This window comes from Pithys albifrons, chromosome 4 (genome assembly GCF_047495875.1).
Source record: "Pithys albifrons albifrons isolate INPA30051 chromosome 4, PitAlb_v1, whole genome shotgun sequence".
Lineage (NCBI taxonomy): Eukaryota > Metazoa > Chordata > Aves > Passeriformes > Thamnophilidae > Pithys > Pithys albifrons.
In genome coordinates this window covers 63,698,870-63,830,597 of record NC_092461.1, presented here as the reverse complement: position 1 = coordinate 63,830,597, position 131,728 = coordinate 63,698,870, and the positions used below count along the sequence as shown (strand labels likewise).

Here is a 131,728-nt window from a genome sequence, read left to right as displayed (position 1 = left end):
CGGCTCGCGGAGGCTCCCGGGGCGGAGAGGGTTCCGCGGGAGAGACCCGAGCAGGGAGCGCATCTGGATCACCGCGTACCGCTCGGGGGGACCGACCCACTCGCGTGGGTCCAGCGCGGGATGGAAACATGAACGGGATGAGTCGAGCCCCGACGGCAGAGGGGTTATTTAACAAGGAACGGGAAGCCATTAAAAATCAGTAACGCTAATGAGAAAAGACAGTCAAAATAAATACCGGGGTATAGAATTAGCCCAGAATAACATTTCGAACGAAGCCCGATTGTGCGATAACAGAGACACAATAAATCAAGCCTCAGGAGCAGTGGAAAAACAAAGTCTGAGCCATTCGTTATTGGGTTTGCAGCCAAGAAAATTAAGGACTTAAACTTTAGCGATAATTGGAAGTCCCGGGAAGGGACGGGCCCGATGAGGCCCCGGCGGGGGCGGCCGCGCAGGGGCAGCCGGACCCTGCCCCTCAGCCCCGGCCCGGCAGCGCCGCAGAGCGCCCGCCGCAGCCGCCGGGCCGTGGCAAACGCTGCAGCCCGAGGTGCCACCACCCCGCGCCGAGGGGGACGAGCAGGGGCTGCCCGCGAGGGGGACCCCTGCCCTACCCGGCCCCACCGCCTCGCCCAGGCCCCGCCGGCCTTTCTGCCCGCGGGCTGCCACCCTTAGCCCCGCGGAGCCGCCTCCGCCGGGCGGACAGCGCTGGATGGCGAGGGATGCCATCGAGCTGTTCTAAAGGTTCTGAATTTAAGTACTAAACTCTAAATTAGGCTGAACTAAAACTGAAAGTGCGTCAACGTTTACCTTTGCCTGGCGCTGGCAGCCCTTCATCCATCAGGAGCTACTCTTAAAAAACTACTCCGTGGGTGTGTACAAGACCACGATGATAGACTTCCCCTGCACCACAGACCATCCTTTGCCCACCCCACCCCCGCCCCCCCCCCCCCGGACCCCAGAAGAATGAAGGCTGTGGTTCCCCGGAGGACAGTGGAGGCATCTCCAAGCAGCCGTGCTGAGCCACATTTCAGCCCCGAGGTATCAAGGGCTGTCTCCTGCCCAAGTGAGCATTGCTGAGCCCTTTCTGAGCCAGCCTCTGGGGCTCAAGCAAGCAGTTCTTGAACACATCCTCAAAATTATACTGAAAACATCCTCATTGACACTGGTGTGATGTGGGAGAACCAATCCCAGACTCCCCTCTGGAATTTCTCCCAAGGGAGACTTGCCTTCCAGCCGCAGTTCCACTGGGCTCCTCTGTTCATTCTGTATGTGCCAAACATGCACTGACTGGGTCCAGCACACAAGTTTGGGGTACCCCAGACTTCTCCTCCTGGGAGGTGTCCTCAGTTTGCCTGTCCAAGAAGTGCCTACCCAAAGAGATGTTCTCACTGAGTATGGGACACTCAGCCATGTGATTGACAGAGAACTTAACCACCTATGTCCCAACTGCCCAAGACTTCCCAGCCACCCTAAATTAGCAATCGTGAGTGCTGTGCTCTTCTTTTCTACTCTGATGTAATTAATGACACAATATTATATATTTTTTTGGCTTTTCCTCTGGACACACACTGTGTTCTGCTTCAGTGCAGGAAATCCAATGGAAGGAGTTGAAAGAGAAGTGTTGATGGGATTCCCATTACCATCTTTTTGACAATGCCAAAACCAGCTTGCTGCAGAGTGTGTTGGTGAGGTTTGTGGTCAGGATTTGGAAACAGCACCGTGGCTGCTAACCCTGCTCTTTAGATATATTTTTAATAATCTCAGAGAGATAGAAGGTAGAAATAGTTGTTCTTTGCTCCATCAAGACTTTATCCTATCAAACAACTCCTTCTCCATTATAACCACAAAGATGTCTCATGATTATTTTCTTTTACCAACCCACGATTTAAGTCTAAAACTGTAGGAAGCTGCTGCAGCTGTTTCTTCTTCTTCTTTTTTTCAGACAGATGACTGAGACTTTCCTGCCTTACCTTCCACAGTACATTTCAAATCTGAGAAATGCCAGAGTCACAGAAGAGCCAGATCTCCAGCATGATTTAGGTAAGAAAAAGTTCTACCAGAGACAGAGTGATGTTTTTTTCAGGTACACTCTGCTCTCTTCATGTCAAATTATTCTCTGGTTTTATGGCTACAATTCAGCATGAACATTTAGGGTATTTCTTTCCAATTTGTTAATTTTCTCTCATTCCCATTTCTGTATAAGGATTTCTCAAGTGTGTTTGCCTGTTGGTTACTGGTGCCTGATGGACTAGGAGAAATGTCACATGTCTGAGTAAAACCATTCCCACATGAAGCCACACATGGATTGTATCTGATCAGGTCCCACAGATTTCAGCTCTAGTCTGGGAGCAAATAAAAGGTAGGACACAGCCACAAGATAAGAAAAATAAGTTGAAATTCAGAACTTCTGCTTCCTAGGGAAAGCTCAATGCTTCATCATGGGAGTGCATTCCAAAGTCAAACAAATATTTTGAAAATTTCCAGTTATATACTTTTTTACCCTTGTTTCCAATGCCATGTTGATCATGTATTGTAGAATCACAGCATGTTCTGTATATATGTTAAATACATAATATTACAGTGTAGCAATATATTTTTATTGCATTTTCTCAGTAATAACTGCTTTCAAAATATAATCTAAAATAAATATCAGAAAGGCTCCATTCTAGAGTATGTGTGTGTACATAAGTGTTAGAGCACAGTATCAAGAGGTTTTTTTAAAAGACTTAGAGTTACTGAGATTCCACCATAATTCCATTTCACACCCACATATATTTTAAGAAAATGCTTCTAAACTATTCCCTTTTAGATGTTCAGTTTGGAAGGGTCTCTGTTAGCTCAGCTGTTCTCACTCCAAGAAAAGAGAAAGGAAAACCAGGGTGAAGGATAAGAACCCCAGCAGGTCTGCCTTCGAGTTTTCCCTTTGCTAGCAGCCATGTGAGAAGCACAGTATTGTAGCCAGTGCAAGTGAGCAGTGAGAGCTGAGCAGGCTTTGCTGAAGCTGGAGAAGTGTGAATATTTATGCATCAAATAGCAGTGTAGATGATTATACTCAAGGGGAATTGCAGACTTCAGACACAGGGAAAGCTAAAGAGTGGACCTGAAGATACATGTATGCAGCTGGGATACAGCCAAACTCTTATGGAATATAAAAAGTGAGAGGGAGAGTAGATCGAGGGAGAGTGAGATCCACTTTGCTGTTTCACCAGAGGAAGACTTTGGTAGGTGTTTGCTTTAACTGGATGTGAGTTGCTTGGCTGTGGGATTCTCTGTGTGAAACCCCATGGGCCATGTCATACCAGGAGTAATTAATTCAGGTCTTCAATGCTTTATTTAACATAAAAGAAAGTAAACTCTTTAATCAGAAATACTCAGAACCTATGCAAAATAAGCCATGCTTTAGATGGCTTAAATGCTTTAGATGGCATAACCCACACAGAAATACTAACAATCTATTAAATAGTTTAAAATGTGTGTGTGTAAGGCAGAGGGAAATGTAAGATGGAAAAATAAGTCCATGCCATAGAGATCAGGAGGAAATTTCCTAACGTGCTGCATTGAGCCAGCAATCGAGCAGCTGCCACTTTGAACGTGCTCACTAAAAGTATTGACATTCTTCTCTGGGAATTGCTTAAACAAGATCCATTTTATTAATGTATGCACTTCTGTCTTCTGTGACCTGCTCAGTTAGTACTAATTTCAGTGGTGGACTAACAAGAACAGCTACACATCAGAGCTTTATTTAGAGTTTGAGTTTTCTGATTCTGAAGGCAAATGACTCACTAGCTTTATGTGCTAGTTTTGGCTGGGGCAGAGTTCATTTTCTTCACAGTGGCTGGTATGGGGCTATGTTTTGGATTTGTGCTGAGCACAGGGTTGTGATGTTTTTGTTATTGCTGTGCTGGGCTTACACAGAGCCAAGGCCTTTTCTGCTTTTTGTGCTGCCATGCTGGTGAGGAGACTGGGAGTGCTGGGACAGCTGACCCCGAATGACCACAGGGATATTCCATGCCATATGACATCATGCTCAGTATATGAAGTAGGGGGAAGGAGCAGGAACTGGGGAGATGTTTGGATGTTTGGTGTTTGTCTTCCCAAGCACCCACAGCACATGATGGGATGCTGTTTTCCTGGGGATGGCTGAACACCTACCTGTCCATGGGAAGCAGTGAATGAATTCCTTGGTTTGCTTTGCTTGCATGTGGAGCTTTTTCTTTCCCTACTGAACTGTCTTTATCTCAGCCCAGGAGTTTCCTAGCTGTTACTTCTCCAATTCTCTCCCTGATCCTACTGGTGTAGGAGAGAGCGAGCAGCTGTGTGGGGCTTAGTTGTTGGCTGGGGTTAAACCACAACACTTTAATGGAAGCCCATAGCACCTCAGGGTTACAGCAACACTCACTTACTACCTCAGCTTTGGAAATCTGGTCCTTTATAAGTAAGACAAAGATCTTGCTATTCAAGGGGAAAATCCATGCAGAAGTTACATTTATTTGAATCAACTCTACCAAATTATCTTTACAACCAATAACAAAATATACAAAACACTGTATGCAAAAAGACAGATCCTGATTTCCTTATTCAGGAAAAATTCCTTTCTTATTTCACAGAGGGTCTTACATGTAAAATGCTGAGCTGACATTCATAAACTGGATTAGGAAAGGTTTCTTTCCTGGGGCAATTTGTAAACTAGGCTTTCCTTTCCTTAACTGTAGGTTTGGAATTTTCCTATATCAGAAGTCCTGAGCATTCATTTAATTACTCAAACTAGTGCAAAGCAGCCAAACTTAACTCTCAGTTACTTAAAACAGAATTTTAATTTAAATTAATGTGTAGTACTCCCAATCCAAAAGTTAATCAGCACAGACATCATTAATCTTCTTGAGTCTTCTCTCCTAACTGTTTCACATTATTCACCAGAACTTGGAAAAATCCAGATGATGGAAATTATTTTTTAGGCCTACAGATCTTCTCAAAAATCATGTGCTAATAACTCATTTCTGCTTGAAGTGAGGAACACATGTATGAGGAACAAGGCCAAGTGCTGGGTCCTACACCTGGGTCACAACAACAGGCTACAGGCTGGGGGCAGAGTGGCTGGGAAGTTGTCCAGCAGGAAAACACCTGGGGGTGCTGGTCAACAGCTGGCTGATCATAAGCCAGCAGTGTGCTCAGGTGGCCAAGAAGGCCAATGGCATCCTGGCTTGGATCAGAAATAGTGTGGCCAGCAGGCCCAGGGCAACGATGGTCCCCCTGTCCTTGGCACTGGTGAGGCCACACTGTGTCCAGTTTTGGGCCCCTCACTACAAGAAGGGCACTGAGGTGCTGGAGCATATCCAGAGAAAGGCAGTGGAGCTGGTGAAGTGTCCAGAGCACAAATCTTAAGAGATGTGGCTGAGGGAACTGGGGTTGTTTGGTCTTGAGAAAAGGAGGCTCAGGGTGCACCGAATCACCCTCCACAACTGTTTGAAAGGGGGTTGTAGACAGGTGGAGGTTGGTCTTTTCTCTCAAGTAACAAGTGATAGGACAAGAGGAAATGGCCTCAAGTTCCACCAGGGGAGGTTTGGATGTGGTGTTAGGAAAAATTTCTTCATTGAAAGGGTGGTCTAGTGGAATAGGCTGCCCAGGGAAGTGGTGGAATCACCATCCATGGAATTGTCAAAAAATCTGTAGACATGGTGCTTGGGGACATGGTTTAGTGGTGAACATAGCAGTGTTAGGTTAATGGTTGCACTAATATCAGAGGTCTTTTCCAACCTTAATGATTCTTTGCCTCTACCATGTACATGCCTCTGCACAATTGCTGAGTGTCATATATGGAAAGAAGTAGCTACTGGGCAAGATATTGGCTAAAACCAGCTCATTTCTTGAGGAAGTTTAAGAACTAGGCAATCAGTTCAGCCTCACACGTGCTGATGTTTCTATGTGCTTTTGATACAAAGTATGGCTTCTATTGCTTCTAAAGAAATAAGAGGTCCCCTTATTTTTCTGAATGTTCTTAGAAGGCAGTGTGAAGTTACACATACTTAGTTTTGTCTGGGTTTGAGATGAAAAAGACACAGATATCATGTCCTTAGAGACACCAGTACCTTTCTTTGTACGCTTTGAGGGGAAAAACAATAATGGCCAAATCTTCATATCTTGTAACTTCTGTCGTTTAGAATTCAACTTTCTTCTTCACTTTCTTCAACTTTTCTTCACTTTAGATGCCTCCTCAACCTACATTAGAGAGATCAGAGAAGACACGTCACAAACACACAAAAGTCCCTATTGCTTCTGTCATCATTAACTCTTTGTGGGACGCCTCAACATTTCTACAAAATATGTAAGTAGTATTAACAAAAGCTGCTGATGAAAACAAAGGCCTTTACCTATTGCGAGGTTATTGGCTAGTGCAGTGAAAACTCTTTTGTTATTTTTTTTCCAGTGCCAAACCTGGGGCCAGGATATTCTGAATGGACATAAATTGACCATTTGGGACATTCCTTTTGTACAAAATTGACTGACTTTTTCCATAGATAAAAATGGTGATAGTTAGCTTTTTTCCACATAAATTTGTATCAAATACTGATAATTTTCAAGTTCCATAAGAAACAAAATCCTAGTATTAATCAAAGCAATTTCTCATATAAATGAAATGAGACAGGACTCAAACTTTTATCCCAAAACATTTTTTACAAACTAAGTGTAACTGATTATACTCAACTTTACTGGACATGTAGTTAGTTATTACTATGGCAGTCTAATATATTAACTCTTCAAGAAAGGAAGAGCTTATTGCTTCTTTGTGATTTAAAGTATTAGTCTATTACATGGCTCATTTCAAAACTAGCTTGGATTTATCTTGGTTTTGATGCAGCAATTAAATCTGCTCAGAATTAAAAGAACAGAAAGATGTAGTCAGTAATTTCTGTACTCTCTGGTTACAATGTTATTTATTTGAAGAAGTTCAAATACATTTTTTTAGCAGTGAACGCCTAAAATTCTTCAAATTCCTGTGACTTCAAATAAAATCTTACTGTAAAAAGTATTGTTTCCAGTTATAATATGTAACATTTATCATTCTGTGGCTGTAAATAAGCAGGTTTGCATAGTAATCGATTCTTCCCAGAGCTCTGTTAGTCAGGATAGCTACTTGCTCACTACATCAGGATAAAAAATCGTTAAGAAAAACAGGGAAGAGTCTTTCAGATCCAGCTTTTTTTTACCGGTTACACTCTGAGTACAATCACATACTATCCCATATTAACAGATCATGTATCTGAATCCTCATCCTGAGAAATCAGTGGGCACATCTTGAACACTGACAATTTTCTGGCTATTTTTTCCCCTTTCTGCCCCTATCTTAGAACTTTTCAATTGTGTGGCTTTTATAGCTGTACACAGGCAGTCCTATGCTTTATACCTGCATATATAAAGAAATAATATGGTGCTAAATTAACTTACGCCTTGCACAGTTTTTAATGTGGTATTTAAGAAAAGGGATTTTTTCATTGGTTAGGGATCTAAAGTTCAAACATGAACTTCAGATCAGTAACTCAAACACTATGTGTGTACACAGTGATTACAAAGCTTATGTATTTATCCATATATTCTGACTGCAGTCAGAGTAGTACCAAGGGGAGGTGTTCAGGCACTGATACCTTTTTTTTCCTTTCAGTACTTAAAACACACCAACAGTACTGTGGAAACTCTAAAAACACCAGAATCTCTACTGGCAAGGCCTGGTCTCACATCTGGGTCCTACGAACAGTTTTTGTTGAGAGAAATACTACCAAGAGTAGACAATATCGATTTAGGAACCACTAAGGCAAATATGACATATCCAAGTCTTTGCAACTGGATGGAATGCATCCCAAGGTGCTGGAAGTGAATTTGAGGAGGAATAGCTGCTACTAAGGCATTAGTAACTGGAATGCTTCCTCCAAAATGTAGCAACTCACCTTGCTGGATGAGGGCACAATGACTGAGTTTTCACCTCAGGTTTGTTAAAGCAGCTACTTTCAACTTTTAAGATAGGGGAGCATTCCTATCCAATGTGTGACAGAATACAGGAAGGCAAATATGGAAAGTGTTTCTATCATTGCAGTCAACTACATCAGTGGAACTGCCTTAAACTGAGTTATACTGAGAGTATTACAGAAGTTATTTATATATCCCTATTCAAACCACAGTCTTTATTTTAACTTCAAATTACTTTTTAAATCTCCCATGCAGGTATGTATTTTAAAAACCTGAAAACACAGCATGACTTCTTGACTTTGTTCATTTGCTTCATACGTGTGTTTTATAGAAGTGATTTTTGTAATTGTGTAAATTAGTCACACAATAAAAAATGTGCAATGCTAATGGAGCAAACCAAAATATTATGAAGTTTTTAGTATTTATCTCAACAGTAGTCTAAAAATACTGACAGTAAAGATCTAAGGACAGGAAAAAATAAACACTGCATACTGAATGTTTTGTTTATCTAATTAACTATTAGGGTAAACATGTAACACCTGAAAAATAGGTATGCAAAGATTTGAGTTTGCTTTTTGTTTAACATCCTAAAATAGTATTTCATTCCTGATACAATTTTGATGGAGCAGGTTACAAGATTCATCTCACTCTGAAATCACTGAGAAGTCCTCCCTCTCTTTCTGCATTCCATTTAAAATGTTACTGACCTACACTTGGACTTGATGATCTTAAGGACCTTTTCCAACCTAAATGATTCTAACTGTTCATGTTCATTATGTAGAAGGTTTCAAACAGTCTTGGTTATGATGTTCTCGATAGCAAACAACAGGCTGCAGACCCAGATGTGCCTCGGTAATTTTCTGACCCATTGGCTGACAAGCTGCACGTGCCATTTGGCCTTCTCAATGTCCAGGAAATACCCTGTATCTCCTGGAAAAGGGAGCAGACTATTCCATGCAAATGTGTTCCTGCCAGACTGCCGGTCAAGAATGTGTCTATCCGATATCTGGTCAGCCAGACATGTAGGAGTACGCTCGCTCTAGCTGGCAATCTGCTCACCAGGAGATGTGAGCTCACTCTCTGCAATTTGAAAAGCATTTATTCTTTTCAAGGGCACAGGGGGTCTATCAATGCATGTGTTGTTAGCGTGGTTTACGTTTTTTTCCCTCTCAATTTTGGCCAGCAGCACAGAGAACTGGAGTGGGGAGGCATGACCATGGCCAAAAAGGGATGACTTGTTTCACTGCCTTTAGGTCACTGAATGATGTGCCATCTACTACAGATTTGGCATATATTAGAACTACTTCTTCTATGTTGTTTTTTTCAATTACCAAGTTTATCATCTTGCATGTTTGTGATGACAGTTATACTTTTCCTGCTAAACAGAGTATGAATGATCATGGGCAGAATCATCCAACACCACATTCATTGGGGCTGTAAACATGAATACAACAAATTCCATGTAGGTACACACTTACTCTAACGTTAATTATGATCCTGCAAAACACTGTAGTGTATATTCTCCAGAAAAATAAAAATAGAACTAACCACTACCTTGGCTGAATTGCCTGCTGAGACCTTACATGAGTCACAGTAACCAGAAACTGCTAATACTTGACCTTATTCAAATGGCTCTGCTTCAGCAACACTATTTAGTTTCAGAAATTCACTTTATCTCTTCATCCTTACACTTTATCAAGCATTGCAGTGACTCCTTTCATATCCTATGTCATGGCTGAATAATTCAATGGCAAGCAAATTCCTTACATTTCTCTTCCCCAGCCTTCATCACTAAATGCTGATTGATATTTTCAGGCCTCACTAAGGAGATGTTTACACTTTTCCTTCAACACCAGGGAAAGGCAGTGAGATGGGCTGTAGCTGCTGGAAAAGGCACTCCATGTCCATTCAAAACATGCTCTGGGCTCTGCCAAAGCACTCCAGCTCTATCTCCAAATATTTAATGCACCTAATTCTGAATACATTTGGAGTGCTTGTAGGCTTTTCAGCAGCTAAAACGAGCTCCAGAGTCTGCAACTAAAACTGCATGGGTTTGTATCTTAACTCTGTACTTCTCCTTTTCCTGAAGCCAAGGCTGAGGACAGTTTTATTTTTGAATTTTCATATTATTTGAAATTGATATTCAGTAAGAGAACAAGATTAAGATTACCTGGAGGTAATATATTTCCCCACTGACCTCTAGAATGAGAGAACTATGTTCTGTAATGTGAAATAAGTATATAATTGTAAAGCTTGTGTTTTGAGTATATACATCATTAAAATCTCGGTATCAGCCCTCCCCAGAAATCTGTCATATAATAGGTCTTAATTCTACTTATTATAATTCTAGTTAGATTCACATAAACAAAAGCTCAGCAGACATGCAGAATAAGTACATTCCTACCTGTTATCAAATATACATTATCCTGTGCAGAGTTCAGACCACGCAAATCACCGAAACTCAAGGCATGTATAAATATTTGACTAATTAAATACAATGTTGATACAAGAAGAGCTAAAAAGAGGTGGAACTAAAATTGCTCACTGCAAGTTCCTTTCATTTGGACTAGAACTTGAACTATGCAGGATGTCTATGGTAGCAGCAGAATGCTTAATGATTAGTTGACACAGTCCAGGGTCCTCATTACACGCTGGCTCTGTAATTTAAAGATATTACCATACTGCCAATCCCACAACACATCCTGGAGAGACAAAAGGGGACTTTCCCACCAGATTCCAAGTTGCTACAAATACCTACAATATTTAATTCCATGAGTAAGGAAATGTGGGCAGAAACTGCTGGTTACAAATTAAGTTTACAACATCAAAATTTCAACGACTTCGCCACTCAGGGAAAAGTAATAATGATGTATCCCATTGGAAGGTATTAAGTATCTTTAAAATAGTTAAGTGATTTGTTTTCTTTTAATTACTTCCTGCCAATACCTATAATTTTCTCTAAATGTTCAAAACTAACTTAGAATTCAATATAAAATTGCTATTTTTGTTATATCATCACAAAAGAAAGATTAATGACATATTTCAGTAATCTAGTAATAACTGGCTTTTTTCATTGTTCAAGCTGCATGCAATCCTCAGTGGATCTAAGATGTAGGTTAAAAGGTATTTAATGCCTGTTTTTCAGTTGCCAAGGTCAAACATCACCTAGCATGTATAGGAAAGAGGAAACATCTGTTGGACTAATTTATTTGACTAACACAGGATAGGATTAAAATTCACTAATTTCTTTGGTCTGATACTGAATTTCAATTAAACAATACAGGTATTTGTTCAGTTTGACAAAATTTCCTTTCTATACATGTGGGCACATTTTTGTATATCCCTAATTACTGAATCTGGCAAGGGCATACTGGGATTTGTCATTTTTCATATCTGCATATACTCTGAGATTGAATATTTCTGTATTTTGAGGGTTGTTTTTTTCCTTCCAAAAAACATTCTAAAGAATTCACAAACCTTTAACTAACTCCCAAGACTCTTTGATTTCCATGGAATTCCTCTATTAACAAGCTTAGAATATATCTCAGGATCAGTGACTACACATGAAATTGTGAGGTATGGCAACCTTCAGCATCTAAGACAAAAGTATCACAAGTTTTTTGAAAATACTAAATGCATCTCATCTGACTGTAGTTTATTCTAACCTTTCTGTGAATAAGATTAAAACAGTTTAAAAAATCATTTGAATTGTTTAATTTGCAAATGTGAATTAATACAAATATAGACATTTTATTCCAAGCAAGTATGGAAGATGCAATCTTTGCCTTTCTACAGTCAAAATGGATTTCAACAGGGCCAGGATAGTACTCCAACTTTTTAATACTGGAACAACTTTTGTCAAGCAAAGAAGCTCAACAGCTGGACAGCTTTTTAACATTGTAAAGCAGAATCAGAATGTTTTTTTTCAAAGGGGATCGCAGAAGGTCTTACACTGAAGAAAATATGCCATACACACGTTCCACCCCTTTTTAGGACTAAGGGGAATGGTAAATGAAAAGCACAGTTTCACTCAGCCTGGGCAAAAAGACAGGGTGCTACTAAAGATGACATGCAACCTCACAAAACACTGAGCATGTGGACAAACTCATCTTACAATGGAATTTAAAAAAACACAAACATGTTTGTGTCCCATGAGTATTAGTGTGTGCCCCTCTAAATTTCACAGGCTGTGATGGATTGAATGTTACTCATGTCTTAAACATTGCCAAAATCATAGAAAGTCTTTTGTCACACTGCAAGGAAGCAACTGCCTGTCCGTGATCATCAAAGCACCCTCCAAATGCCTCCTGACTGGAATTTGGACTGGGACTGGAAACGTGAGATAGGACTATTGTCTAATCATGTCAGATCTGAGCAGAGGCAAACAAGCCTCAGAGAAGAAGGTCTCTCTGTTAAGAATCAGCCCTAGCTGAACTCAGTGGGTGGGGCGGGGAGAAGGATTTTGGGAGTGTGATGGCAAAATCTCCCCACACCAAACCAAAAGAGTAAGCCCCCACCCTGTACACATGGGACATTCACATGAGAGGCAGCTGAGAAGGGGCCATAAACCACCAAAGACCCCCAAAGCACCCCCTGACTCATTCCTGAGGCCTTCTACCACGAGAGGACTGCACATCATCCAAATGAGGTAACAAATCCAGAGTCTGCCACAAGAGATTGCAGAGCTTCCACACATCCCCATCCCAGGGAAGGTGCCTGGCATTTTCTGAATGTATATTAATGCCTTGGATTCTGTTTGTGGGACACTCACCACCCAGAAGACCAGAAGAACTGGACCAATGAGATGCTGCCGGGTTACATGGAGTGGTGATACATTTTCTATTTTAATCTCTCTTTGTCTCTCTTTTTCTTTCCCACCCCCTCTTTTTCCTACTTCTTTCTCTCCCTCTTTCTCTGCCTCACATATACCATTAAATAAAAACCATACTACTGACTTTGGCATATGGTCTCGCTTGTACCTTAATTTGGGCAGAGGCATTTCTAGCAATTTTAATAACCACGTAATAACACAACCCTGGACAATTCACCGAAAAATAATAATGTTGTACTATAGTAGTACTAATATTAATACTATTTTGTGATAATCAGTGCACTGTTCCTGCCGTTCTTGTTTTTAAACTGCTCCACTGCTCTGTGCTTTCTGTGGCAAGAAAAAAACCTCAAGAATGGGCACCTATATGAAAGGTTCAGTTTCCTTTCAGATCAGAAAATATCCACTGTCATGTGAATCATGTGAAGAACAAAAACAATTCTTTGAAAGAGAGCAGCTTTGTGATTTGTAATTCTTCCCTTGTTGTTAAGGGAAAGGCAGCTGGTTTTAATCAGAAAAAATAATCAGAAGGAACAAAACTGATGGACTGGAAAGTGGTAAATTGTCAAGAATAAAATAGCATTAAATGTTGCTCAGTTAAATTGTCAAACATACTAATAAATTCTAAGTTGAATTCAAAATAGAACACTACATTTAGTAATTTAGTTACAAAAGAATACCTGTGTCAGTTGCATTTATTTGTTTATTTACAGGATTGCATAAATGATGATGTTTTTGTTCTGTTGGCTAGTTCAGCTGATAAATAATAAACCAGGTTAAAAATAGCATCAAAAATCTGCAAGGAGTGATATTAGATCCCAAATACTGAACTAAACTATTACTACATGTGAAACTGCAAACCCCTATGAGCAGATTTTACTCCCACCAACAGTTGCATTAGCATTCACAAGGCTATGAGTAAAGAATACATATCATAAATTCTGAATTGTCTAAATGTCTGTCAGGCACACACATTAGTTTTTCTTTCTTGATTGTCTTAGTGTTCTTGAGCTGATGATGCAGGAAATTGCTAAGCAAATACATAATACACTGACACAAGTCTGCTAGAAATAAGCTGTAATGATGAGAAGTGATTGTTTCTCCTTCTGCATATCACTGCATGCACAGGATCGCCATTCACCAACGGTGCTGACACCTCAACTGTACTTCCAAGAATTAAATGTGGTATTATTTTACCTTTGTGGAAAATTATTATAATCAAATGCATATGACAGAAACTAGTGAGACTAAACTTACTACTATTAGCTAGTTTATGAACTATAACCAGAAACTGAAATCTATTATTCTGTCTTTCAAAGAAATAAAGACAATAAATATGGCACAGTTAAAAAATATTTCTGATTAAATTCTAACTTTCTGTACTCATTTTCCAACTGATTCAGAAAGAGCTGTACAAGCAATAACCAACAGAAGTAAAAGGAATATGTCTGAAGAACACACCTGAGCTTTTATCTGATTTTTTCTTTCCTGGATTCTTGGCAGAGGTTTTGTTTCAATTTTGTGCCTCTGAGACAAAATTAAAAAATTTGGGGTTTCTTTCACAGAGTGACTGTGGTGAAATGGAAGAGTAGGATGAGGTGTTTCAGAATCAGCTGCAGAAAACAGAAGTGAAAAAGGATTAATTCAATATCCCAAGTCAAACCATATCAATTTAATATTCAGTATGGATAGATATCATAGGTTCCAATGTACCTTGTTATAGAAAAAGTGTAATAAGCCTTAAGGAAAAATACCTTGAATTTGATAACTGAGAATGGAAAACTTTGTATGGAATTATGGAAGGTGCAAACAGTGATGAAGGTGAATATTAAAGCAGGTATTTCCATTCAGGTAGTTATTTGACAGGGAGTAAATTCATACACAGCATCACCTCATATCAGGAGTTATTCAAAGACCCTTTCAGAGCCCCTGCCATTCGTGTATGGCTTCCGAACACTGAGCAGACCACAGTTATTTTGAGGCTGGGGCTGAGAGACAGAGTGTTTTCACTTCATGTCTTCAAAAACAACATGCTAGCTTATCTTCTGAAAGCAACAGTGTAACTGCCACCAACTGTATTTTATAATTATGGTCATGCAAACCATTTTGAGTGAAGTCTAATGCCTGTTTCCAAATCCCTTAAGATGGCAAGATGTGCTGTTAAGTCCTTTGTGTTTTAACCTGCAGTCAACTCTGTAACAAACACTACCACCAAACCATTTTTTAAAAAAACTCATTTCAGATTTTGCTTCAGTTTCAAAACTAATTTGTTTTCTTATTTTAAGAATATGCTGGCTTTAAGCCCAAAAAGGGTTTAAGGCTTTTTAACCTCCCAGGCATATTTTTTGTTTTCCAGATGTAAAGCTTGGATTTCTGCTAGTCATGTATGTTGTGAAGGCCTTTAAAAGGGCTGGCCATTTATGCAGATCAAATAAGTATCAATAAATATATTTTTAAAGCCTGATATATTTCATGCAGATATGCTTTAGAATGCCCCACACTTTTCTTTAAATATGGAAAGCAGAAATGAGTATTTACACACTCAAAATGTAATAGCTCCTCCCTTCCACAATTCTGGGATATTGGGATGGAAACAAAAAAACCACCACATGAACTAGTGCTAAAATTAAATTTTAGATTGGAAAAGTTCAATTTCTACTTCTGTATTTTGGACTCAGCACCAGTAGAAGTCTCATTCTGAGTATATTTATTATTAGCTGCTATTTTTTTATTTCTATAATACTGTAAATCATCATCATGGCTGGGCTTCGCGAATGAAGATTTGAGAAGGGCACCACCCACGCTTGCTGCAAGCGTGCTGGTGGCTAAAAAGGCCGATACGGGATAGGCAGGTCCGGTCACAAAAGGCACAGCGGAACGTCTCCCTAGGTGACATTGGCAAGGAACGGTTCTTTCTGCTTTGTCTTTTCTCCTCCAGACTGACTCTCCGTGCATTCTCAAAGGAAGCAGCAGCGTCGTGAATGGTGTGTCTCCATGAATCCCGATTGGAGGCCAGAGTGGACCACTGGTGGCAGTCAATATGGCCAAGGCTGAGGTGTTGTTTCAGGGAGTCCTTGTATCTCTTCTTCGGGGCTCCTCTCTTGTGGCAGCCGGTGGCGAGTTCACCATAGAGCACAATCTTCGGAAGGCAGTGATCCTCCATCCTGGAGACGTGCCCTGCCCAGCACAGCTGCGTTCTCATCAGCATGACCTCGATACTGCTGACCCCTTCCTGTTCAAGAACGGACACATTGGTCACGTAATCAGACCAGTGGATGTTTAGGACTGAACGGAGGCAGTGCTGATGGAAGCGTTTGAGAAGCCGCAGGTGGTGGTGGTAGATGACCCAGGATTCAGACCCATATAAAAGAGTAGACAGTACAATGGCTCTGTAGACACTAATCTTTGTACTTTTCTTCAAGTGTTTATTGGAGCAGACTCTTTTATGGAGTTTTCCGAAGGCTTTGTATGCCTTTGCTAGCCTGCTGTCTATCTCTTTGTCAATCTTACCGTCTGAGGAAATGATACTTCCCAGATAGGTGAACTGCTGGGCTGACTTAAGCTCTGAATTGCCTATGGTGATGTGAGGATGATGGAAGACTTCTTGAGGTGCAGGTTGGTAGAGAACTTCCATCTTCTTCAGGCTGACTTCCAGCCCAAAAAGCTCAGCAGCCTCTGCAAAGCAGGATGTTAAGCGCTGCAGAGCTGCTTCTGTGTGAGCAACGAGAGCGGCATCATCAGCAAAAAGCAGCTCGTGGACAAAGTGATTCAGGGTCTCGGTGTGGGCCTTCAGTCACCTTAGGTTGAATAGGCTTCCATCGGTACAATATCGGATGTAGATGCCGTTTTCTTCATTGAGGTCTGCTGTGGCTCTTTGGAGCATCATGCTGAAGAAGATTGTGAATAGAGTTGGTGCAAGAACACAACCTTGTTTCACATCATTGGTTACTGGAAAGGGCTCAGAGAGTGCATCGCCATATCTGACTTGTCCACGCTGATCCTCATGTAGCAGGATGATCATTTTGAGGAACTTGGGGAGACATCCTAAACGTTCCAAGATCTGCCACAGGCCTTTTCTGCTCACAGTGTTGAAAGCTTTGGTGAGGTCAACGAAGGTTACATAGAGACCTTTGTTCTGTTCCCTACACTTCTCTTGCAGTTGTCTGAGAACAAACACCATGTCTGTGGTGCTCCTATTGGCTCTGAAACCACACTGGCTTTCAGGTAGAAGATCTTCTGCAATAGTGGGTACTAATCTGTATTCTTGCAAGTATTCTTGCAAGGATTTTACCTGCAACGGAGAGCAAAGTAATACCTCGGTAATTTGAGCAGTCTGATTTTTCTCCTTTCTTCTTGTACAGGGTGATGATGACTGCATCACGGAGATCTGGTGGTAGTTCCCCTTGTTCCCAGCAACGCACAACAAGCTCATGAAATTTGGCATGGAGTGCTTGACCTCCATGCTTCTAGATTTCAGGTGGAATTCCATCAACCCCAGCTGTCTTGCCAGTTTTCACCTGTTGTATGGCCTTGAGTATCTCTCCCATAGTAGGGGCTGCATCCAATTCATGTTTCACTGGTTGTTGTGTAATGTGCTGAATTGCTGAGCCTTGGACTACACGGTTGGCACTGAAGAGAGTCTGAAAGTGCTCAGACCATCGGTTCAGGATGGAGGTTTTATCTGTTAGAAGCAGTTGACCATCTGCACTGAGTAGGGGGCTTTGAACCTGGTATGTGGGACCGTACACTGCTTTCAGGGCTTCATAGAATACTCTTTGATCACCCAAATCTGTGCATAGTTGTGTCTTTTCTGCTAGGTCGAGCCACCATTTGTTCTGGATGTCTCGAAGTTTCTGTTGGAGCTTGCTGCATGCAAGACGAAAGGCGGCGTTTTTTTATGGCAAGATGGCTGAGCAAGGTGTGCTTGGTGAGCAGTTCTCTTCTTCAACAATTTCTGGATCTCTTGATTGTTTTCATCAAACCAGTCTTTGTTTTTCTTGGAGGAGAACCCTAGGGACTCTCCAGAGGACTGCAGGATGCAACTTTTAATATGTTGCCAAAGCGCTTCAGGAGAGGGATCTATGGGATTATCTTTAAGTCTAGTTTGAAGGTTTACCTGGAAGCTGTCTCTCACTGTGGCTGTTTGAAGATTGCTGACTTGGAGCCTCCTCCTTGGAATGCTGCCTCTCTTAGGTTTGGGCTTGAAGTGGAGGTTAAGTTTGCAGCACACAAGGTGATGGTCTGTTTGACATTTTGCACTCAGCATCACTTGGGTATGACGGACATCACTGACATTTCTCTGTTGTACTAAGATATAGTCAATGAGGTGCCAGTGTTTGGATCAAGGATGCATCCAGGTTGTCTTCAGGCTGTCTTTCTGTTGAAGATAGTGTTGGTGATGGTGAGCTGCCATTCTGCACAAAACTCTAGCAGGAGGCGTCCATTGTCATTGCAGTTTCCAACGCCATGCTTGCCCAGGACTCCTTTCCAGGCTTCAGAATTCTTACCTACTCTGGCGTTGAAGTCACCAAGGATTATGATCTTATCATCTGCAGGAACATTTTGGGTGAGGCAGCGCAGGTCTGTGTAGAATGTCTTTTTCCGCTGGGTCAGCTTGGAGAGTTGGGGCATATATGCTAAAAAGAACAACATGTTGCTTGTTGTGTAGAGGGAGGCGTAAGGACATAATGCGATCGGAATGACCTGTCAGCAGATTTTCAAGTTTGGAGGCAATGGAGTTTTTAATCATGAAGCCAACTCCTCAAAGGTGTCTTTCGGTTTTGGGTTTGCCTGACCAGTAGAGTGTGCAGCCAGCACCATGTTCTTTAAGGCTGCCTTCCTCATAAAGATGAACTTCACTGAGAGCAGCAATGTCAATGTTGAGCCGTGACAGTTCATGGGCAATTAGAGCAGAACGACGCTCAGGACGTCCACTATCCCCAGTATCAAGCATGGTTCTGATGTTCCAACATGCGAGTGTTAGTTTGAGCACACCTTTGCAGGCAGGTGTATGCCTTTGAAATCTCTTTGTTTTTGTTTGACCGCATGGAAGATGCCGGTTGGCCACAGTTATCCAACCGGGTGTGGAGATGAGCTTTGTTTAGGTCAGCTTTGCTAGGCCCCTCTCCGTGTGGAGCAAGGAGTGCTGTCCCTAGAAAAGGCTGCTTGGTCATTCAGGATGCTGCCGCAAGAGACTGTCATCTCCGGGGTCAAGTCTCTAATGACCCATATCCTGAACCACCTGCATGCAGGGTTGGGTCTGCGGCTTCCAGCTGCTTCCTATCACCTGCTGTTTTTGACCCTCGCCTGTCGCTACAGGGCTTTGCAATGTGGGTGAACCCTTCAAGCCTGTGCAATGGATTTTTTAGGTGAGGCACAGCGTGCGCGGAACTGGCCCCACCCTTTACTCCTAAGGTTCATCTGCCACGGCCTAGCGAGCTTGGACAGTAACAGCGAATACCTCAGGACGTAGGTTTGGTTAGAGTATCCTTCTCTTAGATGGATGGCCTTACAGGGCTAAATGAGGTCCATCTGCCCGGGTTTGGGGTTGGAGTTGTCCTTCTCCTAGGATGGTTGCCAGACGGCTAGCGAGCCCATCCTGCCCGTGGACACACTTTGTCTGACCCTTCAGCTGAGACCTGTCTGGCATGGGAGACCCTACTGGCGGCACAAACCACCTCCAGCATAGCTCTCAACCTCATGAGGGCATGCAAGCTTCTCCCACGCGACAAGGGGGTGTCCCCAGAGAAGAATATTGTAAATAGGCATGAAGTAACTGATTAGTTTGCTTACAAAATTGTACATTGGCTGCATGTTCATCTGTCATTCTTTCACCGCTTTTTTTCCTGGCAGTTCTGGAGGCTTTCCAATTCATTAAGAACTGTCTTTCCATTTCTTTAATTTCTTTCCCATCAAGGGATTCTGTCAAAGAGAAGAGAACATTTTCTGTGATACAAAGTTAACTCAAGGGTTCTACAAAGCTGTATGTGATAGGTACTGATTCTATATTTGCCCCCTTCAAATATTTTTTTCTCTTTTTAGTATTTGGTAAAGAAAAAAATACCCAACAATGATTGATATTCATATTCAAGCTGCAAAAGTGAGTTAACATGTCTTAATTACAAAAGAAAGCATCTATTATTTTTGTAACTTTCAAGGGAAATACATATATGTATTTCATATTTGGTTAATATGCAACCCCTTACAGAAAGTTCTGAAGAAAAGCTGTGCTCTTACATAAGATACAGACAGATGCAGAAATTCAGACTGAGAGGGGAACTACATGTCTTAGCAATCAAGGAGTCCTGCTGATCAAGAAGACACAGATTTGGCTCTCTAAGGTTAACTTTACTCACTTAGCTGTTAAAAAGCTTATGTTCTGTGTTTCATTGGTTGCATCTGCATTTTTGAGTCAGACCAAATGAAATACCTCATGTGGCCACAAATTTTAGTTGCATTAGAACTGTCCTCAGGCACAGTTATTTCCATTGTGCAGACAGGCTTTTGCTTTTTCTTAACGGATGATATTTTGTACTCTTAGAAAAATCAGGTTCTGTCATTACAACTTTAAAGATAATTGCCACCTTTATCCAAAAAAGTAAAAAATTAGCAGACTTTTTTACCTATTTCTACAGTGTGAATATTTATGAATAGCAGACTAAGTTTCTTCCTTTTATGCTAAAATTATATCAAAACAATTATAATGTAAACTGGACACAAAAGGTTGACAAATACATTTATAACATACATGTAAATTGTTTTTAAGGGCAAAAGTTATATAAGAAATTCAAACACAGTAGGATCTGTACAACTGGCACTGTACAACTAAAACACCTAAGCAACTACTACAGATTGATAGGGGAGTAGATTAAAATTATCTTTGAAAATCAGTTTTACAGCATCTGGAATATGAACACAAAAAATGACTTATTGTCTTGTAACAATCTCACCAATCTATTATAAAAAATTATGACTACTACTAATAGCAAAAGCTGAACAACATGGCTTGTGAAGCTGATTACAGAAGCGATTTTAGCTTTGTACATAAATTAAAACTTTATCACTTGACATAAATATCTATAATAGTAATGGTGTTTATATACATAGTGCAAGAACAATTAATGTATCAGTTCTTTTCTAAAAGAGTGAGGGTTATGGGTGGGCTATTGATTTAATTTTTTACCTAAAGTTTGTGACTGTACTACAATCCTGTCCCTGTACTTTGGTTTCTGACAGATGGGGTTTCCTGTAAGGTCCATTCTGCGTAGCTTTGTCCATTTGTTTAATAAAACCTTCAAATCCTGCAATTGATACAACAACAAAATGTGATTATTTTTCCCCTCCAGAGTACAACTAAATAGTAATGCGACTTGTTCATCCAGGCCCAAATCCTGCACACAGAAATAACTTCAATGAGACTATTCATATGTATTAATGTGCACAGTAGGAATATACATTTTCAAATAGAGTGGTGCATTGCATCCCCTGAGTATACCATAATTGCACAGAAGAAACAGTGATGCAATTGGAAGACACTGCATTTTTAAGGATACAGTTATGCCAGCTATGGAAAATTACCACTTCAATCCCACTTATAAGCACCTAAAGCCGAGGAATTGCCAACCAAAAAAATCTGTATTATATGTATGCCTGTTAATGGTCTCACAGAGTCCTCAGGATATCAGTTTGTGGAAGAAAAAACACTTTATACAGATAAAGAAGAGATTAAAAAAACAGCTAAAAGTTGTGCAATCCACACCAGTCTGCCTTTCTCTTTATATATATGTAGCACTGTATTTTATAGGAGAAACAGTGAGCCTCTCCTAAATAACTGTGGGTGGTCAGTTGTAGCATTGGCCTAAACAGTGAAAATTGTGAAATACACCTTTGTCCATCTAGGTTTCTACCCAAGGGCAGTATGACCTAGGTGAAACTACTCTGTCGTTTAAATACAATAAATTCAAGTTAAAAGCATGCAAAGCTTAGCAGATTGGTCTTTTCTGCTCAGATACCCTACCTTCTGAAATACTCTCTTTCCAAAAGTGCATTTAACTGCCATTCTTGGTAGGCTTTCCTTATATGTGTGAAAAGCTTGAGAAGGGATTCAAAACAATCTATATAAACACAAGAGGAGAGAGAATTTACATCCTACTGCTGGAGCAATTTGGAAAAATCTACTAATCTTGCTATGACAGATTCTAAACTGGGAAGTGTGTAGAATTTTGTAGCTTGATGCCAATAATGAAGTATCTAGCAATGTAGGTATCTCTTAGCTCCTTAAGATTTAGAAAATTGCCTGGGTAACACAAGCAGTGAGAATTCTGCTTTTGCAGGCTCTTCTCCCTTGCGAGAAAATCCCTCCCAGAATATTCTGTGGTGATATATATGGTGATGATGGTGATATCAGTCATTGTTATTCAGTGATAATTTCTTTTTAGAAAAACACTGCCAAAGTCTGGTTCTGTGAGGATCAAGACTGATAAAACAGTGCAAGAAACTCTGAGGACCAGTCCACAAGAAGAAATGTTAATAATTCTCATAATGTTGCACGGCAAAGCTTAATCAGCATATATGAGAATAGCAATGTAATAACCCCCATAGGTTAGGTGCTAATATTTTATCATAAACACAGTTTAGGGGGAAAATACTTTAGGCTAGACTTATTAAAAAGAAAAATCATTTAGCAAGTGTATTTATTTATCTTACCTCAGCCTTCAGACATTATCATTGAAATCTGTAATGTGTTCTAGATTTCATTAGAAATAGTTTTGCAACACAAAGTTGTCTATTACTGAAATAAAATGTATAAAGTTTAACTTTGATGAATGTATACAGAGTCCTGTAGATTTTTGTTAGCTGTTACTTACTTGATAAATGACCCAGAACATGCTTACTCCAGTGTATGTTTATCTAAGAGTGCACTAATCCTGTGCTGAAATATGATTACCCTTTCGATACGCTCTAGTTGTTCATTGCCTTCCTGTCTCTAATAAAGTGCTTTCACTTCCCAGCCTTTCAATAAGCTGTACTAAAGGGACCAGACACTCTTCTGGGCAGGCTCCGTTTGATAAATGATCATGTCATGCTATCACTTTGAGGTCTGCTACAAAATACTGACGAGCAAATTATATTCCAAAGGGGAAGGAGGGAGAGGGGGAAGGGCAAGTGCCTGAGGAGGCAGCTGTAGTGCTGGCAATAACTTTCTTACCAATTAACGAGAGCCATTTAAGAATTGGTATTTGACCAGTATGCTCCAGTTTTTATTGGAAACATCTAGTCCAACTGCCCCTGCTACATCTACAGACAGCAATTTGTCACTATTTTGATTACCTGTCATAATCCATTTGAGAAAATCTATAATTCTTCTCTTGTTCCTGACTCAATTCTGAAGTGAATGAATTCATCTTTTGTGATATCCTCTTGTCATAATCAATATTGGGCAGAGGTTGAATAAATTAAAGACTTGAGAAATACAGATTTTTACAGGTATTTCTAGCTGTATTTTCTCTATCTATCCAAATACTTACACAAGTCATAATCTTCCCAAAACTAATGTAATCAATAAATAAATGATATTCTGGCTTTTTGCAAACAGGAATAGTTGTGGGGTTTTTTAATATATAGTGTTTTCAAAAACACTATATATAGTGTGTTTCATAACACTTTAATATATAGTGTTTTTAAAAAATTCCAACCCAAATACACTGCAGTCTAGAAGACCTTGTGATCCTGACTAAAGTGAACCAGAAGCTCAACAGGACAAATAAATCAAGCAGCAAGCAATAGAAAACAAAGAAAAGCCAATTCCATTAAAATCAATTATAGTCCTGATAACTGACCTAAGACATGCTTTTTGCTAGTCATAGTTATTTTGCATGAATTCAGGAAAATTACTTCATTTTCTTCTGTCTACTGTTCAGACTGCATTATATAAACTTCAGTCATGTGAAACAAGGTCATATGCCCTAATGTCTGTTAATTATGATAATAAAGCCCTGAATTAGGCAGAACCTTAAGCAATTGAATTTACCAGTCCAATTTTCAACTACTCTGAAATCAAGATGGCATAGTTGAAAAGCCAGGGAATATGGGTTTTCATAACAAAGTGAAAAAACTGAGAAAAATGTTTAGATATAAAATACTTATACTAAATATACAAAAGCAAGAAAAGTCTACTTAAGAAGATTGTATTTTGTGCATTTCTTATGCCTTTCATGTTTTCCTCTTTTACAAAGAGTTCATGTTGTTCCTGCAGTCTCTGCTGCACAGGTCACTGCTGCTGACCAGCCCTGCTCAGACGTGGATGGCTCCTCTACAGCCTCTCCTCCCACTGGGTGAAGCACAGCTGGGTACAGAGTTCTCTGACACTTCCCTGTCATGCAGCTCTGCCACAATCTCTGATCAATGCCAGACATTCCCAGGGAAGCTCTTGATGGCAGTGATGGGAAAACAAGAATGGGAAAACAGGATACATAGAGCTTTGGGCACGAGAAAGAGGAATACATCAAAGTTTTGATAACAGAGGGGCAAGAGGGAGGAGAACTGAGGCAGCTTGTGTGGGAATGGAAGAGCCTTTGCTGTACATAACAAGTTCAGCCCACAGAACCAAGGAAGTGTATAGAGATGGACACCCCTAAAATCCCTTCAGCTTTCACAGCTGTAGATAATGTAAGCCATGGAATCATGAAATTCAGGGTTGCAAAACATTGACACATACTCAGAACTTCCCTCAGCTATTTTCTTTTTGAACAGTGGCTGTTTAAGATTGTTCTCTTGCTAGATGTCTACTGTGAGCTAAAGACTCTTACACAAGCTAAAACTGCCTTGTTAAAAATACTTTGCATGACTTAATGCTTTTCAAGTTTGGTCTTTATTTCTTTAAGAATTTATATTAGTGGTAAGTAGAGCCTACTAAAATGTAATCTCTTAAAACACAGTAATTGTAGCCAGAAAGCTACATATTTACCTGCCTTACACTCCATGTGAAATACATACAATATGTTCATTAATTTTACAGGGCTGCAAACATATGAATAGAAACACCCTCTCTGTTCTACATATTTCAAAACTTAGGGATTGTTCAGAAAACACACAGGACAGTCACTTTCAAAATATACCAGAGCTTCACCCAAGTGTAACTGATAGCACACAGCAGCATCACACTCAAATACTAACCACGAAATTTTTCAAAAGCTGTGACCATGGAACATAGAAATCTACATATCTAGTTGATCTGGGTAAATTTAACTCTGGTCTTCCTGACGATTAAACAATGAAATTTAATTATTAAATAATATATACACAGCTACTGAATAACGCAGTCTTTTTGTCCTTATTCTGTTTCAGAGGATACTGTTTTTCTCCAAGATACTGAAAACACGCTGTCTCCAAACTGGCATCCTCATTCTCAAAATGAATTGATTCTTTGGCTAAGACAATCTTCTTTTAAGATCAGCATGACTAAAATGTATTTATTTACACAAAATAAAGGGCCAATACAAGAATCTTTGTAATATGTTTTATTTAGAAAAGGAATCCTTTTCAAAAGGGAAGCTTTGGAGAGACTGCCTATTTGAAAAAGCTTACTGTTATTTTGATGTAACCAACATATTCAATGTGGTTTTAATTATGCAGCAAAAGCCTACACAGATTGTATTTTGATGTGAATTCAATTACAACTGCCAGCCAGAAATACAGCTTGAAATACAAAGCACTAATACTTTTCTAGTAAAAAAATATGTGCACCATTCAATATTTAATATTAAGTATAGGAAATGAAGAGTCCAATTAAAGCATATTGACATAGATAATTGACAGGTTATACACACCAAATACTGCAATCTCCTCATCAGTGAACAGAACTGCCAAATTCAGTGAAAATTCTGTTAAAAATATGTTAAGTGTTATAAGAAGTAATAAGAATAGTTATTTTAATACTTACTAATCAATGAAAGTGAACTTTTCTAAGGAAATAGAAAGTAGAAACAGTAATGAAAGAGTTTATTTTATTCAAGACTTTTTCTTGGTGATTTGGGTTACTATTTAAGCTAATTCATTTTAGTATTAATTATTAAAATTAAATTTTACATCCTATATAAATGCATCTCCATTTTTAATCTCCATAAAATTTCTGGATGAGAAAAGACAAGATGGCTCGACAAGTCAGAGGTTCAGTAACTACAGAAGTAAAATTTATTCTTACTCATATTTATAATTATAAAGAGGAATGTAACTAATTTCTTATCACTCATACTTAATATAGCAAATATTTATTTTAATACCTTCATATGTTGAAGTCGATTGTCAGCTGCTTTAAGATAAGAAAGATTTTCCAAAACTGCCAGTTCCTCTAATTCATCAATGTTGTTATTGCTGATATTCAATACAGATAAAGATTTCTGAAGAAAGAAGAGCAGAAAAAGAAATATTTTTTTTCAGCCATGTGTGAGTCAAGTTGTACATTCTTACAGAAAATTATCCTGAAGGATAAACAAGCATATGAAGCAGAAACATGCAACTACAACTACCACAAACCTCACATGGTGTTTTTTGTTGGCTTTACATCTTGCCCTAAAATGTGATTTATTTTGGTTTTAACGACAAACCAAAGTAAGATTATTTCTCAATTATTTTGTGAATTCTTAGTAAACACTGATTGCTTGTTTTATTTTAAACATGTTCAAATGCTTTACAGAGTTCTGCAAGTGCAACTAACTCTACTCTTGAAGTACAAAACAGACATTGAAATTGACTGCATTTTATAGAATTATAGAATGGTTTGGGTTGGAAGGGACCTTAAAGATCATCCAGTCCAATCCCCCTGCCATGAGCAGAGCACTTTCCACAAGACCAGGTTGCCCAGGGCACCACCCAACCAGGCTTTGAACACTTCCAGTGATGGAGCATCCACAGCTTCTCTGGGCAACCTGTTCCAGTGCCTCACCACCCTCACAGCAAAGAATTTCTTCCTAAGATCTAATCTAAACCTGCCCTCCATCAGTTTAAGGCCATTACCCCGTGTCCTATCACTACATGCCTTTGTTATAAGCCCCTCTCCAGCTTTTTCCCAAGCCCCCTTTAGGTACTGGAAGGCTGCTACAAGGTGTTCCCAGAGCCTCCTCTTCCCCAGGCTGAGGAACCCCAGCACTCTCAGTGTGTCCTCACAGGAGAAGTTATTCAGCCCTCTGATCCCCTCTGTGGCTCTCCTCTGGACTTTCTCCAACAGGTCCATGTCCTTCTCATGGTGGGTGCCCCAAGACTGCATCTGAGCTGCACAGAGCTAAAGCTGCTGATACCCATGTGGTCTCATTTAACACCTGCACTACACCATTCTTCCTTCAGGAGTGATCCTACAAATCTCTGGGGATTACATACCTCCGATCCTGAAGCTTCTATGGAACAGTACTGAGTCACATCATGCACTTTGCCTTTTGTAACAAACAATAGTTACAGAGATTTTTACATTTTAGATAAAAAACAAAATGTGCTTAATGTGTTTCAGGTGTTTATCTCAGGACATATTAAATGTAGTTTCACATAAAAGGAAAAAACGTTTGTGCCTCTAGAAAATTAAAAGGGACACCTAATCCAGTGAGTTTAGAATAACACAAGATATGAGATTTACCATTAGTTGGAAAATCTATTTCAGCAGTGTATACAGGAAAACTAACCCCCTTCCAAAACTTGGCCAAGATCTATACTGAAGGCAGAAATGACCAGTATCACCCTGATACACACAGTTCATAAAGTCAATCTCCTCAATCAGACTAATGGTATTGCCATCACCAAAACATTTGCCTGGGGTACACTGAGAGCTATATGGCCTCATGCCTTTGGCTCCTTCATCTTTGACATCATTAAGAGCCAGAAACAGATAGAAGAAGCTGAAGTAATAAGTGATGTCTTAAAAAGGGCCCATTCAGAGGATAAAATAAATGTTTTTTTTACATTTAGCCTCCCCAAAGATGTCACATGGTCAAGAATGCAAAGTGTTTCTCAGAAAACAAAACAAAACCCACACCAAAAGGCCTTAAACAAAAGCCATGAAGAATAAAATGCAAGTGACTCTAAGCCAGGATGTTGAAAAGCATGAATGAGTTTATTATAAATTACTATCCTGAGAAGATTATTGCTGTATAATCTCCCTCTTCTTTGATAATTTCTCCAACATACAAGGAACAAAGTACAAGTGCTCTCACAGCAATGGCTCATTTCTATTAAAGAAAAGCTACAATGCATGTCTTAGATTACTTAATCTCAAAAGAGAAAATATTAGAGCTAGGTCAAATGTTTATGATACACATGTGAACCAAAGAACTCTTTTAGGGCAGAATCACACCCATCACCAAATAAAGCCTATTTTTAGCCTCTTCAATTATACATTTTAAGTTTTCTGAGCAATTAACATATTGAAAGACAACTTCAAAAGCTGACCTTCCTGAAATCATGACATAACACAATATAGAAAACCTGTAGAAAAAAATAACCTGAATGGTTTTGTGTTGTTCTTATTATCCACAAAAAAAGCTGTATGTGCCTTTTTTTTCCATTACATTCTCTAGTGAAACACAAAAGGCAGTAAATAAACCAGTATAACAATCAAACCCAAAATAACTCACTACAAACTAAACAGACTATGGAGAGATAAATTCCTACCCCTTTTTTTAGTTTATTCACACTCTGTTGGTATAGGGCACCTATATTACTTTCTTGCTTTCTCTCTATATATATTTTCATTTTCATCCTTCATAATAAAACAAATGAACGAGTAGAATCTGCTCGACAAGTAGCTTTGATGAGAATTGGGGTGGGAGCTCCTTGTTACAACTTGAAAGAATGTCACCACTGGGCAGAAAACACAGCATGACCAAGTCCTGATCAGTTCTTCTAAAAATACTGATCTACTGATTAATGGCTCAATGAAGTTCTCAAAATGTACTTACTGCGAGGGATCTAAGAGATGCTGGGTCAAACAGAAGCTTTTCACCAAGAGGGAGATGTTGACTTTCAATATGTAGCTCCCTTATATCTCCTGTTTTATTCAAACCTTCTACTACAGTGATGTAGTTGCCTCCCAAATACCTGCAGAATAGAACACAAAACAGATTTAATATCCTTTAAGAGCAAACACAAGACTGCAAACACACGACTTCAATATATTAAAAAAAATATTTTTGAAGAATTATTGAATAATACTTGGAAATAATAACAGAAAAAGTAAAGAACTCACCACACAAATAGAAGTTAACTGATCCAAAGGGGGTTTTAGCATTTTTATCTACAGTTATTATTATTATTATTATTATTATTATATTGACTGAAAAATAAAATAATTTAAATGCAAACATATATAAGTTGATACGTCATTACTTATATTACAGAAAACTACATAAAAAAATAATTAAGTTACTTTTATTTGAAAACCAAAATTCAGGAGGTGACAGGACCTAAACAGCTATATACTTTTTAAATTTCTTAACTAATAATTTATAACTGATCTTATTACTAGTAAAATAAACACATTATTTTCAACTTACAGTTTTTCAAGTTTTTTCAGTGATGAGAGATTTTCTATACTTGAAATACAATTGTTCTGAAGGTAAAGGTGTGTTATATTTGAAGCAAAGTCCAAGTTCTGGATTTGGCTGATTTGGTTATCATATAAATACAGAACTCTCAGATTTTTACAAAAAGAGAGGCCACCCTGAAATAAACAATAACAAATTAATGCTAAATAACATTCTCTCACTGCTTGCTTCTGGAAGCCAATGATTGTTCTTATATTTAAATTCTGCCACAGGATTTATAAATTTTCACCTTTAACAAACACTTTTAACCACTATTTTTCCTAGAAAAACTGTGTTAGTGTCAGTAATCATGAGATGTAAGACTGAAACCTGTCACTGCTATTCTGCCATACTGGAGCTGGGGACTACAGCCATCACAAACAGGTACAGCACATCCTGTGTGACTTCATTCCCTTCCCTGCCTTCACCAGGTGTTTTTCAGAAAAGCACAATTGTTGGTGTAGTTGTCTTCATCAAATCTCACCGATGTAAAGGAAACCAGTTCTTGGCACTGGAATACTCATTTATATGAAAACTTTGCACTTCAATGTATTTTAATACACTCCTGAGCCCAAGTTTGCACTCAAATGTCGAGTTTCTTTGAATGTATTCCTATTAAACAAGTAAAAGGTCACACCTTCTTAGGAAGGTTTCTGTAAAACTTCACTGTGGCACATGATGAGCCAGCCCTCATGAAACAGATGATCCAGTTTGGAACTCTCTGTGGCTGTGCAATTCCTAAGAGGGGGCTGAATAAACACATTTGCTCGCAGGGATCTGTTCACACAGAACAACTGACTTCTTCTTGACCGAAATCACACGTTTAAAACAGAAATCCACCACACACAACAATACAGTTGTTCAGGGTTTACTGGTTTCAAAATGTACACAGGATCTTGAGGGCATTTGAATTAACTCAGGACTTACTGAAACCTGTATAAATTTCCTATTATTAAACTCAGAGGAAGGAAGACTGGGTTGAGTTTGCAAGTTTAGCCCTTGAAAATGAAAAGCTCATGGATTATTTTTTAATGAGTAAGCCCCAGGGAGCAATTAAAAAAAAAAAGAAGTAGATTTTTAACCTGACTAAATTGAAAAAGTCACTACACCAACCCAAATTTGTTAACCTCACTCGGGTTATATCCTGTTCCTGAACTCTCCTTTCATTTCTCATACTTCCTCTGAAATCTAAGGAATAAATTACAGATAGATTGAAAAGATTGTGCTGCAAGTTAACAACTCTGCAAAATTCCCAGGACTAGAAAAAAACATGGTATTAGCAAATATAAATGTTGCACTTAATAGTATGTAATATCATTACTGCCTTCTTTGAAAGAAAATCTGATCTGAAAAATTACTAGCTCCTTACATCTTTTCTATTCCACAGTGCCCATTTTTATAAAAGTAACCATGAATAAATAGGCACTGTACAAAATAATCAAAGGAGTAAATTGCTCCAATGTGTTTTTTTTGTTGTAGAACTGCGTATTTATATAACAGTTCTGTGAAATACTGCAAAGTACTTCACTTTAACACTTCAGTTCATCTCTCTTGTGTAATTGCTTTCACGGATTTTCTATTTTAATTAATGAATGGCCAAAACAGTGTGCTAATTACATATATTTCTGCAGCTTCAAGTAAGTCAAACACTTCAGCAAGACATCTGCCACAGAAGAAAGTACCATGCTGATAATACAAAACCTTGGAGACTGTTGGAGTTACAGTCACTTTGATATTTTACATTAAAAGCTACAGCTAAAACTTTATTTTCACATTTCAAATGTCCTGCATTGAAAATCCATCTAAATATTTTACATTCAAGCATTGGTCCACACAGTAAGAGCAGTGGATGCTGAAGCACTTTTCCAAACAGACATATTACTAAGGCCTGACTGCAAGTCAATATAAATGTTAAAACATACTAAAGCTGTTACAAAAGAGAAACTTGGCTTTGCTTTTTTGTCTCCCCAAGTATAACCAACTCAGAATAACAGCAACTACAAAACATTTGAGTAACCGGTTAAAAGGAATGAAAACTTAATCTTACAATTGTGTCTATATTTTTATCTGACAAATTCAGATGAGTTATTTTTTGCAGATACTGTCCAAACTCCTCTTCACTGCGACTCTTGTGACTGACATTTTTAGCAATTAGGTCCAGTGTTAGTCGAACCATAGTTCTGTAATAGCTCAGGCTGCTCTACTGCTCGTTCTAACAGTGTATTCCAGGTGCTCTTATAAGTAGTTCCATTAAACGCCCTAAAAACAAAAAAGGAAGATGTTACACTACTTGTATCCCAGATCTTCAACAAAGCTCACATGTGTATTCAAATCTGATGTTTCCTCACCAATTTCCTTCCTGCTCACAGAGACACGTTTATGTACAGACTTTGTTGCTTATAGAAACCTACCCCTCATTTTGCTGATAGTTTTTCAAACTTCTGATGTACTAAATAACATTTAAAATACATTGCTATATTTAATTGGTTGTTTCAGTTTGCTTAAGAAGATTGTACCCTAGTTGTCCTCTTTTTCATTTACAAATATGAGCAACAATGGTCCACAGCAGAAATGCTTAGAAATGAGTAGTTTATTAGTGGAAGCTCATAACCTAATTATTTGTTAGAAAATACAAGACTCTCTATGGAAGGTTTTACAGGCTGTGAGAGGTGATATTAAACTACACCTGCACAGCACTTTTGTCATGCACACAGCTGCACATGCATTTGTTCTGCATAGTGAAAAACTCACTGGAGTGGCTGGATTTTTTTAGTGACTTTTTTTTCATATTCTGACTCTGGTTCCAAGTGAGGTTATAAATCAGTGAATAGAGGAGAGGGAAGAAGGCAAGAGAAGGCAGAAGGCAAGTATGGAATCGGATGCATAGACAGTCTGGGGATAAAAATACCCTAAAACAAATACAACTGAACACCTCAGAAGAAGAAAGGCTGCCTTTTTGGCAAGTACATAATCCAACATACATTATATATGTTAGCCAATACATGACACGTTTACATGAGAGGAACTGAAGAGACGTCAAAAAGCATCCCAACCCCAAAAATCATCCCAGTGCTAAACCTGACACAGTCACATAGACTGAGGCACGGAGAACCCTCCTCGCCAAGATTACGTTTAGGAGAAACTGAGGAAAAGCCAAGATTGAAGCTGTGAAGGCAGAAGAAACTTCCTTACTAAAGTTGAAACTCAGTAGCTCCCACTTTATCCACACAGGTTTTGCTTTTTACTTTTATTTTAAAAGGTGGGGAACGATGGAAAGCTGAAAGGACATCATAGAATCATAGAATCGATTGGGTTGGAAAAGACCTCCAAGATCATCAAGTCCAACCCTTGGTCCAACTCCAGTCCATTTACTAGATCATGGCACTCAGTGCCATGGCCAATCTCACTTTAAAAACCTCCAGGGATGGTGAATCCACCACCTCTCTGGGCAGGCCATTCCAATGCCTGATTACTCTCTCTGGAAAGAATTTTTTTCTGATATCCAACTTAAATTTCCCCTGGCAGAGCTTGAGCCCGTGCCCCCTTGTCCTATTGCTGAGTGCCTGGGAGAAGAGACCAGCCCCCACCTGGCTATAACTTCCCTTCAGGTAGTTCTAGACAGTGGTGAGCTCACCTCTGAGCCTTCTCTTCTCCAGGCTAAACAGCCCCAGCTCCCTCAGCCTCTCCCCATAGGGCTTGTGCTCCAGTCCCTTCACCAGCCTTGTTGCTCTTCATCATAGGGATCCTTTGGTATTTTTTACTGAGAAGTGTGTTTCTTTTAAATAAAAATACCTTTCCGAGCCCTTTCTTAGCCCACTTTCCAAATCCAGCAGTAACAGCAGAGGAAAAGCCGAGCAGGTCTCCCTCCCTCGGTCCCCCAACTCCTTCCTTCCTACCTACCCAGCCGTGCGCTTTCACACCGCCCTCCCCGTCCCGTCCCCAGCACTGACCGCCTCCCCGCACGGTCGGTGTGCAGGCGGCTCAGAGGGCCGGTGGGTCACGGTCCCCGGTCCCCGGCCCGGGACGGCGGTGGGCGGCGCTGCGCGAGCGCTGCCCCACTCCCCCGTTGCCACGGCAACCGCACGCCAACGGCCGAGGGGGCGGGGCACGCGCCCTCTCCGCCCAATCAGCGCCGAGAACTGGGAGCAAGGTGGGTGTCTTGCGTCTGCGCAGGCGCCGCGCGGCCCCCCGGGGACCCGGCCCTGGTAGGGCCATGTCTGTGGAATCGCGGGAGGTCCCGAGGTGGGACGGACCCACGGGGGTCATGAACGAGCAACTCTTGGCTTAACGCATGACACCTTGAGAATTATACCATGTGTCTCAGCGTGTTGTCCAAACGCTTCTTGAACTCTGTCAGGCTTGGTGCTGGGACCACTTCCCTGGGGAGCCTCTGCCAGTTCCCAACCACCCTCTGGGTGAAAAACTTTTTCTGGCTTAAAACTCCCCTAACACAGCTTCATTCCATTCCCTCGGGTTGACTGGGGGGACTTATGCTTATTAATTGATAAAGTTATTAATTGATATACCTATCATAGAATTTGCTTAGTAGTTATTACAAAATTCACTGTATAGCATATGGCAACAATAACAAGGTACAGACCTGTCCTTGAAGATGCCCCAGAGCCTCTTGGACTAATTAAAACAGCCAGGATACCCTATGAAATGAAGTTAAATCCAGATATGTCAAAAGAACAAGATAAGTAGAGAAATTCGCCAATTAGACCAGTTACAGTTGCCAAAATATCTGGTTTGAAGCAGTTTTGAGCAAAAGATAAAAAGTTCAGGGGAGGAAGAGTACTGACTTCACCCCAAAGACCACCAAACACCCCTGCCCCGAATTACCAGGAGGAAAGGCACAGGCACAAGAGGGAGTGGCACAGAGCGTAGAAAATGGAAGTCAGTTCTTGAAACTCATTATAATAACCCTGCCTTCTCTAAGAAAATAATGTTTATGCATAAAGAAATAATAAATATGTATAACTTACTTGCCAATAAACCTGTTGTTAATTTGACCAGGTGTGCATGTTTTTGGAGGAGCCATCCCATAATATACTCCTGAAAAAGCTGGTAGCCCATGGCCTGGAAAGGTGTACCCTCCCCTGGATTAAGAGCTGGCTGGAGGGTCGGGCCCAGAGAGTGCTGGTGAACGGAGCTGCATCCAGCTGGCGGCCAGTCACCAGTGGTGTTCCCCAGGGGTCTGTATTGGGTCCAGTCCTGTTCAACATCTTTATTGATGATTTAGATGAGGGGATTGAGTCCATCATCAGCAAATTTGCTGATGACACCAAATTGGGAGGGAGTGTCAACCTGCTGGAAGGCAGGAGGGCTCTGCAGAGGGATCTGGATAGACTTTAGAGATGGGTGGATTCCAATGGGATGAAGTTCAACAAGGCCAAGTGCCGGGTCCTGCACTTTGGCCACAACAACCCCCTGCAGTGCTACAGGCTGGGCACAGAGTGGCTGGAGAGCAGCCAGGCAGAAAGGGACCTTGGAGTACTAATTGACAGGAAGCTCAACATGAGTCAACAGTGTGCCCAGGTGGCCAAGAAGGCCAATGGGATCCTGTCCTGTATCAAAAATAGCATGGCCAGCAGGACCAGGGAAGTGATCCTTCCCCTGTACTCTGCATTGGTGAGGCCACACCTTGAGTACTGTGTTCAGTCCTGGGCCCCTCAGTTCAGAAAGGATATTGAGGTGCTGGAGCGGGTCCAGAGAAGAGCAACAAGGCTGGTGAAGGGACTGGAGCACAAGTCCTATGGGGAGAGGCTGAGGGAGCTGGGGTTGTTTAGCCTGGAGAAGAGGAGGCTCAGAGGTGAGCTCATCACTGTCTATAACTACCTGAAGGGAAGTTATAGCCAGGTGGGGGCTGGTCTCTTCTCCCAGGCACTCAGCAATAGGACAAGGAGGCACGGGCTTAAGCTCTGCCAGGGGAAATTTAAGTTGGATATCAGAAAAAAATTCTTTACAGAGAGAGTAATCAGGCATTGGAATGGGCTGCCCAGAGAGGTGGTGGATTCACCATCCCTAGAGATTTTTAAACGCAGATTGGACATGGCGCTGGGTGCCATGATCTGGTAAATGAACTAGAGTTGGACCAAGGGTTGGACTCGATGATCTTGGAGGTCTTTTCCAACCCAATCGATTCTATGATTCTATGATTCTATGATTCATGCATCTGGGCCTGGAATAAATGTACCTCTCTATAACCTTACTGGATATAGAGTCTTCTTTCCACAAATCAAGGTCCTGTCACCGATCACCAGAGCAAAGAGATGAGTTCCTGCCCCTCCTCTTCCCCTCATAAGGAAGCTGTAGACTGCAGAGAGGTTTCCCCTCAGTCTCCTCCAGGCTAAACAAGTGACCTCAGCAGCTCCTCATCCGGCTTCCATTCCAGACCCTTCACCATCCTTGCAGCCCTCCTTCGCATGGTCTCTAATAGCTTAATGTCTTTTTTGTATTGTCCTGCCCAAACATGCACAGAGCACTGTTTCAAAATGTGGGATACGTAAGAATTTTCTGAATAAATGATGTCCTTTGGTGTTAGATACTTGTATACTTTCAAGGCTAATTAACAAGAAGGGAGATTTAATCAGTGAAACAGCAGCTAACAAGCAAATTAAGTGGTCTATGTGTAGAAAAACAAATTACTTGTTGGTAGAATTACCTTGTTAAAGTTTGGGGCTTGACGTACTTCAGTAATCTCAGATCTAGGGGGAGCTTAACAAGGCTGGACAAAAAGGATGCCCACTGATACTGGACACAAGGAATGCAGAATTTATGAGCCACAAAGGTATCTGGTAGAATTCCCAAGATAAGGAAGAAACTAATAAACCCAACTCAGCAATTGTGTTGAAATCAGTTCCAACCGGGTAAAGGATAATTCTGGCAGGGGGAGATCTACGATCAAGAGACCACTGACCTAAGAAACCCACTGACCCAAAAGAAGGGAAAGCCTGGGCATGTGGACTAATTAGCAAGAGAAGCAAGAGAATCATTAACCAAATGACGACAGAATACTAATTAATAAGAGAACTATGTAACTTGTAGCCAGTAAGCACTAATCCATTTGTTTGCTGAAATGCATAAATTGTAAAAAGTTTTGATAGTTTGTGTGCTTGATTTGTGGAATTCAGCTGGGCATCCAGGCTTGGGCAACCTGAAATAAATAATCAATGTGTCTTTCAAGTGTGTAATTATTGGCATGTTGCACAGCAGGTGGCAGATCAGATTTTTGTGGATAACAGCACTCAAGGTGAGGCCACCCCAGTGCAGAGCAGAGCGGGACAATCCCCTCCCTTGACTGGCTGGTGATGCTTTGCCTGATGCCCCCCAGGACATGGTTGGCCCTCCTGGCTGCCGGGGCACTGCTGACTCATTCAACTTGCGATCCACCAGGAACCCAAGGTCCCTTTCCATGTCACTGCTATCCAGCCTCTCCCTCCCCAGTCTGTATGAACATCCAGGGTTGCCCTAGCCCAGGTTCGTGATTGTCCAGTCCTCTAATTTGTTGAGGTCTCTCTGTGGGGCCTCACTGCCTCGAGGAAGCCAACAGCTCCTCCCAGTTTTGTATTGTCTTGCAAACTTGTTCCCCTGGTTGTGTGCCCTTGTGTGCCATGCCAGTGGCTGGGGCAGGGACTGCCTGTTGCTGCTTGCCCTGCGGTCAGGGCCTGGCTGTGCCTGAGGCAGAAGAGCGTTCCTGTGGCAGAGGATGGGGGGACAGGCTTTGCTCCACAGGGAGAACAGCCCCTCACTGTGCTGGGGTCTGTCGGGCCACCTGAGGAGTTTGTAGGCGAGGAATTCCAGTGGAAGGTGTCCCTGACCATGGCAGAGTGGGCTGGAACTAAGTGATCTTTAAGGTTGCTTAAAAGAAATCATTCTAGGATTCTATATTTCTGGGATTCTATGCATTTCCCAGAGGAAAACTTTGAAACTTGCTAATGCAAATGGACTTTGAACAATTTCGTCCTCCCCCTGCTACAAAGAGCTTATTGTCTTATTAATTTTTTAATAATGCTATGTGGGTTTTAATTTTAACAGCAGGTTTTATATCTGGTGTTGCCCCTTCTTCCTGCTTGCTGGGCCTTTTTTTCTGAGCATGAATTGCTGGCAAAACTGATGCCATGAGAGACCCCATAAAACAGACTCCAAGTCAAGTTAGTGTGGGATAAGATAAAAAGGTAGATTCTTTAATGTCTATTCTTAGGGCTTCTAGGAATACATGATGGCATGCCTCCCTGAACACTGATTTCCATAGTTTTTATGATATTGCCCACCCAATCGCCAGTTCACACATCTCTTGGTCCAGCCCCATCATGCTCCTGGTCACACCTCCGTAGGATTTGAGTCTGGGGTCAGTGGGACGCTGTGTTCTTCATTTTTGTCTTCCTCATAGGGCTCTTGGAGGTTTTCCAGTGCTCTTAGACTCAAGGTTGTTGGTTTATGTTTATGTCTTGTTCTGCAGGCCTTCTGATATTTTTTAGCTTTCTACTTGAAAAGACGTCTAAACACTAAAAGAATTTGAGCTGCTGATATGTGGTAGGGGTTAGGATACATAAACAATGAACTGAAACTGCCAGAAATATTAAAACACTACATTTGCTTTTTTACTACAGTTACAAGTACTTCTAAAATTTATAAAAATTAAAAAATCAGAAGCCCCATAGGCATCAAAACCAAAATCATGTGGTTCATTTCCCTCATGCTCAAATTGAAAGGGTTAGTAGTTTCATAAACTGAGAGTATTTAGCAGCAAAGCTCTAAAAAGAAGGCATGTTAGCAAATGTTTAATAATTTTTTCCTATGATGAAACATTATTCCAAGTTGTGGTTAGTGGTTGTTGGTTTTATTTTAGTTTTTTTAATCAATTATATCACCCTTTTTAGTGACTTTAAGAAAACAGTTAATTAATTGCTGATGACACAAAAGTGAGAGGAGCAGCTGATACACCAGTGGGTTATGCTGCCATCCCGATGGACCTCAACATCCTGGAGAAATGGGCCAAGAGGAGCCCAAAAAGGTTCTCCAAGAGGAAGTTCAAGCCCAGCCTTTGGGGAGGAACAGCCCCAGGCACCAGCAAAGGCTGAGGGTGACCAGCTGAAAAGCAGCTCTGCAGGAAAGGACATGGGGGTCCTGGTGAACACCAAACTGAACATGAGTGACCAGTGTGGCAGCAGAGAAAACATATGCTATCCTGGGCTCCATTAGAGGAGTACTGCCAGTTGTGGAAGAAGGGAATCCTGCCCTTCATATTCAGTGCTGGTGAGGCCACACTTGAAGTGCTGATGTCCAGCTCTGGGCTCTTCAGTGCAAGAGAGACATGGACATACCGGAGAGAGACCAGCTAAGGGCCATTAAGATGATGAAGGGGCTGGAACATCTCTATTCTGAGGAGTAGCTGAGAGAGCTGAGACTGTCCAGCCTGGAGAGGAGAAAACTTAGGGAGATTGTTTCCAATGAAACCAAAATTAGGACTTTATTTCTCATGTAGGAAAAATAACACAAAGAGTTGCTATAAGCAAGAGTGTTTCATTTTGACCTTTGTTAGAAAGGCAGACAGGATATAAAGAATGGCACCTTTCCAACCTTAAGTTTCCTATCTCTATCTCTTTGATGATTTGAAAGACCATAAGATGCCCGTACTTCTGTGGTGGAATCCAAACGGAGCACACCTGAGAGCTGCTTATTCTGGGAAATGTTTCTGTAAAAAGGTATGTTAATGTTCTGGAAGTTAAATTTGGTCTTAATTTGTGCTCCCTTGGCTGTAGATTTTGCAGGTGTCTAGAGCTGTCAGTCATTTGACTGAAAGGTAGAAAAAAGCTATGAGAAGTTTCAGAGGAAGCAGTTATTAAGATTTGGAATAGGATTCTGTGATCTGGTGGCACAGAATATTAAACAAACATTTGTGTACTCTCCAGGAGAGTACAAAGGCCTTTGTCTTCAAAGAAGCTTTTGGAAATATGTGTATAAAATCATTGATGGTTATATTTCTTACAGTTCCAGTTTGGAATGCTGAACTGAAATTTACTTCTGACATCGCAAGAGCTTCTCTTGCATGAGCACTACCATGCATTTTGCATAGAATGATTTCTGCATATATGGATATAGGATAGGGATGTGTCATTTAACAGATAAGACAAACTTTTAGAAGATACATCTCTAATTGTCCATCATTAAATTAAAACCTAGCAATTTCTGACAAACTGTTTCAGGGTTACATTCCAAACATTTTATTGTCTGACTTTTTCCCAAGCATTTCTTGTCTTCCTCTTTTGTGGCTAGACAGCTGTATGAAATGGAATCAGCACTGTTATAGAATCGTAGAATATACTGAGTTGGAAGGGATCCAAAGGATCATTGAGTCCCTAGCCCCTGCACAGGATACCCCCCCAAACGGAATTTGTCTGAGAGTGTTACTTCAGTATAGTTGTTGTAATATGTAAAATATGTCTGAAACAACTTTTTTCAATTGATTTCAGTTTGAGTTTTATGTTTTCCAAGATAGCAAATGTGAGATGCTCAAAAACATAGGACAGAGCAAACAGGGGAATGGGGGTTGTGATCAGTTCATCACACATTGACTATCTCACCTTCCTTTTTAGGCAAAGACTCTTCACACTCTTGCCTGCTTTAGCATGGGGTCCTTCCCACAGGAGACAGTCCTTCATTAACTTTTCCAATGCAGGTCCTTCCCATGGACTGCAGTTCTTACCAAACTGCTCCAGATGGGTCCTTTCCATGGGGTGCAGTTCTTCAGGAACAGAGTATTCCATCATGAATCTCCTGTTGCGTCACAAGTCCTGCCAGCAAACCTCCAGTGTGGCCTCCTCACTTCACGGGACCACAGGTCCTGCCAGGAGCCTGCTCCAGAACAGGCTTCCCACAGGGTCACAGCCTTCTTTGGGCACTTCCAAAGGCTGCAGGTGGGTACTCCATGGGCTGCAGGGGGACAGCCTGCTTCACCCATGGAGGTGAAGGAGAATATCTGCCCTGGTGCTTGGAGTACCTCCTCCTTCCTCACTGACCTGGAGGTTGGCAGAGTTGTTTCTCTCACACATTCTCATTTTTTTCTCCTCGTGGCTGCTGGTGTTTCACAGGTTTTCCCCCCCTGCTTCTTAAATATAGTATCCTGAGGTGCTACCACGATCACTGATGGGCTCAACCTTGCGCAGTGGTGAGTCTGTGTTGAAGCTGGCTGGCATTGACTCTATCAGACACAGGCAGAACTTCTAGCAGCTTCTCACAGAAGACATTCCTATATCCTGCCTGCATCTGTCCTCTGAGGATGTTGGGGCTTTGGCTGCCTGGGGCTGTGAGCTGCTGAGCCAGGTAGGACGGGGTTGTCTTGTGATGGGCTCTGGAACCTGTGACATCACAGGGGACAGGTCATAATGGCTGTAGTTATCAGGGCCAGGAGCAGTCAGGAGAGGCTGGGCTGTACAAGGGCTGGGACAGAAACATGGGCCCTGGTGGGTAGAGTCTCACTCTGCATTGAGGGCCCAGCTGCCTGCCAGGAGCCTCAAACTCTCTCCTATCTGCTTCCAGCTCCATGCAGCTCCCTCTTTCACAGCCCCACTTGACCACTCCTCTCCCTCCTCCTGCAGGCCATGGCCGCACGACTGTTCCTCTCTGTGGTGCGACATATCCTCATCCAGCGCCTGCAGATGGTTGGTGAGGAGCTGGATGAGGCCACACGTGAGCTCATGCAGCAGCGTGCAGAGATGCTGAGCCGAGAGATGACACATCTGCTGCAGGAGCTGGAGCAGAATGACATGTCCCAGAGACACCTGCCCTTCACTGCCATGTTGCAGTGGCAAGGCTGGGCTGTGGCCCTTGTTGTGCTCTTGGGGCTGTGGTGGTGGCTTCGATTTTTGAGAAATCATAGAATTATACAGTCCTAGAAAGATTTGGTTGAAGTGACCTTAAAGATCATCTAGTTCCAAGCCCCCTGCAATAGGCAGGGGCACCTTCCAGTAGACCAGCTTGCTTGATGCCTCATTCAAGCTGGCCTTGAACACTTCCAGGGATGGGGCTTCTACAACTTCTCTGGGCAACCTGTTACACTGTCTCACTGCCCTCACAGTAAAGAATTTCTTCCTAATGGCTAATCTAAACATACCTTTCTTCTGCTTAAAGCCATTTCCCTTTGTCCTATCACTAGATGCCCCTGTAAACAGTCCCTCTCTTTCTTGTAGCCCTGTTAGGTACTGGAAGGCTGCTATAAGGTTGCTCCAGAGCCTTCTTGTCTTGGTTTAAAGCCAGTGTATGCCAGGAGGAAGGACCTCTGATGTAATGGAAATCCCACCCTCTCAGATGTACTGTAAATTTTAAAATTATGAGACTTTCAAACAAAGTAAAGAAACGAATAACATTTTTTACTAAAAAATCAGAGAACAAAAAACCAACCAACTAAACCAACTAGCACAAAACAACAACCAAACACTAACAGCGAAAATGTCATCCAAAAATCACTCTTACATCTCTGTGCCACAGAGACAACACCACAGTGCTGGCACAGTCACGTGGTCCTGGTGGCAGGAAACTGGCATGGGGCAGCAAAAAGCACACAGCAACTCCAGACACACAGGCTGATGCTGCAGTCTCCATCAGTGGGAATGGCTGCTGCTCTGGAGCCAGCAGCAGGCAAGGGATGGCACAGACTCCATGCAGCAAGGGACAGCAGGTGGAGGAGGGGGCTCCACGGAAACATGGCACAGCTCTGGTGGGCACAGGTCTGGAGCGGTGCAGGATGTGCAAAGCAGGAGAGCTAAACAGGTCTTCCTGTGGCTGCTGGTGACTCCCAACAGCAGTTCCAGGACAAAGAGTGTGAAACCGAAACTCCTGGTTCCCCCTATTCCCCTCAGTTATTGGGGGATCCCTCATTCCTAGAATCTTATCTTCTCCTGTGTCTGCTCTCTGCCTCTCCATGGCTGGTCCAACCCGGTGGCTACACCACACGCCACTCTTGGTAAGCACCCCCTAAAACCCCATGGTGACATGGGTAAATTCAACAAGAGAATCTAAACTACAACACTTCTACAAGCTGAACAACCCCAGCTCTCTCAGCCTGGCTTTATAGAAGAGGTATTCCAGCCCTGTGATCAACTAAGTGGCCCTCCTCTGGACTCCTTCCAGCAGTTCCATGTCTTTCCCAGACCTGGACTCAGCATTCTGGGTGGGATCTTATGAGAGTGGAGTAGAAGGGCAGAATCACTTCCCTTGACCTGCTGGCCATGCTGCTTTTGATGCAGCCCAGGACACGGTTGACTTTCTGGGCTGTGAGAGCACATTGCCAAGACATGTCAAGCTTCTTGTCCATTCTCTGCCCAGCCTGTATTTGTGCTTGGGATTGCCCCAACCCACGTGTAGGACCTTGCACTTGGCTTTGTTGAACTTCATGAAGTTTACACAGGCGCACCTCTCAAACCTGGAAAGGTTCCCCTGGACAGCATCCCTTCTGTCCTGCATGTTGACTGCACTAGTCAGCTTGGTATCACTGGCAAACTTGCTGAGCGTGCACTTGATCCCACTGTCAGTTTCACCAACAAAGATGTTAAACTGACTGCTCCAAATACCGACGCCTATGACTATGTAAAGCCCATTCAGCACTAACCCTATAATAAGTGAATAAAGACATAAATGTTTGGCTGCTGCATCTTCTATTCCTTAGCTAGCACTATTGATACTTCTACTTTGGCTTCTAAATTTGTACTGAGTACTAACTCATTTTGGATCAGCAGATGACAGGAATAATCATATTCAGACCTAGAAGTGACAAAATGATTCAAGTATCTATCAAAATGGAGAAACAGCAGTATTATTGTCCTCCTATGCACATTTGTTTGTACACCAGTGTCTGCAAACTTCAAACCATGATCTCAAACTCCTATCTTGTATCAACAAGGATACATAGAATTTTGTTCCTACATCCTAAGAAAGGTGGAGGGGAAAGAACAGGATTTTGTAGTCCTTTAAATTGAAATTATTTAAATTTCATTAAAGAGGGTAGGTTGCTTTTTTGTGTTGTCATTGACCACAATGTCTTTTTCACAAATCCAAGAACACTCACCCATCACTGTGCTTTCCTTATTTTCCATGCACAGTACTGTGGTTCTATATTTATTTAGCAACAATACTGAGCAAACCTCTGCAAAGGTTTGCTTTAAGTTCAGAACAGGAGAACAACCTACATGTCATATTTTTTTTCTTTTGCAAGGTTGAGTCACATCCTTAGGTCTCCTTTTAGAAAGCTAACAAACTGTCAAAAGAAAAAAATCTTTAATGGAGAAGCATTGCATGCAAGAGAACATACAGCACTGACAGGGACCACAGTTCAGTTCTTTGGCTTGTTTTCTGCAGTGACACAGATAAGAAGACTACACAGGTTTTTTTCATCTTACAAACAAAATCTGACACTCTTCACAGCCAGACAACTTTGTCAAGGAATTTCAAAGACTAATGAAAGGCATTAGTATTTGAAAGGAGTAAAGTAATGCAAACAAATTCCTTGAAATTACTATAATTTTAAAAAACCAAACCCTCAATAACTAAAATATGGGAGAAAGCAAAAAGTTCAACTACCCTTAAACACAAAGCCTTTCTGTAGAGCAAATGCAGTCTAAAATTAAGATTGGTGTTTGTTTCTTTTGGTCCTTCAAGCACTTCAAATAAAATAAAAGTTTTTATCCTACTAAACTATGACTGTGTTATAGTTTCAAAATCTTTCATGGAATTTTTTTTCCTCTCCCTTACCAACATAGATATTTGGGAGCTGAAGCCCAGTCCCCACTACCTGCTCCCAGCTTTGCATTCCAACTTAATGGCTGGGGAGGTTTGGGGAAGGTGGGGCTGGGGGAGAGAGGTTTTGTTGGGTTTTTTTGCTGCACATGAACATCACTGAGTTCACGTGGGTAAATTACCTGGTTAAAACTACTATAACCCCACAAGTTGTTAAGTTTCTAGAGTTGATTTTGTGCATACCAACCAGTACCCAGCCTGGGGCAAGCAAACCCCTTAAATTAAAACAAGTTAATTGAAACTTTAGATACTTCTAGTTATGCAACATACTACAGTTCATTTCATCACGTTGAAATGGATGGACCTCTTCAAATCATCTACGTTACACACTTGCACAATCAGAACAATTAAGCAATTGGGATAAGAGCATCTCAGTCAACAAAGACCATGAAGTAACATTGCAGATCAGCAGAGTTAAAATCTGTTAGAGCCTGGAAGTAAAAGGGAAGTTATTAGAAAACTGTTTGTGAGAAAACATTTTGTCTTTATATTAGAAAACATTTTGTCTTTATAGTGTTTATAATTTTTAAAAAATGAACATTTTATCATACCTCCTGGAGATGACAATATTGATTGGGGAAATGCAAGATCCTGTCTGCAAAAATAAGTGGTAAGAAACAATTCAAAACAGGCAGTTTTCACCTTAGAGAAAATAAGAGCTTGCCAAATATTGTGATGAAGTTTGACAGATGAACCAAGAATAGAAAGTAAAAATTATTATATGCTGCTATTACTCAGAAACAGTCAGAAGATGTACTGGCATCTCAGCATTATTTTGTCAAGCACTGTATAGAGATCTGAGTACTCACACAGTCATTTGTTGTTCTTAAATAGTTGTAAGACGTTATTTACATGCTATTTGTCCCCAGCTGATGATTTATGTAAATATTTGTGTTAAACCATTTTTGCCACTCAGGGTTTTATGTAGTTGTCATAAAAAGAACTTTTAAAAGGGAAAAGGAAGATCTTCCACAAAAACTTGGCATAATGAGGAGCTACTTTGGAGTTTGCATCACCATATAGAATACACACATCTTGTTTAAATTGGAACTATATCTGCCATTTTGATACCTTTATGTTTCTCCAGTTACATCTCCAGCTTTGTAGGACTTAGGCTGAAAATGCCTCCCTTAGAAACAGATTTAAAATATAAGATCAATTCTAACCTCAAATTACGTCAATGCAAAATGTCTTCATCTGGGGAAGAAAGTTCAGATGGTTTTAATTACTAAGGATTGCTTGCCATTAGATACAGGCACATAAATTAATTTCCTTTTATAATAAAGTAATGCCATTGCAGTTATACATAAGCCCCGAGGTAACTGGGGCTAAAACAAACAGAAATTCACACAGGAAATGATGGACAAATTTACATAGGAGTTGCATACATGTTTCAATTGAAAACGAAGAGTTTCAAAGACAATATATTTATAATCCCCTCAAAGGGCTCAGCCATTTCCTCTCAGTGATGATCTAAACAGACAAACTATGCAAAGCAAACATTCTTTGCTAACAGCATTATTAAGAATTGTTATTTAAGGTGGTAACGTGACAAACTAGAGATATAGTGATGACCTTAGTGAATAAATCCGGTAATTCTTACATATCCTTTTTCATCTGTATTCTTAAAAGGCTAATGATCAATCTTCTTACCTCACAGAGGGAAACAGACACTAGCTCTGACAAAAATGCCTTGCTAAAGTTTATGCAATCCTGGTTTGTGAAAAGCCAAGAAGAAAAACCCACTCTCCTGAGATGCAGTCCTGTGACCTATCTGCTGGACCATGCTACTTCCCAGAGTACCGTAGTTTTCGGAAACCCCTGTATGAAGCAATTTTTTGTAATTAAAAACAAACCAAACGTCACAGCAAATATTTCATATGTTAGAAGTTTCATCTGAGGGTCAAAATTAACTTTCCTAAATTACATATTTCGTTGTGGATATTATTCCAAGGGTCTGAAAAGTAAAACTACATCTCATAAAAATACACCCCAAGGAACAAGATACTTCGTTAATTCCTTAAAGGTTTAGAATAATTGTTTTTAACTCCAGAAAAATCTTCCAACTGGATACTCTCTAATGTCATTTCTTCAAGACTTGACACAAGAAAAAAGTTCTACATGTGTGCAATTAATCTTATATTTTATCACCCCATATTTTAATAATTTTCATCACTTTGGGACTCACACCCTAAAATGATACTAGCTCAACTCTGTAGTATTTAAATTTTGTCTGTTTTTGCAGGTTTTAAGGTATTTGTTTTTGTAATTTTATCTTAACCTAGTTTATGGTATGATATATAAAGTATTTTATATTGGGATTTCAGTAAATACCTCAAGTACAATAGAATTACTAGGTTTGGAAAGACATTTAAGATCCTGAATTTCAGCTGTCACTCTTGCACTGTCAAGTCTATCACTAAACCATGTCCCTCAGTGCCATGTCTACATGTCTTTTAAATACCTCCAGGGACGGTGACTCAATTACTTCCCTGGGCAGCCTGGTTCAGTGCTTGACCTTTTCAGTGAAGAAATTGTTCCTATTATCCAATCCAAACCTCCCCTGGCACAAGCTGAGGCCAATTCCTCTTATCCTTTCTTGTTACCTGGGAGAAGAGACTGTGCCTCACCTGTCTACAGTCTCCTTTCAGAAAGTTGTAGAGAGTGATAAGGTCCCTGCAGAGTCTTCTTTTCTCCAGACTGAACAACTCCAGCTCCCTCAGTCGCTCATTATACTCCTGCTCCAGGCCCTTTACCAGCTTTGTTGCCCTTCTCTGGACATGCTCCAGCACCTCAGTATCTTGTAGTGAGGGGCCCAGAATGGAACACAGGATTTGAGGAATGGCCTCAGCAGTGCCAAATACAGAGGAACAATCACTGCCCTGGTCTTGCTGGCCACACTATTTCTGATCCAAGCCAGGATGCCATTGGCCTTCTTGGCCACCTGGGCACACTGCTGGCTTATGATCAGCCAGATATTGACCAGCACCCCAGGTGTTTTCCTGCTGGACAACTTCCCAGCCCCTCTGCCCCCAGCCTGTAGCGCTACGTGGGGTTGTTGTGACACAAGTGCAGGACCCAGCACTTAGCTTTGTTGAACCTCATACCACTGGCCTCAGCCCATGGTTCCAGCCTGTCCAGATCCCTCTGCAGAACTCTCCTGCCCTCCAGCAGATCCATGCTCCCACCTAACTTGGTATCATCTGCAAATTGACTGAGGGTGCACTTGATCCCGTCATCCAGGTTATCGGTGAGGCTAACAAGGAACAGCTCAAATACCAAGCCCTGGGAACACCACTCGTGGCCAGCCACCAGCGGGATGTAACTCCATTCCCCACCACTCTCTGGGCCTTGCCATCCAGCCGGTGTTTCACCCAGTGAAGAATGCACCTGTCTGAGCCACGAGCAGCCAGTTTCTCCAGGGGAAATGATATCAAAGGCTTTACTGAATACCAGGTAGACAACATCTACAGCCTTTCCTCATCCACTAAGCAGGTCACATCATCACAGAAAGATATCAGGTTGGTCAGGCAGGACCTGCTTTTCCTAAACTCCTACTGGCTGGGCCTGATCCCCTGGTTCTCCTGTGCATGCTGTATGGTAGCACTCAAGATGATCTGCTCCATGTTCCCTTTCCCAGCACCAAAGTCAGGCTGACAGGTTTGTAGTTTCCTGGATCCTCCTTCTGACCCCTCTTGTAAATGGGTGTCACGCTGGCCAGCCTCCAGTCAGTTGGGATCCTATCGTCACCATTACTCAGCTCTACACAATCGAAACACTCCATAACATACAGGGCTATCCCACTGCCTCTCCTTCCTTGCTTATCCATTCTGAAGAGTTTATTGCCATCCGCTGCAGCCTTTCAGTTGTGTGAGTCATCTCACCATGTCTCTGTGATGGCTACTGTATCACAGTGTTCCCCAGGCACAGGAACTTCCAGCTCCTCCTCTGTGTTACCCATGCTGTGTGCATTGGTGTTGAGGTATTTCACTTGGGCTGTTGATCCCACTGCCTGTTTTTAGGGAGAAGCTCTGATTCCTATGTGACCATTCTCAGGCACGTCTGTGGTTTCTAACACATCAATAACCCTTTTGTCTTTGCTGCCACATGGATCTCCATCCGCTGCTTCCACTGAGATGCCAGACTGAAGGACCTCATTAGCACACTGTCCCTCAAACAGAGTTGGGATCTGAGGCTTATCTCTATCAAGCCTGGGTTTTTCCCCTCGACCCTTCAAATCTAGTTCAAAGCTCTTTCAATGAGACCTGGTAATTCCTGGGCAAAGATTTTTCCCCTTTGAGACAGGTGTGCCCCATCTCTTGCTAGAACAGCAACCATTCAATCTTCAGGCAAGAAAAGTAATTTATAGAAGCTGTCATTTCATTTCTTACCAAACATTTGAAGGGAACTTCAAAGGAGAAGAACTGATAGGATAATGATGCATCTTTGTCCCAGTAATCACAGAAGAAATCTGAATGGCTCTTCTCCAAGCCTGCACACAGTAAGTCAATATGGTACTCTCTCAGAAATTACAGCTTAGTCCTTGGTATTTGACTGTCACAAATATGCATATATTTCTTGGGATTTTGTTGATATGGATATGGAGAAATTGTTAAAAAATGCAATTTGCATACATGAGAAATGCAAAGGCAAGCAGACAGGAACACGTGAAAAGAGAACAGGATAAGGAAGACATTCAAGCACAATTCAGCAGTTCAGCATTCCATAATTTTAATAGGTTGGCAAATACGGTTAGATGAAAAAATTGTGTTCATTAAATTAAGAATTTTATTAATTAAAATGTGAAAGACACTCATTTTGGAATGCATGCTTGTCTCAATCTAATTAAAAAGAATCTATTTGTATGTACTTTGGTATGTACTGCATTACTTCAGCTCTCAATCACCTGATATCTGGCACTCATTTGCATAAACTGATTTCTAAATAAAAAGGGGATGCAAATGTGGAAGAACAAGTTGAAGTATTTGTTGATACATCTATTATTCTCAAGAATACTCTTGTTCCTAATATTTTTGAAGTCTCAAAACTGTTTTTGGTAGAACTAAGGCATACTCTATCTGTTACTGATCCTCCAGTGCTCAGGATACGCTTGTTGAGTGTGTGTGTGTGCAGATATGGATGACTCCCTTGTGATAACCATCTTTGATGCACGGAGTTTTGATCTCAGAATTCAGAATAACACTAGCATTAAAACAGCTGATCAAAGACAAGGGCACTGTTATTTTGGCTCCAAGAAAATGAATAGTTTTGAATATTTCAATACCACAGCTTTCTTCTCCTGCCTCCCCACCACCACTGTCATGCTGAAAGATGAATGAAACTGTTCTCCTATTAAACTGCACATCTGATAATTATCTCAGCTTTACTAGCTCCGACTATTTTTCCTATACAGTTGGATATTGCTGTCTTAAAACTCTTGATGAATTTCTCCTTGAGGGTATCTGCATTTCCCTGCTGAATTACAAATTTTCATTGTATAACTTGCATCTTAGGTTAAATACAGTGGAATCCATTTGGATGAAAAGCCCCAAATGAGTAACAGCTATTAAAATTTCCAGACCAAAACAAAACCAAAACCCATCAAGGCAGAGTTAAGGTTGAAAAGAAGTATCAGTTAAGTTATAAAGCATAATGGCATATTGTATAAAGCATAAATTATCCCAAAAGTAAACATTCCAAACCCCCCAGGAAACTCAGGATTAAGAACAAAAACTTAAAAGAAATCCAAACATCTTGTATTATTGAAATTCAGTATGAAGGCCTCCAAAACAAACACAGATTGGCCCTGCAGCAGCACCATGTTGTAAGCCAGCAATTATGATTAATGCTTTTAGTATCAGTGGCCTGAAATTAGCCTAATACACATTTCAGAGATAATAATTTTCGTTTTATTCCTTTGAATACAATGAGTGACTATGACAAGCAATGGAAGGTGAGCACAGGAAAAACAGTGGTATATAACCAGGAGTTTCACTGCAGAACTGGTTCAATATTTGACTACTTAAAAAAGATCCATCATGAGTGTGGAGCTGTAAGCAAAATACTGTTGTACCATGCATAAATGTTTTATTACAGTGCACAGAAACCACTTCTGGCTGGACCAGTAAACCCCAATCAGGAAAAGCTCCATTAGATTTAACAGCTTGTTAAAAGATAAAGAAATGGGATTTCAACTCTTAAAATAAAACAGAGATATTAAAATCTGAGAGACAAACTTTTTATACTGCATAGCTTACCTGTCTAATCTGAGTAGACTAAACTTCTCTACAAACAATAAAGACTAAGAGAAGATAAATGCTTGCCAAAAATATCAAGGCCCAAAATACTCACTCAGTTTCAAAATTATTTTATTGCAGTTGGATAATAGAGATAAATATCTAAAACCAAAATCCAGTAAGTCACATTTATTTTTCCTTTGGAACAATTCTGCAAACTGGTTGTGTTTTACGATAAAGAACAAAAATGTTGTACTACATTTCAGAACACTTTGTTCTTTAAAACTGGTTAGACAGGTGGGAAATATTAAAGTACTACAAATTGAATGAATAATTTTCCACTCCAGCTTCATTTCCCAAATTGAACAAGTCCAAGCGAATGAAACTATGATATTTTCTGCTTTGGAGATGCATATCAGTTGGTGATTCACTTCAAGCTATATTAATTTGATTAAAAAGTTTATCCTTAATAACCTGAGACATCAATCCATGTATAGCTTCTATGGTGGTCTTGCAGCTGAAAAACAAGCATAAATTCAATGTTGGACAAAACCTGAACAGAACTGTCATTTTCTTTGAAGATATTCAGCTGTTTTGGAAGTTCAGGGTGCCCATAACCCCATGAAGCTTAAAAACTGTCCAGAAAGGAAAAGTCACACACAGCAACTTAGCCATTGTTGCCAATACCTTTTTGTTACTTAAAAAGCAAACTGACTGTACATACATGGACCAAGTCCAGAAAACTTCTCTGTCTGGCAGTTTAAAATATTTTACATTAACAACAGCAAGTGGGCTCTGTGGTTATCTGAACCAAAAAACAAAATTAAAAAAAAAATCCTTGAGGGAATGGAGCTACCAGCTGTAGTTATCAATACCTACAGGCTCTGACTGTTCTCTGCCTTATCTCCTTTGCCCAACCTCAGACAGTAGTGCACAGTAACCATGGCTCCTCTGAGAAACTTTAAACATTAAAGAGTTTAAAGAACATTGAAGGAAGAGTTTATAGAACCAATCAGTTACTGGTCAAAACATGTAATGTGCAGAACCCCAAAAGAGCTGAGAGGATTCCTACTGATCCAAGTTTTCCCGAGTGTCTGGCTCAGAGGGATGTACTGTCCAGCTAACAAATAAAAACAGAATATGATGAATCAAGCAAAAGATGAATCAGCCCTGATGCTGTGGAGAACAGGGACAAATTACTACTAGTTGGCTAAAGGAATCTTGTGGAAAGGAAGCTGACCTGGAGCACAGTTTGGTTAATGCACATGTACCCTTAGAAAATGGCTCTTAGAGATGTGTATGTACAGCAACAGAAGATACCATACAGCCCAGTGTAAGCACCTTTATCCTAATGCCTCACAGCATTGCTTTTCCTAAAACAGGTACGCCCAATAATCCTTTAGTAAACTTTGCAACATTACTTCTTCAAAGTAATTTAAGTGCCACTGAATCAACTGTACTGTGTCTGTACAAGCCTTTTACTGTCTTTACTCTTCTCTTGGGAAAGATCACTAGTTGAAGAAAAACATGCATCTGTAAAAGTGTTACAATCTGTTTTGAGAACCATGGCAGCTTTTGTTGCACATGAAAGCAGAATTCACAACAACAGCAATCCCTACCAGTCTTACAATTTATAAGCTAACTACTGATGAAGACTAAACAAAACCAGAAAACTACCTGCAAGAAATAACACAGTAGAATGGTCAGAGGAGTTATTTCCTAGAATAACTGTAAGCAAATGAGAGTTACAGAAAAATAAAATGTGGTGAGTATTATGGGACACCTGACAGGGACCAAAATCAATGCAAACTTGTCAGCAACTCCCTCTCACGTCTTAAAAGCGTTGCTACTCTGTTCCACTACAGGAACTGGGAAGTATCACTTAACCTGGCTGTTATGAGCTACCAACAGCCTTCACTCCATTGCAAATGTATTCTGCAACTGAAATAACCTAAATGAGTATTAACTTTGGTAAAGTCACCCTCCAAGTCGTTAATTTTTGTTAGAAAACTTGTAAAAGCTGTTAACTTTCCATAAGAAGAAAACAAATGCACAGAAGACACAAGCACCACAGCAACTCAGATTCTATTTAGCAATGATCATACTAATCTGTAAGTATTCCCACAGTGCCTCTGCCCACTGGGGAACAAAGGCTTTTCCAACACAGGCTGACTCCTCTCTTCAGTAAGGCAAAGCCTGTGCCCACCTCAGTCAGAGTGAGCAAGATGAAAATAAAATAATTTCTGTTCACACAAGATACCTTTTTTTTCTCTTTTTACCTACCTAATAAGTCACCACTCATCCAGTATCTCAAAAATCACTCCTTTAGTGAAGTTAATACTACAGCACACATTGCTAACATGGAGATGTGTGTGGGGAAAGAGTATCAGAAAACTGTTTTATATATCAGGATAAAATTATGAGGAAGAGGGCCAGCCAGCAAAACTCAAAATCTGAAAAGTAGAACATCCCAGATCTTGTTCAATTTTTGCAGTCTGTTGCAAGGTATTCTAAGAATTGTTCTTCATTAAATGGAATTATTATCTCTCACTCAGAACACTGCTAAGATGCCTGCAGGTGAGTCCTGCCTTCTGCACAGAGGGACTGGAGATTGCACTGGCATGTAGGGTGCAATCCTTCCTGGTTTTGAAGGTCTGAAATTTGCCAAATACAATGTTCTTGAACCACACAACTGTCTGACACATTAGATACTATTCTTCTTTATTAAAAATTTTACTTGAAAAAATGGTGAGTGTAACATTATAGTCTAAGTACATGTATCATTCTTAAGACTACTGGGAAAGAGATTTGAGTATCAGCAAGAAGCAACTTGTATATTTCAAAGCTCAAAAAAGAAAAAAGCTGACTACCAACAAACAGAACACAGAGGGTAAACTACAACTTCTCTGAAATAGTTCTGTACACCCAGCAATAATAAGTTCATTAACTGATAATAGCAAGTATTTGCTATCAGGCTACATATAAAGGCCAGAATATCTGTAATCTACTTCCTAAAAGCAAAACAACAAAACCTGCCTTCCTCATTTGTGGAAAAAGGATATATTAATTAAGAAACATGAAAAAGGCAGTTCTTAATTTTTAAGTGAGTAAAAGTATTACAAAAGTGTAAACTAAAGTTACTGGACTGTTAGCACTAGTTCTTAAAATCATGTTCTATACAATAATTTTATTTACTGTGAGTTTACACCTGATTAACCAAAAAAATTTGCTGTTTTCTAGCAATATTATAATTCTGCATTTGACCAAACACATCTTATTTTGGTTTGCCATATTCTGATGGAATTTTATTGGGATTTTTTTGTTTAATAAACTAGAGTTGAATTTATTCCAGAAAAAAATTGAAAAGTCTTAAACTTTCAAAAATAACTAATGACATTTGGAGTCTCTCATTCATATCTATAGTAATTCTTATCTCTAATCTTGTCAGGTTACAATTTAATTGGCAAAATAACACTTTTTACAGAGAACAAATGTAGGCATTGACTTACCTGTCTCTTGTTGCTTTTGCAAGTTTGTCTTCTGATTTCTTGTCATGAGTCTCTAAACCCAGCATGAAACTGCCCCTTCCAAGCTGAGCTTCTGACTGTTCTAATTTTTCAGACAAATCAAAGACTTGGCCAGTGGTATAGTCGGCATTCTAAGAAGGAAATAAATATATTAAATTCTAAGCTATAAATTCAAGACTTTGTACACGAAATAAACAAAACCTGAAAAGTGGTTTTAAGACTGTAGTACTACATATTTTAACACGTATCTGCAATTGAAGTGATACAGAACACGAGTGGCACGAGTGGTGGCTGAGAGAACAGAAGCTGAACCTCTGACAAATTCTTAATTCCTAAAGCCTGAAATGGGCACTCTTTATTACTTTCAACCCATGTCCTAACTTATGAAAAAGTAAAACTCAACTGGTTCTTACCAAGAGAAAAGGTATAAAACTGGGTTCCACAGGAGGAAGGCTGAGCTGTTACAATGAAGGTCAGCCTGCAGTAGTTCTAACAGTCACATTGAATACTTTTTTAAAAAGTGTTTACTTATTAAACACCATTTCTTAAGGCATACTACACATTCAGTGCTGTACAGAGATACAAGGTTTAAAGCTCTCTACAGAGCAGATATGAGGAATATTTCAGTATTTATGATTAGGAAAATCTCACTTTCTGTTAAATGTGATAGATTCTTAATGTGGGATCTATATCTATCAGTGTCCTACTAAGCATTTCACAGTACAGGGTCTGGCTTTTAACACTACTGAATGAATAAGCCCTATGGGGAGAGGCTGAGGGAGCTGGGGTTGTTTAGCCTGGAGAAGAAGAGGCTCAGAGGTGACCTCAGCACTGCCAAGAACTACCAGAAGGGAAGTTATAGCCAGGTGGGGATTGGTCACTTCTCCCAGGCACTCAGCAATAGGACAGGGGGGCACGGGCTCAAGCTCTGACAGGGGACATTTAAGTTGGAGATCAGAAAAAAATTCTTTCCAGAGAGAGTAATCAGGCATTGGAATGGGCTGCCCAGAGAGGTGGTGGATTCACCATCCCTGGAGGTTTTTAAACTGAGATTGGCCGTGGCACTGAGTGCCATGATCTGGTAAATGGACTGGAGTTGGACCAAGGGTTGGAATTTATGATCTCAGAGGTCTTTTCCAACCCAATCAATTCTATGATTCTATGAAAAAATGCACACAACAACATACTATGGTACTTACAGTAAGCAAACTAGAAGAGCTGAGAGTGTTCACCCAGTACTTGTTCCACAAAAGCTCAAGCAATTTACGATCCAAAGATGATTTAAAGTATGAGACTTCTAAAGCATAATACCTTTAAAAACCAAACATGCAAACAAAATAAGCTTCCATCTACATGTCGTTTGCCTGTCACACCTAAAGTAAATGCAACTCAAAAAATCCTGATCAATGACAAGTATCTTCAAAAACTCAAAGCACTGAACAATTAGAAAAGTTACCCCCAGTTCCAATTTAAGATTTTCCATAAGTAACTTATATATAACTTTAATACAGGTATATATAATTCCCATACATACTGCTGTGCTCTATTGAATGAAATTTTTAATTATTCTCTTAATAACTTCTTGTGCAATGCAGCCATGCCCTGTTCCTTGCCTGGATTCTTCAGTACTGTAGTAACTGTTACTTACAAATGGTTGCACTTTTGCATGTATCACCTCTAACTTCTTCAGGAACTTTGGCAGCAGTAAATGTTACAAATAGGCAAACAACCTTACATTCTACGACACCTGTTTTGAAAGGCATGGCTTTAGTGGTGCTACAAAATTTCCAAGAGATAGAAAGCTGAGCTAGGCAAGGTCAGTATGGGTGAATTACAGCAGCATTTTAGAGCTATATTAAACTTTATTTTGATCAGCAAATTCTTGGGCAGGTCATCAATAATCCTGGTGCCTCTTTGTTTTTCTGTAAAGTTAGTTTGCTTGGCATTTCTGTAAGAAGTCCCATCAGAGGTCACAATGCTAAAACATCTACCAACTCACCACACTTTACTATTTCTATGATAGAATAAATACCATTATTGCCATATGTGACAAAAAAATAAGATACTAAGCTCGTTCTTCAAAGCGATGTGTCGCAGATTCAAATAAGAAATCCAAGCTGTTTGAGGAACAATGTACTTTGTAAAAAGATTAAATGGAAGCAGTTCAGCATTGGGGATTGAACATTAGCTGAAGGAGAGAAGTTTGACTAAAATTATCCAGACTGCTACCATGAAGTGATTAGTTGTCATCGGCATTTCAAACATGATCATTAAGGGTCTGGAGCTCAGGGGAGACCTTATCTCCCTCTTCAGCTACCTGAAAGGATGTTATAGAGAAGAAGTGGGGGTTTGTCTCTTCTCCCAAGTAACAAGCTCAGGTTGAGAGGAAATGGCCTTAAACTGCACCAGGGGAGGTTTGGATTGGACATTAGGAAAAATTCCTTCACTGAAAGGGTTGTTAGGCATTGGCGCAGGCTGCTTCTAAACTTCTAATTCTTAGTCAGACTACTCATACTACTGAGATGACACCATCACTCTAGTCTTTTGCATTATCAGTAATTTAGTAATATGACAAGTTTCTAGTTTTAATTCCTTCTCTTTTGCCTAATTGCTCTTTTCTTCTAGAAAAGACTGGAAAATACTTTCTTGGTTTGGAAGGCAATGACTTGTATAAGAAGCCAACTTCTTGAGATGGAGATTAAAATGACACTTATTAGCACTTCCAACTTCAAAAAAACCCCATCAAAGGAACTCTTCGAAACTGACCAGCTCTAAAATAGAAAGAATAAAACATATCCTCCTCTTATGCTTGAAAACATGGGCTTATGGCCAATGCCAGACTAATAAGAACTCTGAAATTACAAGAACAGTACAGTTCTACAAAGATTCCTGTGTAGCTCCTGCTCTGGATTTTTCTGGATTGGATATCCATGTACCAAAAACATGAAAGAAACCTCTATGGAACAGCCTATAGATCACTGTCAATGGTGTCTGCAAGTCCTCTGTACACAGATGCCGAAGGCATAACTGAAACCAGGCCCTTGTTGAAAGAAGTGGTCCCATCCTTCCTTAGCTGCTTTGCAGACACTGTGTCTCCAACATCTGCCTCTACTTTCCACCCCACCTCAGCTTAACCAGCAAGGATGTGTGTGCTCCCACAAATTAGGCCAGTCAGGGGACTGACATGGCAAAACAAATGCCTTGACAAATAAATAAATGTAGGTATGAAGTAAGGCACAACTATGTGGGGATAGAACAGTTAAAGAAAGAATGGTTAAAACTAAACTATCTTTTGAATTCATGGAAAGTAAACTAGCAGGAGAGAAAAAGCAGTAATTCTTACTGTTACTGATCTTATCTTTTAAGCTGCACCACTTTCCAATCCTACCAAAGACAGAAACAACACACCCAGTGATGCAGGATCACAAGCTGCACAGCACTTACCACTGCTCACAAGAGCAGATGGATTACAAACCTTCCAGCCCTCCTGACCAATCTACATCTGAGCCTTTCGTCCCTGCCCTAACAAGGCACCACTACTAAAAGGTGTCCAGAAATCAACTGCTAAAGTTTTTGACTTGGTTCATCTTCATCTCTGCAACAGTTCTCCCTTAAAACATCTCCTGGTCAATGCCAGTAATGATTTTTCACAAAATCAACAGTGCTAAAGCAACAATGAACTTCAAGCTTTGAAACACTCCAAGGAATTTTCTTTTCTGTATTGAATCCCTAGACTAAACACAAAAAAGCTAGTTTTAAGGTTTTATATTACTTACTGTTTACAATGTACACCAAAGTCTTCTATTTTATTAAGTGGAATAGTCTGGTATTCAGAGGGACCTTCATCCGGAGGTTTATAGCCCTAAAAATTCAAAAGGGGAAAGATGACACAGTAATTAAGGGACTTATTTAAACGCCTGAACTCTTGGAAGCGCTTCACAAAAAAAAAACAACAAAAAACCAAAAAACAAGCTTATGGAATTGTAGTTTATTTTTCCTAGGGAAAATGACATTTCTCCCACTAACCTAAAATTTGGAAATTTCTTGGATCTCAGTTTTCCATTTGGCTTTACTAGCAGTCATTACATTTGCAGCTTCATCAAAAGCAACCCAGTGGTCAATAGCAGAGTTTTTTTCAAACAAGTAACATGGCAGGCTACAATTAGACCAAAGAAAAGGCACACTTCTTCTAAGGTAGTATTTTTCTACCTATTCTTTGAAGTGATTTCGATCATCTTTGAGGGGAGACTAGAGATAAGAACAGGGAAGAAAAATCCATGCCTTTGATATGCCTTGGGATACCAAAACCCTCAGTTACTTATTTACCCAAGGGGATGCCACTTACAGCTACTGACTAAGCAAACACTGCCTGCAGTCCACTGTGAGGTCTCCCTAAAAACATACTTCTAATGTGCATTTTCTAGATCTTATTTAGGAAGTGGTTTTGCCCACAGAAGTGAATAAGCTGAATCACAAACTGTTCTAAGAAGATCTCTCATGTTTTTGTAAACATAAAAATAATGCTTGGATGCAACTCAATACACTTTTCTATTAATTACAAAAATTAATTTTTATTAAACAATTGATTTTGTTAACTGTTTTACTGAATGGCTGCCTGAAGTCCCTGATGAGTCAGTAATAACTGGATATTTAAAAATATACCTGAACTTTCTTAGATTACATATTTAGATTACACAGCAGTTACCTCTCTGCCAGAATTCTACATGAGAGGTTGCATATGGAGATCTAGATCTCCAATACTGAAGTGATCTTTCTAGTTTTAAGCCTAACCCTTCCCTATTGTTTATTTAACATTTTTGTATGTTATTTTGTGAAGATTCATAATATTTATTTGAAAGCGAATTAGATAGCTTTGAATCTTCCTCTTCTCAAATGAAAGGCAAATTACAATATTTTAAACATGCTACTAACATTTGGGGTTAGGTTTATAAAATAAACAGAGAAGAATTATGTAAATCGATTTTGATGAAGGCTACCTACAACTATATCCATTAAAAACAGCCAAATGGACCTATAAAATTCTAGGACAGCTCCACAATCCAGACAGTGTATTTGATTTAACACTGCCAAAACTCTATCAAAACCAAACTAGAACCAACTTTTGTAAATGTAATCAGTATCCAAAGGTATTCAGTAACCGGTATATCAGCATGTCTTCCTTTTGGAATGAACAATGACATACAGTACAGCACAGATCAAACTGCAGTAATCTTTCAAACCAATCTATATTTATTTACAGACAGCTCAGTGAACATACACTGGATAATTTTAACTATTTACCTTAGGATATGTCCTAAATGCTCCAAGATTTACTTTTCCTGCAGATATTGTTCTTGTTGGATCAATCTGTAGAAATACAGGTAATTCACATATGCATTTTTTAAATTATTACATGCATAAGTTAAGTTTATAGGAATTGTATTTCAGAAATGTATTTCATGAAAATTCTATTAGTTTTGTCACAAACAGTACTTTTTCTGTTGGTATGAGACTCTAAAAGAATAGGAGTATCAATAGCCTTTTGTAAGCCCTTTTTTCAAACTCATTTTCTTTGTTTCCAAAATACTTAAAAGAAACTGGACTTTTAACAATCAATAAACCATAATAAAAATCTGCATTTAAATCTTACAACCGTTAGCAAAGTATTATATGATCTGCTGCATTTTGGTGGAAAATGCAGGAAACTAATTAAGAAATCTCCTTGCTAACATACATACTAATGCCCTGTTTAATTGCAAAAGTAATTAAAAAAAGAAGGGAAAAAAAGGCAGTCCCTTGAAAAGTGTTCTGAAATTATGAAGTTATGTCATAAAAGGAAAACTCACGTGGTGAAAACACTCCTTAGAGGTCGTTTATCTTTTCCTTATGGAATTATTCCATCAGTTATAGTCCTTCTTTCTTGCTAATTTCAGCATTTTTTTTCCTTTATTGCCTTCACTAGCAATGATTATACAAATAGTATCTCAAAAGTTTATTTTTTACTTCAAATGTATCTGAAGCCTAGAAGAACCTGAAAATCCCAAGAATTTTTTCAGGTTTTTTCTTGAAAGATAGATTTCCTGGTGTCTTCTACCTTCCACTGTACCACTGACTTAATTTAAAAGACACTTTAGATGCAAAATAAGAGACCTCTGTGAACATGCTTTGCTCTATTTCAACGGAAGGAAGAGAACAAAAGAAAGTTTTTTTTGTTCTATCACAGAAAGTTAAATATGGATTTTTCAATACATTTTTTTGCAGAAGCACCAAGCAGAACTTTAAGATTAATGTATGGATTAGTAGAGAGCCATCATAGCTGGAACAATGCAGTGAAGATGTTCTAGGCAAACAGTGCTACTGATTTGGCCAGTATGTGGCCAGCAAAGCAAAAGGAATGGCACCAATTTAGGATGTAGATCTAACACTTCCATCATGCAAAATACACACTGCTAGAATGTTAACAGACAGAGATATAAAAATTATCCCCCTTCCACAATTTGCTATGCAGTTTGATTCCCCATCCGCCAATACTTACAACCACTGCTACAAAGGGTTCTTGGAATTGCTGATTAAGCATCTGGGTGCTGACGTCGATGCCTGAGAGCCAGCAGCCGTAGCCAGGGTGACTGTGGTACCAGCCGATGGCATTTTCCAGCCGACCGACCTAAGAACACGGAGAGAAACAGCCCGAGTCCATCTCCATTCCCAAAGTACCGGCTGCCCTCCAGCGGCGCTCCCAGCACACTGCAACGCCGCCGGACGATACACGGGAATTGTTTGCGTTGGTCAACTATTCCCTAGAAATCACACGGTATGGGGTATTGGCATTCTCTGCTACAGCTGCTGCCGCACAACAAGGGCTTTCAAGAAGCCAGGAGCTCCTTCTTCAGTGACAACTGAAGTACAGAAGAGGTTCCACAAGGTGAGATGATGAGCTGAGGAGAGGCTGAGGGAGCTGGGGTTGTTTAGCCTGGAGAAGAAGAGGCTCAGAGGTGACCTCATCACTGTCTAGAACTACCTGAAGGGAAGTTCTAGCCAGGTGGGGGTTGGTCTCTTCTCCCAGGCACTCAGCAATAGAACAAGGGGGCACGGGCTCAAGCTCTGACAGGGGACATTTAAGTTGGAGATCAGAAAAAAATTCTTTCCAGAGAGAGTAATCAGGCATTGGAATGGCCTGCCCAGAGAGGTGGTGGATTCACCATCCCTGGAGGTTTTTAAACTGAAATTGGCTGTGGCACTGAGTGCCATGATCTGGTAAAGGGACTGGAGTTGGACCAACGGTTGGACCTGATGATCGTGGAGGTCTTTTCCAACCCAATCCATTCTATGATTCTCACAGGCATGAGAAATTTTTTAGGGCAGGTATGACAGAAAGTATATATAACCTCTTATAATGCATGGAACGTCAGTAGAGAATGAGTTATTTAGTACAGTAACACATCTCTGGGGCATATACTTTAGATTAGTGGTAGGTTTAAAAATTAACTTGAAAGCCTTGTTTTCAAACACCAGAAATGACAGAAATTATTGCCCAGAGCCAACTTCAAAAGCCAAACAATGAATTTTTGACAAATATTTATCACATAAAAACTCAAAATAGGAGTTTCCAAATAATAATCCTGGGCTATCACTAAAAATACTCAAAGAGAAAGAAACAAAGCCAAAAAACCACAGCAACAAACACCCACTGAACCTAATTTTTGTAATCCTCTCTGAGGAATTGCTTACTGGCTGCTCCATACCGAGTTGGATAATTTCAGTCCAACCCCAAATGCCAGTTCTTCACTGAGAGTTAAGATGTGTTTGGACACAACATCTGTTTGGTTTTGCCCAATACCAAATATGTCAGGAAGGTTCAACCAGAAAAATGTGAAGATGAGAGAGAACATACAAACTTGCCCACTGAATGGAACGTTTATTTTACTTTTTAATTGGTGACTAATATTTATATTTTCCTTACAACTTCCACTTGAGAGGCCAAAAAAGCACTGAAAAATGTGTTATTTTTCAAAGCCCAATAACATAATTGGGCTTTGAAACATAATACATTCTAGTTGTATGAAGAAGACCAAATCCTGCCCATGGAGAAGCAAATAACTGGAACATTGGCCTCTATAAAGCACTTATGCAGGAGAATTATCACCTACCAACCTAATATTAAAAAGTTATTCCAGGAGCAAGTGCTTGCCAAAATTAAATATGGAACATGCATGCAAACCCTGCCAGAGCACCAGGAAAGCGGAGTTACTATATTTGCATGAGTTCCATTTCAAAATTGTGAAACTATAGACAATACTGTACAACACAAACAACAGGAAAAAAAGTTCCTATATGTGAACTCTTATGGAAACCTGGCCTGTTTTAAGCACCAGCTGAACTAACTGTACATAAACCCTCTAATTTTATGCTATATACTTACCATTTTGAAACTCAGTATTTCTACTGAAGAACAGGCTAGTATGAATGTATCTTTAGATAAAGATAGTATGAATATATCTTTAGGCAAAGATATCTCTTCAAGATACCTGCTTTCTGCAACAATAGTATTAGCATCATGACATGAACAGTTTCCAGATAAAACAAACTGGACTGAATAAATTACTTCTAGATTTTCTCAGTGACAGGGATAAATTATTTTAAAAAGTCCCAGAACATTCCTACTTCTGGATTATGTTTACTTTTTGCTGATGTTACGATTCAGCCTAATGTACATCTATTTTAGTATCCCTACTGTATGTAAGGCTGTGAACATAAGTAAAACTGTCCAAAATAACACAAATACTCCTCTGTTATATGCACATAGTAAGTAAGGGGCTTCTAATTTCAGCTGGTTTAAAAATCAAAGGGTCAACTGGGTCTTAAAACTATTTGAGCTTGGAGAGTTAAAGTTATTTCAACTCTTTATTTGTAGTATGGGATTGCCCTGTATTGGAAGAAGCACATTATCAGGTGCTCTGATGTGCTGTGCTGGTTTCTGCATCAGCCCCAGAGCAGAGTTGTATTTCTGTTACCCTTCTTCACATGAGAACTTTACTGCATAGTCAGGTTTAATATGTCATGGATCTCTGAATACTAAGTGACAAAGATGGGAAACAGACATTTCAGTCTCTTCAGCTATACCTCCAAAAGAATAATTAAAGTGCACTGAAACTTACTTATTCGTGATCTACAAATGTAAGATTGCCCAATGAACACACATTTTCCATTTAATTTTGCATATTGTTTTTAGAAATATGTATCAGTTATTTTAGGAACACACTCTCCCCTTGGACCGTCCACCATCCACCAGCTGCAGCCACAAAAACACTTCCTCAGCAAAGAAAATAATTTACAAAGGAAAGAATACAGTACTTATCAGAGAATCATTAAAGCTGGAAAAGACCTCCATGATTACCGAGTCCAACTTTTGATGACCTACCGCAAGACATGGAAATATGTGTGTGAAAATGTTTACAGGGCCCTGCGTTCCCTGCTGCTGGCAAAGTTCTCACTGTCATGTTTGAGGAGAAACAGGACAATCGGGCAGGCACTTTATCACTGTGACAGGGGAAATTTAAGTTGGAGATCAGAAGAAAATTCTTTCCAGAGAGAGTAATCAGGCATTGGAATGGCCTGCCCAGAGAGGTGGTGGATTCACCATCCCTGGAGGTTTTTAAACCGAGATTGGCCGTGGCACTGAATGCCATGATCTGGTAAATGGACTGGAGTTGGACCAAGGGTTGGACTTGATGATCTCGAAGGTCTGTTCCAACCCAATCGATTCTATGATACAGTGGGGCGAGGGCAACCTGCAAGCCCCGGAGTGTGTTCCTGTAGCTCACAAGGCTCACAGGATCCCCGGGAGGGGGAGGAACCCCCGCTGTCGCCCCTCCTCACCTGCTTGGCGTTCTCGATGTACGCAGCCATGTACTCGTAGGCGGCGGCCTGCGCGTTGACGCGGGTCTCGGTGCCCTCCACGGGCAGGGCGAAGCTGTCCATGATGATCATGGTCTCCCCGTCCACCTTGCCCAGCATGAGCCCCATCACCTCCAGATTGCCGCCGGACCTGGCGTGCATCACCATCTTCAGCAGCGCCAGCGCCGAGATCTTGCAGTACTTGAAGTAATGGTGGCTGCAGCAGCGCAGAGGCCGCGGAGGGAAGGCAGAGCCGTCAGAGCAGCGCCGCCGGTCCCCACCCGCCCCGCCCCCCCCGCCGGGCCCGCTCCCACTCACTCCTTGGTCCAGGGCTTGGCCGCCAGGATCTCCTGCTGCTGCTTGCGGTCGTACTTGTAGATCTCGTCGATGCTCTGCGCCTCCTGCATGTTGTTGGCCAGCTCCCACGTCTTCTGTGCCATTCCGCTGCCGGAGGCGCCGCTCCCCGCCGCCGCCATCGCTCCCGCTCCCTGCGCCGGGCCCGCACACCGCCCCGGGCCCGCTCTCGGCCCCGCTCTCGGCCCCGGCCCCGCTCCCGGTCTCGCTCCCCCCGGGTTGCCGGCGGAACCAACCGCGGGGGTACGGAGAGTGGCGCGGTCCGCGCAGGCGCAGTGCGGGGCGGGCGGCGCAGCGCCCCCAGCGGCCCCGCGCGGCCTTGCAGGCGGGTCGGGCCCGAGCGCTCCGTGGGGCGGCCCCGGCCCTGCCAGGTGTCCTGTATTGGTATCGCTGTTATTATTGTTACTTTATTTTTTTATATTACTGTGTCCAGTTCTGGGCTCCTCAGTACAAGAGGGACACGGAGCTTCTGAAGCGGGGCCAGCGGAGGGCAACCAAGATGATTAGGGGACGGGAGCATCTCTCTTACGAGAAAAAGCTAAGCGAGCGGAGCGCGTTCAGCCTCGAGAAAAAACGATCGAGAGGGGACTTTATCAATGTGTATAAATATGTAAGGGCAGGGTGTCGGGAGGATGGAGCCAGGCTCTCCTCGGCGGTGCCGAGCATCAGGACAAGAGGCAGCGGGCAGAAACTGAGGCATAGAAGTTCCACCTGAACATGACGAAGATTCTTTTACTGTGTGAGCGACCGCGCACTGGAACAGGCTGCCCCGAGAGGCTGTGGAGTCTCCCTCACTAGCGATATCCAAGGACCACCTGGACTCGATCCTGTGCCCTGTGCTGCAGGACACCCCAGCCCGAGCAGGGCGGTAGCAGAGGATGCTCCGCTACGGTCCCTCCATCCCGGGCCGCTCCGTGCTGTGCCGCACCCGCCGCCGCCCTGTCGCTCCTTTCCCCCCGCCCGGCAGGAGGTGGAGGCGGTGCCGGGTCGCGCCGCCCTCCGGGGCAGGCGGGGGCGCTGCTCGGCACCGCCCGCCGGGTTCCGGGGCGGCGGTAACCACCCGAAGGGCAGCGGCGGAGCCGCGGCCGCCGACACCGGTGAGCGGGCGGCGGGGCCGGGGCGGCGGGCAGGGACCTTCCCCGGGCGGCCGGTTCGCGGCGGCCGCACCGCGCATAGCTCGGAGCGGGCGGGGACGGGGGCGAGGGGGTTCTCTGGGCTGCGGGACGGGGCGGGAGCGCGCCTGGGGCGCAGTGCCGAGTTGGGGGGTCCCCGCGGGGGCGGTGGGGCCTGGCTTGGCTTGGCTCGGCTCGGCTCGGCCCGGCCCGGTCCGGTCTGGTCTGGCTCGGCTCGTCCCTCCGGCGGGGCCGCTTGTTGTGCGGCCGTTGCCTGACAACGGCGCCGCGATCCGGAACGGGCCGAGCGGCGGTGCTGCATCCCCGCCCCGCCTCGGGGGTCGGTGGCTCCGGGAGCGCCGGGAGATGCTGCCGGGCAGGGAGGGAGGGAGGTGCGAGGCGGGAGCTGCAGGCCAGGGCAGGGACGCTGCTCCGAGCCTGGCGCGCTTGAAGAAATAAACCGGACCTCTGGGTCTGAAAGTTTTCCGAAATTGGTGTCTTTTTGGATCAAAGTACGTGCTCTGGGAAAGCAGACAGACTCTATGGTGGAGGGGAAGTAATTCGCGAAACTTGTTGATCGGTTGTTCAGAGAATGAATTGCCTTCTCTGTTGCGAAAAAGTCGTGTTGCTCTAGTCAGAGTTTATTATTTGTGTGCGTCCAGACCCTGGAATCTTTTGTGCTTATTCAGCCAAGGATTTGAAAGAAACGGCGGTGAAAGGTACAACAAGCAGCACGTCCTGCAGCAGGAGCTCATTCAAGTGCCATTCACAGGGGCCAGTACTGGTTGCTCTGAGACCTGAGAAGGTTTGGGTGAAACTTTGAAAAGTGTTTCTTAATGACACAATCAGTGACAGTACAACCTGTAGGTGCTATTACTAAATGTGGCATATACTTGTTTTTTCAAAGCATTTCCCTCATTGCCAGCCATGCTGCAGTTACTGTCGATGGGAATTGCCATTTTTGCCAGTGTTCCTGACGGTTTTTTAATGTTATGGTAGCACAGAAGAGATGAAGTCTACTTGCTCATACTGATTTTAAATTTTGTGCCTTCTTTACCTGAACAAATAGGAGGAAAAAGGAAAGATTAAAAAGGAGGTCAGTAAACATTGCTGTGGGGGATAAAGTAGCTACACAATACATAGCTAAATACTCTACATAAGATACATGTGCCCATAGATGGTTTGCATACTTTGAATAAAGAGACATGCATTATTAACTCTGGGCATAGATCCAATAAAAATCTCATGTTCAAACTTGACTTAATTGTTCTTAAGTATCTATATGCTTTCTATTGCTTGGTATATTTGCTTAAGTTGAAGACTACTTAGCTGACTCTATTCAGAGTTTCTTCTGTGAAAACTTTCATTTGAGAAGGAAAAAAGGTTATGAAAATCTAAAATGTTCCTGGAAGAAAAAATTACAGAAAAAGTATTTTATGGCATATTTTCAGACAGTAGTTGAATATATAGCAGCAGTATGTTTAATGAATTTGCACTTTGTATAATGCAATATTTTGGGAATGCAAATAATCCAAGATCTGGTTGCAAGAACTAAATGAAAGCTGATAGATTTGTGCTATCAAACATTGTTTTAGAAATAGTATTTGCAAAATATTATGTTTTCCAAAAAGCATGAAAAATATGTTGTTTACACCTTGTAATTTTGTAGGCATATGGTTTAGCCTTGGGTTTTCAGGTGTTCACAGCTTATTCTGACTTTTCCTTTTGCGCAATGTCTCCAAGCTTGGTTTTGAATCTACTACTTTTACTAGTAATTGTAAGGGGCTAGAAGTGCACAAAAGGCATTCAGATGCATTGCTAACCTGAAAATGAATTATTTTGTTTTGTTTTGAAGTGGTGTTACACTGTCAGGCTTTTCCTTGGTGTGTTTGTGCAGTCATGTGAAGACAGTTTGAAGCTGACGGTTCCCTGTGAGTTTCGTGCTGTCACTTCTGAGATAATTCACTGCCTGCCTGGGGGCTGTGGTAGCTCTTTTCTCACACAGAAATGTGTTGTTTCCTTATTATTATTGTGATCAGTCATGATCTTTTCACACGATACAGTAGATGATAAGATTGATTCATATTCAGTAGGATATTTGCTTACATTCTGGTATAGTTTTGGAACTTAGCAGTGTATACATCACACTCAGTTTGTCACTCTTTTGCTTAGAATAATAAGATTTTTTCTTTTTAGTATAATACATTCTTTTTGCCTGTCTCATAAAGTTTACACTCACGCATATTTTAAGATCAACCCAAGCAGAAGGATGTTAAGACACAAAACATCTCGATATTCCTAAGAAGGCTTTGGCCACTTTTCATGGCTATTTAGCTACATTAGAGATATGCTGAATCAACAGTGCCGTCATCTTAGTACTCCCCAAGGCCTGGAATTGCCAGCCTTCTTCACACCAGTCAATGGCCAGTGCAGTTCAACTGTAACTGTTTTGTGTTTGGTTTTTAATTTATTGTGTTGCTCTTTTGAGCAACATGATAGGAGTGCAGAAGGCTGGAAGATTCATTGTGCTCCTCATGCTAAATAGAAAATATACTGCAAATACTTCTTTCTTTATTTGGTAGTACCATTCCCATAGAGTGATTTGGAAACAGTCCTGGAGTTTATAAATGCAATTGTGAAGAGATATAAGAAATAAATATATGTTACAGTCAATGAGCTTTTGGAAAGGCTTCTCACAGTGCCTCCTACATGCAGTAATTTTCCTCTTGGTGATTATGCATCACTGGGTGGGTGATGAGACCAACTTTTAAAATGTTTGGTATGAAAAGTTCCTTCAGCCTTTAGGAATAATTTTTTCATAATTCTTATGTAACCTAATAGGCTAAATAAAATGTACCAGTGCCTGGAAACTTATCCTCTTTTAGATTTCTTTTATCCTTTATGAGTGTGCAAAACTAATGAGATTAAAGATTTAGGACAAATCAGATGTGGGTATTTATTTTTGGAATTGATTGTCCCATATTACCACTAGAAATTGTAAATAGATTGTCCTAGTTCTGCGTCCTTTGGAACAGTATTATAATTTTATATTATGAATCAAACCAGAGAAGTTTAAAGGAGCACATTTTAAGGAATACATTGAGCAAATGTTTTCTTTTAATTAAGTTAGCATGCAGTTGCTTGACTTTATCTGATAAAATTTGGACATTTTTTCTTCTTCTTGTAAGCATTTATCTCAGTCTTTCTGGACACATTATTTTTATGTTTACCTATGTGCTACCTTACTATCTTTGAGGTCGTGGTTTGTTTTTTTTGTTGTTATTATTTTTAAGTTCTTTGATCCTCTTCTTGAAACTGTTTTCTAATACACCTTTATTATTGGCTTAGTGTTTACCTCATACAGTCTGTGGGCTTTAGAAAGATACCAAATTAGCCTCAAAACCCTGCTGTATAGTCTTAGTTTAGATACTGGATCTGATGGGATTGTTCAGGAACCTGCATAAGCAGTCCTTTTGTTAAGTTGTGTGGGTAGCATTACAGTGATTTGAGGATCATAATTCTCTTCTCAGTTTTGTGCTTCTTTTAAGCATGGAATATAACTTAGGGATTTTTTTTATCAATAGGCTTCCAGTGGAGTTGGTGAAAACACTGAATGGAGATTAGGATGAGTGGGCCTGGATGCAGTCATTGTTTTTGGTTTTGTCTTTTCTTTTTTTCCATGTCTACTTAGTATGAAGCTTTGCAGTATTTTTAGTTCTGGTAAGACTATTCTAACAAAGAATATTCAAACTTCTGTACAATATTATCAACATGAATTTGATTGACTTTAATTTTTATTATGTGGTTATCCAGGTGCAGCAATGTGCAATAAATTCCACTAATAAGAAGCTAAAATTTCTGCTCTGAAGGACTTTCCATTAAATAGGCAAGGGGCACAGTTAATGGAAGAGAGGTAGTCAGCTGTTTCTCCCTACTTATTTTCTTGCAGATGAGTGGCTTTCCTGATTCCAAGTCAATGTTTCCTGATATCCCTATTATTACAGAATTGTAGCTGTTCTTACTGCCTCTGCTATTTTAGTGGTACAGGAGATACACTGTTGGTCCCAACTCCAGAAACACTGTGCATGGACTGTGAGTTAGAGAAAAAGATTAGAGAAGTATCTTCACTCTTATAATGTGGAATTTTTATATTTTCTTTCTGCTGCAACATCAAGTAATATCCTCCATGGATGGGTTTCCTGAGGCAAGTGTTCTGTTCACCCAGCAAACATCTTAAGGGTTGTAGTTCTGAGGCACAAACTTGATGATTTTGTAATTACTGTCTTAAGCAACTATAACTGAGCTTTAAATTTAGGAAGTTCTAATGTAAAGGCAGTGTCAAAAGTTCTACCTCTTTTCTGTAACCTTAGAAATGATGGCAGAAGATTTAGACAAATGTATTGAAGAGCACAAGGCCAAGTTTGCACAAGATAAGGCAGAACTTGAAAATGATCCGCCTTACATGGAAATGAGGGTAAGACTATTAAAAAGTTTTCCTGAATTTAAATATTTGTGTTGCTATGCTTGCTTTTACTGTGCTCTCTTAACTGCATTTTTTGTTAAATTTTATATTAAAGTTTTATTTGTTCAAAGTAATTTCTAACATAAATACTTTGTATTTATGTAGATTTTTAAAAACCTGTGTGCCACCAGGCATACAGAGTAAGATTTGTATTTTACAAGTGAGAAAACACGTGTAAATGGCTATCATTGCTCCTTCCCCTCTCCCTAGGGAAGCTGACTAGCAGGGATCTGCTCTCTGCCCACTCTATAGCTTAGTTGTTGGGATGGAAGGTATAAAAATCCTCAAAGTTTCTCATACAGAAACTAGAAAATATAAAAGGAAATTAATAATTAAACGAACTCTGTTCTTATCAAGCTTTTCTTAATTGTCATTTTAATGTGTTCATCCAGCATTACTTTCAATCCCTCTATTCTCCAGTGTAAATAATTATGTTACTAATGTTGTTCTTATATGTTAATATTTCCTTTATCTTGTGATGCAGTAAAGCATTTGTTTTGTTTTTAGAATAAGGAATCAGAGAAGCTTTCTGAGACTCACAAAATGTTAATCTCCATGGCTAAAGAAAATATACCTCCAAATAGTCAAGGGAACTATCCTTTAGGTATGGTATGTTTTTTCATATGTCTTCTAGATTTAAGCACTATTTAACTACCTTGGAGAATTCTTGGGAGGGAATTACTGCTTTGGATCCTTAATTATAAGATGATCATTGTAATTCAAGTGCATAATCATTTTTCAGTCTTTTGAAATTGTATGGAATTTTTGTTTTGCTGTTAGGCTTTTTTTTAAATCAGGAAAATAGAGTAAGCACTTTCTTCTTGTAAAGGTAGTGCCATAAAACCCCCCTCCCCAAGCTGACCAAACAAAAAAAAATCTGCCTGCCAGTCTGTGCTGGGTGATGTGTCCTTTCCTGTTGTATTTGAGTGGAAAAGGCTTGCAAAGTCTATCTTTCATCTGGACTTTACTGCAGAGGGATACATTCCCTGGATAGTTTTCCTTTCAGTCCCTTATCTTAAAATTTCTAGTCCATCTTGGCTAAAATGCTCCCAGTTAAACTAATTTTTTCCTTTCAATGGTAAGCATCTTTCAAATGTTTAGACATTTTAAGCTGCTTGTATTGCTCTGTAATTTTGTTACAATGTAGTCTTTTACTATACACGGGAAGAACAAGGACTTAGTTTTGGTTGAAATCTTAACTAAGTGAAGTGGTTAGATATGTTTTGCTGTGACTATCAGTAACTGTTTTCATTTTATATTGACCTTTTTCTTCTTTTCTCTATGTTCTTAGTGATTTCTGGGTAAAATATGTGTGTGATAGTGTTCTTTTCTCCCTTTCTGTAACATGCCACCTTTCCTTACTTGTCCTGCCATCTCCTTTCTGTGGGCACTGCTGTTTTTGTCTTTAGTTACACTTGAGTAGCTCAGGTTTGTCCTGACAGCTTTATGGCTTTTTTGTGTCCTATTTCTTGTTGATTTCTTTTCTTTCATGTACAGACACTTTGGGTTTGTACCTCATTAATTTTCATACTGTGCCTACTGTAATTCTGGTGTAATTCAGCAGCTTCCACTGGGAGGTGGAACTTGAGCTTGTGAATCTGTGGGTCTGAACTGATCTTAGCTACGTAAATAAAACCATGTGTTTTATAAGGATCTTGTATAAATAGAACTTCCAGCCATCAGCGAGGCAAGCTCTTCAAGAACTTTAGAGGAAAACATCACAAAAAAAAATTTTGAAATGATAATTGAATATTCCTTGCTGCCAGAAGTCATAATGGATAAACTTGATTAGAGGACAGCACTTCAATAAGCATCTATCACACATTTTTGGCAGTTTTATTAGGATCAGCATGTTGTTCCTGGTGTTGATAATTCTTTGCTTAACAGTGAAAACATATGATACAGAAAATAGAACACAATAGGTAGTATCCCACTGCCTGACAGTGACAGACCATTACTGAACAGTTAAACTAATTTAGTATTACAATAATTTTATCTCTTGTTGGCGAGCTTTAATAACTTGTCATGTTGTGTGTGTTATTATAAATTTGACTTAACTGTAGACATCTAAATATAGTAACCCAATGAAGTACAGATGAGGGGCATTCAGGTGGTCTTAAATGAAAAGCAACAAGTAGATATTGCCATGCCATGGTTTAATCCCAACTGGCAACAGACACCACAGAGCCACTCGCTCACTCCCCACCAGCAAGGTTGGGGGAGAGAATCAAAGGAGTAAAAGTGAAAAAACTCATGGGTTGAAATAAAAGCAGTTTAATAATTGGGGAAAAAAAAGTAATGAAAAGGAAAGTAACAAAGAGAAAGAAATAAACCCCAAGAAAACCAAGTGATACAAATGCAAACCAGCAACTGACCAGTGCCCAGCCAGTCCTCAATGTCACGGGTGAGAGTGGAAGGCTTTGGCAAAATTTAGTAAAGAAGTCCTGCCACTGAGTCACGAGGTGCAAAGAGTAGCCAATATTACACTCAGATTTTGTCAGTGGTTTAAATTTAAGGAATTATAGAGGTGTTATTGAACCACCTTTGTCCTGCAGGTTTTAATGATGGCAAACTGAGAATGTTTATATAAAATTAATCTTTTTTGTTACAAATGATCAGACAAAAGATCTGAATCAGTATTATTTACTACGTAATATAAATGCTGAAGCTACTAGGATAGTATCGAACAGTGTACTATATTGAAGCAACTATTTTAAAGCTAGTAAAAAGAAATAATTATTAAGTAGAGATTTGATGTAACTTGCCCATACCAATGCTCGTGGGGAGATCCCTTTGGCTTCACCTCGAGGAGTATCCCTGACAGGTGTCCCCAGCCCAAGGGAGGAATCTCCACACACATACCCCAAGAAGGGTTATGTTAGAAGAACCTGACTCTGTGAAAGGAGGCTGGACTTCTGTAGTATAAAGTGGTAGAGTGCTAGTCACAAATTTACAGGCCAGCCACCAGCTTATCTTTGGTATCCAACTTCTAAAAGCAGGATGTGTGCTTGGAGTTTGGCAGATCAGGCTGGTTTTAGCATAATTCAACACCAGAAATATTATCATGCCACCACGGGTAACTCACCACGGAGCTGGCATGATAGTTCAATTGTTTGTGTTCTCTGACCAGATTCTGGGCCTTTTGGGGGCAGGGCCTCCTGCCACACTCGAGCAGCAGCCCCACCAGCCTGCCTACTAGTGTTACTGCTGAGCATGGTGCTGTAGGGTGTGGGATATCCGTATGGTCACCTGGAGGAGTCAGCTGTCCCAGCAGTGTCCCCTCCCAGCTCCTTGTGCACCCTCAGCCTGCTCGCTGGTGCTCAGCAATAACAAAAACATCCCTCTGTTTCCAGCACAAATCCAAAACACAGCACCATAACCAGCTCCCCAGCACTTTCTATGATAGCAGTGTGGGTGCTGAAGTGGAAGGTTGTTGATATTATTGGCTAGCTCTGCTTTAAAGCAGTGCCATTTCCTGTGGATTAAATCAAATGGGACTCGTTCCTTGGTAGCCACTAGGTGTATTCTATAGTTCTGGCAGTACTGTTGAGATTCAGATGGAATGAAGTGACAGTTATTTCTCAGCATTAAATGCATCGTGTTTATGTAAAAATGCATTTTAAATCTTACCTATTTTTTTTAAATTGTCCATGTCTTATATGTGATTAACAGAATATGATTGCTACAGCAAATGCAGAATAAACAAAACCAGAAAACCATTAAAAAAGAAAGTGTATTTCTTACTCTGACGGAAGAATTCAGACAAGTAGTGCACAAAATTAGGATGAATGTATTTTAACTGGAGTAGTTTTGCTTTGCTAGGCTCTCCTAGGATGTTTCTGAAATGAGTAGTTCTCAAATATCCCCCAGATCACTACCCATAATTGTTATCTCAGTGCTTTTCTGGTGCCCAAGAAAAGGTCTTCTATAACAAAATTAAACACTCTTTTGTTTGAGTACTTCACATATTTGAGTCAAAGCACTTGATTCTCACTCCTTTTATTTTGATACTGAATTTTACTGTCATCTCAAAATTACTGAATGAATCTTTGCTCTGACCTGAGAGTAGCTTTTGATCTTTTTCTTGTTTTTCTATAACTAATTCAAAAATAATTCACGTGAAAATAAAAGGCAAAAGCAAGTAGCTGAAACAAACCATTTCCTCTTCTCCATTCTATTGTTCTTTGCACTTAACCCTCTTCTGAGGGTTGAAATGGTGTGTTATTTTTTTAAACAGAACTCACAGAACTTACCTTGTGTGCAGAATTAGGAGAAAAGTGTATTGCAGGTTGGAGAAGAAGCTCCTGTGCAGATTTTGATTAGTAGTTGAACTGTGGAAGCTGTTTCAGAATAGCACACGACACACTGAATCGCATGCCCGGCCTAACAAACTACCATGCAATACATTGGGAGTGATGTCACAGAAAATCTTAAATAACCCTCTATTCCCTCTTACTCCTTGCTGTTAATTTTATATAGCTCACAAGATGTAGAAATGCTTTTAGAGAAACCATATGAAATAATAAAGAAAACTCTCATCCAACAGTTATAATCTTTATCTCTCATTGTGTTTGTGGCATTCACTGGCTCTCTCTGCAGGGTGGTGGAAGTGACTGCAGGGGTGGCCTTATGGGGTAGAGAATGTTTCTTGCAAAGTACTTTAAAATGTATTTTGTGAACAGCAAACAGCATGCACAGCATTATATTTTTAATTTAGCAACTGTTAGGAGACCAGATAGTAATCTGAGAAAAGTACTAATGTGCTTTGGGTCTACTACAATTAAAAGCATTGAAGTGGAAAGAAAAATTATTATTATCATCATGTGGTCAGAATCCTTCTGCTTGTGTGGAAGCCAACATATTTTCCACATGCTTCATGCTAAACAACTTTTGGTTGTGAATTATGTTTTCTATTGTGTGTTATGCACAGCTTAAAATATCAGATTAATTTCGAAACTAACATGTCAAAGCAGATTTCTTCTGAAACACACGCTGACAAAAGAAATATGTACAATATTTAGGTTATGTTGTACTCTTGGTCAAACTATTCGTATAAATTCAGTTTATGCTGCTTTTTTCCTTTTCTTTAGTGAAGAATAAAAGCACAAGGATAGAGAAAAGCTGATATCCAAATACCTATCCATTTTTTTATGCTTTCCATACAACTACTCCTACATACGACTAGTTTTTTAGGCTGTTTTGTAGTTACTGGTTGCATAATTAATATTTTTTATTGCTTCTGTCTAGTAAGATCCACATGTAGCTTTTGCAGGATGTGCTTTGCATTGGTGCAAAACAGTAAATGTGATGTTTAATGGTGTTGAACTTTCAGGTGACTATGGCATGAGTTTACCTCTTGGAGAAGAATATGAACGAAAAAAGCATAAACTCAAAGAGGAACTTAGAGAAGATTATAGGCGGTATCTTTCTCAGGTAAAGCTGCTTGACTGGCTGCTTGACTTTAGTGAGCTTCTTAAAATGATTCATTTAATTGAATGGAAATTACTGATATCTGTACAATATTTTTATAAGAAGTCACTCATTATGGGCAGTGGCTCATTTCGAAGTCTCGGGTAAAAGTAATTTGAAAATGTTACCTGTAGGAGGGGATCTCATTGCCATGAGACTACATATTACTTAGTACACTTTATTCTGAATATTTTATTTATTTGCCTTTACTTCTTCCTTAGTTTTTTTGCTTAATTTAAAATCTGTTACTTCCCTAAGTACTTCTGTGGTCTGTAGTTGGGGTAAGAATTGTTCTATCATTAATATGACTCCATTCAACAGCTTCTTTTCAATTTTAGAAAGAAAAAAATCTTTGATGTTCTGAATAACGTGATTTACTAAATGTCACAGTCAATTTAAAATTGAAATTATATGTATGAAATGTCATTGTCTTGGGAATAGTCTGTATCTCCTCTTCATGAGACAGAAAAAATAAGGAACCAAGTGATTTCTGTTGTATGAAAATGCTATTTATCAGTGTCTTTAGTGTCTTTAGTTCTTAAAATGAAAAAATGGATTTGCTCTAAGAAAGGAAGGATTTTTGTTAAAACATATAATTTCGAATGAAAAACTCTTTTTGAATAGTATCTTCTCCCTGACTTTTAGGGTATTTCACAGGCAAAAAGAAAGGTAGGGTGCCTGCAATATCATTTTTTTCCTTTCAAATTAGTTGCTTTTTGCTTTGTTTGAAAGCTTTATGCTCTTGGAATTAAGAAATCATTACTGTTTTTTGTGCTTTGTTTTTGTGCATGCTGTAGTGATTAGTTGTGACTAACAGCATTGTTTGCTTTGTGCAGAATGATTAGTTATATTTATTATTTCTCATTAGTAATATTTTAAAACACTTATTGATTTCCTTTTCCCTTTGCAGTTGCTATTGTTGCTGCCTAATGCTGACTCTACAATGGTTTTTATTTTAGTAGACATTTGCTTCCAGGCTTATCAGTTACACAGATATTAAGGGTTCAGATATTTTTTTTTTTAATTGATGTACATCCTGTCTAAAGCTGGAATAAAGGAGTAACCTCTGAACTGTTAGAGTGTGTCATCACAACCAGAGTCAGGGCTTTCTTCTTCCCTCTCACAATCATCAGTGCTGCTTAGGGAAGGAGCAGAGCCAGTTATGCAGCACCCAGTGGCCTGAATGCAAGAATACAAGTATCGTGAGGAAAAATAAAATTATTTTTTAATTATTTACATCATTATACTGTCACATATCTATAATTTTCAAACTTGAAATTGTTAGTCAGATGAAGCAAATTCAGTAAAGTAGGAGGAAGTAACATGGTAGAAACACAACCTGCTGATTTTTCTGGGCCTTTGAATAACAAAGTAGAATTTGTGAATAGCAATAGCAACAGCAGAATAAAATGCCATCTTAACCTCTGGCCAAAATGATGCTTATGTAATTGGTGCTTCTTGCTTAATCTTTAAAGTCCAGATTATTTGCAAAGTTAGAATATTGTTCTAACACTTAATGTTTTCATAATTATCACCGAAGTACCCCAAAAATACATCTTTTACATTAACTTCTGGTGTTCTATTCTCAGCTGTACTCCAGTTTTGCAAACCACAAGAGTGGGTTTTTTTAATGTAATACATGTTAGGTATATTAAGCTTGTAAGGGCTGAGGAAGAGGTAGGATAACAATCTCTAATTTCTCTCTCAATCTATGATTTCTTTTTCCCACCTAAATCCATAGTGCAACTTTTAGCAGCTCTTGCGGTGATAAATTTTTTTGTTAATAACTTGCTTAGTCTTGCTTATCAGAGAAATGCAGTTTCCATATCAACTTCTTATTTTTGGAAAATAACATCAGAGATAATCTCTAGAGATGTCTTAAAAATGTGTGAAAATAATTACCTAATAATGAGGATTACGATGTATTTACTTTTTCTAGTAACATTGTTTTTTCCAAACTAGGCTAGTTGTCTCAGTGCTTGAATGTTTGCATGGTTATTAAATCCTGTAAATTTTCCAATATGTGAAATACAAGTCATAATCATAGAATCATAGAATCGATTGGGTTGGAAAAGACCTCCGAGATCATCAAGTCCAACCCTTGGTCCAAATCCAGTCCATTTACCAGATCATGGCACTCAGTGCCACGGCCAATCCTCAGTTTAAAAACCTCCAGGGATGGTGAATCTACCACCTCTCTGGGCAGGCCATTCCAATGCCTGATTACTCTCTCTGGAATTTTTTTCTGATCTCCAACTTAAATTTCCCCTGGCAGAGCTTGAGCCTGTGCCCCCTTGTCCTATTGCTGAGTGCCTGGGAGAAGAGACTAACCCCCACCTGGCTGGAACTTCCCTTCAGGTAGTTCTAGACAGTGATGAGGTCACCTCTGAGCCTTCTCTTCTCCAGGCTAAACAACCCCAGCTCCCTCAGCCTCTCCCCATAGGGCTTGTGCTCCAGTCCCTTCACCAGCCTTGTTGCTCTTCTCAATGATGCAGTTTTGTACTGGAACAGTTGGAGCTCTTACTTCTTGACATTTCTCCAAGCTTTTAAGTGTCACTACGACATAGATAATGGCAGGAAACTGTGCTTGTGAATACCATATCTCACCCATTCCCCTCTTCAACCCATGCCACACAAAGAGATGATCTTTTTGTTAAAGATAATCGGATTTATGAAACACAGATGATTGACTGAGAATGGCCTGGGGATGCTTTTAGTAAATGGGTGAGGAGTGAGAAGCTGCTTGACCTGGAAGCCAAGGACCTGCTCCAGCATTGGTGTTCGGTTGGAAAGGCAACTACTTTGACTTGCTGCACAGCCCAGTTCCCAAGCTGTGACCCAGGGATCTGTATGGAGCAACAACATAGTGTTTTGGATGGAAAGTTCAGTTCTGAAGGTGACTGATGGTCCGTAAGGAATTACAAGATTTGGTGATGGGTCATTATCCTGAAAAGTTTCGGAACTGCTGGTATAGAAAACACTGTTGAGATAAGAGATGTGACTGTGCTACTGTTAGCATGGATTCTTGTCTGTTAAAGTAAGAGTTAGACATAAGTTTTCTGCAGTTAGGAAAAGCAGCTTTTCATCTTAAGTAAGGTATTGTCTTGGAAAACTCCTCTTATGCTTGTGCAAATGCTTGTGCTTATGCTACAGAAGAACTCAGGGGGGTTTCTTTGAATAAAAACAGGAGTTTTTTAATATACTGAGACTAACTTATGCAATACTTCAAGTAGTGTAACAGGGAAGAAGTGACAAACACTTTCAAACTCAAGCTTAAAACTTGACATTTACTTCCTGCATTCCTTGACTTCATTTGTGTGTTCCATGAACATCCTGCGTTTTCAAAGCATTGTCTTCAGTCTTTATTCCACTAAATTGCTTAAATTAATTTCAGAAAATGTAAATGCAACTATTTAGTGAATAAGATTTAGTATTTTAAAATATATTGAATAGTTTTAAATTTCTTTTTAATGTAGAAAAATTACCTGGCTACTGGTGAAGTAGATCCATATACTCAGGGAGTATCTCTTCCTATTGATGAGCGAAGATCTGCCAAGGTAAATATATGAAGGAAATTAAGTAAATTGAGTATAAGTTGAAAATGAACCTGAATGTTTAAAGTGTTGTGGAAAAGGTATTTCCATTTAATTTTTTTTTGTTTGGTTGTTTGTTTTGCTTCAGTTTCTTTTTTACACAATTGAATGTTTTTGGAGGTGGTCATTAGGATAATTTTCAGAAAGTCAAGTCTTTACGTTTTGTTGGTTGTTTTTTCTTTTTTTTTGTCATTTATTCCTAGCTTACTTGTACTCAACTTTTCATGATTAGATGTGTAATTCCATAGTGATAGTAGTTTGGGGCCTGCTACTTCTGATCCACACCTTCAGGGCACGGGGTGTATTCCAAACCTCTAGGGGTTGTGCTTGGGTTTTGTTCAGCAATAAATATTGATCTGATAAAGAACGTTGTTTTGTTGGAATTGTATATGCCTTTCTAAGTTATTGCTCTTCTTATTGCAGCATGGGGATTGTTTTAAAAATATTTGCTTGTAGGTGTTTCTACAGTGATGTTTTTACCAGTTCCTACCAGCACTGAAGGAAATGTGCTTTCTGCTATGCACAATTTCCCTTGATGTCTTTTGCTTATATTTGACCTTTCTGCTTATCCTCACAGGCTTTTTCTTTTTTTAACATGAATCAGGGAATCTAAATAAAAGCTGATCTGGTATTTCACATATTGCCTGCTGTTAATAGAGGGATCTTCCCAATTTCATATCTTTCTTTGAGAGTACAGATGCTAATTTGTTTTATAAAAGGAGTGCACATTCTCTTACTGCATTTAGCCCCCTTGATCTCCTGAAGGTTTCTTAACAGTTTATGATCTTGCTTTCTTTTGTTGGAGAAGGACATCAGCCATAAAAGTCTTCCTGCTCTTGGAGGTTCATGGGGGTTTGATTATGAAAGTGCAACATGCACATGTGGATTTTCTGAACCTCTGATCCATTCCTGTGTTGTATGGTATGATTCTGTAAAAGCCTAGATCAGTCTTACAGGGGTCATCTCTCCTCATGCCCTCCTGCTGTTGGTCTTATATTCCCAGTTGTTTTCTTATGTGTGCTTGTAAATTGATCCAGGAAGTTGAATCAGCAGAAACATCGTAATTTGTCAAAATTTTTGCTGATTCCACAAATGCCACTGTTTGGTTGTTAGGATTAACGGAGATGCAAGGCAGAGAATACAAACTGTTGTTGAAGAAGGATCAGACATTTGCACTCCTGGGAGTTTGTGTTTGGGGTTTTTTTTTGTTGTCTAGTTTTTGTTTTCATTTTTGTTTTCGTTTTTGTTTTCATTTTTGTTTTGTTTTTGTTTTATTTTGTTTCTTTTAACCCATGTTTACTTGAAGTGGCACTGTTGCCCTGTGTTTGGGATTAGCTGTCTATGTAATCTGATACGAGACTTCTGTTATGGGATGTGCTGGTCTTGCCCTTGCTGTGCTTACTTATACTTTCCTCCTCTCTTGTGGTGATTTGACAATATGAGGAGACAGGTGAGAACTCAAACAAAGTGAAAATTGCTCTTATGGGAAAGCCCCAAATTCCAAGTTATATGAGTGTAAAAAGGAGACAGCAAGAATGAGATGTTCCAAATGGGGGAGGGACTCCTTCTCAGTGGCCACGTGCACTTGTGCTGAGTTTGTGTTAGCTTCAGGTTCTAATGGACTTTGTATTGACCCTTGCAAGTATGTGTGCTGAGAAATAAAGTGTCATTGATAAATTCTGTGAAAATTAAAGACGTATTGGAACTGGGAGCATCTGATCATTTATGGCTTTATATCGTAGTAGCTCAGCATTTGTTGAGATTGTACAGTTGTGTTGTATCCTTTTTACACTTTTTACCCATTTATTGCTGTTGCAGAACCTAGAAGCCACCAGAAGATGTCACACAGTGCCCTGCTAAACAGTTGGCCTCTGGGCAGATAGTGATGAGAGGTTAACATTTGCATTTTGGTTTCCTTTATTAGGTCAAATGTGCAGTCACACAGCATATTAAATTTTCTACTGAGTGTTTTGCAACCTGGTAAAGACAAGGCTTGTTTTTCAGCTTTGGAAAATGCCTCTCAGGCAGCTTTCATGGCTGGCTGAATGTTTTATATATGTTTATATATGTTTATATATGTTTATATATGTTTATATATATGTTTATGTCACTGTTAGAAAAACTATAGACAAAATTTTTGGAAGAAAGCAAAAATCAACCCAAATAATTTTGGGGACCATTAGTATAACTTGCAAAACTATTACTAGTCTGGTATTTCCATGGTGTTTGAGGTATAGATTATTTTTGTTTGACATTTGTTCAGGAGAAAGTAAATTTATCTGTAATACTCAGATTTTTTTAATACCTTTTGCTTTTTTCATTGGAAAATGCTGCAGTGGAAAAGAGCATGATTTGTAATGTTGGAATATAATTCTCTTTTTTCATGTATATGATGGTTGGAATGAGGTAGTATAACAGATGTTTCATGCTCTAAGCATAAGGTACTGATATCCAAAAATAACGTAAATGAGAGTTTGCTTTGTCTGGAGACTTGTATTTCATATTCTGTTAGGCTGTTGATGTACAATTCATGCATATTTTAGACCTGAGCAAGCTGGTTATAAATGTTATCACCTTGAAAGAGCAGCCATGATAATGTGGATAGATCAGTTTTGTCTCTGGTTTTCTTTGCATTCTTTGTGCTTTTCACTCTTTTTGCAGTCAAGTTGAAGTGCTTGTTTGAATTTGACAGTTCATGTTATACCCAAAGCTATAACTGACATGTGTTATCTATACATGTATTTGTTGTCCTGTTTTAATTATGAGCAGTGCAAGTCACAGCGAAGATTAACACACACACACAAAATTGAATGTGTAAAATCATCTGTAAATATATTCAGATTGGAAATTAGAAGGTGGTTTCTAACTGTCAAAAGAGTGAGGCTTTGAAAAATTTTGGAATAGGTTTAGCAGGGGAAGCCTAACTGGTTTTAAGATGGGCCTTGATTTACAGTACTGTCCCTGGGGACTGGACTTCATGGCCAAGAAACTGATTTCTGCTTACAGATTTCAGATTAAGAGAAAGTACTGTGTTCAAGAATGAATCTCAAAGCAATTCAAGCCCTATTTGTACATCACAAAGAATGGGAGGGGTGGCAAGCACGCAGTTTGCATGTGTTCATTTAATATGGTAGTTTTATGACATTAAGAGCTACTAAAAATGCAAAATTATGATGCCCTTCTCCATGCCTATTTTAGGAGAAATTACGGCTTGAAAGAAACAAGGAGTACAATCAATATCTCAGGGACAAAGAAGAATGGAATGAAAGGCTAAGGAAATTAGGGAAGAAAAACAGAGAGGTAATGCAGTTTTACAGTCTTACCACTGACTAAAACACACAAAGTAAGACAAAACAAGCAAATAATGTTCATTTAGGCTGCAGTTTTATTAATGTATCTAGGAAAGGCTGGCTATGACTCATGCAGTACAGTTCCTGATTCCTGCTTCTGTCATGTGTGTGAGGTGATGGATGCTTTCATTCTGCTGTGTGTTGGAAACAAGTCCCTGGGTTGTTTTGGTGATAAAAGCAGTGATCAAAAAAGCTGTTTCTTTGAACAAAATATTGAACCCTACATAGGTTTTATTTGCAGATACTCTTTTCCTCAGTCAGTGTCCAGTTCCTGAGAAAGGAAGGCAAGTGCAGGCCACTGTCCAGAATATGGTGCTGTGCATTTGTGAATAATTAAAAAAACCCCCGTTTACTACCAAAAATGAGCTAGATGTGCATAACTGAAATGATGTTCTGCTCTGAGGCCTTCATATGAAGGGTAAAAGTGAGAAAACTTGTAGGTTGAGTTACAGACAGTTTTAAGAGGTAAATCAAAAGCTGCATGCACAGAAGCAAAGCAATCAGTTCATTCACTACTTCCCATGGGCAGGTGGATGTTCAGCCATCCCCATGAATGCAGGGCTCCATCACACATACAGGGCTTGGAAAGACAGATGCCATCACTCTGAATGTCCCCCTGTCCTTCTCCTTTTCCCATCTTTATGTGTTGAGCACGACACCCTGTAGTGTGGAATATCCCTGGGGTCAGTTGAGGTCAGCTGTCCTGGCCCCCCAAGCTCCCATGGACCCACAGCCAGATCTCTAGGAGACTGGCAAAAATGCTGCTTGTGTTTGTGTAGCTGAGTCTATAAAATTTCTAAAATTTTTCTTCATGTTTGGGCATTCATCTTTCCTAATCTGACTTATCTAATAAAATCTATTTAGGGACTCAAGGTTTTTTCTTTTTGCTTTGTTTGTCAGGCATTTGAACCTTTAAGTTATATTTTTATTATTCTTGTGTAGAAACAGTTTTGCTGTCATTAAAGAACAAACAGGAAAATAAGACTGGTAATGATTTGTTGGGTTATACCATCTCTGAGGGATATTTAACTTGAAGTGAGAGTCAAGTAATGTATGTGACCTTCAAAAGTTAGATCCAACAGTTTAGATAATCCTAGGATAGACTTCAGTTGCAAGAAACTTCTGGAAGTCATATACTACAATCCTCTGATCAGAGTAGGCTTAACTTCACAGTTAGATCAGGTTGGTCAGGCCTTATCTGGTTTCGTTTTGAAAGGATGAAGAATCCACAGTTCTCTGGGCAACATATTCCACTGCTTTAACTGCTTGATCTGAACTTCTGTTCCTCTTTATCCTGCTGGAATATCCTTTGCCGCAACCTGTGACTGTTTGTTCTTTGAAAACCATTATTCTGGCAATAACCGTTTTGGTAGAGCCTGCAATTACTAGGACTTCCTGCCCCATACATACCCTCCTTAACCTTCTTTTTCCAGGCTGAATAAACCCAGCTTTGTCAGCTTCTCCCTTAAGAGCTCAGATGCCTTAACCATCTCAGTAGCCATCCTTGCACTTTCTCCAGTTCATCAGTATCCATGGGGAGGGGAGCAGAAATGGGCACACTACACCAGAATCTGAATACTGAATGAACACTGGACAGGGAAGGATCACTTACCCTGACCTACTGGCAACAGGTCATGCAGCCCAGGGTGTTGATAGCAGTCATTGCTGCTGAGGGTCCTCTGCTGACTGCCTGCAGTTTGTTGGGTGCCACTAATCCAGGCCTTTATCTGCAGGACTGCTGTCTAGGCAGTCAGTGCCCAGCCTGTGCTGGTGCATGGTATTGTATTCTGTCTGGCATTTGTTGGTCTTTGTGAGGTTTTTGTCAGCTTAGTTCTCCAGTTTGTCAAGACCCTTCTGAGTGGCAGTCACACCCTCTAGTACACTGATCCTTCTTCCCACTTTGGTGTCATTTACATCCTTAATTTATTTTGCGTTACATTTTGTAGAGTAAGAGTTACTGTTGTCTTTATTCCATAGATGAAACATTAGTGCACAGAAACACTACAGGATTTATCCAAACTCATTTTGTTTGTTAGAACTGTGTATTGAACTCTGGTCCAGTGTGTCATAGGTTAGTTTTTTATTTACTATTTATTTATCCTTTCTCATAGTGACTTCTCCTGGGGAGCAAAGAAATAGATTAAGAAATGATCAGGTTAAAAGGTTGTGCTTATAGGTAGGAAGGATTATAGACTTCCCTGAGTCTGGATAGTATAAATATATCTAGTCTCTTGAAGAGGTGTAAAGTTCCAGGTGTTTTTTATTTTTTGCACCTCTTAAACTTAAGGTCAGATTGGCCTTGGTAAAAGACCTGTCCAGGATTGACAGCCATTCTTTTGAAACGCCTTAGATAAGAGGAAGAGTACCTTTTGTTTTCCTCAAGAAAAATAAATAAACCCCTAACTTTTAAGTACTTCTTGGAGTATTTTCCTTGATCACCTCTTACCTTTCCTCCAGTACTTGTTTAGGGAATGTTTGAAGCAATACAAAGCCAAAGTTTTACTCAGTGTGATTTGTTTATATTCAGATCTTTTAATAATTTTTTGTTTCCATTAAACAGAATGAGATGGACAGGAATAAAAAACCTCTTGCTGTTACCAGGCTCCAGCCAGAACTACACACATCAGTACAGCCCTGTAATGCAGGTGCAGGACCTCCCAAGAAGGATGCCTTTACTTCTACAGACCGTTATGAAGAGCTGCAAAATAAGAGGTGGCTGGAGGAAGACAGGTACCACAGGTTAGATGGTGAGGTTGAATTAAGAAGTCGACTATTAAATAAAAGACTTGATGCAGACTTGGATGTTCTCAATGGAAGACATCGTGGATTTTCTGGCCAATCTATAATTCCCATTAGGAAGCATCACAGACTTGATGAAGATCGTGATTTTGGTCGAAGATACTACGGAGTGGACTATGATCCTGAGATAATTGAAGAAATGGACCCTAGATTTAGATGTGAAAGCACCTATGACAGAAAGACTCCACGGGTTTTTTATGCTGAAAGGTATTCTTAATTCTGCTTTCTCCTTTATATCTGTAGTGCTTGTTGACAGCCATGGTTTGCTGTCATTGCAAATTAGACAAGATTCCCACGTGAAAACAAGATTGTTGTACTTACTTACAAAAAGGAACTTTGCAATAAGTTATAGAAAAAGTGTTGAAAACTTGGGCCAGTACCTGCGACTATGCATCAGAGATTAAGGAGCATTTTATATTTTATACCAAACTTAAGATACTAGAGAAATTACCCCAAAAGAAGAAGCCCACAATTCATTTTTATGAGGAGTGGTTTGCCAGAAAACATGTTTGAGAGCAAACCTCTGCACTGAGAACCTAATGTTACCTCTGCTTCCTTAGTCTGTAACAGTTACAGCAAGTCAGTTTTTGGTTCAGATTCCAGCAGTGTTTTGAACTTCAATTTTGGTACATCCCACTATGGGTATAAAATGCAAAAGTGTGTTTTTAAAAAATCCTCTTTTTTACCCCACATCTTGCTAAATGACAGATTTTAAATGTTTGCGTAGTTGAACCAAATCTTGATGGTTTTAATAGGTGCTCATCTCTGTAGTAACTACACGGGTTGAATAAATATTTAAGAAAGCCCAAACCAAACAGAAGAGGGTGTCTCAGATTAATCATTCAGGAGGAAAACTGATACTATGTACTGTTCAGTATTAAATAGTCTTTACTGTGTTAACTGATACATCAGTTTGGTTACTTTGACATAAATTGTTTATCTTTCTCTTCCCACTTATGCACTTAGAACTAAAAAGAAGTATAACCTTCCCAATCATCTCAGGTTTGGCAGTCTGGCCATTGCAAGAACTGCAAGAAAAGCAGATGGGTTGTGGTGTAAAACAGTACGAAATTTGAAAGAGATATGTTTTATACTGCTAAATTAAAATAAAGGCCTAAAGATTATTGTAAATGAATTTTATAAAGGTGCTTTAATAGTGTTCATTTGTTCACTTTTGAGATTTTGGGAATGTGAGTGTTGTAGGTGTTTTTTTCCCGTTGCCAGAATTACTTTTCTGCAAGTGAAGGAAACATCAGTGTCCTCCCTTTGTAAGGCAAAATAAAGACTTTTTTTTTCTAGATTTGACACTTCTTGAAAAAAACAAATTGTACCACTTCCCACAATATTAAATACTGCAATCATGTTTCATTGTTGCTGGTGGACGGGTTAAGTGATCTTTGGAATTCTGGTTTACAGGGATAATCTTCTGGATTATACTGCTGATTAGTAACTGGGGGAGAAAAAAGGCCCTCAAATACTTTTCTACTGCAAAGGTATTTTTTAATTCAATGATCTCATGCTTTTTTCCCAGTTTCAAATGCCACTGGAGTTAAAATAATTTTTCTCCAGAAATAGCTTTTGATTTTCTTTCTCAGCCTTTAAAAAAAATTATAAAGGAATTGGAGAAAGGAAATGGAGAAAATTAAATGTCTGGAAACATTTGGGAGAGGTAAATATGGATTATTTCGAAGTTTCAGGTGGTGTTTTCTGCTGTGCTTCTGTAAGTGTGTATTTATTCATACAGTGTTTCTGAAAAAGACTATCAAATGGAAACAGTGGTTAAATAGATAAGAGGAATAAGATCGCCTGTTTTCTGCTGAATGAGATTCAGAGAAGAGAAAATTTGTTCCGTTCTGTGGTGTAATGTTGGTGGAAATGGGCAAAGAAGGTTTTAGTCTAAAATGGGCTTGCCCTATAACTTTTTGGAAAGAATAAAAAAAGCTGAACTTAGTGTCTAACAAAGATAACCAAAATATTTTTGAGACTGCAAGTTTAATCCTCTTTGTTAATTAATACTAAGAAGAATGAATGTCCTCTTTTTATTAGGTAGATGTTTGCTACTGTCTAATGCAGTTAGACACTGTCTAGTATTTAAAATATAAAAATAACCATTTGATAATGTTTGAGAGTTTACTTTGTTTCTCAAAGAATCTGCATGGAATTTTATGGACAAAGCATGTTGTTTGAACCAACAGTAGACATCATGTTGAATGGAAGGATACTAGTTCTTTATTATTCCAGAAAACGTGGATGGGACTTATATGAATATCTGTGATCAATATATCAGTAGGCAATTCATTACTTATTTGGAAAGGCCTCTGAAACAGCTTTGGTTCCAGTTTTCTTTTAAAAGAAAATATAGAAAATAGTGTTATCTTTGTTACGTGAAAACCTGGTGCATCTTCTTAAAAGTTGTTGCTGGACCATCACTTGATTGAATGGCCTGAATTTAGATTTGTACCTCAAGTTGTTTGGGCTTTTTTGTGTGTAGTTTCTATTACTGAATTTTTATTGAAAATTATTTTTCAGTGTTTTTTTTATTAAATCTGTTTTTTAATTTAGTACTTTTTTTGTCCTTTGCAAGGAGCTCCACTTAATCTTCTATGAACTACATTGTCTCTCTTCAAGGAGAAACATCTCTTAGTGACAGCTCAGCTTCTGATGAAGAGTCAGCATTTTTTTTCTACACTTCAGGCAAAGTCACCTTTTCCAGAACACATTTGATTCATGACAGAAATTAAATTCATAAAGTGGCATATTTTTGTTTTCTGTACTAACGTTCCTAGGTCTTTAAATTGGGTTTATTGGATTGGAGAGGCAGATGTTCATAACAGGACTTTTCAGAAAGGTTTTTGTTTTGACAGAGGCACAAGGACTGTGCCATATTTCATCAAATAGAAATGGTGACAGGGAAGTGAGGAGAATCACAAAATGTTTTGGTTCTTAAGGGTGGAAGTCTATTGCCAGCAGTCAGGTCTGTCCTGTGTCAGCTTCTTGACTGAATTGGGCCAATGTGTCTGGGCCTGCCTTGCTAAACTTACTGCACTTTACAAAAAGGTTTGCCTCTTATATCCCGAGCTTTGTTTTTTTTTTGCTTCCTCCCTGCATCCTCTCATTACACTGCAGACAAGGCTTTCTCTTTCCTGCCTGCATTTGCCTTACGTGGCCAGCCTTTTAGGGAGCAGATTGATCATCGACAAAAAGATGATACTGATCATGAAAGGAGATCAGGCCATTGCCAAGAGGGTGGATGTCAGTCATCCTTTCATGTTGTTCTTGTGGGTGGTTAAGATGACAAATCAGTGCTTAATAATCTGCTTGCATCTTTTCAAGCCTTTGATTATTGGCTTTTATTAAATTACAGAGATAGGCAGAGCTGTGGTTCCTTTTATGTAAGAGATGAAGATTTTTGCCATGTCTACCTAAGAGTTTTTATTTTTTGTTTGCCAAATAGGAAGTCCATGGCCCTGCTGAGCTCTGGAAAATGTGTAACTGTTACCATTTGTTGGTTATTTTATTTTTTGTTGAATGGCTATTCATATCTTACTCTGTCAAGATAACTTGAAGTCCTCATTAAAGAGTTGTTATTTTGCAAGGCAAGAACAGCTTATAAATTCAATTACCCTGGAACCTTTTAGGAACAACTCCCTTGTGTCCATATGATATTTGGCATCTTTGAAATTTCTTGAAGTTTCAATCATATGACTTCATATGACAATGCAAATTTTAGCTCCTGAATATTCACTGTTGCTTGTCTTTTATCTTCATCAGATGTTCCCTCTCCCTTTTAAATTCTATCAGGTGCATAGTGAAGGGGAGGTTGTCATTAAAGAAGCTTTTCATATCTGAAGTGGCTGTTTCACCAGTCTTGCCTCGTAGCTGTGTGTGCCAAAACCTGGTCTAGGCTTTGTTGGCTCCCGGGGGATTAAGAGCAGCAAGATCTGTTTCAATTAATGCAGTGTGAGTGTCAAAAGCCCTTTAGGTCTCAAAACTCTTAACCTGGCATAGTAGTCCAAGGTTACATCAAAGCAGGCTTGGGAATTCATGGTCCAGACAGAGCTGACTTGACCGTGCTAGCAAATTGAACTGTTTCTAGAAATTTTGTGTGATATTTTCAGAACTGGTTCTGCTGTCCAGTGTGCAATCAGGCTGAAGATCCATTTACATGAAACTACTCAACCTTCCATTTTGAACTGGGTGTTTTTAGGCAAGCACAGCTGAATATTTTCTGTTTCTTTAAGGCCCTATCTGAATGGAACAGTAAGAGAGACATCTGCAGATTATGAAGACCAGTTAAAGGAGAGAGCACATGTGCGACAGATCTCAAGAGCTGGAGATTCTAGGTGTGATATACTTGGTGTTTTTCTGATAATTGTGCTACAGAATCATGGTGAAAGACAAATGTTTATTTAAAATTCCTGAAATGTTTTCTCAAATGGCTGATAGTTTTTCCTGCAGCTAAAATGTAGTATAACAAGAAAAATGTCTTTCCTTTGAGAACAGCCACTGAAGTTTGTGTGCCAGTTTTCCTTTTGAATCAACAGATCACTTCCAACTGAAGACTTTTATTGATTCAAATAATGGGGAATCCTTTTTTGGTAGTAGTTTTTTTCCTTTTTTTCCCCTCTTCTCTTGGTTTTGGAAGTCATGAAGTGATCTAAGTGTATGAGGCAGAAGCAGAACACTTGGAAAGCCCTTACATGAACTCATGGCTGGCACCATTCAGTCTGTCATTGTGGCTGACATGCTCAAACGAGTCAGTGTTTCTGATGGCTTCAGAAAATATGGGCAAATGGAAACTCTGAGAAACACCTTTTTTTGCCAGGCAGTTTCTTCTTTTGCTCGTGATACTTCTTAGTGTTGTAGGAAAGCTGTTATAAATGTATCCTGTAGTGATGTAAGCACATCCATCATGGTTCACACAGACTGTGTAGGAAATTTTTGAGTTTCACCATTCCATTTGCTTTTTTGTCTCTGTCAGAAATCAGGTACAGATTAGTTCTTCAGCTAATGAGGAGGCCAAGTCTGCAGCTGAAATACAATATACAACAGGCCTTGTTCTTGGTATGTATAAAAACCTAACCTGACATTGAGTTAAACTTTCTTTGCATATATTAATTTTCTCTGTGAATAATTAAAAACTAGAAAAATGACCTTTTTTTCTTCCCCTTTGTGGTAGCTGTCTCTGAGACTGGTAAATAAATATTATTTACATAGAAAAAATAAAGAAAAACACATTCCTTTTGCCCCTTGGTGTAACAACCTTCTGATAAGTTTTGAAGAGCCCAAGTTACCTCTTAGATATTGCTACTAGTTTAGGACCCAGATAAGTGATTAAATCTTTTTAGAAAATGAAGCATAGGAGAAATCTTAACCTCTGTATTGTTAAAGACACAGCTTTATAGTGAATTTTAAGTGCAGAAATATGCAAAATGGTACTTTCCACAACCTTGGGCAAGAACAAATGATTCTGATTATCTCTTACTACTTAAACATAGCCAGAAAATTTAGCAGGAAACATTAGTATAGGGTGTAATAGAGAGAAATTCTGTTAAAACCAAAACATTCCTAGCTGAATTAATAAAAGATAAATAAATTAATACTTGAAGTTTTTAAAAATGAGAAGTGATTTCAGACTCTCTCTATCTTGCACATCGTGGTCACTTTATAGTTCCAGCAAAATAGTTGAATAAAAATATCAGTCAGCCATGCATCAGGTTGTTTTGTTGTTGTTTATTTGACTTTTCTTTTAGTTTCTTTCCAGCTTCCTTCTCTTTGTTGTTCAGGTCTCCTTCACTAGAGATACACAGAAACTTTGTATATGGAGTATGTTAGGAGTCCTTGTGTCTGGTAGTCATACTATGCATAAAGTGATGATGATGATGGGTTTTTTTGTTCTGTTTTTAAAATAATGGCAGACCTCCACACTTGTTCTGGGGGAAATACCAGAAGGTGACAGTTTTTTGGGTTCCTTAAAATCCATGTGAGATGTTATCACTGTTCCATTTTGCATACACACATCTCCCAGTACTTCTCTTAGTAGTCATGGGAGTAATCCTAAAAGTGGAGCAATTTGTCTCCTTCCATGTGGGCTTTACTCTCTTCAGTTTTAACTTTCATTTTCATCCAGAGCAGTGTGGCATAATTTTGGAATGCTGTAGTATATCTTCCTTAGTTGAGCATTAGAGGGAAAAATAAAAATTAAAGTAATTTTTTTTACTTACTGTTGTATCACATAGCTTTGAAATTTGTAGCTTCCTGACTATACAAAACCAGGCAAACTGGGAAAATAATAATGAAAATTTTACTAGTTTTGATCGTCACGCTCCAAAGGAATTGTGTCTTAAAACCAAATATCTGTTTTTTTTAGTCACTAAAGGTCCAGTGTTCATATACTCCACTGTGTTTCAGGTTTTAAATTAACTGAAATTCAATGTTTTTGTCCAGTACCGTTGCTTTATTTTGTGTAGCATTTACACCAATGCATGGTCATTTCCATTAGGCGATCAGGACCGAGAACTTCTGCAAAGGAGAAAGGAGAAATACAGGCAAGAGCTGATGGAACAGATGGCTGAGCAACAGCGAAATAAGAGACGGTAATGGAAAGTTACTGTATTTTTAAAAGATAATGGCTGGAATTTAAAGGTATTTCATTAATTCAGTGTAGTAAGGAAAAAATTCGTAACTAAGAAATTCCTGGTAGGTAGATAGTATTGCATTCAATTAAACTCCTTACCATGGGAGCTTTAGTTTTTAATGAACAAATTCCCCAGTTTCCAATGGGACAAAGAAAATCCAGATTTTTTTCATTTTTAAGAAATGATTTTCAGTTTCTTTGTGGTAAAGAAGCCTTAACTGAAGTTATCTCTTTTGCTGGTACATGAGTGCCTAACTGCTTGGCAAAGTTGAATATTAATCTTGTTTTTGCTCTCCAATTTGGGAAAGTAACCTCCTATTTTTGAAGCAGTTGACTATGTGGCTTATGCAGAGTAATAAAATACTAATTTCTTCCTTTTCTATTAGTATCTCTCTACTGAATAAGAGTATGGGTACATAAAACCAGTGATATTAGTGAAGGGATAAGGAATTAAAACTAAGTTGCTATTTACAGTTTCGCTATGATGAGAAATTGTACATGCTGAACAAACGTGAGCCCAGAAATCACAAAATGGTATTTATTGGTGCACTTCTGAATCATTAATTTCAGTGTGTTTAATATCAACTTCTTGATTGTGAATGAAGATATGTTTTTAAGAAATGTCCTGAAAAGTTTAAGTAAAAAGATTTGTGGTGGTTTGTCCTTTTATGCTAGTTGGGTTTTTATTAGGTGGAATAGATGATAGCTGGATACTTCTTGAGAGTTCTGTTTATTTCAAATATTTTTACACAGTGTCCTTCCCTGACTCCAGAAAAAATCAAGTGGAATCATTGTCTTCTGTTATCCTGTATTTTCAGAGTTATTTTAACTACAGAGTTGAGAGCTCTGTGCTTTGAAAGAATGAGTACAGTTGTTACTGCTTTCTGATTTCACCCTTTTTTTTAAAAAAAACCCCAACAAAACAGTGAGAAGGAACTTGAGCTCTTAGTTGCTGCTTCTGGAGCTTATGACCCAGAAAAGAAGGTAAGAAACTTGGATTTTCTTTCACCTATATAGACTTTCCCTTTTTTGCTCAGGCACAAAACTCTATAGGGCTTCTATAAAATGATATATTTATCATTGGTTTGTTTTGTTTTAAGAGGCCATTAACATAGAACAAGGATGATAAGGCTGTGTCATGGTTTAACATCAGCCTCAGCTTGTAAGACTTAATGCAGGGTTCCTGCTGTCTCCACTTCCTTAGTAAGGTGATGATTGCATTAGGAATTTTGATCCACATATATCCAGGAGTAGGTTGTCAGCACAGGTAACATGTGTAGCAGCCTGACTGTCACAGCACTCACGTGATTTGCATGTTTGTTTGCCAAGGGCCCGAAGCCATTGTGTCTTGGGTATGGGGCAGATCTGCTGTTGAAGATGTAGAGAGGGTAACTTTTTCAAGTAAAAATAGACCGGTTATTAATTTAACCGGTTACCAGTTTAAACTGTCAGCCGTGCTGGTTTTTTTGGGAATGCTACAAGACAGAAGGAAGCTTATGCCATTTTTTGAGAGTTCAGTAGAGGTGAAAGGGGGTCTTACTTGCTAGAAAATTAAGGTGGATGGATAGCTGTAAGATGCTGTTAGTCAGCTTGTGAAGCGGGAGACTGAGAATGCGTGCAGACAAACAATGAAGCTGAATCAAAATTCTTACTCCTAATCAGGGAGGGAAGAACATTGATCTGGCTGCATATTCCTGCTTTCCCTGCTGAGGTGTCTGTTGTGCTCATTTGATCCCTTTTACAAACTGATTCAGCTTGGTTAGCTGGCAAAAATCTGAATCTTTTTTGCTGCTTTGGTTGGCTTAGAGAGGTCAGCTGGCTAATCAGGGATTCAGATGGTGAAAGGGAGAGGGATGGAGTGTGCAGCTGGGAGCCAGGCAGGAAAAGAGACAAAACTGAGCAGAGGGTGCTCGTTCTTTTGGCTCAGCAGGCTACAAGGTCACTGTAAACAGTGTGGTCTAATCAAAGCTGACTATGCAGAAGTGCGCTGTGCTACAGCACTCAGTATACCATATGCATCTCCAAAGTGCCTGTTGTAGGAACAAAATTATATCTAGAACAAGTCCAGAGCATGTGTACTGTTTTAAAACCACTAATTTAGCTGAAAGCCTTCAATTAAGTAGAATTGCTGCATACATTCAACATCAGTCACTGTTAGCTTTAAATTGCCTCTCAGGGAGAGATTCTAATTAGGTGGATTTCTTGATTAATTACAGGTTGGTTAAATAGAAGTGCCTGATTAAGACTCTATAAATGTAGACTGTTGTATATACTCCTTGTATAAAATGAAAGAATCTCCAGGATGAACTGACTACCATAGTCACTTCTGAAATTAGATACAGAGCTGAAATCTGGGGCACTTTGGGAATATTTCACATTAAAGTTGTTAGTAAGAAAGGCTGTTTTAAATGTTCTCCTGCTCAACATACTAGATTTGAAATGACAAAAAATAATCTGTAGACTATTTTATAATTTTCAATTCCTGTAACTTGTATCTATTATCTAATTTTGTATTCACATCTATAAATTTGAAGTTAAATTTTATATAAGCAAATCTAATACATTTTGAGAATTTTTATCTTAACACTGTAGTCCATGATTGGTGAGTGCTAACTGTTTTGTATATACTGTCTTGCAGCTAAGTGATGAGGAGGTAAAGATTTAATATTTTGCTGAAATACTTCCATATTGTAGGATATGTGATTTACTGGTATTTAATAGTGAGCTGGTTTTGGGTGTTACTTTCTGGGTGTGATAGGGTAGTTCTGAAACTAACTGACTTGCATGCCTTTGCATTATTTGCATGTTGCCTTTGACTTTCTTCTGAGACTGCCAGTTATCAATAAACATTTGCTACTTCTGTTTCTAAAAAGAACCACCCCAAAAATTCGTAATTGTTGTAGCTGAAAAAAATTGATAAAATCCAAGGATCTTTAAAAATTAAATAATGTCATTGGAAGGAAATGTTTATTGGAAAAAGTCTCAGTATGGATGGATTTTAGTTTTTACTGATTATGAGCTATTTCAGTCTTGGGGCAGGGTGGAGGGATTTCGTAAACTTCTCCTATGCCTAATATAATATGAGAATTCTCTCAGTGTGGAATATTGGCATCTGTAGGTAACCTGTACTACAGACAGAAATATTCTTTTTTCTGATCATTATCTAGGATTAGCATCATATACTTCCTGAAACTTGCCACAGAGGTTGTTTTTTGTAAATCTGTGATAAACTTCCTAGATTTCCTGGTAGTATTAGATTCCCTGTAAGTCATCGGGAGAAAAAAATGCAATTACTAGAAGTTTGAACAGCTAATTGGGACCCAGTGAAGTGTTAACACAACCTAAATGGAGGCTCAGGATATTTCCTAGTAATAGCAAGATAACTGCTTTGGGTTTGTTTTTTGTTTACTTTCTCTTTTCCTCTTACCTTTTTCTTTTGTTTTCCTTCAGCCAAATAGACTGAAGCAGTTTGGCTTCACAGCAAGAGCTTCTGAAGAGAAAGTGCCTCCTGAAAGACCCAGGGTGGCTTTCCAGACTCCAGTGCCTGTCTCTTCAGCCTCTCCAGTGACTGAAAACTTTCACAATGACAAAGACTTTCACAGGGGGATAGCCAGTGCCCTTGGTGAAATAGCAGCTCCAAGGTGCTTCACCATCATGTTCACTTTGCATGTTAAATACGGTTGTTGTTAAGCATGCTATTACTGCTAAGGTAGAGCTCAGTGGGGCTACTGATCCTTCTTCAGGGAACCAAAGGTAGAAATTAATATTTTGACAATTAACTGAAAACTAACCACTTTGCATTGGAATAAATTTTAAATGTCAATTCTTCACAGTTTATTTTGAAAAATCTGTGGAGCCTGGGTTGTCTGTGAAGACAACTGTCTTTTAGTGGATGTTTGTGTAGAATAAAGGTTGTACTATAGAAATTATGTCCCTACCTGTAATATTGACTCATGTCATATTTTCAGAAGGCTGGTATGGCATGAGTTTGACCCCTGTCAATTAAGCAAAAATTCAGGGCTATGTTCAGGGATGCACTGTAGGCAAGGACAGCTTCCGCTAAATGCTCTGATTGAGACTAAACTGTTCAGGGAGAGAGAAGGAGCTTCAGGCATGTGGCTGAAACGGTGCTGAGCTACTTAGTACCCTTTGACCAGAGACCAATCCTTGCCCTGTTTTATTCACTGTTACTGATGTAACCAGTAAGTATCATTAACTGAACCACTTAAGGGCTACATGCTTGTTTCATGTTTAGTGCTCTGCAATAATGTGACTTCATGTACTGCTCCCTAAGGGAAGGTTAATTCTGAGACTTATTGTTTCTGCACGGCAATAATGAGAGATCTTCAGCTGAACTAAATCTGGAACTTTTTTGTAATGAATTCTCTTTCTACCCCATCCTCTCTCCCTTCTCTTTCCCTCCCTTTCCTTCTCTCTCTCCTCCCCCCGCTTCTTTTGATAATCTCTTTTCAGTTGTACAGCAAACCAAAGAATTGTGTCCCTTTTTTCTTAAAGGCTTGCACCGTTGCCACCTCCTCCACCACCAGTTCTCACAGATAACTACAGAACACCTTATGATGACGCATATTACTTTTACGGGGCTCGGAATCCTTTGGATCCTCCTCTTGCATATTGTAAGCTGATAGTTCAGGTGGATTTTTCGTTAGAGTGATTCAGATGACTACTTTTATTCTTGTTAAATGATGAATAATGTAGAACTAGTGACTGCAAATTAACCCCATCTTTTAGATTGAATGAAAAGGGCTTTTTTCAATACTATGTTTGAACAAAGTAGTTTTTTCCAACTACAAAAGGGCCTGTGGCTTCCAGAAATCTTGTTCATCACTTGGGCAAACTCTAGTCTCAGCTATTTAGCCATTACTCCTCCCAGATAATCTTCATTATAATTTTGATAATTAAAACATGATTTTCTAAAATCACTTAAATCACATTATAATGAATTACATGTGTAGGTGTTGCTACAGTCACAGACATAATTTTAAATATTTTAAAAATATTTAATAATTGATTAAGTATATTAATGTATGAAGAATTCTACCTTTATATTTTAAGGACTCTTTTATCTGTCCTTTGCTTCACAGTGATTTCATGAGTGAAACAACTATGATATGTGTGGGGAGGACTGACTTGTGTGGTGTTTGTCTTTCTGTTTTTTTCTTTGTTTGCTTTTTTAGAAGAAAAAACAAATACTTTTTTAAAAATGTTGTGCTAAAAAAGGTAAAATACAGGGAATACGAAGTTACGAAGATAACTCTTACTGGTTTTATTTGAATGAGGTTTATATACACTGGGGAATTTAAGAACAGCTAGAGATTTAAGAGCAACCGTTTTTGGATTTTTTTTCTGTCTCCATTGTAAATTTCTCTCTATCTTGAAATGGAGTAACTTATGGTTTGTGAAAGACTCATTTATGTTTGTTTGCTTGTTTATTTAAAGGTTCTGTGCTCTTTTTGTGCTTTTTCTTAGTAATCTTATTTTCTGACCACAGCTTTAACTCATGGAAGTTTTGGGGCTTTGACAGGGCTATTAAGTGTGGGGTTTCTTTTCTGTGTGTTTTATTTTAGTGTTGTGTTGTTTGCTTGTGTTTGTTTTCTACCCTTGTGTCAATATACCTTCTAGGACAAAACAGCTTGCAGTTGAGAGGATTAAAGAAACTAATATTTGAAATTCACGTATCAGAGTTAAGTTGTCCTAAAGTTTTGTTACACAAACTGGAATATTGCTCATGCTTAATATTTGAAAAGTGAAATTATTTGAGAGGTGCATCTGTTACTGTCTTGAACAGAAGCAGTGGTATGCACGGTAGTTTCAACCCCCTGTGGCAGTGCTGCAGATCCTGTTTCAGTGACACTACAGGTGCCAGATGTGCTGCAGTTCTGCTGGAGGCTCCCCTCACAATTAGATGACACATTTGGAAAGCATGAGGACAAGTGTTACATTAAACAAGATTTTAAATTTTGTTATTTCATTTTGGATTATGTTAATGAAATAATTTGCAAAATTTAAAGGGGTTTAGTTGAATTTAAGAAATCGATTTCTACCTTGGCATTTTATTTCTTGCTCTAGAGGGCAATAAGGATTAGCTAAATTTGTTATAGAAGCTGGGAGTCCTGTTTGTAATCCTGCACTCAGAGAGTTTGAGCAGTGAATTGTGTTCTTTTAATGAGAAATATTAATATCTGAGCATTCAAAATTTAAAATAGTATTTTTTTTTACTGTGTAGATGGTACAGGTTTGATGGGAATGCAACCCACTCCTAATCTGGATCCTCTTTTAAGCCAAGCCCCAGTAGAGCAATCTGTGTAAGTATTATCTAGATTCATATTCTTTTTTTGCATTTATCTGTATTGACACACTTTTCATGTTTGGAGTATTTTGCTGAGAACAGACATGACTTTGAAATTAAATGTGTTAAACACAACTCTTCAAACTTCTAGTGAAGGATTTCTATCTAAATAATAAACCAATAATGCAGCGAAAATATTTGGGATTATAGTCTGCCAGGTTGTGGTAAACAACAGCTCTTAACTATCTCAGGCAGGAATTCTGAAATTTGAAATTTTGAAATTTGTTTTCTGTTTTTTCAATTCCCCCCATCTGGACCCTGTCATGTTTTCCTGTGTGGTTTTTCAATTCAGAAGTAACATTGGACAGAGGAATACAGGAGACAGACAAAGAAGCATGGGGGTATTGTCTGAAGAAAGAACACATCCTTCCGGAGAGGCAACGTTATCTTACCAACAAGAATTACAGCAGCAGGTACTGAGTGATAAAGCTTCTGACTCTTTATAGTTTTATTTTTTGACATATAATCATTGTAACTGTAGTACTTTTGCAGCCATGTTTATTTAGCTTACAGATAAAAAGCTTTCTTAAATCTCTGTCCCTTCATCACTTCCTTCCTCACATTCATCTGACCCTGCTTTAGCTCATTTTAGTTCTCCAGGTGGACAGTAAGCTCTTCAATTCTTTTTGTCAGAGCAAAGAAAGTGTTAAGACTCATAGCAAACAGATTAGTTCTACACATGCAACTTTATATGATCATTTTCATAAACATAAGAACCTGCATCTTAAAATGGATTATATTGCTCTGATATCCCTGTTGAAAGATTGCCTTTGAGCATTATTGCTATAATTGTTAGGAACAGTCTAATTTCAGTAAGTTCTTCATGATCATTTGGACACTAATTCAAAAGTTTCCCTGAAGTGTGTTTGCAGTGCTGTCTTACCTCTTTTTAGCTTTCTTTTTGAATAGACTATACAATTTTTTTGAATGTCCTGTTCCAGAAGATGTCTTAATCCCTTACTCATTTTAGTGGCCTTTTGCTGCTGTACCTTGTGGGGGTTCATATTTATAAAATGCATTTGGCCATGATGAAACGTTATTTTCAAAGAGGTTTTGCTAGAACCCTGTTCGGTGGCACTTAACATTTTCTCACCTTGTTCTTTGTATATTTCTTCAGCAGAGGGTAAGGAATGAGTTTAAAAATTTCATAGTTCTAATTATGATTGTGCACAGGGATAAAGGAGAGGCTGCCAAACAAGGTCAAAAAAGGAGTTAAATAAACATTTAGAAATAGTGTCCGCTACTGCACGTATGCTTCTCTAAAGGCTTTTTCTCACTGTAGTCTTAAGTAAATTTTATCTTGCCATGTGAGAGACTGCACAATTTGACATAAAGGTCTAATAAACGTGGCATGATACAGTTTTTCAGAGTTACTGTGTGGGTTATGTTTGAAAGTGAACAGAAGGTATTCTGCTTTTTTTTTCCCCGTAGACGGAGGTGACTGACTATTTTTGTAAAAGGTTGAAGGGACTAGATGGGTCTTTGTTGACTCATTATATCTCTTATGGAATGGTATGACTACTTGATAAGGGGAAATCATAGAATCACAGAATGGTTTGAGTGGAAGAGACCTTAAAGGTCATCTTGTTCCAACCGCCCCTGCAGAGACACCTTTCACTAGAGCAGGTTGATCAGAGTCCCATCCAAACTGGCTGTGAACACTTCCAGGGACAGAACATCCACAGTGTCTCTGGGCAACCTGTTCAGTGCCTCATGACCCTCACAATGGTTCATACTAATTAGATAAATATAGCTACTATACCTACATAATGCAAAGGACAAATAAACATAAGAAAAATACAGTAATAGATGTTAGTTACATAAAGAGCAGTTAATGTTTTAAAAGCTGCAAGTAGAAGATGAGGTTTTTGACACCTGTTCATATTGTAAATGTTACATTTATTAGGAACCAGTTACATTAACGTAACCTGATTTTGAAGAAAAGGAAGAACAATCCATAGAACATTCCTGTGTAACATCCATGCATCATATTGTATTACTGCAGAAAACTAGTTCATGAGTGGTTATAGAATTGTGTAACATTCTGTGAAGGCATTTATTGTTAGGTGTCATCTCTAGTCCTAAGTTTTGATTAAAGAAAATATATCAAGTTGAGAGAAGCAAGGGTTTGTAGTGTCGTAGAATTTTGCCTGTTTAATTTTCATCATTAAGTTTTTATTAAAATTGTACCTAATGTCATATTTTTACGGAACTGACTTTGGTTGGTTTGTTTTTAGATAAGAGAGAGGGAGGAGCGACGCCGACAGGAGCGAGAGGAGAAGGAGCGCTATGAAGCCAAGTTAGAAGCAGAAATGAGGAATTACAACCCCTGGGGGAGAGGTGGTGGTGGTGCTCCTCTCAGAGATGCTAAAGGAAATCTGATAAGTATGTTTGCCAAAATTATAGGTTGTCTTTTCAAGATTGATGTTTTCTTGCTCTCCTAAAGGCTCAATTCAGCTATGTTGTTCCTTGTTTTGTAACACCGGTAGCCCTTTACTGACAAATAAACTTACTTGTTTCAAGGAGATGCCCTCTAGGAATATTTGAGTAATTATTTTGATTTCTGTAGGAGCATTCAAAGAGTACAATTTGAACAAAATGGGCAACATGGGATATGTCAACTAGAAGAGAAGACACAATGCAGTCATAAAGAGAGGTGGAAAGCAAGCTGTTAGAATCGTCAGCAATACAAATATGCTAAAGTCTGTTGTGAAGGCTTTTATTTAAACATGTCCCAGGAACAGGCTTTAAATTGTTTGGGGTTTTTTAATGTAATTTCTAGGGTTAGATATCTCTGCTTGTGACATGGAAAATGGAAGTATGTTTTGTATAAATATACAAAGCTAAGTGGAATATTTACATTTCCACAAGTAACACGGCTGGTAAATGGCTATATAAAGAGCAGTCAGCAGTAATGTTTTAAGGCTTGTTTTTTTCCAAGTGCTCTGTTATACAGGATGGGAGTAGTGAGCTGGAAAATAGTTGTGATCCAGGCAAGTTGTTCATCCATCCCTCCACTAAATCGTGGAGCACTTAATGGATAAGTAATTAGTTTCAGTTGTATGACACTTGAGCAGTATATGACAAAGTTAATAGTTTGAGGGTAGCAGGTAAAGTTTAAATGCTTTTATAAAGATCTTATGGCCAAATTACAAGTTAAGAAGCTTGCATTAAGCATCCATGCTTATGTTTATCCCCATAACAGAGGTACTTATACTGCCTGACTTCAGGCACTACGTTTGAGTGTCTGGCGTCTTTCTCTAGGCTTTAACAATGATGACAGTGGAAATGCAGAGATCTCATACTAGCCTGAGCTCTGCATGTAACTGCTGAGAAGTTTATGTCTATCTGTAAATGAGGAACTGAGAGAAAGAAGCTTCTTATCCTGTTTTCCTGGATTACATATGTAAAGTACTTTTCCCACCATAGCTTGGCAGCATGATGGATAAGCTACGAGTCAAATGTCATAAAACATAATATGCTTTCTGCCATGTCTCTTTTTTATGTAGTGTGTGACTTGTCTTTTTATCCTCTCAAAAGTGTCTGTAAATAGTCTTTAAGACTCTGCTATATGCAAAGGCTGCTTTACAGAGAGGGATGTAATATAAAGTTCTTGGAATCTGTGTGCTTAAATGACTACAGTAATTCATAATTATCAGAAATGCTATTTCAAAAGGTAATCTGAAAACTGTGCAGTACTTTTTTGTTTTGAAATGAGTCTTCTAGGTACCGTACGGTAACACTTCAAAACCAGCTGCAATTAGCATCTTTGATCAGGCACCATGTAAATTTTGGTGAAAATGCTGGATAATGTTGCTTTGTTTACATGTGAAAATCTGCATCTGGATTATTACTGAAGACATGAAAATCAAAATACACTTCAGTGCTTCAGTTGTGGTAATCACCCTGATAGTAATCAAATAGAGATTCAGCACTTAAAATACCAATCCTAAACACAAAAGTATTTCACAGCTTTAAGGAGACAGAAGGAGTGGTTTCTAGATATGTGCTTGTCCCTTTTGTCATTGAGCTCTTCATCTTTTGGTTTAATAGTGTTTTGGGGCAGGGGAGAAGAGAGATTTGTTATGAAGAATCATTCCTGACAAAAGAAAAGCAACAGCATAAATCTTTATACGCTTAGTTAATAGTACCTAATTATTACTGTTTCACCTTTAGCCTTTATATTCTTGCCTTTGCCTGAATTTTTTGTTCCCATAGTTGATATGCACAGGAAAAGTGGAATTTGATCAAAATTTTTTAGAATCTGGAGTGGACATGCCTTTTGTGAGAATAAAATACTATAAACAGTTATTTCCCCTTTCCTTTAGCGGACTTGAATATCATGCACAAGCAAAATGAAGATGCATATCATAATCCAGAGGCAAGACTGTATGAAGATAAAAGGGCTGTTGTAGCTGTTGACCTAAGTTTGGCCTCCTCAAGACCTCAGAACACAGAAGCATCTACAAATAAAATAGCAGGTTTTTAAGAATACTGTACTACAGCTTTAAGTATCCATAAATCTTAGTGATCAAAATTCACTAGTTCTTTACCCCTTTTTAATAGTCCTATGATAGTGTTAGTGCTCTCTTAGTATCATGCTTCTTTCCCAAGCTTCTTCATTGCTGCCACTGTGTGCTCTTTAAATGCATTTTCTTATCTGTCTTGTTAGTAGTGATAACTAATAACTGTTTTAGTACTGAAGAGTCAGGATCAGTATATTCGTTTTCCAGGTGCAGCTTTATCTATTAAAATCTTCATACATTTTTTTAGTTCTTAAATGACACAGTAAATACATCTGTATAGTAGGTTAATAGATGAAAATATGGAAGAAAAGAAAATGGAAGGTCTTCAGGTGTATGATGTTAGAGTTTTAAAGGTGCGATTGGTACAGTAACTCTAAAAGTTCTAAAAAGTTACATGTAAATTAGATACATATGCAGCCCTGTGCACTGCCTCCAAGTTAGAGGGATTTTCATTTATTTTTGTATTTAAAAACTAATACATCTTCTTACATTTTGTGAGACATCTAAAAGAGAGCACTGTGATACCCCAGGCCTGTCTCTAGTTTGGGCAAATGCCAGGATCAGTGATGGTCTTCTCAGTTCAGCTTAGATGCTACTTTTCTTTCTGCTGTCTGAACTGTTGGGCTTCTGTATAAAGAATAACATGGTATTTGGAGCATAGATTTGCTTTGCATGGTTGCAACTCAATGTCCTTACCATTGACTTTTGTTCCTTCTGTCTTGCCTCTCACTCTTTATCTCTAACAGACTTTATTTAATCATTGAGTGAAAAGTGAAACAGGCAAGGCCGATAAAGTAATAATGTAAAATGGCCAAGAGCCCCCTGATTAGATCGCTTACTTTGGGATCAGGAGGTGGTGCACATCAGTGATGGAACTTCATAGTCTTGCACCTTGAATTTGATCAGCCAGGCAGTAAAGTGGCTTTGTGTGTGTTTTGATGGTTTTGGTTAGTCTGACTTTTGGTGTTTTTTTGTACACCAACCTACTAAAAGAGGAACTTGCAGGATAGTACCTGGTACACAGCATTTTCCTTGATATTTTTCATAGTAACTTGTTTGGCTTCTAAATGTCTTTTGCATGGAATGTATCTGCATGAAGCAACTCCATCCTGAAAGAGCTACATGTAAATTTAGTTGTATTTTGGAAAGATTCAAGCACTTCTTCCATGTAAGGAAGAACAACACTAACCTCGAAGTGCACTCCTTGGTATGCAGGCACATGTTCCTAAGGCTGGGCTGTAGTGTAAGCATGTGCATTCCTCTGGGAATACGTGTATGTGTTATTTCTGCTTTCATCTGACTGGAGTGGAACATCACCATATAGGGAAATGTAAAGTTTGTCTCAGCTCAGTGGAGGAGCTATTGCTCTTGCACATTCTTTAGGGACTGTCCTTCAGAGCAGACATGCTATGAGTAAAAACATGCAATATGAGCTGAAAAGTTAACACAACTTACTCTGCCTTTCCTCTTCTGCTTCCTGTAGGGATTCTGTTCTGCAAAACCTGCTCTGTGTGGTATCTGAATTAATCCTCCTATCTACACCTTTTGGGATTGTACAGTTATGACATGCTCATAATTCGGGGCTACAGGAGACCTGACACTTCAAACTTCATAGTACAGAAGGCACCTTATACAGCCAGAATTCACTTTTCTGACTGCTTAGAATTTTATTTGCCAGTCTGGGGCTTTGCTTTTTGTAGCATCCTTTGCTATTTTACCTAAATATTTGTTCTATTAGGATGCTCCAATTTTAAAGAGTGAATAAACCGAAAGAGCAGAACTATATGTTCTGTGAGTAATTGCAAGTAATAAAGTAATGAGGTGTAAAATATTTGCTATTCTAATTAACTAGTGGGTAATATTTTTAGATACTAAACTGCAGCCCAGACAGCAAAATGTATGATCTTTATAGGTATTATTTGGTAAAAAACCAACTCACTTGGATGTTAGTAAGTAAGCAGCTAAAATGTGGCAGCATTCTAGGCAGACAATGTAAGAACCTTTAATGCCAGCTATAGTGTTGAATTATGGCTGTCATAAGCTACCTTTTGAAACAAGTGTCTTAAATTCCCCCTTCTTCACTCTGGTTTGCTGGTTTAATTTTTATCTGTAACTTTTCTCTCCCCTTAGGTTTTCCATTTGCACAGGCCTCTCCTTTTGCTCGGGGTAACGTGTTTGGTGAACCACCATCTCCACGGTATCTTAAGCGACAGGAGTCGTACAAGAACTTTCTTCGTCTGCAGGTGAATGTGCACGCTAAATATCATCTGGTTAAATAAATTTTAAAGAGAGGTTTTCCAGTCAGAGTAAATCACGCTGCTGACCTCACTTACCCAGTCATACCCAATTCTGTACACAAGAGGTGTAGTAAGAGCTGTATACTGTCGAGTTTCTCAGAGTTTGGCTTACATAGTAGTGTCACTTTAATAAACATTTCCTAATAGTTGGCTTCTTTAATCTAGGTTCTACTATTTTTTCTAAATGAAGCTCTTTAAATATAGTATTGAGTTCTCAAACTGTGCATACTGCACAGGTTTGCACACATAAATACCTAAAGAAACAAATATGTTTGCCCTTGGAAGTCTCCATGATACAAATGCACGTTCATCAAACTGCAGTGGTCATCAGTGAGACAGTTACAGTGCAGTTATTTATTGATGGGTATATAAAAACTGATTGTTCTTCTACCAGGTTGTCTTCTGTCCATAACACTTCACATTTAAACTTATGCCACAGGAATTAAGTATCAATGTAATTAAATATCTATATTAAGGAAACTAGAATTAATTTAAGAGTACTAAAGTCATAGAGTAGTTTGATGGGAATCTCTTGAAAAGATCAAGGGGCTTTTTCCATGTATGGAGATGCCAGAAAGACTAAGAATGGGCACACCTTTGGCTTCAGGAAGTTAGCACTGGGTCCAAAAATACTATAATTGTGGAAAGGAAAAAGATAATTGCCATGTCTTTTCTTTGGTTTGGTTTCCCATCTTCCATTACTTAGTGAAGAAAAGTGTTATTCCAGCACATGTAGAGTAGAGTAAGTTTTAGGATGTACCTTAGGTTTATTAGTAGCATTTATAACTTACTTTCTTATTCAAGGGTGGTTCCATAAGTAGTGGCCAATAAGAAAAGTAAAATAGAATCTAATTTTAAAGGAATTCTGAAGCTGAAATGTAAGTCATGCCCTGGGATTCTTTCAGTTGTGCCATAGAACTTTTGACTGTGCAAGTAGGTACTGCCAAAGCTTGTAATGGTAAGTGCTGTTTATCAGATTATTGCTGGCTATTCACATTTAAATACCTCTTTGTTTTATTTTCTAGATTGAAGAAAAGAGACGTAGGGAAGAAGCAGAGCGAGAAAAACTTAGAATAGAAGAGGAAAAAGAGGAAAAACGACTGGCAGAACAGAGGATGAGAATTCAAAAAGCATATGAAGAGGAACAGGAAGAGAAAAGGAGAAAAGATGAGGAGGTGTAGTATTTTGATATTTTGACTTTTTTCCATCCTGAACTAAGCCTTTGTCATCTAGATTAAGCAAGTAAACTGAGAAACGTCCTGGGAATTGGTCTTTGCATGTCAATGGATGTACATTAGCTAGAGGAGAGGGGGAAGATTGTCAGCATTAACTAGCATGTTTTTCTCACTACTTATGGTGTATTAGGAACTTGGAGTACTGTTAATGCTTCTAAGAAAAAGTACATAGTTTTATAAGTGACAGTGGTGCTCTCCTTTCCAGGGGAAATGAATTAAAAAAAAAGTCCAATTTTTTGCTTTTTTTATTAGCATCTTAAATCTAGCTCTTATGGAATTATTTATATTCTGAATGTAGCTATACAGGTAGATTCTGTAAAGCCTTTTTTTTGAATTGGCAAAGAGTTATATTAGAGATTAGAGTACTGTTTGTTTTGGTAGAATGCCAAACAAATCTAATGAATACTTTTCACGGAGGTAAATTCGAACCCAAGTCAATCCCCATGACTTTAATTCAAACTCAAGTTTTATCGAATTTGAAACAGTGAATAAATTTTCATAATTTAGAATATCATAAATAATTGTAGGAAAAGGACACAGAACCATCAGAGATAGAGGAATCTTTCAGCATCCTGTGGGATTATGACAGATTGGTTTAGAATGTAGGACTTTGACTTTTGTGAGAACACAGTTTATATTCTAAATTCTCCTTCACTAGTATGAGCAAGTTAGTTGGATGAGCCCTGTCTGCTGGATACTAGAGCTGGTCAGAATAGGAAGCTTGCTGGTATCATCACTAATCACAAACACATGACTAAAATTGAGACCAGATGATAATTTTCTCTGTGGGTTTGTGTTAGTGTGGTGCATGTTTGCAGTATGTTTTGTTTGAATCTGAATTTTTGGAAAGTACTCCTACAGTTTAGCCTTAGCTCATGGCAGATCTGGGGTCACAAACTGATGTTTATAGAAGTTATTGGGAATTCTGTTAAATGATGTTACCCACGTTGGGACTGTAGATGTTTAATTGCAAGAGATATCTTTTTAATTGAACGTTTGAAGTCAGCCTGATGAAATATGCTTTTCATTTTGTACTGGACACTTTGATGGTGTAATTTTAACTTTTCACGGAAAAGCAAAACAGAACTTTAGTAATTTTGAGTCTTTTCTAACATACTGCCAATGTTTATGTTACAGCGAAGATTGAAAAATAAAGAAATAATTCGATTAGATGAAGAACGGAAAAAAGAGGCAGAAAGAAAAAGAAAAGAGAAAGAGGAAAAGCAGCAGGAACAACTTAGACAATATTTTGAGAAAGAAAAGATGGAAGAGGAAAAGAGGATGGTATGCTTCAGTGACTTTCTAAGATACAAATACTTCTTTTTAACTTTTAAACATAACTGGATTTTAAAGAAATGTCATGATTTCTTAGACCTCTACCTTCAGTGTTGCTCCCCTCTCAGTTTATCAAGCTGCAGTGTACTTAATGCACAAACAGAACAGCTGGTTGAAAAATCAGACATGCTACAGTGGAAACTTACCTTGCTGATTGAATTTGCATTAAAAAATAGTAAAAACAAGATTAATAAGAGCAAACTGCACTCTGTAGTTGATTTTTATATCTGCAGTGAAGTACCGTGACCCGCATTTGCAGAGGTGCAAATACAAATAAAATTAGTTATATAATAGAGGACTGGTAGGACTGTTCATCCTGAACAATGGTGTTCTTGGTAATTTAATTATTTTCCCATGCCCTGGGTGATGTAAAACGTCCATCACATAGAATTCTGATGGAAAAAATCAAAATAAATTATAGAACTGTCTTTCTTATAAAATTTCTACAAAATTTCTGTCAGTTCTCTAAAATGGACAGATATAATGGAAGTGTAAGACATGCAACTTAAACATAAATGAAAAAAGCCCCTACAGCAGAGGAAAAAGGATTAAAATTACTGTAGGTAGAAAACAAAATTGTATAAAATAGTTTTTGAAATAATTTTATGCATTTAAGAGCATTTTTCTGTCAAAGGAAAAATACTACCAAAACTCCTCCTGTCTAAAATAATACTTTTTTCAGAAGCTACAGGAATGTAGTTTCAGCTTTACTTTCCTCCTTGCAGTTTTCACGACAATCTTCTCCCATCATTCCCACTCTTCAGAACAAATCAGTAAGCAAAGAAGAAAGGATTCCCTCTGCTGAGAGCCGTGTATCTTACTATTCACAAGTATGGTTTTGTAGCAAACTTTAGTTGGTTTATTTAAGACAGTACAGTGTATGAAATCCTACCAGGTTTCTAATGCTTGCTAATTATTACTGGAATGCCACAGATAACTGGAGACAGTCTTCACATTGATGAGTCTTGTAGCTCTACAATTTAATGTTAAACTTTGTTCCAAGTATTGAAGAAGTTTTGTGGCAGTGTGTGGTTTTAATTTTTTTTCCTGCATGTGCATATTCTGTAGGAATGAGTACCTCATTCTGGAGAGGATGTACACTGTCCAGACCCCTACCAAGGGTCTGATGAGCCCAAGATTTAGGATAAGAAAGTTTCCATATAATTGAGCAGCTCACTGTGTTCCCTCAGAGAAGAACTTAGCTCAGGCATGAAGTTAATGGTGATTCATAGCTACAGATGTTATTGTTTCAACTTTATGTTTTTGGAGGTACAAGAAGATTATAACTCTTAATATGCTTTCCTTTATTCTCTGCATCAAAAATGAGTAACAGGAGTGATCCTGAGACCACTTATTTCATTCACTTGATAATCTTTCCTGGGACAACACTTTTTTTAGTTTTTTAAAAGAAATTTCTCCTGTGAAAAGTAGATTAAATAATTGTTAATGATACTTGAATCTCAGTCTTACACTTCTGTCTTTTTATTGAGAAAGTGTTTTTTGTTTTGTTTTGTTGTTTTTTTTTTTACCAGTTGCCTATATGAACTGGGCTGAATACTTTAAAGTGCAGTTTCAGTAAATATTTTATGTTAGACTTTAGACCTCATTAAAACCATTGCTTTCCCTAAATGTGAAGAGTGATCTGGGGGAAGGTCCATTTAGTTCTGTCTTAGACCTTGGTATAGGTTTGTCTAGGTCTCTGAATAGTGCATTATAGTAATATATAAGTTTAAGTAGCCATAAACTTATATAAATATATATGCAAGATATAATTGTATTATATATATTATATTATAGCATATATAAATAATATGTAAATAGATATACTATGTTAAGTATAGTAATTTGGATTATACCTTTAAAGATCATATTAAGAAAGCCTTAGGCATTAACAACCCGTAAGGTTATTATTCTGTCTTCCAACTGTTAATGTAAACTGGATGTAAAATAAAGAAATAAAATGTCCTATATCTTCTTCCTTTTACATATTAACGCTTTATATTCATTCTGACCACTAGGATCCTCCACAGCCAAGAGTTCCTTCTCCACCTGTTCCTGCTAGAAGAAATCAGTTACGTTCATTAGGTTGGTATTTGTCTTTATTTTAAACTCACTTTCTATTACAAAAAAAAGTTGTTCTCAGTTACAGTTCCCTTTCTTTCCTGCAAAGGAATAGTCTTTTAAAATTTACATTTCTTTGTGGGTGTTATCTTTGTCCTAATAATATCAGTGTATTAGTATGATATGTCTGAAGTGTTAATAGAAAGTAAAAATGCATTTATTATGTATGTTCTTTAGGAAATGTTTTTTGTAAAAACTCTAATAATGGAATAGTCTGCAGAGGAAGTTCTGGATCTCTCAGTCAGAACAGTGGTTACCACTGTGACCAGAATATTGCAAAATGGGAGAGTTTTGGATTGGCTGAGTAAGGGATTAAACCAGCAATGTGTTGAGCATTGCAGTTGTAACTCTTAAATTCTGCTTGTGCTTCTTAATCTGCCTAATCCTCTGTTTGTTCCTCTTAGCTTTCACAGGTGGTTTTAAAATTTAGCTGTGCTGGGAGGATCTCCTTTGCTTTTTATATGCTAGTTATCTTGGCAGTATTTGAGTGGAAACAGGGCAGTCCTGTGGTGTAAAGGAGAGCACTCTGGACTCTGAATCCCAAGGTCCTGAGTTCGAGTCTCAGTGGGGACCGTCCCCTGGCAGTTCAATGCCTCCCTGCCATCTGATCCTATCAGATCTCTGATGCTCAGCAGGGTCAGCCCCGGTTAGTACCGGGTGCTGTGACACTCCTGAGGACTTCCCTGTCACTGTCCAAGCTCGCTCGGCCATGGCAGATGGACCTCAGGACTTAAACTGTGAGGCCAGTTTTGCGCATGCTGTGCCTCACTGCACAGGCTCGAAGGGCACACCCACGTGGGGAGAGCCCTTCCCAAATCTTTGTTCATGAAGTCTGGCCATACATATATTTGAGTGGAAAGCAGTAATTTTTCTTTTGACTCTTTTTTTACAAGTATATAAGAAATAACTTTGGAATGTAACAGTAAATGATGTCCTACAAATGTTAGCCTGCACCAGGCAGTACCTGGGGCCATTCTGAGGAGTTGTGGCTTTTCCACTTAATGGAAGGGAGAGTGGTTCTTAATGCAGCCTTTGGAAATTGATTGACTCAGGCTGTGTGTCATGAGATAAATGAAGACATGAATTAAGTCTTGTGTTTGGGGATTTAAACTAGTAAAATTTCCTTCACTGCTGGGTTCTGGACAAAGACTAAACGTCAGTAAAATATCAAATTACTAAGCATGTTATTTGGAAAATGAGGAACTTATTAAACTGATTTAACTTGTGGAGGAATGCTGTTCTGACCACAGAAAAACAGCTTAGACCAAAATTAGGTCTAAAACGTCAACATAAACATAATTGAAGTTAGAACTCTTGACTACTTAAGAGAGTCTGCACTGGACAGACAGATATCCCACTTCTGAGAGAGGAAACAGAAATGAGGTTGTGTGCTTGCAGATACCACCTCAGATCCTGTCATCTCCCTCTGGACCTCTGAGGACTTTGTATGTTTGCTTATTTCAAAATAAGGCTTTTACTGGCAATGCCCTCTTGCTGCAATTTCATAGCTTTTTCCTTTTTGAAATAAACAATTTCCAGTGACATTTGGATGCTTTCTGCTATTCAGGGGATCTGGTCCTTGTGCTATCTCAAAGTATAAGCTCTGACCTAATTTCTAGCATATGAAATGCTGTGATTCTTGTGTTTGTACAGTCCTTTTTTAATTAACATTTAATTATCTCGTTCTCCTTTTTTTCTTTTAACTTACTATTTATGAAATGGGCAGAAAAGCAGCTCTGACACTCTTTTGTTTTTAAATTATTTGTGCTAAATTCCAGAGGAAAGAAAGAATGTGATTAATGAATTATCAGAGATGAGAAAACAGCTTCGTAGTGAAGAGAGGCGACTGCAGGAACAGTTGCTAAATGTGACCAGTGATGATGATGTACCAATTACACGGTAAAAATTTCTTCTTCACTTTTAAAAGTTAGATTTTTGCACAGGAACTTAGAGCTACTGTGTATTATTGTGTGTATTAGTTGGCCAGTATACGTAACTGAAATGAAAATATAAAGATAGAACTTGTATATAAGATTTTCTTCCTTTTTTTTTGTAATGTGTTTGATTTTTTCCCCAAGAACCTTGAAAAATTTCATTGTAAGAATGGCTGTACCTGTAAGATTGAAAGTTGCAATTTTCTGTCTTGGAGAGAGGTCCAAAACGAATGTGTAAGGCAGACTTTTACCTCATTACCTTTTTTCTAGGGCATAATTTGTGCATGTAAACTGCAGTACTGCTGCTGCTGAACATGTTTTTGGATGCCATATTGCTGTGGAAGTACTTAACTTATTTTTGAAAAATCATACCCTCTTTATTTAATAAAACTGGTTTCCTTCCAAAATGTGTTAGTTGATCATACCAGTTAGTTGGAAAAGACTCATGTGATCACCAGTCTTAGTCCTACTTCAAAAGTATGAGGGATTTTTTTAAGTAGCTTATCTCTTTTTATAAAACAATGTGCAGGGTCATTACTTTCAAGTTTATTTTCTGTTTTGATAGCTTTATTAAGAATAAAAGATCTAAATTTTATCAATATTATATTTCCATCCAACTCAATAATATTACAGTGTTAAATTGTACTCTTGTTTTACAAACTTTTCAAGCAGGAGGAGAGAGAAGAATCCAAAGGATATATTTGAGATGGCCAGGCTTCGTCTGCAGGCTCCAGTAAGGCGACCCTCATCCAAGGAGGCACAAGATCCTGTCAATATACAGAATATCTGGGAATTTAATGAACTTAAATACAAAGGCAGGTAGATCTTCTTGTTACTGATGAAGAAGGGTAGTGAAATATCTGTTCTTTTCCTCCACCTTCCATTCCACTCAGGATTTAAAGTCAAATATAAAGATCAGACTCTTCACAGCTACTGCCCATATGACATACTCGGTGAATGGGATTCTGTGTGTGTCTCTCTGTGTGACCGTTCCTACACGTGCATGGAATTCACAGTATTGTAATCTTCTAGTCCTTGCTGCTTAAACTTCCTCTGCATTGGATATTGTGGTGTTACTGAAAGGAGACTGACATGGTTTTTATTTTCCCTACCAACAACTTACAATTCTGTGTAACTCTTTTTTCTTCTTTACCAGAAAAATGTATTTTTAATATAGTAAAATTGTGAAATCATGGTTAAGTGAGTCACCCTCCTGGCCACTGTCTCCATTATTTTTAATGTGATGTTTTTATGGCTTTTTATCTGTTGTTTTTTTAATGTTTTTCAGATATGTTTGTTTAGGGAAAAAAGTGTAAATTTCCTTTCTTTGGTGTAGATTCTGACTCGCGTGTGGGTTTGAGGCACATGTATCCTGATCCCCCAAAAGATGACCAGACTCTAGAGATTCAACAGCGGGCACTGTTGAGAGAGCAGCAGAAGAAACTCGACAGAATGAGAATGAGGAGAGAAACAGAAGGTAAGGAATGAATGATATGAGATAAACAAAAATTATTGAAATTGTGTTTTTTATTTGATAAGAATTTAAACCCAGCAGGTCTAGTTTTACTTCTTTCAAGTTCACTGCCAGCTCTACAGCATAAAACAGTAAAACATTGGAATGCTGAGATTCTATACTAATGTGAGCATAAAAAAAATTGAGTGTTTGTGGGAGCTTTGTGATTTGTATTTGGTTTTGGTTTTTTCTTAATTACTGTGACTATTTCTCTTTGGTTCCCTGAAAGTAATTTAGCTAGTGCCTCATACTTCAGAAAAATGCAAGTGAAAAGTAGTTTTGTTACTGTTTTTTAAAGAATACTACAGAGCAGGACAACTGTTTAGCTGATCTGTGATTAAAAACATTACCACGTAAGTTCCTTGAAGCAATTCTTGAGTTCTTACTGAGGAAGGAGATGGCTTTAAACTGTGAATTGATTAAAATGCAGCTGGTGTATCTTCACCTTGCTCTCCTTTTAATGGATTAAATTTTTTTTATTTCCAGAATCTTGGCTTGAGTATTTAAAAGTTTCACAAACCTGTATCCATACACAGGCTTTGCTTTAGAAACCACATGTGAGATATTGTAACTACTTTGAGGCTCCAGAAGGAAAACGTTGCTTGTATTGCTTAATAGAGATGATCCTAAGATAGTAAAATATTAACATCCTAACATGGTAAAATATTTTGGCTGCATATTGCAGAAGCAGCAAAATGTAAATGTAATGCCCTTTTTTTGCATGCTGCACTAAATTCCAAAGGTAAGGTTCACTGAGATATCTTTTACAAACAGTCATAAAAGGACCAAAATCTCCAGTTATTTGGGTTTATATTTAAAAACGTGAAAGTTGCTTCAACCTTTCCAAACTATACAAAGGAACTCAGTTTTGAGTGTAAGATGCAAATTTCTCAGAAAAGTGTTTGCCTCTGTCATTCAGGCTGGCCTACCTAAATTTTTGAAGAGGAAGTAACTTTATTTCAGTGATGGCTTAGCCTTTGCTAGCAGCCAAGCACTCCCACCCAGCTGCACTCCTGCTTACTTCCCCTCACTCCTGCCCCTTGGTGAGGCAGTAGGGGGAACAGGAAGAACAAATCTTGTTGGCCAAGGTACAGACAGGGATGTTGACTCCCAGCGAAACAGACCTGTGGGCAAAACAGACCTGACTTGGGGAAAATTAACCTAATTACTATAAACTTAAGTATTTAATTACTGACTATGAGTAGCGTGAAACAAAAAGACCCACATCTTTTCTGGCCCCTTCCATATACTCAGCTTCACTCCTTCACTCCCAATGCCCCTGCTCCCTTTCCTTGGTACCACCACAGTTTGTGTTCAGTCCCTGTGATGATGCAGTGAGTGGTGTCAGGCTGGGGAAGGTGGTTTCTCTCTGCTGCTTCTGTCTTCTTGCACCTTTCCATCTACTCCACCATGGTCTCCTTCAGGAGCTGCAGGGGAATTGCTGCTCTGGCATCTGGAGAATCACCTTCCTCTCCTTCTCTGACCTTGGTGTCTGCTTTTTGTGTGTGCGTTCTCACTCCTCACTGCCATGCTTTGTTTTGCTCTTTCTTAAATATGTTTTCAGAGGTACCACAGGCTTGACAGATGGGCTCAGCTGCAGGTCTGTTATGGCACCAATGGTGCCTGGCACGGATAGTCCACGGCATCTCCTCACAGTGGCTACGCCTGCCGTCCTCGTCTTGCCTCAGTCACCCATATGACTGGCCCTTAGACTTTCTGAGCCTTAGAGATGAGGTGAAAGTTGGACATCAAAAAAACGCAAAAACAAACACATGGGAGAAAAATAGTTATACCTTTCAATATTGCTTTAGAAAAATGAAATCTCTTCTGGTCCCTGGTTGTGCTCTGAGGCTTGTTCCTGTTAGCTGTTACTAGACCCAGATTAACAAAACTGTTACCAGGGTGTGAAAGGTCACAGTTACTTGCACGGTGTTTTGTTCAGTATCCTGTTGAGTGGTAACGATGATTCCTTTTCTGTGTTGGACAGATGTGCTGATGTTCAAAGCATTGTGTGCAATTGCTTATGGATAATAGAACACCATAGTTGCAAATATGTGCATCTGTGGCACTTTCTGTGTTAATTACATAGTTGTGAATGTAATTTAATGTCTAAATGGAGTGTATAGGATTGTCTTCAGTCTTATTCTCTGTGAAATTGATTGAAATGGTGAAAAATAATTCACTGGCTTCAGCTGAGGTTTCTCTGGGACTTGGTTCTGGTTTTCCACCGTATTTTTTTAATAGATCAGTCTGAGAAAGTTTTCGTTTAATGTTTTCTGAAGAGCAACCTCCACAATCTAGAAAGCAGATTTGCTTTTTTCATTAATTTCAAGCACATGCAGTCATCTTGGGCATCTAGTAATGCTAAATAGGTAGTGGTGGCTTACATGATGACAACCTGAAGAGGCCTTTCCTTGGACAACTTGGATTAGTTGGTAGACAAGCAGCTGATTTTTATAACAATTTTCTACTGGTGCTTCTAGAGGATCCTTGAGCAGCTTTTGCTCTCTCTTTCTCTCTGCTACTGCTTAACACCATCATTTAACTTTATAGTCTGTCACTGAGTACTGAGCAATAGAATTACTTGCTATGTATCTATTTACAGTTTATTTTCCCCAGAGACAAATTCATCATCCCATCACTAAAAACAGATGAGTGGTTTTATTTTCTGATTTAAGGCAGAAAGAAAGATGAATTAAAGCAGTATGTGCTTTAGTACTGTGGGCAAAATGTTGTGATTTCAGCTGTATTGGAAAAGGTGTTTTTCCACACTATGTATAAGTGTTCTTTATCTTACATGCTTTTTATACAATTTCCCCTCTGTTTTTTTTCTTTTTATATAAAGGAGAAATATGTGGACTATTAGTGGAACTATAACCTGAGAAACTAGTGATCTTAAATGTCCCAAGTTTTATATGTTAGTTGTATCCCTATAGACAAGGCAGTTTTTTGCAGACTTCTGGACAATTATTTTGGGGGATAGGAGGAAAAGACAGAGGAGCAGGTTTGATGTTGTTGCACTGCAGTGCTGGGCTCTGCTGGACTGGAGCAGTATGTTGGGAATGGACTGATAGCCCACGTGCTCTGGTTTTTGATGCTAGACAGGAGGTCAACCTGTACACTGTGTAAGTTTGCTAGACAGAGATGCAAAAAACCAAAAATTGATTAAATATTTTATTTGAAAACTTAAACTAAATAAGAAAAGTAACTTCGATTTTGCTGCTTTGCATTTCCAGCATGCATTAGGTCATTGTTACATTAAATTTCAGGTTGATTCTCTGTGCTCTCCAGAATTGAGGTTTTTATCCTTAGACAGGTGCTTTCCTCTGAAACAAACTCTTACTGAGTTCAACCTCTCCTTGAAAGCTGCAAGCTGAGTGTGCATTCACTCTTGGGGCTTTCTGCAGGCCCTGCTCTGGTTATTACACCCTGACAGAAGCCAAGAGAGCTGATTTCATGAGCAGAGTTGGTTGTGACACAGCACCCTCCTTGTTAGTCAGTTGGATTGTTGCTATGTCCCACCCAGTGGAGAACATCATTAATCTTGAGCTCTGTTGGTACAAGTACAACTATTTGGCTACACAAATATGCCTATTCCTGGCAAGCAGGTATCAGGAATATAGAATAAATATTTTTTGAGTATCCATGAGTAAAGCTGGTGTAATATTTAGCTTCACTGCACATAAATGAGGCTCCTGACTCTTATCAGTCTAGCCCTTGACAGACTGCTAAAAATAATGGCGAAAACCAAATTTGGGTCAGGAAATGTATGGCTTGAGTGATCCCTAATTGTGGAAGAAATAATTCATTTTTGGCTCTCTAATTTTTGGTATTTGATACAGAATTGGTTTGTGTTTCTAATTGGTTCATATCAAGCTTAAACAAAAAATGAGAAATTAGATTTCTCCCTATTTTTGGGATCTTTTGTGTCCTAGCTGGGAAGTTCAGATGAAGTTTAAAGAACTGCACTTTAGCACTAACAACCTCTGGGATGCTGAATACCATTATTTTCTGCTCTTTTTTAATTCAGAAATGTGTTTCCTGTAAGAAAAAAATGTGATGCACAAGATTTAGTATGTGAAGATGATGGCAGGAAAGCCAAAATACAAATGCTAGGGAAGGGAGGATAATCTTCATTAGAGTAAGAAGGCCATCAACTTGGAGATATTTGATACACTTTGGAAAATAGATTTCTGTCTAAGTGGTTTTTCATCTGCAGTTTCTTAACCTGTTGGGTTTTATGAGTACCACATCCCATTTGCATTAGGATTCAGCGGTGTGCAGAACACAGGACAAAAAACCCATTTCTCACTAGCTGTGTGGCTGGATCTTGCTGAAGATGCAGTAATTCAAACAATAAAGATCTTAAGGTATCAAAAAATGAAACATAAGAGAAAAAAAGAGAGAAACTAAGTATTCATGCAGCAAACCTTTGTGTCTCCAGGTGTTGCTTTGATGGTTTCAACTGTGTTGCTTTCCCACAAATTGAGGATTTTTTACATTATTCAGTCAGTACTTGGATGTGACCTTTCTGTAACAAGTGTTTACAATATTGTAAACATGCCTGAAAAGTAGTTCTGACTGCTGCAGTATACAGAAGTTTTTCAGAATTCACCATAATTTAATGCAGTTCTAGCATTTAGTGAAATGTGATTATATCCTTTAAAAAATGGTTTTCAATAGCCACAGAAATAGTTATGCTTCCTTTTTCTGGATAACAAGGAAGGTTCTGAATAAGATGAAAAACAGTTGACTTTTTATTAGTGATGAACAATAGAGTTATAGTGTGAAATGAATGTGATTGATGAATCCAGCCTTAAGGGCTTGCACATGCTCAATTTCTCAGAAATAATACACTACAAATTTCTGTTTGATTTCTCTGATTAGACTTAAACTTACAGAAGGAAACTGGAATAAATGCTGCATTCAAATGTTTTAAAAATTCATTTGTTTGTTACAATGTATGTAAATTTAAAGATGTAATGCATACTTCACTTTTGTAGTTGTGTATTGATAAAACTTTAAATATGTTTTGGCATTAACTGTTTTTTTGTCAACACTGTCCTTTTGTCTTTTGCCTGTGTGGCTTTTGTCGATCAAGATGACTCTGCTTCTGACAGCTACCCACAAACCATGGGACTGGTAAGAATAAAAGAGAATTTTATTATATTGCTTTTTCAAGAGTGAGAAATATTGTCTTTGACTGATTTAGAGAATAGAATTTCACTTAAATAACAAGACTGCAAGCTTGCTTACTCCTCTTGCTTGTCCAAACAAGAAGTAACAGCCTCTTTAAATTGACATTAACAAAACTTGACATACAAGTTGCTTATGTTTGTATATAGAGATAGCCTGATTCTTCAACTCCCTGCCTTTTATATTCATTGGTTCTTACTTTATATTCATACAATGTTCAATTGCTGCTGGTGGGGATAATTAGTGGAAAAAGACAAGCCAAAATCAGTTGATCCAAATTCAGGAGGTTCAAGTGATGGACTTGGCTGTCAAGAATTAACTCTGTTGTCTCAGATGGGACGTTTATTTTCTGGCTTGGTGAAAAGGGCAAAGTAAAGTGATATCAAACTGGAATTTTGTACTAACCCAAACTAAAGAATAACAGAGTTCAATTGTATTTCATGGTAATGTGAAACCAGATAAAATAGGAGACTGTGCAAGAGCAAAGACATTAACCTTGAGGGGAATACTAACTAAATGCAGAAATGAAACATTTTTTTATTTAAAAAAGTAATCATCTTAATGCACTTTATAGTTGTAATTTATTGCCTGAAATTCTCATTCAGAGCAATGCTTTGCAGTAAAAGATTTGTTTTCTCTTGTTCTGTTTCCTCTGATAGTTTCTACTGCCTTGATTTTAGAGTGGTTTTCAACATAAATTATTCCACAGTAGAATTTCTGTAACAAATGTTTGCAACTATAGAGTGAACTAGAAGTATTGGTCTTAGTGCTTGCTCTTACGTTGAAGGAATTTGTTATTTTAATGCTTTAATGTCAAAACTTGAATGTGGTTGGATAAGTGAAGCATAAGGAATCATTCTTGATGTGATCGATACTTCTACAGCCCAAGGTTCAAAGCTCCCTTTAGCACTGGCTGTTCTGAAACTCATGTGGAGAGTTTCTCCATGGAAGAATCTGTGTTGCACAGATCACCACAACAGCTCTATGTGTGGCAGTTTCAGCAAATGGGATTAATACAGAAAAGTAAAAAAAACCCTAATGCTTAGAAGGAATATGAGTTATTTGAAACTATTGGGTTTGTGGAAACCTAAAGTGAAGAGTAGTAGAATATAACACTGTAGAGGTGCTCTTTACTTTCCAGAAGTTTGGCAATTAATTTACATTAATTATAATTTGGCTCCAGAAATATATTGTGGCCTCAGAATTTCCATGTCTTCTGTTTCACTTTTGTAGTTCAGGAATGAATCTGAGGAATTCTTGAAAAATTCACTGTTGGAATCAGACAGCGCTTTTATCGGTGAGTTCATACCATGTTGTGAGTGTACAAACATGTTAATGCTGTGTCTCTAAAATGATTATTACTGTTTTAAAAGTTGCGGTGGTTGTGGCTATGGTGTTTGGTTGAAAGTATTAGGAAATTATACCTCTAAATTAAAATACAAATATTCATGAAATTGTACTGCAATAAATTTGTGTAGATCACCCATAAAATTAATGATGCTGCCTGACACCCGTTTACATCTTGTAATGAGAAAACACCTTTCTCAGCTCTTTATGCCTTGTCCGGGATGTTAGTCTTGTCAAGGAGCTTTTTTTGCCACCTTCCCACCTTTGATAAGAAATAGCTAATATTTGTTCAGCAAATGTGTTGCAGTGGTAGAATATGCAATGTTCTTCTATTGTTCTGTGGCAAACAGAATAATTTATTGTCAATCATAGCTTACAATTGCAAGCTGTCCACAGTGAAATATAATTCTTAGACAGTGATTCTTGTCATGGTTATTATTTTGATTTATAAGCATACTCGATTTTAAATATGATTATATGGGTGTAATAATTCTTTCTAAATCACTTTCTAAATCACTTTTCACATATTATTTAATTTAATTTGCAACATCATACTTGTAAGCATTGTCACTTCATCATCTGAAATAGATGATTTTTAGTTTTAAGATTTTTGTATAGAGAACTGCCTCATATTGTCTTATGTCTCCTTATTCAACCTTCATATGCATGTGTGTAAAAGTGCTGTTTTATTTCGAGTCACAAGAAATAATAAGGCTAGAAGAACCAACCAGCTCAGGCCTCTACACATTATTTTTCCATTAGCAGGCTTTACAGTATCATGAAATTTCCTTCAATCATCTGTGGGAAATCATCTTACAAGGTTTTTATTCTTTGCTGTGGGGGAGATACAGTAGAGTCCTGCAAGTACTTTTAATGGAAGTAGATGATAAACTGATTATTATTATTATTATCTCTGGCTTTGGCTAAAAACAGAACTTTTCATTTGAAATGTATTCAGGCTTATTCTCTTGGTGTGCAAGTCCTGGAGTAGAGGATGGAACCTGGCACTGGGGAGGGCACAGGATGGGGCTTTCAGCCTTGTTCAATGCATTTAGTCTCTCTGTAGTCTGCAATGCCTTCTTTCTTTAGGGTTGGAATAGCACAGCCCAAATGGTGAAAGGATGCCTTAGGAGACCCCATCTGTCTAGAATGTGGCCAAAAATCCCATCTCTGACAGTAGCCAGGACAGGCTCATGGAGAGGAATATTGGATGAGAGCAGACATGCAGGGCTCTTCTAGATTCCAGTGACTTGTAGCTCAGAGGCTTCCTGACTCAAAAGCAGTGTGACTGCATTTAGTGAGTCTTGCTAAGCTGGGCCTCTAATGGGTTGTCTTTCATGAATCAAAATAATCATTTTTGTATCCTGCTAATTGTTTGCCATCAGCAGTATTGTGTGGGTAAGTGTCCCCACTATGTCCTTTCATCTGCTCTGAATCTGCCACCTGTGTAATGAGGTGCTCTTGGTTTTATTCACCACTTTCACAAGGGTCATGTTTTTTATACTCCTCTCACCCTTTTCCTTCTTCTCCCCATCCAGCAGGTACTTGCAGCTTACTGAGGTGGTGGGTTAACCTGTGATATTATCTATTCCCCCTTTGTTTTCTGTTTTATTCCCAGGTCATTTATGACTGTGATGAAAACCATGTTCTCAGATACTGAGCTGTAGGCACTAACTAAAACTCTGTTGTCCTTTGCATTATTTTGGCTTTATAAATGGCTATTACAATTCTGAATGTGAATCTGGTGACTTCCATCCCTGAAATGAAAAATAAAAACTGCCATTGTCTGTGGGCTGCCTTCTTTGTGAATTGTGCTGCTCACATTGTCTGAGGGTCTTTCGTGAAATACCTGGGGTATATTTGAACAATATTTTTCATTTCCTGAGAAGAGTGTAACACCACCCTTTGTTTTGGTTGATTTTTTATATGGTTTTAAAATCCAACTCAATTTTGACATCTATTATGTCAGTGTTACAAACGAATTGATCTCCCAGGGCTCAGAAATTTGAGGCAATTGGGAATAAAGAGGTTTATCAGTTTCTTTTTCCCCTTTTTTGCCTCACTGGACATGCTCAAATTCATTAGTGTCGATGCAGTGATTTGAAAGCATCTCTGTGCAGCAGTTACCTGAATGATAGATGCTTACAGGAAGGGGTGGCATCTGAAGCTGATGACACACTCATGGTAGAAATAAATTCCACTTAAGCTTGTACACTATTGTCATAAATTCACATGGTTAAACCATTTTTGTATTTTGTGTAATAGCACTATTTTGAATATAATGAAGTTCAACATGTTTTGTAACTAGAATTCTGATATGTGGATTGTTAGCCATGCACCATTTCAAAATTAAGCTTTGATTTTTTTAATTGAAATATTTGTGATAAGAGCATAAGTACCTTTGGTGAAACTGGGGAGGCAGAGAAGAGAATAAAATTTTAATTTTTAAGGAAAAACCTATTGGTAATACAAAAGAATTTTAGAAAATATCTCTTCATTGCCCTGAATTTGTTCGATATCAATCAAATTTATTTTTCAAACCTGGGTGTTTTATTTTTCAACCAAAATAATTGTTTAATTGTTACTTTTAGAATTTACACACGTCTTTCTTCTTAATTCTTTTACTTAATGTGTCATACTAGACTAAGCACCTTTCCAAAAGGTGAATTTGTTTCACAAAGAGTTGTTGGTGATAGTGGATTCTGTACTGGTTTTGCTGAGCAGAGTTGTTTCTTTTCCTGAGAGCCTCAGTTCCTGAAGGTGCCAGAGGGCCTGAACCAGGAATCAGAGCCCACTGTTTGCACCATCAGCAGCAAAGTCATAAACCAGCCCCCAAGCACTGGTTACTGGTCCTGGAGGAAAAAACCCAAACCTGTTTGAACAGTTTGTATTTAAAACAGTTTTCAGAATCAGCAGAAGGGGAAATAGACAAAACAAATGTAAAGCAGAGGCATCAGGTTAGGGTTCATTTATATTATAAAAACAGATTACGCTCCCCCAGCTGTAATATGATACAGGTAGGATCAAAAAAATTAGTCATTTATTTTTGTATGAACAGATTCTGACAGTTTATTACATGCAAGGCTGACATATGACCAAGGCTGTGTGATGAATACATAGATTTGTGTTACCATATTCAATGTAACATTATCTTTCTATGTAATGTTATTATATATTCTACATAACATATTTGCATACATAATTTATTACATGATTGTATCTTTTTATGACTGATTAGCCTGGTTTTCTGTTTCAAGCAGAGATACCACACTTGTTTGAATATGCATTTTATGTAAAGGTCTAGGTGTAAACAAGATTTGATGAAGTGAGGTGGGTGGTGAATTGCAGGATGTGAAATGCCTTATCCTGATATATGTCTTAGAATCACAGAATGGGGCCTTAAACATCATCTCGTTCCAACCCCCCTGCCATGGGCAGGGACACCTTGCACTAGACCAGGTTGCCAAAAGCCCCATCCAGCCTGGCCTTGAACACTTCCAGGGATGGGGAGTCCACAACCTCTCTGAACCACCTGTTCCAGGTTTATCTCAGAATATTTCTGGCCTGTGCTTGAAGTTCGTCCCTTCCTGTCATTGTGGTATCTTGTTCTTTTGTCTGAGTCTGAATTATCACTGGCCTTGTGCAAGATGTCCTAATGAATACATTCCTTGGATTCCTATGATGAAGTCAAGTACAATGTATCGGCTCATTTCAAACATAAGCAAGTTTGAACAATTTCTGGTATTTTAATTTCTTTGAAAATTATTTTACCTGTTTTTCCAGGTGCTAATGGGGAAACATTTCCTGCCTTAGAAGAAGTTAATTTATTACCACAGCTTCCATCTTCTGCAAGGGAGAGGAGACGAATAAAGCAGAGAGCTTTGGAGTGTGCTGTACGTATGACAACTGGATTGGCTTAAATGGGAAGGTGCACCACAGATCTAATGTCAGACAGTTGTGTAGTTCTGTTCTGTAGTGACTTGGTGTTACAGATCCAGAGAGAGTACATGTGTAGCTATGTCTCTTTTAAAAAGGTTGCTGTTTAACTGAAGGAACTGTGCCTTTTTTGCTTTTCTGCAGGAGGATGTTCCAGCAGGCCAGACGCTGCTGCTGCAGCCTGACAGCCTTCGTGTGCATTCAAACTTCAGCCTCGATGCTGATCAGCTGAAAGGCAAGAATGAAGAACGATTGCACAGACTGACTGAGCTCCAGCAGAAATCTGCTTACTTAGGTATGCTCTGTGTAGTAGGGATAATGTAGCGATTACTAATTACCTGCAATAATTAAAGAAACAAATAATAACAGGCTGCATATAGTACAACAGTGAGCAACTGGACCAAACATTGGAATTATTTATAGAGCTCTGTAGCTGCTGCAAGGGGTTCCCCAGCAAACTTCAACACAACTCTTTTAAGAGTAAGTTTAGAGGAGAGTAGTAGAAAAAGATACTCTAATTCCTGTGTGATCAGCCAGTCATACTTGTCCTGTCTGTCCCACTGCAATGTGTCACTGCTGGCAGCAGGATGGGGATATCCAGCTGCACTACTGCAATATTAATGGAAAGAAATGAAACGCCTGAGTGATGGTGATGAGGTGCTGTGTGAGTTTATTGGCATTCCTAGGAATCAGATGTCTGTGGTACAACCAGCATGAAGATATGTCAGAAAATTGTGTCTGATGAAGTACTTCAGTTTCTAGTTAATGTAGTTTTCTAGTGGTTTGTTGGTATGAGTGTTCAGTGTTTGAGGTTGATATGGATACCTCTTTCACTGGACACACACTTGAATTCATCCCATGTTTCTTGTGATCATATAATACATCAGACTGCGAGTTGTTTTGGAGCTTCTCCATAGGCCGACTGCCTGATCCAGATCCCCTTTGTTTATGAAGTACTGATCATGGCAACCATTAATGGCCTTTAATTTCTCATGTGGATTATGGGCCAGATTCTTTCATATGAGTCTGAAATCTCCCTTTTTTTAGGAGGTGGTTGCTATGCTGTATAGGCAATTCCAGTATCAGTATCCTTTGTATAAACTTAATGAGAGTACAGATGCTGGAGTATTTTTGATTCTGTTGCTATGGGTACTCTTACAAGCACTTCATCCTTTTTTTGTTTTTTTTTAACCATCTCTCTGTGATTTTTAAGTCACAAAAACCCCTCCATTCATATTCATTTTTTTCTATAACCTAAATAAATGCTTTCCTAATTTTACTCCACCCAGGTATTTTTGCTATGTAAACTTCTTTTACTTCTCTGTGCTTATTATCTTACCTCTTTTATAATTTCACCTCATATCCTATGAACTACACTGGTTATTTTGTTTGCCTTCTGTTTTTCGTGGTCTCCAGAGCTTCAGCCTTTAGTATATACTTTTTATATATGTGTGTATATTTACATATATGTATGTAGCTTGTTTTTTGGAACACATGGGGACCATCACTCATCCTTAGCACATGTGCCTCTTGGAAAAGTAGCAAGATCCTCTTGCTCAGCTGTGGCCATTCAGGCTGCATTGCTGCCTGCCCTCCTGTTCCCTCCTCATGCTCAGGGACATTACAGAAAACATGAGTGAAGCCAAGTGGTTTTATTCCTTTTCCACAACAGTTTGACAGAACCCCTCTGGCATCCTCTTGCTTTCCCAGCACCCAGGACTGTTATGTCTCCTCCACCCTCAGAGACACTGGTGGGAGAAAACAAATCTGTCAAATACATAAGTAAGGAAATGTAACTGGGTATCTTCCCTTTAAATGACCAGAGATGGCAGTTTACAGGCTTGATACATTCTAAATGCTGATCCTGTTGGCTCAGTAAGGAGACTTAGTCCACAGCAGTTCACTTACCCCTGTGGGGCTGATGTGGGAATTGTTAAAGCCACGCTAGTATTGTTTTCTTAATTGGAAACTTAGAAAAAAGGAGCCAGGCCTCCTCTGCTGTTTTTACCCATTCAAAAAAAAGCTATTCCCATCAACATAGACTTGGTGAATACTTCAGGCAACAGAGTCTCTCTCAGCCAGCAGATACTTCTCCGGAGAGCAGGGTGTGCATGTCCCAAACTTCATAAACAAGAGCAGGCTCAGATACAGAAGAGGAAATTCTCACTGATTTGGGCACATTAGGTATGTGGCTGAGATCTTGCTATATGTAAGAGAAGTTGCCTAAATTGTTTGAGTCTTTTTTGGCATTCCTCTGTGCCTTTAAGTAAAGGAATGCTGGAGCCTGCAATGATCTCCAGCAGGCAGCAGCACTAGTTTCTGGTAAGTGCAAGCAGGCAGGAGACAAACACTGGTGTCCACTCGAGGTTGCTGAAGGAGTTTGTTCTCACTGAGGGGTGGGATGTGCTGCAGTTGGTGTTTTGGAGGAGTCCAGATGCCACTCAGTTTCTAAATCAGTAGTCCATGCAAAGGAAGAGCTCTGCTTATGCTCAGCCTGCAGATACAAACTGAACTATCAAGTGGCAGCTCCAAAGAAAATTCTTTATATGTGTCCCAATTAAGGACAGGTTTTTATGGAGTACATAAAGTGTTGAAATTTATGATGAAGCAAGTTTTGCACTGTAGCTGATCTGTGCTGCTTTCTAAAAGCAGCACCAAGTGAGTCTGATAAATGTTGTGGCATAGCAGTTGTTCCTGCATCTGACATCTGGAAAGATCTAAAGGCTTTGTCTTTAAGGGCAGTAATAGTTTAGCATGGGGAAATGCAGCCTTGTGGCCTGGATGTCCACAGTTTGTCTCTAAACAAATATGTTACCTTATTTTTATTGTCTCTAAGTATCTTCAGTAAGCAAAGAGAAATTTAATTTTCTTTAGGTATTACTTTTCTGCCATGTGCTGTTTTTAACCCCACCATAACCTAAGTATGTAAAAACTCTGGTTCCAACCCACAGGGGAGTTCATCTGACCCAGGATTTAGGAGACAGAGAGATTCACTTTCCCACCTTTTAGCACAGAGAGAGGGAGGTCTGCTCTCACTTCTGATGTTACAGACAGGTTTTGTTTTAACCAGACGAGGAAGGCTTGGAGGATGATCAAATCACTGTCTTTATGATGTGACAGAACTAATGATTTGCTGCCAAGTTCTTTTGGAACAGAAAGTAATTGGCATTTTGTTTTGGAACCTGAAATCCAACCCTGGGCGTGAAGAGAAAAACAGCCTTTGCTCACAGTGTATGTGGGGCTGTGCAGTTTCTGGCCTTCCCTTCACCCTCCCTGCTGCTTCTGCAGGACCTGTGCTCTCATGCCCATGTTTAAACCATCAGCTTTCAAGGTTTAAGGAGAAGCTTCAGAGAAATTTTAGTTTAAAATCGAAATTTCAAAAGTCAACATATTTTCCAGAATAAAAGCCTTAAATTTGGGAAAAGCATCTAAATACTTTACTGGCACGACATGAATTGTCAAAGTGAATTATTTCATCAGTAAACAATACACCATTCTGTTACATTTTGATGAAACTAGGATGTTTCTGCAAAAATTTTGTAATCTTTTTCCTGAGTCAGAGTCTCTAAATATTTTTCTGCCCCTCTTAAACACACACCATGAAGCCAGACCCCTTCATTTATGTGACTTGGCTTTAAAAGGGAAAACATTGCAATTTTCAGTTGTTCTAGGTGTGTGCCTGAGGGTTGTGTAATTTTTTGGTTTATATATGTAAAGTGTTGTTAAACCAAAAAATGAACAGTGCAGAGAAATTTAGTAAAAATTCATGTTGTTTGCTAATCCACACTAAGAACTATTGGTTTAAAGAGTTAGGTATGTATGATTGAAACAAGAGTAGCATTGAGAGGGATAACCCCAAATTCAGAGGCAAGGCAGTTCTAGTTTCTGTTTGTTGGGGTTTGTTTTGTAGCTGGAAGATCAGAATTTATCCAGTTTCAGAGTGACATTGCATTGAGGTTATGAGCTGTGCTGGACTATGATACGCTCACTTGTGTTTACACTGTTAACCCATGATAAAATAATTCTGTCTGAGTTCTCTGCTGAGTAAGAGACATATATACAAAAGTGTCAGGCCATGGCACTGTAATTAATGGCCTTATTTTTACATCCATTTTTTCAGGCATATATGCACTGACAGATTTGACTTCTGCCCATAATGGGAGGTTTTGGGAAGGCAGAACCATCTCTCAAGTCCACCTCCCTTTGCCTGTATCACCCCCTTGTTGATCTGGCAGTGGGGGTGTGGAACTGTTGGGGCCCAGCTCCCCAGAACATCAACAAATCTGTGTTAAGTAAAAACAAATGTGATTTAAAAGCATTATTTATGCACTTTTTGCTGACAGTTATAAGCCTGTCCAGTGTTATGGTATGATGTGATAAACCTCTGTCCTCTTTATCATGTGTGTTGCTCTCCTCTCCCAGGTGATAGCATTTCCTTGGGAGACATGGATGACCTCCTGAAGCGCCCTCCATCCCACACAGGCAGACGCCCCAGTTCTGTTGACACCATCGCAACAGAGCCCTGGCTGCGACCAGGAACGTCCGACCCACTCCAGAGGTTGGTGGCGGAGGAGTCCAGCCCGGCAGAGCTGTCTCCGGAGAAGGCGCTGCCACGCGGTTGGCAAGGGCTCTCCACCGCGCACGGCTGACTCCGGCTGCAGGAACTGGCTGTGCCTCGCAGCCGAGGGACCCCCCAGCACTACTGCACTTTCCAGGGCCTCTTCCATGTACAGAGTGTGGGGTGTGTGTGTAATTTAACATAGCAATAATACAGAATCAGACACTGCAGTGCAACAGAGATGTAGCACAGGGATGTTTTCTATTCCAGGACTTGGGAGGAAGAGCTTGGCAGTTTTTGCACTTTTTATACAACTTTGTTTCAACCTCAAAGCTGGACTTGACATAAACATGGAGTGTGGGGTGTGTGTGTGAATTTGGTATGAAATCAGAGTTATTTTTTAGCTTTATAGTCAAGCTCCCAAACTGTGTGGAACTGGAGTAACCCAACAGCAGAGAGGCGTTAGCTTTTTACCAGAAGAGTAAAATAACTCTGAGAGGGACCTTTGCTTTTCATATATTGTGCATGAAAGTGCAGCAAACACTTTAATGAAAAAAAATTATTAGCAATGTGTCGTACATTCCCTGACTTATGTGCTGCAAATAGAAATATTTATGTTTCTGATTGAAGAGTTAATAAAGTATTTTGTTACTAAAATTATTTTTGTTACAAGAACTGTGAAAGCAGACTCCAATTTTATTATCATTTGCTTCAGCTTACATTTCCTCATGAACAAACTGGTACGTGAAGGCTGTCTTCAAAGAAACAGGAAAACATGGAAAATTTGTAGATTAAAAGCACAGAGCTTTAACAAGGACATGTAGATGGAAGTAAAATTTTGGGAGTTCAGTGAACTGAAACACCAAGATGAACAAAGGGTAAGGCTGTGACCTTCCTCTTGGTTAGGAAATTCCCACCCAGAGGCCAAAGCTTAACCAGCAGGGAAAACAAAATCCCACTGATGAAAACAATGAATTTGTAAAAGTATCTTTAATTTAATTTTACTAAATGTCACTTTAAAGCTCTTGTAAATCTGCTTGAAGGCCACAGTAGGTCCCCAATGACAGCAGTGCTTGCACAGAGAGATGTACTTCAACCTTGTGCTCAGCTTCTTCAGGGGTTTTGCATGTTCTTTCCCAGAGAGGACTTGTCAGATCTGGCTAATTCTTACCCTGAATCTCTGGCTCAGCAGTGAAAAGGCTCATGATGTTCATTGTGTGTGACAGCATTGGCCATTCATACAGAGGCTTTACTGTAATCAAAGACCTGGGCTGGAGCAAGTGGGATACAAGTTTTATCACCAAAAGAAGCATAAAGTCATTGTTACCCTAAGAAACCATCGTCATTTCACTGATGGAAGTTTTTTTAAATGCCACAGCACACCACAGGATTCCTTTCCTCCAGTTCAAGGCCCCAACCCCTTGTGACGTTCAGATCTGCTTAATTTTTGATGCAGATTGAACTACAAGTTCGAATCATTCTCTTGAGCAAAATTAAAACTCAAACAAGTTATCTGTAAATACCAAAACCTGATTTTTATTAATTGATTGCGAGAGAGATGCGAAAGGAAAAGAGGAAAAATAAGAAAAGTTAGGAAAAATGCTTAAGATTATGTATAGAAGCAGAGAAAAGATACCACCATGAAAAACTACTTGAGTGCCTTATCGATGTAACTGAGAGGAAGGGGGGGGATGCAGATGCTCTCTCTGTTTCTGCCAGGATGTTATCTCTTGGCTGCAAGAGGATGGTGAGTCTTTGAAATGCAAAATGCAGTTATTTCCCCTCACGACCGGACCGGCTGGCTTCTGGGGTAGCTGCAAAAGAGGGTGCTTTATTTTAGCCTGTAAGAGAAAAATTCAGAGAAAGGATATACCTCCACAGAGAGTCACAGACTATTCAAGCTGGCAAGCAGTCTCGCTCTAGGCCAATGCCCTCTCTCCAGGCTGACAAGCAGTCTCTCCTTCGAGTCAGATGACGGCTGGTGGTGTTGGAAGAAAGGCAAGACGAGCTGAGAGGAGAGATCAGAAGAAGACTAGGCGAGGCTTCCTAGTTTCTCCTTGTCTCTTGTTCCTCCAACTTCTGAATTCATCTTCAGGTTTTTATAATGCTTTCCCAATCTCTACACATGTTTTTTGGCACGTAGTCAGGTCCAGATGTGGGAAACTGACCACAAAAGCAGGATTTTCTGGCAGGAAGTATTTCCTTGAGAAAGCTTTTCCACTAAAGCTGACATAGCAATGTTAGCAGAATGTATTGAGAGGCAGAAAACAATGGAGAAACATATTTTTGACTTGTTTACACGCTACATATCCCACCCCGATGATTCGACATTGTTCTTCGGCACATCAGTGTAGCTTTCCTCAGTGGTGGTAATATGAATATAGCGGACAGAGGGAGAGAATGAAATAAGCAAATGATTGATCATGCATTTAACTAGGCCAATGCCAATAATTAAGAATACAATTCCAATGACAATTGCTATTCCAATTTGTATAATCCATTTTCCCCATCCCGTGAGTCCAAAAGAGTCCAGGATGTTAGTAAACCACGATTCACTAAACACTTCATGTGGTTGCATTGCATAAAACAAATTTCTAGTGTGATTACTTATTTCTCTCATTGTGCTTCGTGCTTCTTCAATGGAGGTTGAAGCATTATAAATTGTTATACAGCATTCAGTTTCTGACAAATTTAACATTCCACATACACCTTGTTCTTTTAACAGTAATGTATCTAATGCTAATCGGTTTTGCAATGGCATCTTAGAAGTTTGCTGGACTTGAGTGTTTAATTCTCCAAAAGCATGCTGTTTCTAATTGCTTAAAACACTTAATTGCCAGGTAATATCTTCTAATATAAATTGGTGTCTTTTTAAGGTGACAAAGGGGGTAAAGAAATTTTCAAGAAAAAGGGAGGCTTTTTGTCCAGTTGTATAATAATCTGGAAAGTCAATTCCTTTAATTGCCCATTGTGGTCTTTGTGTTGCTTTTGGAGAGGGAATAACACTGCGTTGGTGACGTTCTTTAAACTCTTTAGCAAAAGTAAAGACACGTCTGGGGCAGAGAGAGGGAATTCCCGGTCCACACCTAAGCCCAGCATGCTGCTGTAGTGACAAATGCGAATAAAATTTTCTATCAGAGCACCCCCAGGCCATTCCCAGAGGGGCTATATATTTTGCAGTTTTACAATCAGTATTGTCCACATGATTAAGGATGGTGATTTTAGGTTTAGTATTTATTGGAGTACCATGGATTGGGTAGTGAGTATAGGGAATACCACAGTGATTAAGGAGATATTTGGAGGTTGAGTTACAGGATTCATCCTGATTTTTCCAGCCTTTAGAGGGGTATCTCCAACAAGTACACGTCTCTTATTAATGTTCTAATTCTAAGCATAAACCAGGTTTCTGGGGGATCTCCTGGTCCTTCTTTGCATGTTATAACCTTTGAGCAATTGAATAGAGGACTGTCTTCTACTTGAGACACAGTAAATTTGGGTTCTTTAAATTTGGATTTAAGAAATTGTTGTACAGACCATGCCCACATTAAGTTTTTTCGGTCAGTTGGGGTTATATTTGTTATATTAGGGAGTTGTACACACCAGGAGGGACTAAAAATTGTGGCATACTTACTTTCATATACATCTGGCATGTATAAGGGGTCAAAGAGGGGATCCCATGAATAAACAAGGCAGGGTTGTCTAGCACTGTATTCCTCAAAAGT

General features: G+C 39.2%; 3 protein-coding genes across 12 annotated transcripts; 1 reads left to right on the top strand and 2 right to left on the bottom strand.

Annotated features, from left to right (window-relative positions):
- Window positions 1-4,468: 4,468 nt before the first annotated feature.
- PPP1R42 (protein phosphatase 1 regulatory subunit 42) lies at window positions 4,469-33,396 on the bottom strand. Of its 2 annotated transcripts, XM_071553088.1 has the most exons (9): window positions 33,306-33,396; window positions 31,403-31,614; window positions 29,326-29,492; window positions 28,732-28,870; window positions 26,071-26,187; window positions 20,973-21,090; window positions 19,583-19,711; window positions 14,252-14,403; window positions 4,469-6,216 (listed from the first exon to the last, which is right to left on the bottom strand). In XM_071553088.1, exons 2-9 carry the CDS (start codon window positions 31,529-31,531, stop codon window positions 6,184-6,186), a joined length of 984 nt encoding a protein of 327 aa, XP_071409189.1. In that variant the 5' UTR covers window positions 31,532-31,614; window positions 33,306-33,396; the 3' UTR covers window positions 4,469-6,183. The 2 variants fall into 2 exon arrangements, with proteins under 2 accessions (XP_071409189.1, XP_071409188.1); XM_071553087.1 differs by lacking the exon at window positions 4,469-6,216 and having other exon boundaries at window positions 14,174-14,403.
- Window positions 33,397-50,499: 17,103 nt separating this feature from the next.
- Window positions 50,500-64,377, bottom strand: COPS5 (COP9 signalosome subunit 5). Its single transcript, XM_071554410.1, has 8 exons — window positions 64,124-64,377; window positions 63,788-64,022; window positions 60,447-60,575; window positions 59,213-59,278; window positions 57,688-57,773; window positions 55,111-55,222; window positions 53,894-54,042; window positions 50,500-50,901 (listed from the first exon to the last, which is right to left on the bottom strand). The coding sequence occupies exons 1-8, from the start codon at window positions 64,279-64,281 to the stop codon at window positions 50,817-50,819; spliced, it is 1,020 nt and encodes a 339-aa protein (XP_071410511.1). The 5' UTR covers window positions 64,282-64,377; the 3' UTR covers window positions 50,500-50,816.
- Window positions 64,378-65,184: 807 nt separating this feature from the next.
- Window positions 65,185-128,683, top strand: CSPP1 (centrosome and spindle pole associated protein 1). 9 transcript variants are annotated; one of them, XM_071554405.1, is made up of 32 exons: window positions 65,185-65,256; window positions 69,642-69,745; window positions 70,301-70,397; window positions 75,126-75,226; window positions 75,908-75,931; window positions 78,739-78,819; window positions 82,054-82,155; window positions 84,766-85,211; window positions 89,246-89,347; window positions 89,986-90,068; window positions 91,507-91,600; window positions 92,568-92,625; window positions 94,280-94,294; window positions 95,092-95,282; window positions 96,157-96,275; window positions 97,886-97,964; window positions 98,301-98,421; window positions 100,246-100,393; window positions 102,337-102,489; window positions 104,665-104,777; window positions 105,857-106,006; window positions 107,204-107,350; window positions 108,127-108,174; window positions 109,420-109,486; window positions 111,301-111,421; window positions 112,126-112,271; window positions 112,793-112,933; window positions 118,071-118,111; window positions 119,399-119,462; window positions 123,296-123,405; window positions 123,593-123,743; window positions 127,871-128,683. In XM_071554405.1, exons 2-32 carry the CDS (start codon window positions 69,644-69,646, stop codon window positions 128,095-128,097), a joined length of 3,642 nt encoding a protein of 1,213 aa, XP_071410506.1. In that variant the 5' UTR covers window positions 65,185-65,256; window positions 69,642-69,643; the 3' UTR covers window positions 128,098-128,683. The 9 variants fall into 9 exon arrangements, with proteins under 9 accessions (XP_071410506.1, XP_071410502.1, XP_071410501.1 ...); XM_071554401.1 differs by having other exon boundaries at window positions 108,127-108,231; window positions 112,129-112,271; XM_071554400.1 differs by having other exon boundaries at window positions 108,127-108,231.
- Window positions 128,684-131,728: the final 3,045 nt, after the last annotated feature.

What these genes read in the sequence shown, in the direction of transcription:
- PPP1R42 (XM_071553087.1), bottom strand. Translation starts at nt 31,531, where the DNA reads ATGGTTCGACTAACACTGGACCTAATTGCTAAAAATGTCAGTCACAAG. An exon ending in CTGAAAAAACTTGAAAAACT is followed by an intron (nt 28,871 to 29,325) that starts GTAAGTTGAAAA and finishes TCTATTCTGCAG; the next exon opens with GTATTTGGGAGGCAACTACA. An exon ending in TGCAGCCAATGTACAATTTT is followed by an intron (nt 14,404 to 19,582) that starts GTAAGCAAACTA and finishes TGTTTTCTGCAG; the next exon opens with CTGATTCTGAAACACCTCAT.
- COPS5 (XM_071554410.1), bottom strand. Translation starts at nt 64,281, where the DNA reads ATGGCGGCGGCGGGGAGCGGCGCCTCCGGCAGCGGAATGGCACAGAAG. An exon ending in GCCAAGCCCTGGACCAAGGA is followed by an intron (nt 64,023 to 64,123) that starts GTGAGTGGGAGC and finishes GCGCTGCTGCAG; the next exon opens with CCACCATTACTTCAAGTACT. An exon ending in GCTCTTCTAGTTTGCTTACT is followed by an intron (nt 54,043 to 55,110) that starts GTAAGTACCATA and finishes TTTCCTTCTTAG; the next exon opens with AATGCCGACTATACCACTGG.
- CSPP1 (XM_071554400.1), top strand. Translation starts at nt 69,644, where the DNA reads ATGATGGCAGAAGATTTAGACAAATGTATTGAAGAGCACAAGGCCAAG. An exon ending in TTTCACAGGCAAAAAGAAAG is followed by an intron (nt 75,932 to 78,738) that starts GTAGGGTGCCTG and finishes TTTTTAATGTAG; the next exon opens with AAAAATTACCTGGCTACTGG. An exon ending in AATGAGGAGAGAAACAGAAG is followed by an intron (nt 112,934 to 118,070) that starts GTAAGGAATGAA and finishes TTGTCGATCAAG; the next exon opens with ATGACTCTGCTTCTGACAGC.